The sequence below is a fragment of the Panthera tigris genome, chromosome B2 (genome assembly GCF_018350195.1).
Source record: "Panthera tigris isolate Pti1 chromosome B2, P.tigris_Pti1_mat1.1, whole genome shotgun sequence".
Taxonomy (NCBI): domain Eukaryota; kingdom Metazoa; phylum Chordata; class Mammalia; order Carnivora; family Felidae; genus Panthera; species Panthera tigris.
Genome location: NC_056664.1, coordinates 2,812,838 through 2,933,299, shown reverse-complemented (window position 1 = coordinate 2,933,299; position 120,462 = coordinate 2,812,838). Strand labels below are relative to the sequence as shown.

Genomic DNA, 120,462 nt, shown 5'->3' with positions numbered 1-120,462 from the left:
TGTCTTCCTCCCTCTCTGCCCCTCCCGCGTTCTGTCTCTTTCTGTCAAAACAAAGCAAAACAAAACACTGTGTCACTTTACAGGAAGTGTGAGTACCTTATAACAGCAAAATAATCCTAATTCTTCCCTCCTGTTCCTTGTATCCTTGTTGTCATTTGTTTCACACATACATAAGCAAATATATGTATATACACACATGGATATACAACATACATAATCTAGTATGTTGTGGGTATTTTTATGTTGAACACCCTGTTATCAGTCAGGTCAATTTAGAGTAAGAAATATGAAAGTTTTTATTTTACCTTCATGTATTTCTACTCTGATGGTCTTTCTCACATAGATCCGAGTTTCTGATCTGTATCATTCCTTTCTTCTGAAGAATTTCTCTTAACGTTTCTTGCTAGATGGGTCGCTGGCCACGAATGCTCTCAATATTTTCTCTGGGGAAATCTTTATATCTTCTCCACTCTGTAGGGATGACTTCACAGGGTGCAGAATTCTAGATAAATGTGTTTATCTCTAGCACGAAATATTTCACTCCGCTCTTTTTGCTTGCACATTTCCTGAGGGGGAAGCGGCTGTAATCCTTATCTTTGCTCCTCTGTAGGTAATTTCTTCCCCCTGTAGCGGCTCTCGGGATTTTTTTCTCTATCTCTGTGTTTCTGTAGTTTGAATACGTTGCCTCTGTGTGTAGACTTGTTGGCATTTATCCCGGTCGGTGCTCCCTGACTATCGTGGGTGACGCTGCTGTGAACACCGATGCACAGAGAAGGCCTTCCTCTGCCCACCGAGATTTTCGTGAAGCCTGGCAGCACATTTGAAATCAGGATTGGACAACCTGCCGTTTCCTACTTCCTGAGGGCGGCTGCTGGGATTGCGAAGGGGGCCGGCAGACAGCCTCCGGTCAGAAGAGCGGACACCTTTCCAGAAGGAGCGAACCTAGAAACGGGCAGGTGCCAGGAGGCGACCCCGGTCCTCACACTCTGGGGACTCGAGGGGACCCACTGGAAGAGCCGTGCCAAAGGGGAGGGAGGAGGTGACGCCAATCTGATGACTATTTCCCCCACTTTAAAGGAAGTATTTTTCCATGTATGACAGTCTCAAGGGATCAAGTCTAAATCAACATCCTTTGTCATCCCCACAACCCCCCTCCGGCCACCAAAAGTACGTTTCTAAACGTTTGGTGGCATTCCTCCGTGAAACCATCTGGGGTGGCTTTTCTTTGTTGTGATGGTTTGGATTCCTGCTTCAGTATCTCAGCGGTTACGGGTCTGTTCACATGTTTGTTGCTTCATGTTTTCTATTTGGCCGATTGGATGTTTCTAGACATCCGTCCACTTAATCTAGCTTTACCCAGTATGCTTTTTCGGAGTACTTTTTCGGAGTACTCTCTTACAATTGCTTTTATTTCTATAAAATCTGTAATAATGTCCCCACTTTCACTTCTCATTTTCATCGTTTGCATCTCCTCTCTTTGTTTTCCTTAGTCAATGTAGCTAAACACTGGTCAGTTTTGTTGAAACTTTCAAAGAACCGACTTTCTGTTTCATCTATACTTTTAATTCTGTTGCCAGCCTCTCTTCCTGCTGGCCCGCCTTATCTGAGTGCCTGCCCTACGGATTTACGAATTGCTTACCCAGTCCCCGTAAATGGCATAAACCAAGTCCTTCCATAAACCTTCACCCCCGCCCCCCCCCGCCCCGCCACCCCTCCCAAAACGAATTCTCTTTTGTGTCTCTTTTCTTTTGGTCAATGGGTCTGTGAAGTTCATTCATGGACGTTGTAGATTATTCATTCTACGTTCTGCATTATGTATTTTTTCATGTGAACATGTCCACGTGACTACAGATGGGCACTTGGGAAGTTTCCAGTCTTGACTACCATGAACAGATGGCTGGGCGTGCTGGTGATTCTACCGGCTGGATTTACATCCCAGCATCTGCAAGGCAAGTATCGACCGTCAGGACATGGTATCGTTGATTACAAGGAATGAAAAGTCTGAGATCTAGGACAGGACACAATGAACGAAAGATCTCTTGAATTGAAAACGTTTCCAGGCCTGGATACCTTCTTCTAGTCTGACCACTTCACACACGTGGTGTTCTGGAATGTGGTGGTGAGCCCCTTCCCTCGACATTTGAAAGGTTCCCTGGCTTGGAAAATAAGGTCTTCGTCCCTAATCCTAAATTTTGCTTCCTAACGTCTCCATTTGGCCAGATAGAATCACGGTTTATCTTCAAACAGAGGAATCTTCTTGCCCCTCGCCGACTCCTTAAGCCACGTTGCTGGCACCCCGCGCCCCCATCCCAGCCACCTGCCCCAGTGGCTCTGAGTCTCCGGGTTGTTAGGGGGCCCCTGCGGTGCCAGCCCCCGGAAGCAGCCTCAGCAAAGGATGCCACCTGCGACACCCTGATGAGATGCTGGCCCGGACAGTCGTGTTCATCCTTTAACAGGTCTCCTTATCGGAAACAGTCTGAGCCCAACGAAAAGCGCCCACGTTTGGCTCTGACCACGGGTCTTACTCAGATGCTGAGTCCCCAGGGGCTGTCGCAGAGCCTCACAACGGGTGGGGGGGCCCGCACCCAGTGAGCCTTCCGACTTCAGTCACTCAGGAGGCCATCCCCCTTCAGGGACAGCTCGTCCCCTCCTGCCGATCTGTTGGTCTTAGCCTCACCCGAGCTGGGCGCTCCTTTGGAACAGGTGCCCCGTTCGTTTCCCTTAAGGGCCCCGGGAGGGACACCGCGTGTGACTGATGCACTCCCTTCCGGAGTTCCCTGGGTCTCAGCGGAATGGTGTGCTGCCTCTGCGGGATCGGAGCCAGGAGCAGCCAGGGGCGCAGAGAGCTGGGGCCGGGAGCCCAAGGCGCGCAGACCTGAGGGCTCAGTCGGGTGCCAGCTCCCCGCGGGGCTCCCGGCTTCCCACGAAGGCGAGGACGCGCGTTGGCCGTGTGGAGACATCTCGAGTGGAGGAGACGCAGGTACCCGGGGGTCTTCCTGGGGTTCCCGCCAGGACGCGGCTGAGGGACGGAGAGCCTCAGGGGCCTCTGCTGGACAAACCCTGCTGAGAACCGGAGCCTTCTTCCCCCCTTCCCCTCAACACGCCTGTGAAGGTTAATTGTTTGTGTCAGCGTGACTGGGCTCAGGGCTGCAGACAGGCTGCGAAACCATGATTGCCGGGTGTCCGGACTCCTCGGGAAGCCCCGTCACCCCAGACGGGCCCAAGGGGGTGGCGCCATGACAGGAGCCCCGGAGCAAACGAGGAAGGGAAGGCGCCAAACCTCCCGCCCCAAGTCCCGAATATCCCGTCCTCTAGTGAACAGCTGCTCCCAAGACAGAATCCTGAGCGCCTGGGAGGAAGAGCTGGCCACACTCTGGCTCGCTCGGTGGGTGGGCGCGTGCGGCCTACACCCTCTCTCTCCCTCCCCTGCGTCACCACCCGCCGTGCTGTGGGTTGTGTGTCTGACCTTGAGTCCTTTCTCGTGATGAGGCCAAGAGCGTTCAGTGACACCTTTGGGACGGAAGGGGTCAGGGCCCCGGGCCCCGGGTCTCCCCAGTTCACCAAATGCACAAGGAGGGTCAGAAGTGGATTGAACCTCAGGACACGTAGCGGGTCGGTGTCCGGAGAGCTGGGGAACCGGCGGGTGTGGGGGGGGGGGAGGTGCAGCACATTTGTTGTCAGAAGTAGACAACAATCGCGGGGAGAAACCACTCAAAGCTGTTGCGGAGCCCAGGGCCCAGGACCGGGAGAGGCCTGGCCGCCATGGGGGAGCCTTCATGTCCACAGTAGACAGCGTTTGCTGGGAGGTACCGAGCGGGACTTCTCTAGCCGCTTGGGATTAGGGACGGGGGTTCTATCCCAAAGCAAGACTTATTCAAGTCTCCACATTCCGAAAAGAGCCACCAAAAATGAGGCCATTGCCTCCCTCAGTGGAGCAGGATATCCCCGGACAGAGAGTAGAGCCGTGACAGCGAGGCTTTTTTTTTTTTTTTTTTTTTTTTTTTTCCAGGAAGCAACTTAATTCCTTCTGACACCGCTCAGTTGGGTTGGCACTCGAGGAACTGTCCTGTAGGGGGAGGCCTTTACTCAATTAGTAAAAGTATCAATCCGCACCCACAGGCGTTGGAATTCCTTTGACCTTGGCAGATGAGGGAAACCTAATCGTTAGTCTTTCCTGGATAGTCTCTGGTTCCTTGATGGTCTGGGGGAGCAAGTCCGTGGTTGGAAGGATTGTTTCTAAGACACTTTACAGGCTGTTACTACTCGCAGAACTGTCCTTGACGCCTTTTTTTTTTTTTAGTAAACATCCTTTGGGCCATTTGATAAGTTTTGTCCCTCCCTAAATGAAAAGCCTGATGCCGTGTTTTAATGATCTTTTAGCTCTGTGAGCCCGGTAATAGTAAATGCCCCGCTCTGTTTGCAACCATTCCAAGGGCTGGAGTCAGACCCCAGTTTATTTTTTCGAGGTGGGGGGGAGAGTAGGTGGGATTGAGTCTCATTTAATCATTGATATAGCAGGCAAACTATTTTCCTGAGCCCTGGTATCTACAGCCTACACTATCCAGTAATTTCCAAACGCGCACACAATTGTTCATTTGTTCTGGAGTCAGTAGTGTGTAGTCTCTAATTCAGTTACAATGTGCCTTCCTAGCAAGGGAGGAAGGCCGTCTGGTTTCACCAAAAAAGAAGGAGCAGAAATTAGTTTTCCCCATAGGTATCCCAGGGGCTGAGAGAAAAACTTAGGTGTAAGTTTTCCGGAGATGCCTCTAGCTGTTCTCCTGCGTGTGGATGGTTGGCCTGGAGCGGAAAGGAGGACAGAGAAGGTAGCTCCTGCGTCAAGAAGGACCTCAACCAGTTTTCCTTCCATGTTGAGAGTCACTCGAGGCTCTGGGTTTCTGATGGACAGTTGGTTTAGGGGAGCCACCGTGAAGAGCCCCAGGCCCCGGTCAGTCCCTCCCAGGGACACTGGTTTTCTGAGCCCTCATAGAGAGAGGCCCCGAGGGCCTTCAGATCTCCAGCGGTTGTCTCCGCGCAAAGGGCCTGGCTTATGGGGTTTTCATTTTGGCTGTCCCCTCTGAGGACAGTCTCACTTCAGTGCTCTGAATGGCCGTATAAATGGCACTTGGTGCCAGGACCTCGGGAAGTCCGGTCTGACCTAGTACGTTAGGCCACCACTAAGGCCTCGGATTCTTTTTTTTTTTTTAAGCCTCCTTTTCTGTTTTTTTTTTTTAATTTATTTTTATTTTTTTATTCTTCTCTTGATCTTGGTTGTAATATACCCAGTTGGCAGCTCGTAAGAGCTCCTCCAGGCTCCCTTCCAGACCAACAGTCAGGTTTTACAGTTTTCTCTGAATATCTGGGGCCGATCGAGTGACAAATTGGTCTTTTAGGATTGTCTCAGCCTCAGGGGTGTCAGAGGAGATAGGTCAGTGTCATCAGCCTCACAGACCGTAGATTTGGGGCGAGTGGTGGCTCAGAGGTGCACCTGCACGGAAGTTGTGCAAGCCAGTCCTTGTGAGCCCGAGAAGCAGCACCCACAACAGGCAGAGGCCTTGGGCAGCGGCCAGTCATGTGAGGAGACAAAGGTCTCTTTCCCTCCTTTGCTCCCCAGTCAATGGATGAGCCAGGCCTGGCAGTGGAGAGGGGACGTCTGACCCTGCGTCTGACCCTGCACCCTCCTGCGTCCTCGGGAGACAGAGCACCTGCCCCCTCCGTCTATCCGCCATCTTCCTTACTTCCCTCTCCTCCCCACCCCCAGCCCTACAATGGGGACACTGAAATAAATGTGTCCTCAAACTTATGGAATTGGCCCACAGGATGGAAAGAGAGGTTTAACAAGACCAGTCTGAAGGCAGCGGTTGGAGGAAAATTAAGTCGTCTCATGTTGCAATGTCATGGGGTTGAGACTCCTCGTGGCTTTGTGGGCCATCACCCTGCCGAGGACATGACCCCTGGGCACGGTCTGAGACGCATGCCGTCTTCACGAGGAGAGGGACCTGGGTGTGGGGGATGCAGAGATGGAACCCGCGTCCCCCCCTGGCTGCACCTGACCGTGGTCCTGGCCGTGCAGCGGGAGTAAAGTCCGTGCTGTCTCTGGTCCTGCCCTGAAGAGGCGCTTCCTTCAGATCCTGATCACTGGGAAGAGTTTTCGAAGGAGGACAAAGCTTATTAACACAGCAGCGCACCCTCCTCCAACCAAGGCGTGAAAACAAGACCCGAGGCCCAGGAAGCGAAAAGCACAGGCAACTACAGTCATTTCTCAGGACCCGGTGTGGGCGCCTCGCCCCTGAGGACGCTACCCCGGATCGGTCCAGCCGGCAGAGGCCCGTGGCGCTGTGTCTGCCCTGCGGCTCAAGCTGATGCTGGTGTTTGTGTCTCTCGCAGGGGTGGAGGCTCCTTGAGGACAGACCCGTGCTTCCTGCCACCCCGCTGCTTGTGGAGGGCCAGCATATTGTGGGGGCCCGCAAAGAATTGGGGATTGCAGGGGAGAGGCAACCTCTTACCCCCAGTGAAAGGACTGAGGGTCCCTGAATCCTCAGGTTCCACGGTGGTTCACACCCTCCCTGGAACTTAGCATAAGGCCTATCAGCAGTCAAGGACCCTCTCGGCTGGTCCTGTGGGGCCCCTCTGGGTCCTGGGGCCCACATCAGTTTCAGGAGGCCCAACGTCCACTTCCGGTGAAGGGGTCTTACATTGGGCTGCTCTCGTAGGCCTGGCCCATTTCCTTGAACAGTCTTGACCATCAACACCCTCCCTCTGTGCCCTTTGCCCTGGGAACCTACTGAATCCAGATGGAAATCATAAATTAAGTTATTCCTAAACAATGTAGATGGGCAGACACGTACTGCTCAGAAACCACTCAGGGCCTCATGACGATTCATTCACTGGGTTCATTAATTCCGTAGTGTTGCCAAAGGTCACTACCATGGAGGCAGAAATGGCTGACGACCACCCATGCCAGGCACGTATCTGATCAAACAGAAGCATTTCAAAGCCAATTGGAGGACCTCCTGTTTCCCATCCAGCATATGAGGAGTTTACAAGTTGCCGGTCTTATCCTCATAGCGAGAAAAACACGAAACAGACTGAAAATTTGCAAATCTTCTTCCAGTCTTCACAGAACAGAGCTCAGCAGGGCAAACCACCGCCTCCCAAACTGGAGCGACAGGCGGACTGGAGGCTCGAAGCTCACGGTACCGGAGGCCGGGAGGAGAAACCGTGGCTGGAGCGCCGCACAGGGGGAAGCTCGGCCGAGGAATGGAACCTCCTGCAGACAAGCGTGCAGTTACAAACTCGAGGGGGTCCCGTCTCCGGGAAGGCCCCGCCCTTTCGCAGAGTTCACCTCTGGGAGCCCTACCAGGTTCTGGAGGAAAATCCCCCCACGCCTCCTCAAGGGGAGGAGAACCGTAGCCATTCAAAAATACCCTCATTCTCTTGTCCCCAACAAGGCCCGAGCACAGGGGACCGAGCCAGACAGACCTGGGGGGTGAGCGACACCCAGCTCCCAGCCCTCTCCGGCCTCTTCTGCTCACCTAAGGGGGGGAGGGGATAACACGGAGGAAGGTCACAGCCCAAGGCCCAGGTTCACCGACAGACAGAGGGGCCTAGGCACAGAATGCTTCCGTCCCCTCACATGGTGAATTACCAGGGAAAGAACTGCACATCTCAGACCTTATGTAAGAAGTCTCTGAGGACAGCCACGACGTGTCTGATTTTCTCCTTCTCATTCCCCCCTCTTGATTCTCAAGCGGACTTAGAGAACATCAAAGTTTTATATTAGCAGTGAAGGGAGTCCTGGCATTGTAACAGGAAGGTGGCGACCCCTCTGGTACTTCTGCTGAGTGGGGGCGCAGAGGTTGTGCAGTCAGGGGTCCCCCCTCCCCCGTCGTCCAAGGGGCTGTAATCGTAGTTAGGGCTTCTGATTCCCGCCACCGTCTGAAGCCTTACTGTCTCTACACAAGAGGAAACAAAGTGGGTTATCACATTGAGAACACAGGGGCCAAACAGGAGGGCTATCAAAAGCGTTAGGAGGGGGTCAACTAAGGGCAGAATCCAAGGGCCCCGTTTCCGTACGTCATTCCAGAACCCCCAGGATTCTGACAGCTCTCGCCTTCTGTCCGAGACCCCTTCCTTCAGCTGTTGGACCGTATTTCTGACTATTCCTCATTGGTTTGCATAGAAGCAACCTTCCTCGTTTAGGAAGAGGCGTATTTCCCCCCTTCTCAGCCCCGGACAGGTCGAACCGTCTTCTATTTTGCCATACCCCTGCTGCTAAGGAGTCCACCAGGGACTTTGCAACCTGTTCTACGTCATCTGTCGGATCTTGGGGTAGGTTTTGGTGAAAGGAAATCGATGAGGCTACTCCCCCAACTCCAGTACTTACTCCGGCAGTGAGTTCCAACCCAATTAGTAGAGGCATAGCTTGGATAGCTCGGTTAGACCGGGTATGTGCAGCCCAGGGAACGGTAAGAGATTGGTTGTCGGGGAGAATACTCGCTTGGGGGGTTAGGAGTGCAAAGGCGCAAATTCCCATCTGGCCAGCAGGCAGGCACAAATCAGCATTAGTTCCACAAACAAAGAATATTCCTGCGGGGGGAAGGCACCAGGGTGACTCTTGGTTTTTACCTGTTTGATTGTATATCTCAGTTTGGATGCATTGGTTGTTAGTGAAGTTACCTATGGGGGTTGTTCCCCGTGGGTCCCTAAGACATAAGGAGGTCCGCCCTATTAGTTTTATACCAGTAACCACGGGCCCTCTTGTGACGGTTATGTTGTCTGTTGACATGTTGTGAGGGACAGCATATTGGCTACATTACCTGGGACTGGGGTGGCCTCATAACGTAAGGGGGTTAGAGAGAGGCAAAGCCAACGGTCCTTGGCTAACTTAGGGTTAGAGGAGTTGAGAAGGCGATGGGTTCAATTTAGAATCTGGGTGTAGGAGTTAGAGTCACAAGGCCCATTGCGTCTGATTTCTGGAAGTTTGGGTCTTCCTGGGTAGACTTCCAGAAATCTGCTTCACGAAATTTTGTACCGCCTGTCGGGTTGCCTTCGTATGGGCCTGGTCTTAGACGCCCCCTCCGTCAGACAACCCAAAGTGGATTTGTTGTGTCCGGCAGACATATCCGTCTGGGAGTCCGTGGCATGATGCTCCCTGCCAAAGCCGTCTTGCTTAGTTTTTCTTTTTCCTTGCCAGTAAGTTTTTCCATCGTGGGAACAGGGTGGGGCCGAGTGATAACTCTCCGTGTTGCTGTGTGTACGTGATGAACGCCCTGTGTGTAGATCCCCGTCCCGTGAGTTGTTTTAAAGGATTCAGGGCAGTGGACGCGGAGGGGGAGTTCGTGTAATGGGTCTTGAAACAGTCATCGTTACGCTGCGGAGGGCCGTCGCTTCTGACGAGAGAACTCAGCATTAACGGTAGGAGAAATTTCCTTTTGTTAGGGCAGGTTCCCGACAGTTCCTTATTCCGGGTGGGGGATGGCGATAGGTGAGGAGTATAAGGAGGCAAGTGGCTAACAGGAGGGGAAGGTTTAAGTAAGGAGGCAAGGTTCGGTGCCAGGATTCCGTCTAACCGCTCGTAGACCAAAGAGCTTCTGGCGTGACTGGAGCCGGGCTGTGCTGTCCTCCTAAGGGTGAGCCGAGAAGACTGTTCTGGTTGAGGGTTACCTTCCGATGTGTCCAGTCCTCTCCTGGCAGGTGGACCAGCTTCACCCGGGAGGGGTGGATCCAGGTGGTTTGACCCGCTACCTCAAGTGCTGTGGGGGCGGTTAGCATGACTGAGTAGGGCCCTTTCCAGGTAGGCCTGAGGGGTTCCCTTTTCTGGTCTTGGATCCCTACTTGGTCCCCTGGTTTGTAAGGGTGAACAGTTATTCCCAGGGAAATGGGTATCCTCTCCGTGACCCATTTGTGCATCCCAAGAACCATTTGTCCTAGCCCTTGCAATTGTTTATGGACCTCTAAGTTTCCCCATTCCTTGATGTCCCCTTGGAGATTAATCAAGGGGGGTGGTCTCCCGTACAGTATCCCGAAGGGGGAGAATCCTACTTTTGCTGAGGAGTGCAGCGTACTTGCGGCAGGCCCAGGGGCGGTAGTTCAGCCCAGGGCAGACTAGTTTCTTGACCGAGTTCTGCCGGAGCTCATTCGAGGGCCCGGTTCACACGTTCCACTTTCCCTGAACTCTGGGGCCGGCAGGCCGCATGTAAATCCCACAGGATACCCGGGTCCTGGCTACTTGTTGCGCTGCCTCAGCCAAGAAAGCCGGACGTCGTCTGAGCCTATGGTTAAGGGCGTTCCGTGTCTGGGAATGATATCCCTTAGCGGGGCCTTGGTTACCCCTCTTGCGTGTTCGGTGCGTGTGGGGGAGGCCTCCGCCCAGCCCGGGAACGTGTAGATGAATACCGGGAGGTATTTGTATCCTCCCCTGGGTCTACCTCCAAATCCTCGAAGGGTGCCTGACCACAGCGTTGGGTTCCCATGGGCCCGGTGGGGCTTTGTTTGGCGCTGTTTTGCGCACCGAGGAGGCAGTGTTGAGAGGCCGAGGCACGGACGGACGGGAGCCGAGCGATTACATAGTAACGGCTCCGAAAGGTCCCAGAGGCAGGTTTTCCCAGATGGGTGAGCTCAGGCTGTCGGAGAACCACCAGGCCGGCTAGCGGCTCCGGTACGGAGACTCTTTGGTCTGGAAGCACCCTCCATCCTTCTGTCTGGCCTCCTGTTCCCTGCTGTGCCCCTTTTGTCTCTTGGATCGTGTACCTCGGGGCGGTTGGCAGTTCCAGGGCCAGCGTGACTTTTGGGGGCGCTGTTCGTCCTCCCGCTGCTTGTTGAGCTGCGGCGTCTGCCCGGCAGCTACCTTCTGACACTGAGTCAGTCCTTTCCTCTTTGGTGTCCCTTGCAGTGGGTGACTGCTACTTCCCTGGGTTCTCAGACTGCCCTTAATAGTTGTGGGATTTCTTCCTGCGTTTTGATTTCGCTTCCTCCTGCCGCCCAAGTCCTCTCTCCTTGTATAGGGCCCCGCGTGCGCGTGGAGCGGCGGAGGCGTGGCGCGAGTCAGTGTCTGTGTCGGCCCTTTTGTCCTTCCCGAGTTCTCGTGCTCTGAGGAGGGCCCACAGCTCCGCTCTTTGGGCCGACCGTCCTGGCGGAAGGGCCTTTGTTTCTACGACCTCACAATCGGAGACTAGCGCGGAGACTAGCCAGACGGTGTGTCTGGCCCTCGTTCGTGAAGCTGCCGCCATCGGTGCGCAGGATGAGGTCAGGATTGTGTAAGGGCCTGATAGGTCGGCTCGGCTAGAACAGATTTCGTCCAGTGCCTCCGGACAATCATGCCCTGCGGGCAAGAAAGAGGAGGGGTTTAGGGTTTTTCCGGCTTCCGGTCTTACTCGTCGGTTCTCACTTAGCCCTCCCTGGTACCGGGTCACCCGAGCGCACGGTGGCCAGTGTTGCCCGCCGGCAGCCATGAAGGAAATAACAGAATGGGAAACCTAACGTTTAGGTTTGGTCGCCACGGGCATTTGTCCGCATCCTTGATTAGAAGTGCGGTGGCTCCCAGTGCCCTCAGACAGGGTGGCCGTCCTGCAGCAACTGAGTCATTATGCTTTGAAAGGTATGCCACCGGTCTTCACCAAGGCCTAAATCGCTGGGTGAGAACCCCCAGGGCCTCCCCATTCTTCTCATGTAGGAACAGGTTTGAATGTCGCGATACATCTGGGAGCCCCAAGGCCGGTGCCTCTGTGAGTTTTGTTTGTACGGTGGCGAAGGCCTTTTCTTTTCCCTGTCGTGTCTCGTGTGGCGGCCTGGCCAACTCAGAACCCTGGCATCCATATCTGACAGAATCCTGCCGCTCCCGGGAACTCTCGGACCTGCCGGCGGGTAGGGGGAGCCGGGGTGGCACAGGCTGCCTGTTTCCTTTCCGCTCCCGGCATCCGTTGGCCTTGGGTGATTTTGAAGTCCAGATATTTAACTTTCCTGTCGGCAGATCCGTGCCTTTTTCTTTGACACCCGGTATCCCGCCTCTGCCAGTAGCCTGAGTGGGGACCTGGTTCCCTCCCAGCATTGGGTCCGCGTGGGACTGGTCGGCAGGAGATCGTCCACGTTGGAGGAGGACACGTCCTAGGTCCTGTTCCGGAAACCTGGCTAAGTCAGATGCCAGCGCCCCACTGAATAAGATGGGTGGATTTTTGAAGGCTTGCAGCAGTCTAGTCCAAGGGAATTGCCCCTTTGCCCCCGTGGCAGGGTTTTTGCTCAAAGGCAAATAAGGGTTGACGATTAGGCGCCAACTGGAGACAGAAGGCATCTTTTAAACCGAGGCCTGTGAACCATCCTGCTCCCAAGGGTGTGAGTCCTAGTAGAGCGTATGGGTTAGGCAGCGCTGAATGCGGCATGATGACTGCTTCATTAATGGCTCTTGGGTCCTGTACAGGATGGTAATCATTTGTCCCAGGCTTTTTTATGGGCAGCAGAGGAGTATTCTACGGGGACTGACATCACTTCAGAAATCCCCATCTGAGTAGCCTGTCCAAGTGTGTCCGGATCCCCAGGCGTGCCTCCCGTGGGACCCCATCTTGGTGTATTTTGACAGGTCGGGCCCCAGGCCTTAGGTCAATTAGTATCAGGGGGTGGTTTTTTGGCAGACCAGGGCGGTTCCTTCTGCCCAAACTGAAGGGAGTTCGGCTTCTAGCTCGGGGGCCGCTGTTGGCTCACCGGGAGGGCAAGTATATAATCTCTGTTCCTCTTCCCGTGGATTCATCAGGGACAAAACCATGGGTTGGGCCTCTTTGTTTAGGTGCGTTGCGTCTGTCCATCCGAGGTGAAGGCTATTTCTGCTCTCAACTTGGCCAGGAGGTCTCATCTAACAGTGACAGCGGGCGGTCGTGTAGATACAGGAATTCATGAACCTCCTGGTGACCCCCAGCCGGCACTGTTGGGGACCGCGCAATGGCCTTCGGGTTTGCGGCCCAGTGGCTCCTACGATGGTGACTTGTGACCCGACAGAGGTGCCACCTGTGTGTCACCAGAGTGCTCGGCGCCGGTGTCGACCATGAAGTCTATTGTCTGGCCCTCTACCTTCGTTTTGACCACGGGCTCGTGGGGGCCCAGCTGGAGAGAGCCTGGTCGTTCCTAATCAGAGTCCACTCGTGCCCGTCCGATCAGGTCGGCCTCGGGTGGTTCCGGCTGGCAGCTGGGTGGGGAAGTTTTCGTTTTTCCCTTTTGGCGGTTGGGACGTTCATTTTTCCAGGGTCCACATTCCTTGCAGTAGGCACACTGATCCTGTGTCAGTGGCGCCCTTCTCTTTTGTTCTTGGATTCCTCAGGGTGTCCGTGGGGGCCCGTCCGGCGGGGGTGGCGCCCCAAGGCCGCGGCCAGGAGAGCTGCCGGTTGTTCCATTCTTCGGTCCGCCTCCTTTCTGGCAGCTTGGTCCCGATTTACAAAAACCCTGTTGGCGATTTCCAATAGTTTGGTGGCGTTCTTTCCAGTGAATCCTTCCCGGTTTTGGGGCTTCTGTCTAATGTCACACTGGGCCTGTCCCACGAAGGCAGCAATGACCATGTGCTGGTTTTGGGGAGCTTCTGGGCCGAATGGAGAGTAAACTCTGTAGGTCTCACATAATCTGTCATAGAAGTCAGCTGGACTCTCTTCTGGCTTTTGTAGGACCTCGGATACTTTTGCCATGCGGGTGGGCTTTCTGGCCCCCGCTTTTACCCCTTGGAGGAAGGTGAGTTGGTATCTCTGTAACCGGGCCCTTCCCTCCTCCGAATCGGGGTCCCGGCGGGGCTCCTCGTCGGGCACAGCCTCCCGTGCCCAAGCCTCAACATCTAGTTGTCCATCTGGTGCCTGGGTCTGCAGCCATTTTCTGGCTTCAATGACAATTCGTGGGCGCTCTTCTGTGTTGAAAAGGGTGAGCAGAGGCTGCTTACTGTCGACCCAGGCAGGACAGGGGGTCTGGACCAGGGACTCTAGGAGTTCTGTCGTCACCTGTGGTCTCTCAGATCGGGCGGGTGTGGTGTTTGCAGTTGAGGAGGTCAGTAGTGGAGAACGGTCGGTAGCAGAAAGCCGATCCTCCCTCTTTTGGGGTCTTAACGGGACCTCTATTCTCTGTGGACCCCTTGTTTCCTGTAACAGCAACTGCATTGCCATTGGGGGTCCTGGACCTTGAGCCACAGACCCAAGCACCGGTTCGGGTGACCCTGGGAGGGGTGGGCTAGCCGCTGGTGGAGGCGAAACCGACGGAGGTGGTCTGTCGGGCAGGTGAGGTTCCCCTCTCTTGAGTGGTGGGGCATAGAGGGCATATGGTGGTGGAAATGGAAGGGCTTCTGAATTTTCTGGGAGGATGGGGGGGCGTGTTTTCCTGCCGTGAGGTCTTCTTCTCGGCCTGTGCCACCAAGACCCTACATTGTCCCTTACTATTAATGCAGAACCGGACCCAAGGAGGCTGGACTTGGGCTGTTTCCAGCCACTGATCAATGTATGGGAATTGATCCGAGGGGCCAGGGTCTCCAGTAACTACTTTATAAACAGCTCGGACCGTGGGGACATCTAGGGTGCCCTCAGAGGCCAGCCTGCACCGAACGTGGGCCATCCTAATTCACAGACCGTGCAGAATTTCCTAGGGATCAGTCTTATCCCATAGTCTCCCAAGAACGCCTTGTTGATCATGCAGTCCAGTATAGTCGGCTTTGAGGAGCCCGCTCCCAGGATGGTCTCCGGGGAGGCGATCTGGACCCTCCCAGGTACAGTGTCACAAGACGGGAGGATACTGTCCCTTTGTCCGCCTGGCTGCTCCCCTCGCTGGGATTTGGGTGCCTCTTAGCTTTGGCAGGTCAGTATTTTGGATCAGGTGTGTCGGGAGGGACAGCGTCCCCTGGGCCCTGATGCTGCCTTCAGCCGGAGGAAATGGAAAGAGGTCTCCAGGGAACCACGGGTTAGGACTCATTCAGTCTCTGTGGCCAGCGTGGGGGAAATGTTTAAAGCGTTGAGAGAAAAAACTCCGGGTGTGGGATTCCGTATGCAGTGAAACTATCCTCCGGAGTGAAGAAGGGATTTCTCCCGCAAGCAGAAGTAGAAGGAATCCCGTGTCACAGACGGGCCTTGCGAGAAATGTTAAAAAGAAGTAAGGCAGAGAGAAGGCGAACGAGTAGGTGAGGAAACTGAAATCAAGGTAGACTGAGGGAGGCTGTGTTCCGGTGCCCGTGGGCACCCTCTGGGGCTCTGGAGGCTTGGGTGGGGGTGGGGGCAGGGAGAGGTCCAGTGACCGCGTGGGCCTCAGGGAACGGGGCTGGGGAGGAAGACCAGAGGCTTCCTCCCCAGAGGCTAAGGGCCCAGACTGCAAATCTTGTGGGCCCGGTCCTGTGCTGGGGGCACGGATCTGTTTTGCCGGGATCCACGTCGCGCGCATCAGTCGGTCACCTTCCTCCTCTGCAGCGTCTTCCTCACCTCGGTCTAGCTGCCCAGTGGCTCAGCCTGCCTCCGAGAGAAGGAAAGACTCCGATGCAGTGGCTGGAATGAAGGCTGGCGGAACAGGCCGCTGTGGCGTAAGGATTGTTTTGAGCTGAAGGCAGTGGAGAAGCCGCAGATACAAGAGGCTCTCTGCACGCCCCCCCCCCCGCTCTGCCCCCCCCCCCCCGCGGTCCACCCCCATGTGCCTAAAAGCCGGGCGGAAGTTCACAAAGTTGTCCGTCTTCCCCTCCGTGCTGGGAAACACAAAAGGTGTCGACCCTTGTCAGGGAGAAGGCACGGACAGAGCTGTGTCCCAAACGTCCGCTGGCTTATCGTGCGCGACCCGGTCACCTCCCCTGCCGCCCCTCCCCCCCCCCCCCCAACTCTTTCCTCGCGTCTTCAGCGGCGGGTGGGATTGGGATTTGGGCGGAGCTCCTCGTCCTGCGGGTACGCGTGAGGCGTGCACGTTAGTAAACGATTTCTTTTGCGCTGCTGTTGTTACTGAGTTACTGAGACCGGAGGGCGGGAGAGAGAATTACTTGTCCTCGCCGACAAGGGTGATGGCCCCCACGCCCTGCGCGTCCCGGAGCCGGGAAAGCAGTTTCCGAGAGGCCGGCGCGGGATCTGGTGCCACACGCAGCGCGAGGACAGCCGCGCAGGGGCCGCGGGAACCGGGCGCAGGGGACACCCGTTGCGGCCACCACCGCGCAAGCCGGCAGGAGCCGGGCGCAGGGACAGCGGCCACCACCGCGCGGGCAGCGGGAGCGGGGCGCAGGGCGCAGGGGGGTACCCGGCTCACCCCGGTTGCCAGGCGAAGGGGCGGCGCGCGGGCGGGGCGGTCGGCCCGGCGTCTGTGTGCCTTCCTCCCCCCGCCAGCGGGCGGCCGAGCCCAGAGCAGCTCCCGGGTGCGCGTCCGCGCTCCCGCTGCCGAGCGAGCCGCTCGGGCCGCCGCGCCACCTGCTTCCCGGAGAAGGCGGCCCGGCAGCGACCGAGGCGGGAGCGGGGGGGGGGGGGGTGGGAGGGGGGGGGGGGGGGACAGGGGCGGGAGAGGCGAGGGGCAGCCCGGCGAAGGGGCTGCTCCTTCACGTGATAAAACATAAGAGCCGGGACGTCTCCCGCGGAGCAGAGTGGCGCAGCGGAAGCGTGCTGGGCCCATAACCCAGAGGTCGATGGATCGAAACCATCCTCTGCTAACTGGACCTTTTGGTGGAAAATGTGCATTCGGGCTCATAGTAGTCACCTCTGACATAGGACCTGATTTCTAGAAACGTGTGGGTATGTTCATCCTTTCTCCTTCAAATGATAGCATGACTCTCTCATGCTCGTTTCAGAGCAGAGGCAAATCTTACTCGAGGAGGGAGAAGGGGAAGGTGACAGGTGCCGAGCTTCCTTCCGGCAGGCGGTCAGCGCACCTTGAGGGCGCATGTGACCGTTGTCGTGCAGTTTTCTTACGCCTCAAGGACAAGCATTACTTACTTTTGCCCAGGCCGCTGGTTACTGCAAACCTGCCTTTTTACTTGGGTGGGGTTTTCCGCTTCTTTCACTCGCGTGTCTATTCCTGCGCACGATTTTATGACACTCATTTCGAGTCCATCGTAATGGGCTGCAAATTCTTCTCTGAAGCAATGTTATGTGCCGGAACCGGGAAGGTGTCTTTTATAGCCTCTCCTTGTCCATACGTGCGCCAAGTAGATTCACGGGAACGTTGGGAGAAACACAAGAAGCAAAGTTAGGTGTGAAATGGTAGAAAACACTGGAATCCACTAGCATAAAACATTCCAAATGGACACCGAATTCCATGGACAAACGAGGAAGCAAAAGAGTCCTTCTGACACATTTGCAGAAGACAAATTTTACAAAGAAAATTGCTAATCGAAATACTTTTTAATGTGTGCCCGGGTTGTGACGAGGGGACAGAGACTCTTCTGAACAGCGGGACCCCCACAGGGCAAGACAGCCGAAGGGAAAGTTCGAGTAATCATGTTCATACAGGAGTTTAGTGGTGAAGACGTTCCTGTTAGGCAAGACCAGTCCTGTTCGACGTATTCTGCTTGTTTGGCCCCTAAAAGCACTTTCACCTTAAATGTCCAGCCAGAGTGAGGAACACGTACACACGCAGTATTAGTCACAGATGGCCAGGGAAGCTGGTGACGTAAAAGGGTAGAACTGGGCGTAAAGGAATATGGAAGAACGTTTCTCTGACTGTACTTTCTGGGAAGCCTTTACCTTTCGAAAGCTACATTTGTGAAGGTTCTACAGGTTCAAAAATTAATATGAAATCAACAAGAATGGGAAGGGGAGGGATGAAAAACCAAAACTGAAAGCCAATGAGCTGAATTCTTTTTTTTTTAATATTTTTAATGTTTACTTATTTTTGAGAGAGAGAGAGAGACAGAGGAGCAAAGAGAGAGGGAGACACAGAATGTGAAGAGGCTCCAGGCTCTGAGCCGGCAGCACAGAGCCCCACGTGGGGCTCGCACCCACGAACCGGGAGATCGTGACCTGAGCTGCAGTCGATGCCTAACGACTGAGCCCCCCGGCGACCCCGGAAGACTCTTGTTTAAAATAGAATATTTGACACTGTGATGCGGCCTCAGCTGCTGCTGCCGCCTCGGCACCTCGTGCTGGTCTCCAGGCGCCAGCTGCGGAGAAATCCCTTCCTGCCCACGCTCCTCATTTTCCTTCCCCCCATCCCGCCCCGCCTCAGCTCTGCACCTGCCGCTCACCCCTCTGCCCGCCGCTCACACCTGTGCCCAACGCTCACACCTGCGCCCACCACTCGCACCTGCGCCCCCTCCCCCGCTCACACCTGCGCCCCCCTCACACCTGTGCTCTCCACTCTCGTCTCCACCCACCGCTCACACCTGCGCCCCTCCCCCCGCTCACACCTGCGCCCACCACTCGCACCTGCGCCCCCTCCCCCGCTCACACCTGCGCCCCCCTCACACTTGTGCTCTCCACTCCCGTCTCCACCCCCCGCTCACACCTGCGCCCCTCCCCCCGCTCACACCTGCGCCCACCACTCGCACCTGCGCCCCCTCCCCCGCTCACACCTGCGCCCCCCTCACACCTGTGCTCTCCACTCCCGTCTCCACCCACCGCTCACACCTGCGCCCCTCCCCCCGCTCACACCTGCGCCCACCTCTCTCACCTGCGCCTGCTGCTCATCCCGCCGCCTGGGCGTCACGGTTCTTCCCGAGGCTTCTTCCGCTGCCTTGATCCGGGCTTCGGCTTCGCTGCTCCCAGTAGGTTTCCTCGGCACCCCAATTGCCCCCATCGGACCCGCACATAGTCTGCTCCTTTAACAGCATCCTCCCTCCCGCCCGCCAGCAAGCTCCCAGCGCGGGACCGTCCTGCCGCCTTGCGCTCCGTGGGGTCCCCGCCGCCGTCCAGCGCAGCGTCCAGGTCAGCTCGTGCCCGGAGCAGGAGCCGCAGCGCACCCTGTCCCCATCCTCACCGGAGCCGGGTGGCTCACCCCCCTTGTGTCCCAAATCTGCTGCGTGTCTTCCCGAATGTCTCCTTGATCCCACCCCCATCCCATCTGACCCCCAACGTCCTTGCTCCTGAGGGCTGGGCTGTGATTAAAGGCAGACGAGGTCCTGGTTTGCGTGGCCGCGACCGAGTTCACCTGCAGAAAAGGTCCAGCTCGCTGCACTCCCGGCGCTTGGCCTCATCCGCGCTCGTCTTCCCGGACTCGGTGATACACTTTCGGCGGACGCTGTGGGGCCCCCCCGCCCTCGGCTGCCGTGGCCGCACCTTGAACGAGTCCCTGTTTGTGGAAACGGGCCGAGCGTTTTGGGAGCTCAGCCGCAGGAAGCACGGCTGCGCGCCGAACTTGCCGGAGGTTCCCCGGCCCTTCCGGCCCCGGGCTCCGCTTCCGATGCCTCCAGCTCAGAGTGAACCTTCCCGGATTCCCCACGTAAATCGTTTGATTCACGCGAATTACACCCACCCTCGTGGGATTCCAGGATGTCGAGCTGCCACCCAGTTTGTAAGTCTCTTGCCGCTACCGGGCGAGGTAAGTGCGGTCCTGCTGAAGGACAGGGCGCTGTCAGACCGTCGATGCGGTTTTCCAGGCATCTCAGAAAGAGCGCAGACAACGCTCTGGTTTATTTTGCAAGTAGCCAGAGAAGGGTGGGGGAAATCAGAAGAAGGAACAGGGAATAGTGGAGCAGAGAAAAACAGGGTCAGACTGTCCTTGGGGTGCAGATCGTGTCCCCAGAGACGGAGCCCTGGGCCCGATTCGTGCAGACTGTGAGCTGTATCATTCCAGACGCCCTCAGACAAATGCTCCAGACTTTGACGACCGCCGTCGTTATTTTCTGCATCCCTTCAAAGCCTGCCAGGCTCGCCAAGGAGACCCTGTTGTGTTCAAGAGCACCGGTGTCTTTGCCCTGAGGTAGGTAATGAGGCAGAGACCCACAGGACTTGGGACCCAGCTCCCGAGGCTTCTCTCCAGGCTGATGAGCTCATGTCTATGTTCACCAGAAGCGACTTAGCCCTCAGCTCTTTACCAGAAGCTGGAAATTAAAAATGAAACATTATTGGAATCTCCAGCACCCCTCCCCTTTATCTTCCTATTCCTCTGTACCTGGAAATTTCAATAACCTAAGGGAAGAATGCTCTAAGGGAATTAAAATGTATTAAAAGAAACTCTAAGCAGAAAATTTTTAGCATTGTCAGAAGTATACAGAGAGGGAAATAGATACATTTAAAAATGGATACAAGGCAGTTAACATACAACAAAGCTAATATTTCCATCCAGCAAGTGAAGGCGATTTTAAAACAAATTGTGATGGTGTAACTAACTTGACCTATGGAAGAAAACAAAGATGGACATTTACTCTCAACCATGTTAAAAATCAAGTTCCAGATAGACTCGTGACTTAGATACAAAATATAAATTAATAAAATACGTAGTTGCAATTAATAAGACAACTCAGAAAAAATTTTACTTGGAAACTATTGGATATTTAAGCGAGGAAGGTTTAAAACAATACTCTTCAATAAAAGTTTATGAAATCATAATAAAACACCTTAACTCAAATGTACACAAACAGAAGGGGAAATCCACCTGAAAATTAGCAATGAACCAGTCAGAAATGATGTAAAAGGGCTGCTTTGGTCTATGACTTCATTGTTTGAACCAAGAACAGTTTCAAGCAATTTTAATTCTGTATTTTTGTGCTTTCACACGTTTTCCAGCGCTCTTCTAAAATATTTCCTCATAAATTTAAATCACTCCCAAGAATGTAACTTGTAGCATATGGTAAACTTAAGAAAGAATCCAATCAATGATTGAATACTGTCCATTGGAAAGTAAAAGCTTTAACGATCTACATGCACTAGGATTTTCTAAAAATATACTTGGTGAAATAAGACAGAGAAAGACAAATACCTTATGATCTCATTTATATGTGAGATCTAAAACAAACCTGAAACTAATATGATGTTATATATTATTTATACCTCAATTAAAAAAATATGGCATGCTTTTAAGAGTTGAAAGTGCTCATGAATTCTCTTTTAAAAATATTTCTGTTCTATATCTGCCACAGAATTTTATCCCAGTATATTGCATTTTTATGCTTAAAGTCTGTGATTAATGACCCAATTATCCCAGTCTAAAACAAAATCATATAAAAATTGAGGTATGATTTTTAGTTATTTCAGGTGTGTAAGTCTCTCTACTTTAAATGTTTTTCTTCTTGTTTGAGCAGCCATTAAACCTAATAGCAGGCAACAAAACATTAAACATACTTTTTCATAAGTACAGGATATGAAAAATAATATCATACTGGAACTTAATGAAACTGATGGGACTTCCTTCCCTTCCCTCCCCCCACCCCCTTACAGTCACGTGTCTACAGATGAAATGGAATGGAACGGAGCGGAATAGAAATGGTTTGGAAAAGATAGTAAAACGACCAGTAGTTTATAGAAAGGTGGGGATCAAATTGAAAAGGAAACCCTAAGGTCCCACCGAGATTTGAACTCGGATCGCTGGATTCAGAGTCCAGAGTGCTGACCATTACACCATGGGGCCCACCTGGCCACCTTGCCCCCTAATTTGGTGACATAGTTCTTCTTGCCCAAGTCCCCTGATCTATAAGCACAGGTGACTTTTCCACCTCCGGGATGGAGTCGTGGACGTTCACCTGTCGCACATCTCCTACCCCAGGGTCTTATTGGAAAACACCGGCTTCCAAACGTCAGGAACCCTCCCGCCCCCCCTTTTACCTGCGTATTCCCCCCAAGCGGTTCCGGAACGGGGTGCTCCGGGCCCCTAAATAGGAGCACAGGTGAGGTCGTGACCCGGGCCGAGCCGTCACCGAGGTTCAGGTTTTGTGACAGGTGTTTGTATTGTTACCTCACGTGAGGCTCACACGCGCCCTGGGAGGTGGGGACACCTGCGGCCGAGGCCTGCGGTCCTTCACTCCGCTTGCTTATCAAGGCTGATTTCCTTCTGCGGGCCCTGCACCTGCGCGGGGGACCGGGGACAGGACTGGAGGAGGGTCCTTGCAGCCCTGGGGCACCTGTGTGTGTGTGTGGGGGGGGGACCGGTGACGGGGAGGGAGGAGGGTCCCTGCGGCACCTCTTTGGGGGTGGACTGGGGACGGGGAGGGAGGAGGGTCCCTGCGACCCTGGAGCACCTGTGTGTGTGGGGTCCGGTGGCGGAAGGGAGGTCCCTGCGGCTCCGGCACCAGCCCCGTGCCCTCCAGTCCTCTCCCCGACGGAAAGCGCGTGTGGGAGGCCACCGAACGCACGTGACTCGGGGAATGCGTGTCGTGGGGCGCGCCCTGGACATAGCGGAGTAGCGTACGGACCTGGCACCTGCTGGAGCGACACGGGGGCCTCCCGCCCGCCGCCGCCCTTTCGTTGGCTGCGTGCGCGCTCTGGGTGCTTTCCCAGGATCCGGAGCCTGTGGGCGCGGGACAGCCGGGCCGGGCTGCCCCCCGGGACTTCAGGATCCGGAGCCCGTGGGCGCAGGGCCGCCGGCCCGGGCCGCCTCCCCAGATTAAAGGCTTCTGCGGCGAAGCGCTGCGAGGACGGCGCGCCCCCTGGTGGACACAGACGGCAAAGCGCAACAAAGCGCCGCGAAACCAGGCCGCCCCCAACACCCCGACCCCGGAGGACCGAACCCCGCAACGCGCCGCTCTCCCTGTAAACACCGGGCTTCTTGCGGGGTCCCCTTGCAGAGCGAGTTTTGCAGGGTGGTTCTTTCTGGAAAGCGGGGCTGGGAATTTTCCTGAAGCCTAGAACAGGTGCAGGTCGTATTCGCGCAGAGTGGGTAGGAACTCGTCGGGACAGAGGGTGCAAATCCTCCGCGGGTCCTTCAATCCGCCAAGACCTGGCGCAGATGAGGAAAAGGTCCTGACAAAGAACACCTTTAACCCTGCGCCGGGAAAGCCCCGACATTTCTCATTCCTCCACGAAGGCAGCCAGAGGTGAACACACTAGTTCAATCACAGTTTCCGACGCCAAAGGAAAAAAAGAATCCCAATGACCTTGACCTTGGGAGGTTCAGGGAGGGCCCCTGACTTGAGCAGCAGCGGCTCCCCTTTTATCAGCACGTCTGTGCTCTTGCTGGGCGCCTCCTGGGGGGGGGGGTTCCCTTCGCCCGCAGGTGAGCCGGCTGAGAGCCCGGGTGTGACCTGAGCGGGCGCCCAGCAAGGGCACCGTCCAGGAGCCTATGTCTCCGTCCTGCGCCCTCGGAGACGAGATCGGAGCACCCTCAGCCCAAGTCCGCTTCCTGTGCCCACTCCGAAGTCTTCAGCGAACGCACGATTAGTGCGCTCCGGAGGCGGGCCTCGGGAGCTGGGCAGGAATGCAGGGAAAGGGGCCTTTCTTCCCTGAAGTGAGTTCTTGCCCAAAACAGGCGAAATACGGTGGTCCGACCCCCTCCTCCTCCCTTTAGCCACTGAGTGGCCTCATTAAGACCACTCGTTGTGGACATTCATCTCCAGGGAGACTTCTGCTCCGGTCTGGGGGCAAATCTCGTTCTTAGCGGGTGTAGACCTCGGGATCATGGAAGGAAAAGGAGTGAGAAGGAACCAGGTATGGGTTCTGGGATGGGTGAGTCAGTCCGGGTGCACGGCCACGACCAGGGCCCGTGGGACCCAGACCTGAAAGGTGAGCGGGCGTCAGGACTGACCCCTCCCCCTCGCGCAGGAGGGAGGGTTTCTTGCACGAGGAATTGAAACCCGAGGCGGGATGAGAAGGGGAACACGGAGGAGGCACTGACGCCCGGGGCCAGGGAGCCAGCGGCGGCCCCAGGGAGAAGGGCTGCAGGGTGCAAGTTGGTTTTTGGAGAACACGAGGGCAGAGGGGGAGGGCGAAGACACTGAGTGGGTAGAAAACGAGAAGAGACGGGGGAAGAACGGAAAGAACAGAAATACTTTTACCCCGGCTGGTGACTAGAAGCTGACGCGACACCCCGCGAGGGGCAGGAACAGTGACAGACGGACGAGGCAGGAGATGCGGGCAGGTTAGGGCCGCGATCGTGCTGCGGCGAGAATTCTGCAAGCGACCAGCACGGGCGTCCACGCAGCACGACTCACGTGCAAGAAGGAATCTCGGAAGCGTGCAGCTCGCCGAGGGGAGGGGGTGGGGCGAGGGGGCCTGCAAGGGCTGGGGGCCGCGGGAAGCTCCGAGGGGTCGAGGGGGGGCGCAAAGGCTGGGGGCCACGGGCAGGGGACCGTTCGCTCTGCGGGCCTGGGCTTGGTGAGAGCGTCCGATGGAGGAGGCCAAGCGCGGGGAGGGCGGACCCGCTCAGACCGGGTATTGATCACTTCTCAGCTCAGATCCCTTTTCCCGTCTCACAGTAATCTGGCCATTCCTCGTAAAACGGAAGTCCTTCTGTGTGCACTACCTCCTCTGTAGGAATCCAGCCAAGGGCACACGTGGGGGACACAAGTCCCCCCCCCCGCCCCCCCCCCAATCTGGATCTGGGAGCAGTTTACAGGATTGGAGACTGCTTCTTGTTGTGCGCGTTTCTCCGCGGGGTCTCGCTGGCGCGGGCGGGCTCTGGCTTCCGGTAATATTATTGGTCGTTAGGGCTTCGTATGGGCTGCCTTACAGGGGGAGAGGGTCGTTTTAAGAGAGATCACGGGAAGAAAAATAGAAAAAAAAAAAAAAAAAATTGGCAAAGAGAAGCCCGGAAGGTCCCACCGAGATTTGAACTCGGATCGCTGGATTCAAAGTCCAGAGTGCTAACCATTACACCATGGGGCCGGCGGGTGCCGTTGCTTAGCAGGTATCCCTTGTGATAAATATTCATCACTGAGGCGCTGCATCCTAATCCCCAGATTTTCATTTTTTTCCTCCTCCTTCCCCCCCCCCACCAAGTAAAGCTGTATCGCCCCCTGCAGGCGCATTTTGGAAATGTGGGAGTGCTTTGGCTGTCTCCATGGCTGGGGGCACGAATGGCTGTTACAGGTCAAGACCGACCCGAGAGGCCGAAGGCCTGACCTACTCAGGACAGTCTTCTACAAAGACTGGTCCTTAGGACTGCGCGGCTTTGGTGGCACCACCTTCTGTGCCCTTCATCCGGTTTTCAGGCGCCTTTTTTAACTGAAATTCCTGCTCCCACCTTTGCACCCGTCTGTCCATAGTGAATCGTCTCGTGGACATCTGGCAGGACGCTGTCGGACTTCGTTAGCGTTTTGAGGTTAATTCTGACGTGGGAAGTCACAGTTTCTGGTCGGGGGTGTTGGGAGACTCACGGTTGGAATCCTAAGTCACCATAGGAGAAGTCTGACCGCTGTGAGGCCGCCGTACTGTTAAGTGGCCCGGACCCCGTGTCAGTGGTCTGGCCCACAGTGTCAATGCACAGGCGTGGGGATGAAGATGCCGTCAGGTGATTGTCGCCCCCCGCAGCTATGCCGAGAGTCACCCCAAGTCGGTGAACTTCCACCTGAGCTCCAGACATCTTGGGGCACATCCTGACCACAGAATCCACGAATATAACGAAATGTTTCTTATGGTACCAGATTTTGGGCTGGCTTCCTATGCAGTAACGGTAACCAGAAAAACTTCTAGAAACAGGAATTTTCCCTGTCTACTCCCTCAGTATTGCCCGGTAGGATTGTCCTCAATTTGTCGTCACCGTAAGTAATATGTTAATGAACATCAGCGTTCGTGTCTTCTTATGGGCCTATTTAAGAACTTGCGATAGGCCTCCCAACATGATGATTGTTTACAAAATTGTTGGCCCTGGGGTCTGCAAGAGTGGGATGGAATTTGAAAAGTTAAAAATATGAAGATGATTAAGGCTAAGAAGAACCCCCCCTCCCCCCTCCCCCCTCCCAAAGACGCCCTCTAAGGGCCATGTATTGTTATATGAAGCGAAAAAAGACATTTGTGGGTCATCACTCACGCAGTGTCGTTCCAGAGTCTGCCTGGTGCTGGGGGTATGGTGGAGAACGGGATTCCTCTGTTAGAAGTCACCTCTTTAGGGAGAGTTTTACAAGAATACCCTTCGCTGCCCTGGATCCAGATCCTAGCGCACGGGAGGCCATCGGCTCTCATTTTGCGGCGCTAATTTTCAACAGCTGCCTAGAGAACCTTCGGGTTTGTGAGGTTCTATGCAGGAAGTAAGTTGCACTATGAGGAAGAGGCAGACGTGGCTGCCAAAGTGTGGTCCCAGATCAGCAATTATCAGCATCACCTGGAACTTGTTAACAATGCAAATGTTGGGCCTGGTGGTCACAGACCCACTGAATCAGAAACTCTGGGGGTGGGGCTCAGCAATCTGTGTTTGAACAAGTCTTCCAGGAGAGTCTGATGCACCTGAAGTGTAAGAACCACTGTGTCTGAGGGTCTCGAACATGTTTGGCCTCAGTGTATACAGAACGTTTCTCACTGGTCACCTATTAACCATTGGCTGTCAGCCTTGCTGTGCTGTGTAAATACCTAGCACCAAACACCATCCCCAGAGACTCTGATTTAATTGGTTTGGGGAGGGGTAAAATGCTCCCAGGTCCTTCTAAGCCTGGACAGGGTTGAGGGCTCCGGCCTCTGGCCCCTACCTGAGAGAAGGCCTCCCTCTTCTACTCACACTTTCCACGCCTCTCACACTCCCCTTCCTCCCACCTTAGACTTCAGAAGAATGCATCAATCGGTGGCCCGCTTTCTGAAAAAACATAAGTTACTCAAGGAGAGGAGGCGTGGTCTGAGGTTTGAGCGGGAACTTCCTTCTGCGGCCACGTCCGTCCGTCGGGGACATAGTCACTAGTCGGCCGCCCTAGGTCTGCTCTTTCACTGTCTTGTCTCTTGTCACCGTGAGCTGCGACAGACTGAAGCAGAAGTTCTTGTAGGAAAATGTGAGGTTAAAGGAAACCGATTTAGAAAAAAACTTGCACGAAAGAAGATGGGGACTGTTTCTATACTAAACACCAAAACATAAAAACCGAAGAATTCTCTTCCTCCTGGCAATGGCCAATTAGAAAGAAGGACCTCCTGGATGGTAGAAGATAAGGCCCACTTCTCTCGTATGAAATAAAACCCTCTTCAACTTCTTTTCTATTTCTTCATGTAGAATATAAAGTCAAGCCTGCCCAGTGAGGCCCTGTCTGCATACCGTACTGCGTCCCATATGGAGTTCTGTGCCAGTGTTCAAAGCTGCTACCCAGCAGTTTGTTTGCAGGTGATAAACACAGAGGAGTTTCATTAGATTTATAAGGAAGTCTCCTAGGACCTCGGAACACGAGACATCGTTGCACAGCCTTTTGGCATTTATCTCCAAAGCGGGCACTTCTCATCCATTGGCTTCTTTGATCATAGGCTACAGAGGCAACAATGTTGTATATGAAATCTTTCCTTTAAGCCGGTCATAAATTCTTCTGAGCTTCTTCTAGTTCCAAAATAGTGATACTTTCTTTTTCTCCTTCATGCTCATGGAGCAAAGAGATCCTATGAATGCTGGACTAATTTAATAAATAATTTGAGAGCCTGCTTCACTTAAATAACCATCCAGTTATATTGGCGTGTAGAATTTTGCACATTTCAGAATCTTACTTGATAAGCTCGTCACAATTCGTATTAATTGCTTTATCCCGAAGGCCTGCCATTTTCAGAAGCCTGCGCAGAGTACAGAATGAAGCCTTTGGTATAACATTCCATCAGACTAATGGCTCGGGCCCATGGACTGCTCCCTTCTGCCTCCCCTTGTAGACTTTAGTCCCACCAACGATTACTGATTCCTTGAATGTGATACCCACTTTCCTACTTCTTCTGCCTAGAATGTTGTTTTGTATGATCCCCACCCCTACCGGTAATATCACCTGTCCTGTGCTCCTTGGGTTTTCCATACACATCTCTGCCAAGGCGTTTATTATGTGTGTTTTATCTGTATTTGAGCAGGGGGATTCTTAGATTTATTTATTTGTTCGTTCATTCATTCATTTATGGGCAGTGCATGCCTGATTTAAAATTCGAAGAGCATAAAAGGGTTACAGTTGAAAAGATCCTCCCTGAATCGTTGGCAGTTTATCTAGTATCCTTCTAGAGGCATTTTACAATCATACAAACATACGTATACAAAATTCTCTGCACACTATCCTGTGCCTTACTTTTTGCACTAGCCAGTGATGGAGACCATCACATATCGATACCTGGAGAAGCCTAATAGTACCCAGTGGTTACAAATGTGGATTCTGAAGCTAGATTCTTTAAAAATATGTTTGCATTACTTATTGGCTGTGCAACCTCAGGCTGTTTACTCAACCTCTCTGAATCCCTACTTTATAATCTATAAAACAGGCATAGTAGTAATTTCACTCATAAGGTTATTATAAAGATTAAAGTATGGAATTTATGTGAGGAATCTTTTAGGACCTCGTCTGGCACGTGGTAAGCAATACATATTAGCTACTGTTATTAAGAAAAAGAGCATTTTTATTTGTTTTTACCATCAGAATAATGCACTGTAACTTATCGCTTTGTTTTTGATCACTCAGATTGCTTCTAGTCTCTTGTACTATAAACTGGGCTGCTGAAAAACTCTGTACACATATGTCATTTTGCACATTTTCACGAATAATACAATCCCAGAGGTGGTTTCTGGGTGTAAAAATAGATGCATTGTTTTGAAAGAGATTGTCAAATTTTCTTCCATGAAAGGATTACCAATTTTCAGGGCCCCCAGTGGTGACTGAGAATTAAGATCATGGAGTCTTACTCAGGAATTTCCATTTCTAACCCAACATACAATGACTGGCTTGTAGTGAGTATTAAAGGCGAAATAAAATGTTAGTTTAACTGGTTGGAAGGATTGGGAAATACAGTGGGGTTTTGGTGGCGGCAAGAAAGCATTTTAAAATCTGCTTTGGCATCTTTTTTTCCTAGCAAAGTCACAAGACTACTGGAAAGGAGGGGGACACAGAAGACTTTTATTTGTCACTTTGCGTTGGCCTACTACTACAGAGATTTCTTTCAGAAACTGGAAAGAGGAATAGATAAAAATTACTGAAGTTTCATTACTACCTTAATACAACAGGGTGGCGGGGGACCATAAGTAGCAACTGGCCGGAGTGCAATTGATTTACTGGCTTTCTGGTAGCAAAATGCTTTACTACTGCCATAACGTCTTTTCACCTTGGTTATTCCACGTGACTCTAACACAGACAAAGATACCAGCAAGAAGACAAAGGAACATTGAGTGACTAAGAGCTGCAACCTTCCTTTAGACCTCTCATTGTCATCTCCGAGTTATTCCCATTTTACAGAGGGAAGACGTGGAGATCTGTACCTTATGCAATTTGCTGCAAGACACAGCAAGAACTGGCCGGATGGGGCCAAGAGCCCAGCATGGTGCTAGGAACATAGTTAATGCCCAATAAATCTGAAGAAATGAGGGGTTACTGTAGAAGGATGATAAAAGCAAAGGCCTTCGTTTACACTTTCCCTTCTCATCAGGGCAGGGATTATGCCCTAAAAGAGGCAGCCAATCCTACCAAAATCGAGGACTCAAATTTGGCAGCTTAAATTCCGTTCACGTTATTTTATTTTATTTTATTTTATTTTATTTTAATTTTTTTGGCTGTGTGGCCTTGGGTAAGTGACTTGTTTTGCTTTCCTTGAGAAAGGGAGGTGACCGTGCCCACTTCACAGAGCTGTTCTGAGGAGTTAACATGCACTGAGCACTGTACCTGCCATATTGGACGCCGTGCACCTGCTGGCGGTGTGTCCATCCTGCAGATCGGTACTCAGAGCCGTGCAAGGGGTGGAGCTGGAGCGAGAGCCCGGAGTTTCCGCTCCTATCCAGGGAGCCCAAGAACTTCGCTGTACCTTGTGCCCACATGTGCACAATGGCGAATAGCAGGTGGAGGCCGACGTTCACTGACTAATCTCCTTTTCTTGCTTTAAATATCTAAAGCCGAGCCCTTAGGGCTCTTTAGTCCCTGCGAGGGCACCACGAAGACTGCCTTACCTCCGCCCAAGACGACCTCGGAGACTCAACGTAAGCTTTAGCACCCACCTCCCCCTCCTCCACCTTTGGAACGAGGAAGTGGGATGAATTGTGAGGCTTTCCCGCCCGTGTTCCTCTAGTTTCCACTTGGTCCGCAGAGTTCAAGCAAAAGGCTGGCCTCAACTCCACTCTCCTTTCCCTTCAGTGCTCCAGGTTGTGACTTTGGTCCTTGGGGTTTCCACTTATACGGCCACTATCAGGTGTAGACATGGCAAGCGCGGGAACGCACGGGGAAGGGTGGTGCTAAGCGCCACCACAAGGCTGCAGTCACGTCCAGGGAACCACCAAGCCCGTCACCCAGTCAACATGGCAGCGTCGAACCCACCTCCAGCCTTCTGGACGAGAAGACCCGAAGGGTGCTTAAGGTGTCCCTGGAAAACTTGATCCGGGACGCTGTCACCTACCCAGAGCAACACCCGTTTCCCTAGTAACAGTGCACCAGCTCTTCCTTAGCAAGTTTAAGTGGCTCTGAAAAGAGCCTTTGGGGTTGAGTAAGAGGGCCCTTACTTGGCAAGTCTACTTGGAGCTGGTGTACTTGGTGACGGCCTTGGTGCCCTCGGACACGGCGTGCTTGGCCAGCTCCCCGGGCAGCAGCAGGCGCACGGCCGTCTGGATCTCCCGGGACGTGATGGTCGAGCGCTTGTTGTAATGCGCCAGGCGCGACGCCTCGCCCGCGATGCGCTCGAAGATGTCGTTCACGAACGAGTTCATGATGCCCATGGCCTTGGACGAGATGCCGGTGTCGGGGTGCACCTGCTTCAGCACCTTGTACACGTACACCGAGTAGCTCTCCTTGCGGCTGCGCTTGCGCTTCTTGCCGTCCTTCTTCTGCGCCTTGGTCACCGCCTTCTTCGAGCCCTTCTTCGGGGCCGGGGCGGACTTGGCTGGCTCAGGCATGGCCGGGACGACACAGGACGCGCTCAGAAAAAAACGAAACTGTAGGGCGGGTAAGACGCAACTTGTCGGGTTTATATAGAAACCCTTATGCAAATAAGGTGTAAGTTACAGTCCTGGGTCTGATTGGTGGCTAGTCAACATGACGTCAGTAGTTAGCTCTGCCCAATCACGACGCGACACTCCCAAAACTGCATTCTCGTTGGAGAAAATAAAGCCACAGGCTTAGCCAATGCAAAGCCTTCTTTTTCGCGCCCAATCAGGGCTATAAAAAGTGCTGGTTGTGTGCTCGTGTCGCCAAGTGTCTCTAGAGTGTTTAGGTGGTCATGTCTGGACGCGGGAAGCAGGGCGGCAAGGCTCGCGCCAAGGCCAAGACGCGCTCGTCGCGGGCCGGGCTGCAGTTCCCGGTGGGGCGCGTGCACCGCCTGCTCCGCAAGGGCAACTACGCCGAGCGGGTCGGGGCCGGCGCGCCGGTGTACCTGGCGGCCGTGCTGGAGTACCTGACGGCCGAGATCCTGGAGCTGGCGGGCAACGCGGCCCGCGACAACAAGAAGACGCGCATCATCCCGCGCCACCTGCAGCTGGCCATCCGCAACGACGAGGAGCTCAACAAGCTGCTGGGCCGCGTCACCATCGCGCAGGGCGGCGTCCTGCCCAACATCCAGGCCGTGCTGCTGCCCAAGAAGACCGAGAGCCACCACAAAGCCAAGTGAGAAGGAAACTTGGAAACCACTGAAAAACAAAAGGCTCTTTTCAGAGCCACTTCTATAGTCCTAAAAAGGTGACACGACTTGTTTTCTTCTCACGTTCTTTCGTTCAGGATGATTGAAGTGCAATTTCTAGTTGGGCTTTAGCTTCCTGTTCATACTTAAGAATTGGTATTGTAGTGGCCAAGGGCAGTGTGCCCCCAGGTTACCACATTGGCATATGACTCTGAACTAAATACACTTGGGAAAGCTCCACTGTGTAAAGACACTCAGACTCCTCCTGTTTCTCTGAAAGCTGGATCACCAGAGACAGGAACTCTAAAGACTCGGCAGCTGCAGTTTCTACTAGTCTGCTTTTGTTCAACTTGTTTCTTCAGTCCAGGATCTCAAACATGTTTTCTGTATTCTGCCAAATCCTCAGGCTTTTGTCTAAGAAGTAAAAACTTCCGCCTTGGTCATTGATTGGGGTCCCAAACTTCAGTGGGCCTCTGCATGTAATAAAACACACTTTTTATTATTCTAGTTCTTAAACCAGGTTAGGAGTGGGTACAATGAAGGGAGAAGAATTTTTCCCCTTTCCTACAGTGTTTAGGATACTTTGCTAACAAGTTAACATTTGTGAACTAAATAGACTAATTTCAAAGTCATTTATTTGAATGTACAAGGACATTAAGTTGATTCAAGGTGACTACCTATGTCAGTATCTGAAAGTTTGTCGTAGGTGACAATTTTACCATCAAGGTAACTTTGGGCAGGATGCAGGAGTGGTTTCCATATATGGTACACAAAACCACTAGGGTGTCAGGAAGATGGTAATTTTGAATTAAAAATTTGCCTTTGAAGAATAATTTGGTTTTAATGATCTGTTTACTAAAAGTATTCAAATGCAGTTTATAGTATTATAATTATTCATGTGTATATTCATGTATATGAGTATATACATCTATTACCACATGGCCAAACGTGTAGATGTCCAATATAGCGGTACAATCTCGGTCGTAACAAGGATGGCACTGAATGCTAAGAACTGCAGTCCAAGTTTTCATGATGGAGACCCAGTTTGAAAGAACAGAAACGCTTCCGAAAAGCCAAAGGCCCTTTTGAGAATAGTGAGTTCAAAGATCCTGGTCCGTTGTCCATATTTCTACACAGGCAAAGCAAGATCCTTGTATACTAGTCCTTGGAAAAGACTGGAATATTTGTGCTACTTACTACTTTTGCAATCTCAAGAAATGGATGCACAAAGACTATTTTTTCTGTGGCCTCATTTATTAAACTGTAATGTACTTATACTTTCCACGAATTTTCGTTTCATATTCAGGTACTATACATTAAGGACACAACAATAAGACCCTGCCTGTCCAAAAGAAACTCATTCTAATGGGATAAAACACAAAAGTAAATAATCAAAACACAAGATAGGAAGAGAAATAAGCATAGGACTTTGGGAGGACTAAGACGGAAGGATAAGGAAGGAGAGGGAACATCTCATCTGAAGGTTGGAGGAAACTGGGAATTAGAGGAAAGGGTGGGGATCTCAGCACAGAATGAGCAGCACCAGATTCATGGCTTGTGATATTTCAGGCAATGACACGAAGTTCGATACTGGCCACAGAGCAGATTGCAAGAGACAGGAAGAAGCCAGAAGGGATCTGTAGGCCACTTGCTTGGTTTTAAAGACTTTTATATACTAATGACTCCCAAACCTTACTTTTTATGTACTAATGACTCCCAAACCTTTATGTCCATCCCAGACTTACCTCCTGAGTTAAGATGTACATATTCACGTACATTCTGAAATTCTTGCAGATCTCTAGGAAAGTGAAAATGCACATCCCAGACTGATCAGACCATCCCTCCTCCTTCAGTGAGCCTTAGAAGATGGCATCACATTCGACACGTTAGCATGAGCCAAAATGATCTGGGGTCACTGAGCATGCATTTTTGCGTGCCATTCCTATAGCAAAACTCAATTCCTCTTATGGGGTGATGAAAGCACACCTTGAAGGCCCAGAAAGAGCTGAGGTAGGTCACGAGATAATGTTTAGCACATGGAGTGGTTTCAGAGACTCGGAGTATCCATTTTAGACCCACAGATCTAAAAATGACCAGGTCCACACAACTAGAACTACTCACTGCCCCTGAATAAGTCTTCATATAATCAGAACGGAAAGACCAACTTGGAGAATTGTACTTTTTGCATACTCTGCCCAACCAGCAAGAGTATTGATCAGGGTGCACAGGGCCCTTAATAGCTGTTTCCCAGCCCAGGGGTAAGGAAAGCTTCACTTACACTCAATAACAATCTGTTTTGGGTCAGCACAGCCTCGTGAGTGTGTGTGTGTGTGTGTGTGTGTGTGTGTGTGTGTGTGTGTCTGTGTGTGTGTGTCTGTGTGCGTGTGTCTGTGTCTGTGTGTGTGTAGGGAAGGGTAAATTGGGAGGGTGGGAGGGCACTGCTTTCCTCCAAATATACCTTTCCTTCCAGAGGAAGGCAGATTACGGAGAGGATATTTATAATACATTGTTTTGCTGGTAGAGGCTAGTAGGGCATTTTTAATTGGTAAAATACTGGCATTATCTTAAAACTCTGGATGTGGAAATCATAGGTACTAGTTAACCATGAACCCACTCACCTGAAGGCAATTGACACAATCAAGATGGGTGATTTTCAGTTAGCAGTTGTGACCTTGGAACCCAACTTCAAGAGTACAAAGTAACTTAGAAATTTCTTCCCACCTTCCTCAAAGTTGAGAAGGGACAGGGAGAACAAGAAAGGGAGAACATGTGCGGGTAGCTTCCTTGTGTTCACATCAAGTGGTCTACCAAGAAAAAGGGTTTAATGAATCCCAGACCTGAGTGGTTAAACAGGACTAAAAGTATAAATCGGAGCGCAAGCAGGCCAATAGCTAAATGCACTTGTGAGGGTCTTTACTAACTTCCTAAAACACTGTAAAGCGCCCGGAAATGGTCGTTATCCACCGGTGAAACCAACCCGTCAATAACCATTACAGGGAAACAGTCCTTTTCAGCGTACATGTGGTGGCTCTGAAAAGAGCCTTTGGGAAGGAGTGACGGACCTTGTGGCTCAGGCCCGCTCTCCGCGGATGCGGCGCGCCAGCTGGATGTCCTTGGGCATGATGGTGACGCGCTTGGCGTGGATGGCGCACAGGTTGGTGTCCTCGAAGAGCCCCACCAGGTAGGCCTCGCACGCCTCCTGCAGCGCCATCACGGCCGAGCTCTGGAAGCGCAGGTCGGTCTTGAAGTCCTGCGCGATCTCGCGCACCAGCCGCTGGAACGGCAGCTTGCGGATCAGCAGCTCGGTGGACTTCTGGTAGCGGCGGATCTCGCGCAGGGCCACCGTGCCGGGCCGGTAGCGGTGCGGCTTCTTGACGCCGCCGGTGGCCGGCGCGCTCTTGCGGGCCGCCTTGGTGGCCAGCTGCTTGCGCGGGGCCTTGCCGCCCGTCGACTTGCGCGCCGTCTGCTTCGTGCGAGCCATGGCTTGGACGGTGAATGCCAGTAAGAAAAGGAAGCCGGTTCCGTTTTATTTATAGTGAGAGTCAGAAGCTGATTGGACAAAAGGGGACCAGCCTACACAACCGGTAACCGGATTGGTTAAAGACTCGAAACTTTTATGGAGCGCCGAGTGTGCTGATGGTCTTGTCCACGACCTCAATATGTATTTTTTGTCCGCTTTATATTAGCGATTTCCTGTAGAAAGAAATGCAAGCTACATAGGAAACATATTTTCACATTATATCCACATTAGAACGAAATAAACAAATTATTTTAAATATTTTGTTTAACCTAGTATTTCCAAAATCATTTCAACATGTAATCAGCAACTGTTAGATATTTTACATTCCTTTCTCCAAACTCTGCGGAATCCAGTGTGCATTTTACACGTACAGAACTTCTTAATTCAGACTAGCCACACGTCCCGTGATCACTAGACACAACTGGGTACCATTCTGGACAGCTCAATTCTATACCATCTCCCCTCAATTTTTTCTACTTTTTACATTTTGGGATTTGTTATTTTTTCAACAAGGAAATTCTAACTTGCATGCAAACAATCCAGACTAGAAACTTCATAGGGAAACATTGTTCCACGAACTTCTCATTTTCAGAGAATACAAACCAATTCCATTGCAGCATACATTGTTTTTCTGCTAACTTGTAAATTCAAAATTACGATACCTGTCTTGTTTTACTAACGGGGGAGGAGAGACTGGCTTTGCAAAGGACATGAAACATGGTGTGTAATTTAGGAGAATTACTCGTATTCCTAAGGATTATCTACTTGCCCACCGCCAGTAACCTATGGTGGGTCTACCCATCTGCATGTACATCCAGAAATTCTCACTCGAAAGTGGCAAGTCCATACGATAGGTTCTTTGCATGACGGATTTGAAAACTTTAGGACTAGGAAGGCGAACGTTTTACTCAATTGCTTTTGCTTAACGTATTAAGTTGCGAGATTGATGACGTTTCAGAATTGTTATCAAAAACAAAAGGTACTTCGTGTACAGTTCTTCACAGGAAATTGTAGGTGGCTCTTAAAAGAGCCTTTGGTTTATGCGGGAGAGAGGTGTTGTAGCAAATTAATCCAAGATTCTACTTGCCCTTGGCCTTGTGGTGGCTCTCGGTCTTCTTGGGCAGCAGCACGGCCTGGATGTTGGGCAGGACGCCGCCCTGCGCGATGGTGACGCGGCCCAGCAGCTTGTTGAGCTCCTCGTCGTTGCGGATGGCCAGCTGCAAGTGGCGCGGGATGATGCGCGTCTTCTTGTTGTCGCGGGCCGCGTTGCCCGCCAGCTCCAGGATCTCGGCCGTCAGGTACTCCAGCACGGCCGCCAGGTACACCGGCGCGCCGGCCCCGACCCGCTCGGCGTAGTTGCCCTTGCGGAGCAGGCGGTGCACGCGCCCCACCGGGAACTGCAGCCCGGCCCGCGACGAGCGCGTCTTGGCCTTGGCGCGAGCCTTGCCGCCCTGCTTCCCGCGTCCAGACATGACCACCTAAACACTCTAGAGACACTTGGCGACACGAGCACACAACCAGCACTTTTTATAGCCCTGATTGGGCGCGAAAAAGAAGGCTTTGCATTGGCTAAGCCTGTGGCTTTATTTTCTCCAACGAGAATGCAGTTTTGGGAGTGTCGCGTCGTGATTGGGCAGAGCTAACTACTGACGTCATGTTGACTAGCCACCAATCAGACCCAGGACTGTAACTTACACCTTATTTGCATAAGGGTTTCTATATAAACCCGACAAGTTGCGTCTTACCCGCCCTACAGTTTCGTTTTTTTCTGAGCGCGTCCTGTGTCGTCCCGGCCATGCCTGAGCCAGCCAAGTCCGCCCCGGCCCCGAAGAAGGGCTCGAAGAAGGCGGTGACCAAGGCGCAGAAGAAGGACGGCAAGAAGCGCAAGCGCAGCCGCAAGGAGAGCTACTCGGTGTACGTGTACAAGGTGCTGAAGCAGGTGCACCCCGACACCGGCATCTCGTCCAAGGCCATGGGCATCATGAACTCGTTCGTGAACGACATCTTCGAGCGCATCGCGGGCGAGGCGTCGCGCCTGGCGCATTACAACAAGCGCTCGACCATCACGTCCCGGGAGATCCAGACGGCCGTGCGCCTGCTGCTGCCCGGGGAGCTGGCCAAGCACGCCGTGTCCGAGGGCACCAAGGCCGTCACCAAGTACACCAGCTCCAAGTAAACTCGCCTTTACCAGAAAGATCGGATTTTCCAGACCCATACCCCAAAGGCTCTTTTTAGAGCCATCCACGCTTTCTAAGAAAGAGCTTGTTCGCTGTTAGCCTTGCTTAATGTAGAATTGGGTGTTGTATGTTCTCTTAGAAGTAAATAATTTATGAGAAACTGACATTCTTGTTAGGATTTGCCTGGAGCATTTTAGCATCAAATTTGAAGTTGCTTTTTAGTATGAAATGTTGTGTACTAAGAAAAAGTCAAGATACCACCTCGGTTTTCTAAGTTGGGCTGCAATACTATTCAGAGGTTCCTGTGGTGAACTATGTAGAACGTAGTGATTTCTGGCTTCTTCCACTTAATCTGTGCCTAGACCTACGCTAGTTTTCTCCGGGGTAAGAGGAATAAGACAGGAACATGGGATGTGGGTCTTCGTTGATATGGCTGGTGCCATCTACGTGCCCCCAGACTCCCGTGATTCTACCTCCAGCTCCATCTTTTACTGCTTTATAGTTGGAAGGTAATGTTAATGTCAGGACAGCAGTGCTGATTGAAAACTTGGTGACTTAACATCACCAGACAGCGTAGTTCAGACTATTCTATTTTCTAGTTCCTCACCTGGTCACCTCTGTCAGTTTACCCCACGAAGGCGTCCATACCGTGCCCCCCCCTCCCCGCCCCCTCGTAAAAGTATAAGCATTATTAAAGGGCCGTCAGTAAAGGTGTAACAAGTACAGTTTGAAAAATAAATCTGAGCCCTTTCCCATCAGGCTAAATGAAGACTTGGAGAAGTTTCTTTCTTTTCCTTCTCCGCCTCTTCAATTCTCTTTAATATTCCCAGTAACTCAGTGTGTCTTTTTTATTTGTATCAAGTCCACCGTTCTTCACTCCTCCATGTATGCAGCAAATTGGTCTCCAGTGCCTGGTAGGTGCTAAGACACGTTCCTGCAATGAGAAAGTCCCAGCATCTCCAGAGGAAACAGAAGAAAATGCGGACTTGTGCAAATAAGCTGGGAAATGAGCTAAGTGGAGCCTGCTGAGTGGGTAAGACCCTGTAGCGGGGAGGGAAGCCTGCTCCAGGCAGGTTGGTCTGAGCACCTAGCACACCCTTAGAGACTTTGGAAGCTACTTTAGAGTGGCTGGAGGCTGGGATGCCTGGAGATGAAGGTGGAAAGGCCAGCCGAAGGTGGGGCAGAAAACCTTAGATAGTGTGAAGCCCGGCACACCTTGTCAAGAAACATAATGTTTATCTACTGGGAGAATTCAGACTGCAGAAATCGAAAATGTTGCAAGATGTAGGATTCTGAATCATTTTCCCGGTGGCCTGGGTGAGAACAGATTGAAAGGGAGTGAGATCCGGGTCAAAACGTTGGAAATACCAGCCAGGGGCGAGGTCGGGACTAAGGAGGCAGCAGTCAGAAGAGGAGGCCGGACGGGGAAAAGGAAGCAGAAAGGTCAGGCCTTGCTGCACACGGACGGAGTGACAGAAGGTGGCGGAGCACAGGCTGATGTCCAGCTTTCAGCAGGAGCAACGTCAGTGCTCAAGAAAGGGGGCTCAGAAAGGGGACTTGGGAGGAGGAGAGGCTCGCCATGCTCATTCCGATCGGGTTCCAGACTCGCTGCCCCCAAATACGGCTCCTTGGCCCTTGGCATATATTAATATCTTGAGCTTGAAAGAGTTTGAGAAACTAAAAAGCTGGAAGGTCGCTCAGGCCCCCCTCCCCCTACCCCGCTCCGCCCTTTGACCCTGAGGGGGGAGAAGAGCCTCCCCAGGGAAAGGTGCCCTCCCTGCACCCAGAGGAAGGGAGGCCTTCTTGTCACCGGAGACAGGGAATTGGGGGCCAAAAGGCCATTTGAAAAAACCGTATTATTTCTTCAACTGACTACCCCAAGCCCAAAGCCCTGTGTCTTGCCAATTCCTCACAAATTCATCTTTTTTCTAAAAGGTGTGGAGGTTCCCCTGCGAGAGTCACTTTGAGACGTCCTGCTCTTGTGAAGGCTCTCATGTAGAATGGAAAAATTCAGTAAGATTTGGACCCTTTTTTCCCCCGTTGGTCTGTCTCATGTTGGCTTAATTCTTAGCCAGAGGTCCGAAGAGGATTGAGACTTCTCTATTTCCCTACATTTCATTCAGCAAATATTGCCCCGATACTAGGAGCCAGGTCCCGTTCTAAGCCCAGCAATGTGACAGTGACCTGGTTCAGAACAAGTCTCAAAATGCCCCTTTGACAAGTGGACTATTTGGCACAAGAACTAAAGCCAATCAACAACCTCACAGGCCAAGAAAAACTTTTGCCCCTCCCTTAACTGCCTTAAAGGATTTTGATAAGGGGTTGATAACAGGGAGAGCTATTACCAGACAGAACCTTTAATGTGGAAAGATGTTGCGAGGCCGGGCAAACATCTGATTAACCAAACAGCGGCTCTTATCTTCCTGGGATTGGCCCTCCTCCCCTTTGCAGCCCCGGGTCCCCATCCCATCCCTCAGCCAGGGAGGGGGACTCAGCCTCGACTGCCTGACTGCCTTGGAGTCTCTTAATTTTTACAGGGCTTCTGTACTTATGAAATCAAATTTGGTTTTTTCCCCCGTTAATCTCTTTTATGTCATTTCAATTAGTGGACCAGCCAATGAACCATGAAAAGAATAAAGGGAAAATTTCCAGTTCCTACAATGTACAAAATGACGAGCTCTTTCTTTTAAAGATGTCAATTTTTCTGCCCCAGTTAATAAGTGCAATGCAGTGATGTGAAAACTTCCAAAAGGGGTTCATTTTTTCCTTTAAACCTGAAACAAGATCCAGTATTTTGCAGGGGAGCAGAATATACCAACTCAAACTATGTCGCTTTGGTATTTTATCAGTGATGGTAAACTCACATGCACAACAGTTATCGCTGGCACAGGTGAATGTGATAAGAATTTTGTGGAAAGTGTAGTAATATTAATCAAATACCACAAAATCTGCATCCTTTCTGACAAAGCATTTTAACTCTAGGTTATCCTCAGGTTTATGTATAAATCTCCTTTAAAATTAAAAAAAAAAAAAAGAAAGCACATTATGTTAAGTACTAGAACATTTGTTTAAAATGTATCATAGAAACTGCTTATGATGGAATATCACGCAGATATAAAAATAATCACTTTTTTCACCTTCAGTCATGTAACTTTTCCAAAGTTCCAAGTGAAAATAGATTTCCCTTGGCAAAGGAAACTGATTAAAATATAGAACAGAATAGACTTTTTGGTAATAGTTCTGTCAGGGAGGGAGAATATCCTGTCCGTTTCTAGGTCCTTCTAGCTAGGCTAAGAATCAAATTGACATGAAACAGATTAACAGGAGAAAATCAAATATAATAGTGTACGTACAGAGAATCCACACAGACATGACATTTCAAAGACAGTCCAGCAAAATGAGGCATATGTCAGGCTGAACTAAGGAAGGGACAGGGGTCTGGGACTTCAAAGGGAAGGAATGCACTGCTGAAGAGTTTGGTTAACCGATGTCTGCCGGTCCACTCAGTGGGGCATCGAGAGGACTCTGATCAAACAGGCCTTGCCGGGTCCCTGCCCATCTTCTATACGTAATTCATAATATAGTTATCGACTGTGAAAGCTCGCTTCCTGGAGCAGGTCCTCTAGGCAATTTCTTTTTATTTAGTTGTGGAGGAGGTAAAAAGCTTTCCTGAATTTGCTGGATTTTAATAACCTTCACGCCAGACTGGCCCATCTTAGTGGCCTGCCCTTGCCCCCACAGTTCCAAGTATGAATCACTGTTAAAAGTGACACATCGATCAGTGGGGAAAAGAATTCTTTTAAACATCTGGTTTATTAAGGATTTACTAGAGAATTGGTTAAAGTGTACTATAGAGAATTCTTAAGGAAGAATACCACGTGGATATCAAAAACATCTTTTTTCTCTTTAGAGAGAGGAAATTGACTAAAAATATAATCAGCATAAAGAAGTTCCACAATCCCTATGCACGGGCACTGTGTAAATTTTCTTTGAAAAAAATATGTGCATATATCTGTTCACCAAAATATCAAAGTAGCCAGTAGTCGCACGTGCTCTCTGTATCCTGGGGTAAGAGCTTGCTAGTTTATTGCTTGCCCTTTTTTTTTTTTTTTTTTTTTTTTGCATCTTTCATAACATTCAAAAGCAATTTTTAAAGTTTTAACACATGGTCACAAAAGGTACTAGGTATAGAACAAAACAGCACAAGGAAACCGAAGGCATTTTTTTTTTTTTTTTTTTGGTCACACTTCCCTCCCCCACTGGGTGGCACTTCGCGGCTTCCTTAGGTTCTCAGTTCGGTCCGCCAGCGGATATATAAAAGCCCGCAGCTCTGGGGACGTGACAGGGTTTTGTGGAGTCTTCCTTGTCGGCATGTCTGGTCGCGGCAAAGGCGGGAAGGGCCTGGGCAAGGGGGGCGCCAAGCGCCACCGCAAGGTGCTGCGCGACAACATCCAGGGCATCACCAAGCCCGCCATCCGGCGGCTGGCCCGGCGCGGCGGCGTGAAGCGCATCTCCGGCCTCATCTACGAGGAGACCCGCGGGGTGCTCAAGGTGTTCCTGGAGAACGTGATCCGGGACGCCGTCACCTACACGGAGCACGCCAAGCGCAAGACGGTCACGGCCATGGACGTGGTGTACGCGCTCAAGCGCCAGGGCCGCACCCTCTACGGCTTCGGAGGCTGAGCTCCAGGTTCCCGGCTTCCGGGGCTCTGCGCACCCCCGTCCCGCCCTGTCTACAAACAAAAGGCCCTTTTCAGGGCTCCCCCAACTCTCACAGAGGAGCCGTGACGCTGGTTTGACGCTCGCTGGTCCGCGTCCTGCACGGGTCGCTCCCTCTCCTGTTGCAAACCTACAACAGCGAACCTTTCCGCCTGGCTTGGGGTCTTGTTAGCTGCGAATTCGCTCGAGGAAGCAGGTCGTGTGAAGAGGCTTCTGAGGCCTGCGGTGGACACAACTTGCTTTTTGAGGCTTAACTGTGGGCCTGCTGGGGAGACCCCCCTCCTGTGATCGGCCCCTTGCCAGAAGTCCAGAGTCCGCTTGGCAGAGTTGAAAAAGTTTTCAGACTTAAAGTTAGGGAAGTTTTTATTCTAAGAAACGTGGCAATCTATTAAGTTTGTAATTGAGGGCTCCGTCCCCTCTAAATGTCACCTGTCAATCAGGTCAGTGGTGTCTAAGTCTGGAGGGGCCATTAATGTCCTATTGTTCGCCATCACTTACTTCCCACGAAGAATAGACAGCTTTTAAAAGTTAACGCTAAATGTGTTTTTGTATGTTTTAAGGGCAAGGATCCTAATCGGCGCTCGTCCAGCGTTAATTTATGACGTACAAATGGTGGATGTAACACATGGAAAATGTACTTTTAACTCGTGGGGAAATGTCAGCTTTGGCACCAGCAAGTGGACCCACGTGAACTTTGGACATAAAGACGAATCTCTCTAAGCATGTAAAACAAATAAAATATTGTGAAAGTTAAGACGTAAATGTCCTGTTGTGTAACTTTGCTTACTGAAGTGATGCGAGATGGTGAAACGTCTAAACAGTCGTTATAGAAGCATCACTTGGTTGTGAGAGCAGGTTCAGTTCTAACTCTTTCCTGGGCCTCAGTGTTTTCACCTACACGGTTAGGAGGAGGAGGAAGAGGAGGAGACCTCACTCAAAGGATTATTTTGAGGACTGAGTTGCTATGCGAAGCACTTGTCATTTACGCTCCGCCACTAATTGGCACCTCATTTTGTGACCTCCGGGTGTGAGCAACTTTTCTTGAACAAGCACATTCCAGTAGAGATCCAGCCACATTAATGGGAGACACTATAGTCTCTTAGGGAGCCGTGCATAATACTCTGGTGTATGTTTTTTTCCAAACAACTTTGCAAATGTCGGAGATATTCTATTTATTTATTTACGGAGTAGAATTTAGTGTTTCATTACTTACGTATAACATCCAGTGCTCATCCCAACAAGTGTCCTCCTTAATGCCCATCACCCATCTCACCCATCCCCCACCCAATGGAGGTATTCTCTTGATTATTCTTACAATGTATACTTGTTCATTTGTACTCATTCTGGGTTTATGCCTTGCTGGCCTCAAAATACACCACCAGACAAGTTGTCCTGTGGCCCAGAAAGACTCAGACCAAATTTAAATGCTGGGGATGCTTGTGTGTGTGTGTGTGTGTGTGTGTGTGTGTGTGTGTGTGTTTTGTTTGTTTGTTTGTTTTTAATACATTTGAGTACATAGCCTGAGACAGGGGGAAAGACATGTGGTAAGTTAAGGCTTGGGTAAGGGCATGAGGAGATAGATGGACCACAGCAGCTGAATCATTGGTCATGTATTTAGTTACCTTTCTCTCTGCCACATACAGCCTTTCTTCTTGAAGACTACAGCCCAAGTTGGGACAAGTAGTTCCTCAAATGGAAGGCGCCCGGAGCCAATGACAGGGAGCTAATCTGTGGAAGACAGACGGTTATTCCTGGTCACAGCTGATGCTTACTAGTTCATCTGCCTAATGGGCATGTGCTTCATTTGTGTATCTTAGGCAAAGGACGTGTGGGGCCAGGATGGACATCACCAGAGGCTGACTGAATCAAGGTACTACGTGTTCCAAATATATTTAGTGTATCACGAATATTTAGTGCCTCACGTATCTCATGTATATTTAGTGTCTGGTGTTTCAAGTATAAAAGTGCCTCATGAATATTACATGTCTCTTGGTCCTTTACCCCTTCTTTATATCCTTAATACATACACACTCCACTTTCTAGGTATTTATCTATACTTAAGACAGAAGTTTCATCCATCACATTTGTTTCTCTAGCAGTATTGAATATCTGCAAATAGTAGAGAAATACACACTTTGAAATGTTTAGGGAACCAACATCAAGGCTTTTTATCAACTGTGACCAGACCATTAGACAGGTATCTTATGATGAAGTATTTTAAATTTTATCTTTTGTCTTACTTGGTCTGTTTGAATGATGGTTTGAAAAGGGGATAAAGGAAAGGCCTACTTGTTTTAAGAAGGATCAATTAGTTCTAAGCCTATACCAACCACATTATAATAACCGCATTCCTTGGATTCCTTGGATTCCTAGCATTTTGTATAAAATCCAACCATTATTCTGTGAAGTTCTGTAGATAGAGCCAATCAATATATAACCTATTTTCAACAGAGTCGATAGTTTTAAGATTCCTGACAATTTACCAGGAGTTCTTTTAATAGAATATTTTTTTAAAATTTGAGGAATCCATTTGAAAAAGACAGCAATTACAAGTATAAGAGGACTTTAGTAAGGGAATTTTAGCCACAACCAAATCAGTTCATTCAGTCCTAACTAATTAACTCTTGTTTTGCTGATCTTGGGTTAAGTACCCTGCTTCTAATACGGCTTGGAAAATCTTAAATCAGTCCCAGGGTAGAGTCTGACAGGTATCTGGTACAATTATTTATTAAAGTTCTTTTGATGCTTCTTCTGTAAAACTCAATTTCAGATCTGTATTTTGTAGCATGGGCCTGTAGAGAACAGCATAAGGAAAAATAGTAACCATCCACTGATGACTAGAGAATGTCTGGTTAATTTATTATATTAATCAGTGTTATCATTATGGAATAGGATAGAATCCTCTATTTAGGTATGATACTGTGAATACGGAGATTGATAAACCTCCAGGAACCTTCTGATATTTCCTGGAAAGTATTTGTTATTTTTTTTGCCATGGCGTTGATATCTAGGAACAAAGTCTGTTGGTAGTTTTGTGTGGTTATTGTATATAAATATAAATATGTTCTATCCAACTTAAGTAGAATTGTTAAACATTTATATTAAAAATATTTCATCTGGGGGGTGCCTGGGTGGCTCAGTCGGTTAAGCGTCCGACTTCAACTCAGGTCACGATCTCGCGGTCTGTGAGTTGGAGCCCCGTGTCGGGCTCTGGGCTGACCGCTCAGAGCCTGGAGCTTCTTCGGATTCTGTGTCTCCCTCTCTCTCTGCCCCTCCCCCGTTCATGCTCTGTCTCTCTCTGTCTCAAAAATAAATAAGCGTTAAAAACATTAAAAAAAAAAATATTTCATCTGGTTAACTTAGGAATGTATAGTTTATTTTTGATTTCCCCTCTTTTTTCCTATTACACGATATATAAGAAAAGAGTTCTCACAATTGTATATTGCTAATTACAAAGTACATCTTTTCTCATAAAATGAGAAAATACGTGTGGCCTCCTGGCCACGTGGGAAACTACAAGAGGAGTTTAGATACAAGTAATACCTTCAGAGTTTCATTATTCAAAATTTGGGGCCTGGATTTATGAAAGGTAATATCAAGAAATTTTGAATGTTTCTTTAAATCAGGCTATGAACATAAGCCATGGATTTCTGAAGACAAGTACTAGAATATTAACTATAAAAATAACAAATGTACAGAATACTTAAGGATTTTTTTTTAGTTGTTTATTTTTAAGAACTGAGAGACCGTTACCAGAATTATTCAAGAAATCAGTGGAAAGCCGCAAACAGACAATAGACCTTCAGAAGGTGTTGGGGAAGTATAATCAAAACCGAATTCTCCCGACAGACAATCTCCTACTGGAATAGCAAAGACAAAAGGAAATCTCATTCAAAACACTGTGGGTTTTGCAATTTAGAGTCATATGTTAGCGGAAGTTAGCGCAAGTATTCCCAGGAAAATGAGAGATCACAATCATTAAGAAAGACCGCACTGTATTTCCGAGATGCATCCAGGGTCCTGAGTTGGGAGAAGGCCAGGTGCATATTTAGTATTTGACCTTACAAAGGTTAACTCTTGGTGAAGCACGGGCAAATGTTTAAAGTTTTTAATTTCAGCTTTAGGGGGAAAAATATCTATCTATCTATCATCTATCTATCTATCTATTTATCTATATCTATATCTAATATCTTGATCACTGTTTACTTTTTCTATATACCTGTGGGAATTACTACTTCGGCCTGTGTATATGCACTGGCCAAGCTTTCTACCAACCTCCAGATTTTCACCTTTGACTTTGGGTTTCTTTCTCTACTTGCTAAGATCTGGTCTGGAGGAATATTAAGACCTACTTTGAATTTAGGTCTGGATTCATGTCCTAACCCCTTGTTCGATTCCTTTTCCACTCTTCCACTCCCAAGATCCCTGCAGTAGCTCCTCTGGGTTTAGGGTCTGCTTTGTTTTGTCACCCTAACATTTCTGTAATGCAACCTTGTTCCCCTTGTTACTTAGTTGAGATGCCTTCCAATTGCGTCCCACCCTCAGCACCCCTCTGTGGGGGATTAGCCTGCAAGTCTTCTACCACCTACCGGTCTCCACACTGGGTGGAAACCAGGATCCGAGCCAGGGGGCCAACCACGTGCTGCATGCATCAGAAAGGGGGCAAGGAAGGACGGCTCGTCACTACTGCTGCTCTCCAGTCCCCTTAGCACGCACTGGTTTCTCGAGAAGAGGACATAGATCAGCAGAATAAAGGCCACTAAACAGGAACTAAACTTGAAAGCGTCGAGAATACTAAACGCACCAAGCCACGAATTCAGCGCGGAGACGCGGAGTCCGTCTCGTCTCTGTCTCAACCCTGACACATGTACACCTTCTGGACAGAAAAAATCGTCCCACTTCCTTCCAACTGCGGCCATACCGAAGCTCCTAGTGCAGCATTAAACCCCCAAACGCCAGACCTAAACGTTAAACAGAGAACACCAAGCACGTTTGCTAAATACACTGACGCCCAAGGAAAATGCGGGCAGTTGACAATAAGACTTTCCTAGTCTGGACACGTAAGGAATAGGAGTGCAAAGGCCAGAATAGGAGTTAACACAACAAAACCAGAAAACAGAAAGCGAAACCCGCGTCACGGCTCCTTCGCTGAGAGGATGGGGGCCCTGAAAAGGGCCTTTTCTGTGCTTGGGGAGGTTGTGGTGGGTCCTGGGCGCTCAGCCCCCGAAGCCGTAGAGGGTGCGGCCCTGGCGCTTGAGCGCGTACACCACGTCCATGGCCGTGACCGTCTTGCGCTTGGCGTGCTCCGTGTAGGTGACGGCGTCCCGGATCACGTTCTCCAGGAACACCTTGAGCACCCCGCGGGTCTCCTCGTAGATGAGGCCGGAGATGCGCTTGACGCCGCCGCGCCGGGCCAGCCGCCGGATGGCGGGCTTCGTGATGCCCTGGATGTTGTCGCGCAGCACCTTGCGGTGGCGCTTAGCGCCCCCTTTGCCTAGACCCTTCCCGCCTTTGCCCCGGCCTGACATAGCTGCCTAAGCAAGTCCCGTGAGTAACTCACAGCGGTGGCCCCACTGGCCCGAAAGGCGTTATTATAAGCAGTCGTCGGACCTGATTGAGAACTGACCGCGCGGGCGGGAACCGAGGCGCCCCGACCGCACGCCGGGCTCCGCCCCTCTCTGGGCTGAGAGCCAATGACGGTGTGGGGGAGGGAACGGAGTGAGGAGTTTCAGTTTTAAGCTCTAGATTTTTCTGAAACCGTTGATATTTGTATCTGAAATTATATCTTCCCGTGAGAATGTTCCCAGGGATTAATTTTTTTTTATAAGCAAGTGCTGTACTTTCTCCTTCAGAAGGGGATGATTGGGAAGGGTACCCTAGGACGCCACCCCAAAATAGGAGTGGGGAGCTCAGGCACACCTTCCCCAAACATGCCCCGTGCGTGTGAACGGTACAGTATACGCCGCCCGCACATAGGCCTGTCTGACATAAGGGCTATTTCTGAGCAGTTTAGAGAAATACCAGACGCAGGAGAATCTCTAAAACCAGAGGAGAACTCACACTTTCTTAAGGGGAATTTCACATTTATGAAGGAGATCTCAATCGGTGTCTCCCTCTCTGTGCCAGAAAGAGAAGGACGACTAGATCAGCACAGAAACTTGTCCATGGAGAAAGCCCGGCCTTGATTCTGCAGAACAACCTTGCCTTGTTTACTGTCCTTTTCCTGGGAGCCCATAACTGGCTCCCTGGGCACGCCCCTCCCGCATGACATCTTTCGTCTTTAGTGGAAGATCGTATGTAAGGGGGTGGCTTGGGCCTTTTCAGGTGTTCTCAGTTTTTCAGACTATCTCCCAGGAATACATGACGTGTATGTCATTAAACTTCTGCTTGTTTTCTCTGGTTACTCAGCCTTTGCTATGGCAGGGGGCGTGGGGGGCGGGGGGGGGGGGACGCACAGAACCTAGCAGGGTAGAGGGTTAGTTATTTTTCCTCCCCTACAGTGTTCTTTTGTATTACATCGATGGTTTACGTTGCAGTCGCATTAGAGGGCCTAATTTGCCATGACAGGTCTCATGGTTTCTTTTCAAAAAGTTCTGATCTAGTCTCACCAGGTTCCTTTCATGGGCAACTTTAGAATCATTGTAACAGTTGCGGGGGGGGGGGGGGGGATCCCTTTAAGATTTTGATCACAATTGCATTAACTGTCAATTCACTGGAGTGCAATTAAAGCCCTACAAAAATGACGTACTTATATCCATAAACTTACCGCTTGCAGTTTTTTTAAAGCCTTTTAATTTTCAACGACTAAAATGAAAATTTGGTTTTCATATAAGACTTAAAATAGAATATTCTTCGCATACTTTGGCTTTTATTTCCTAAAAACAAGTACGAGATCATACTCTGAAATTTTGACACCAATATAATTTTGTAAACTACTGTAACTAACGTCACCCATTGTTCAAGTGTGTGTTTTAGGAACCGGTTAATAGCTGAAAAAAAAAAAATGCGGTTTGAAATTGTATCTTCTCTACTGATTGGGTTTTGGTCACTTGCTTATGCTTTCTAAATCTTTGTTCATGTACAGAATGGGATTAGGATAGTAACAGTAATCACCTCAAAAACAGTGTAAGAATTAATGAAGATAATTTATGCAAAATACTGCATCTACATGGCATGCTTCTATTTAATATAACAAGTAATTTTTATTTTTAGTACCAAATTTAAAATATTTTATATTTACTTTATACTTTAAAATATTTTTACCTTAATACACATGAATTTAAAACATTGTACATGATATACACAATGTTAAATAACTAACAATTATTTTTACTACATATTATGTTATTAACAGAGTCTATGTTTATTTTAATATGTATTATATTATGTGGGGGAAGGGCGAAATATTTCCTTTCTTCCCTTGCTTATCTAATAATTAAATTGATATGAGACAGATTAACAGGAATGAAACAAACCATATGTATGGGAGTCTCATAAAAATACAGCCCCCACAGGTGCCTGGGTAGCTCAGTCTGCTAAGTGTCCGACTTCGGCTCTGGTCGTGATCTCACGGTTTGTGGGTTCGAGCCCCGCGTCGGGCTCTGTGCTGACAGCGCAGAGCATGGATCCTGCTTCCATTCTGTGTCTCCCTCTCTCTCTGCCCCTCTACTGCTCACACTCTCTCTCTCTCAAAAAATAAATAAACACACACACACACACACACACACACACAAATAGAGCACCCAGGTAATGAGGCTTATATAACATATTGAACTAAGGAAAAGGGAAAGGGTCTGTCTGGAGGTTTAAAAGGAAGGAAGACCATTCACAGGAAGGAGAGAGAAGGTGTTTGGAAAATAAAGGTTGCCCTGTCATGCAGATACATTTCCCAGGATAAAAATATCTCTCAAAAAATAAAATAAAATAATAAAAGGTATCTCTGGTAGTACCTTTTCCTGGTACAGGCCCCCTTTCCAATGTAAATTTAGGCAGGTAAGGAGGAACATAAGAGGTTTTCCTGAATCTGCTAGGTTTTGATTGCTGTTAGCTCAAAATAATCCTTAGGCCAAAGAGATATATTTTGGGCTGGAGAAATCTGCTGTCCCTCAATAGATTTTTTATGGACATTTATTTTGGTCAAAATATATTTTTAATAGTTATTACCCTAAACAAAATGAACATGTTACTTTTGTCCTCTGTTTTCATTTCTATATATGTATGTACATCTTCATCAAGTATTCTGTTTTGAAATAACTTCTTTTTCAAAAATTTTTTAATGTTTATTTTTAAGAGAGAGAGAGAGAGAGAGACAGAGCATGAGTGGGGGAGGGGCAGAGAGACAGAGAGACACAGAATCCGAAGCAGTCTCCAAGCTCTGAGCTGTCAGCACAGAGCCTGACGTGGGGCTCAAACCCACGAGCTGTGAGCTCATGACCTGAGCTGAAGTCGGCCGCTTAACTGACTGAGTCACCCAGGCGCCCCTGTTACGAACTAACTTCTAATCAGTGTTTTAACAGCTAAAAATGTAAGTGAAGGATGATCGCAGCAGAGGGTCCATTGCTACCCCCTCTTCACCAAAGCCCTGTCTCTTGAGATACTACCACTGCACCAGGAAAACCAATATTTTCATGTAGACAACTTCAATAGTAAGCATATAGAAAAATCTGGAAGCCGAGAGATATAGAGATATATAAAAACCACACAAAAGCAACCCTAGGGGAAAGTCACTGAAGCCTCAGAAGTTTGTACTGGTTGGCGGATCCCTAATTCTCTGCCCTTGGTGTTCGCGCCCCGGCCTGCATCCCTGCCTTCCTCCAAGCCGCTGGGGCCCCTGATCACTTGAGCTGTTGCATTATTCTACCATGTAACTCATATTCATCGACAGCAGTAGCATTTATTTAAATGTGAGATTGTTGGCAGATTGGGGGAGGAGGCAGGAGGCCGATCAAGCACAGCCTCTTTCCAGATAAATACCATGAACTGAAAAAGGCAATTTACGTCTTTCCGACTGGTCTTTGCTCCTTGGACCCGTCTCATCTTTACGCTGCCTCCACTTAGATTGACTCCAGTTCCTCCATGGGATCTCTTTTTTATTTACCTTTCTATCTCTCTTTTTTTGTTGTTGTTTTTTGCTTTTATTTTATACCACGTACCTATGTTATAAGGATTTTTATTATTATAAAATTGACACAATTTATTGACTATATTTTGTGGGGTTGTCATTGTGTCATTTGTGTTTAGGAAGACACAAATATGAATAAAACCCAGTCTCCACTCTAAGGGACTTTGTAAACTGATGGGTGAGATACACGGGAAATCTAACATGGGAAGAGGTGCTTTCAGAATCTGCAGAGATGGAAATTAATGGAGAGACCAACGCCAGAAAGAAAGCTTAAACACTGCTTTCCTCTGTGTCAATTATACTTCGATTGTTTAATAAAAGGTTCCATAAATGTTCTGCCACTAAAATTGATCTTTACCTCCTATGAAAATGATTTTACAGTATAAACTATGAAGTTGTCATCAGTCCTTCTGGATCTGATTGCAATTACAAATATCTGAATTATTTCATCAAGAGTTTTTGAAGGTTTTGTTCTATTTTTTAAAAAGAAGTTTTTATTTATTTATTTTTTTGATTATATAAATAATAATAGTGATGAAGTTTTGGGGTGGCGAGGGTAGTGACATCCAGAGACGATGGCCAAGAAAGAATGTTGAAGACGTCTTGGGTGCAAAAAGGTAACTTTATTAAAGCACAGGGACAGGACCCTGGGCAGGAAGAGCTGTCCTGACAGGTAGAGTAAGTCTCTAAGGTATTTTGGAAGCAAAGTTTCCAGGACCTTGAGGGGGTAGCTGTTGCTAAGGGAACGCCATTTATTATCATTTAGTAAAACCTCAGTCATGAGACCCTTTAGATGTATGGGGGTCTCTTATGGGGGGCCATAAGCTTGGAGTAGGATTACCAGCATATATCTTGGGGCAGTTGAGATAAAGGAAGTAGACTTACAAGATCCTTAAAGTTGGGATAATGTAAAGCCAAGGTTCCCTTTTGCCCCCAGCAAAGTGCCATCATGGAGGCAGCTGAACTCCTAGAGGGAGGTCACTCTGCCGGTTTCAAGGACTTGCCAATGGCTGTAGGCAGTAAGGGAATTTAAGTTTTCATTTGCCTTAGTTTCCCACAGCACCATGGCCAGCACTGACACCCCTTTCCTTCGTTCTTGGGCGGTCAGGGGTGTCCGAGGAATATCACACATGTCCCACCTGGGGCGGGGGTGTGTGCTAGCTTGTGCTTTGCCCCTCCGTCATCCTCATGCTCCCTCATCAATAGTACGCACTTTATCCAATGACCTTGGAGCTATAGGCAACTAACAAAAAACTCAGTTAACATGGAATTATAAGCAATAGTGTATCACGCTTGAATATATTTTACTTAAAACAAAAATGTGTATTTATTTGCCAATTATTTGATTATGGGTTCCTTGGTTTGATAAATCAAAACCATGCGAATAACATAATTTTAATAACAATTTAACAATGTAGTCGTTCTTGTGAGAAATACAAACAATGCAAGAAAGCAATTACTAGCGATTTGATCTGTTAAGGGCGGACAAAACTTGTCCTTTCTTTCCTTCTAAGTTCTCTGGCTGGTCTAACAATGAAGTTGACAGAGGACAGATGAACAAGAGGAAAACATTTAATTTTGTACATGCAGGAGTCCCACCAAGACTGGTGAGCCTCTCCCACAGTCAGGCAGTTGAGGCTTGAATGCTATTGAGCTAAGAAGGGGGCAGAGGTCTGGGCTTCAAAGGGAAGACTGTTCACAGGAACATGGGGAGAGGATGTTCAGTAAACAAAAGTTTGCCAGGCCTTGTGGAGACAAGGAGACAGGGAGAAATTTGATCAGGTCCTGTGAGCTCCCCACAGCACATTGGACCTAGCTCACACTTCGTACTTACCTCTGGTGATAGCTCTCTTCCTGGCCCAGGCCCAGTCACATCCTTGTAGGCGGTAGAGGGGGTGGTAAAAAGTCTACCTGAGTATTTTGGGCCTAATTGTCTTCAGCTCATAAAACTCCACTCGTCAAAGTGTCTCATGCTGGGACATTTGTTCTGAACCTTGTCACAAAAGCCACATCAACCATCAAAACAGCGTATTTTATGATTAAACGTGGAAAGAACTCCTAGGCCTTCCTTGGAGCTGTGTTAACTTATTCTATTTGACGTTTCCAATGCTAAGAGAAATAGCTGTTCAAAATTTACAAATTTGATTAATGCAGGTGACTTTTTAAGAGGAAACAACTGAATAATCAGATTGACTGAAATCAGGATGTGGGTCCTTTGACATCGAATAATCGTAACTTTGAAAGAAACGTTTTTAAAGGTGACATTTCCCTCCTATCTGGGATTGCTGTGTTCACGGATTCTAGGGGGTTTTTGCCTGTGACTGCAGTTCAGATTTCACGATAGGACATACAAACCTTTCAAGAGACCCAGGAGATAAACTAATTCACATAGACTAGAAGCGGCATAGAAACTTAATTTTATTAGATCTTCGTGAGGAAAAACTAAACATTGGCGGAGGTGTACTTCCGTGGAGAGGAACGGAAGACGCGCTCCAGCTTTTGACTTGGTGATAAGGGTGTGCTGGTGGCCGAGAACAGCCAGAATAGGCACTGGGACTCATTGGGTGCCAGTATAGTTAAGGTGAAAATCTGACTTACAACGTCCACCTCTCACGTCTGTTGCAAAGGCACATGGTCTCCCCGATGTTTCCTTGCCGTCTTTACTTCACCTGTGTACAATTATGAAATGCATTGTCTGCCTGAACTTACTTCAAACAAGGAGTCCACCGGCCTGCAGGACTAACGCAGGACATATAGGAGGGGGGAGTCTTTTTCAGGAGGATTCCATTGAATTAGAAGAAGGAAGGATAGGCCAAAGTCACAGGCTGCCAAGTTTAGGTTCCACATGGACATTCGATCCTGCGGGAAGAATCAAGGACACCCAAGTTTTCCTCTTATGGGTTCCTTAGGGCAAAGGTTTGTGTTTTTCGGCAAGGTGACTTCTTTTAATTCAAGGACTCTTGGGTCGATTGACAGGCCTATACATTTTCTTTTTTAACAGGATTTGCCACTATTCAACACCTGCTATCCCAATGACAGAACGTGAGGCACAGCTCTTTTCCTTGATTAAGTGGATGGCTCTAAAAAGAGCCTTTTGGTTTGGACAGGAGACTTGAGCTCCAGACTAGGCCATATTTCTACTTGCCCTTGGCCTTGTGGTGGCTCTCGGTCTTCTTGGGCAGCAGCACGGCCTGGATGTTGGGCAGGACGCCGCCCTGCGCGATGGTGACGCGGCCCAGCAGCTTGTTGAGCTCCTCGTCGTTGCGGATGGCCAGCTGCAGGTGGCGCGGGATGATGCGCGTCTTCTTGTTGTCGCGGGCCGCGTTGCCCGCCAGCTCCAGGATCTCGGCCGTCAGGTACTCCAGCACGGCCGCCAGGTACACCGGCGCGCCGGCCCCGACCCGCTCGGCGTAGTTGCCCTTGCGGAGCAGGCGGTGCACGCGCCCCACCGGGAACTGCAGCCCGGCCCGCGACGAGCGCGTCTTGGCCTTGGCGCGAGCCTTGCCGCCCTGCTTCCCGCGTCCAGACATGACGGAGAAAACGTCACAAACCAGAGCACGCTCAGCATGGACTGAGCCAGAGCTACCTTATTTATAGTCTCTAATGGGCGCAAAAAGAAAACTATCCCATTGGCTAAAATTACAGTTTCGCTGTAACCAATGGGATGCTGGTTTTCAAATACACTTACTTTGATTGAACGAAATTAATACGTGACGTTTGCAGAACTCGCCAATTAGCTACAGGATTTCGTCCAGTGCCTCCTTTGTTTAAGAAGCTGTGGATTAAAAAGGACACTTAGAGCCTCGTACTCATTCTTTCTGTTTTCAAGTCCTTTAACGGTGATTCCCGGCCATGCCTGAGCCAGCCAAGTCCGCCCCGGCCCCGAAGAAGGGCTCGAAGAAAGCGGTGACCAAGGCGCAGAAGAAGGACGGCAAGAAGCGCAAGCGCAGCCGCAAGGAGAGCTACTCGGTGTACGTGTACAAGGTGCTGAAGCAGGTGCACCCCGACACCGGCATCTCGTCCAAGGCCATGGGCATCATGAACTCGTTCGTGAACGACATCTTCGAGCGCATCGCGGGCGAGGCGTCGCGCCTGGCGCATTACAACAAGCGCTCGACCATCACGTCCCGGGAGATCCAGACGGCCGTGCGCCTGCTGCTGCCCGGGGAGCTGGCCAAGCACGCCGTGTCCGAGGGCACCAAGGCCGTCACCAAGTACACCAGCGCAAAGTGAGCCCGCCGGCTGCAGAGCAATCGGTAAGGCTCGGTCCACACCCCAAAGGCTCTTTTCAGAGCCACTCAGTCTTCTAAAGGGAACTGGCACTTATTTACACTGGGTCTTTGTTTCCTGTAAAGAAACCGTATCTGAGTCCCGTGTTTTCGTCTCGCTAGAAATTACAGTGTACAGCAAGTTGGAATAACTCCAGAGACGTATTTCTATGGGTTTCGGTCAGGAAGGATCACGTTCGTGATCAGACAAGCCTACTGAAAGAAAGCACCCTTTGTCTCAAACAAAACCTGGTTAGCTTTGAACAGTCAGCCTGGCAGGAAGTTCCATGACCACAAAGCTCTGTCCTTAGCTCTCAGGCGCATCTTACAGCGAAGCCCTGGGCACGCGCTGAGACGCGCACACATCCTTTTATTCACTACTGTTTCTTTTGGGGATGGTGCCAGCTCTGCTCCGCCTGGTTTGGATTCGCCACTCGCAAGTTAGAAAGGCCGCAGAAGGAAATGGAAGATCCCGGCTCATCGGTGGCCACGTTGGTCTGGGCAGCCAACCAGGGCGCAGCGCGCGGAGTTTAAACTTTACCGCCGGCTGCCCGGTGGTAGTCTGTCCTCACTGGGGTGATTCTGGGCCGTGTGGCTTGGCGTGAGGAACCGCTGCTGGACTCACTCCCTCGTTTCTCTGAGTGAAATTCCTCTTTAGGGGAGGGATTGGTTCTGTTCCCTGCCTTTCCTGTCGGAGAATCCATCCCATGTTTTCTTTCTCTCTGTGCGCCTTGCATTTCCTGTTTCTATGGGAAGACGTTTGGAAAGAAAATGAGAAAAGTCAGAGTAGGCTGTTCCTTCACCCCCCGATTCAGGGAGTACAAATCCTTTCCTCCGCTTTAAGCCTTAGGAATGGCATATTTAAAAATATTTTGGTCTTGGCGGGGGGCAGGGGGTGTGTGGAAACACTTCTACATTTGAGTCGGGTTTGCTGAACTTCTTGATAATGCCCTTTGTCCAATGTCAGTACTCCAGTGACTCAGTTCCACCCACAGGTGTCTGGGTGAGAATATTCTGCACACATTGAACAGGAGACACAAGAGTGGAGCAGCGGGCCCCATTCTTAGTGGCAAAATAGTAGATGCGGCCACATACTCATGGCCAAAAAGACTAAACAAATATATTGCGGTACATTCACTCGCTAGGAGTCCACATAGCAGGAAAAAGATTAAGATACACAGCGGTGCTTGGTTAAATTTCAGAAACCTAAATCTCAGGAGGTTCATATATGATAGCACTCTATAGAACTCGAAAATACATTATTATTTAAGCTTCTATAGAAGCACGTGTAAGTGTAGGATTCAAAAAACTTTAAGAGCTCCATATGCGAGTTTTTAAAAATCAGGAAGTGCACACCTCAGTGACTGAGGTAAATAACTTGTTATCAACATTCCAGATTTAGTGCTAGAAGTTCATCATGGGTGTTTGATACAACTTGTTTTACACTTAAGATGTATGTTACACATACTCCCTTTATGTAGCAGATGCTATACTGAAAAATATAATAGGGAAAGAATCTTGCATAAAAATCAAGGTCCCATCATCTCATGTGTCCTAGAGGAAACCTTATAAATGAGAATTAAATACAGTACAGGGTTTCTGTAGATAGATTTAGTTTCTTTGAGGGTGTAGGAGAAAAAGACTGACAGGCTATTAAAAAGGCCCATGAATTCAGAAAACTCAAGATGTGGGCTACAATTCAGCCAGAACCCACCTCCAGCTCCTGTAAACTTTTCTGTCTACTCAGCTTCTCAAAATCTTTGGGACAGGTCTCTGACTGGCCTATACATGTGTGTGTGTGTGCATGTGTGTGTGTGTGTTTTGTATATGTTTTATGTATTCATGTGTATGTATGTGTGTATATCCCTTCCTCAATTCTGTTAGAAAAGAAATATTTTTAAGTCTATGTATCATTTCTCCTTCCATCTTCCATCGCCCTTCAAGACAGTTGATGACAGGGGCGCCTGGGTGGCTTGGTTGGTTAAGCGTCCAACTTTGGCTCAGGTCATGATCTTGTGGTTCATGGGTGTGAGCCCTAACACTGGGCTTCAGATTCTGTGTCACCCTCTCTGGGCCTCCCCCACTCACGCTCTCTCTCTCTCAAAAATAAGTAAACATGAAAAAAAATGAAAAAAAGATAGTTGATGACAGTAAATTTACCATATATTTGGTTATTTTCATCACTACTTTCAGACTACATATGCCTTTGGTCCTGTCCATTAATCCATTAGTGCAGATAATTGGCGGTAAATTCTGGTATTTCTGTTTTACAGCATGAGGGAATCGGCAGATAAAATCCAGGGGAGGAAATGAGAGGATTTAGAGGGATTAAGTTATCTACCACATAGATCCTCGGCCTGGGGAATGTGTGTGTGTAGAGATGGGTGTGGATGGCATAGGTACAAGTACAGGTATAGGAATAGGTAGATATGACTTGCACCTGTCAGCAGGAAAGATGTTTTGAAGAACCCGGGAAGGAGGATTCTGAAATCTGCGCAGAATGGATAGGAGCGCGCAGAAGGCGTTTGTGGTCCCTCTGTACAGGGTTCACACATCGGGTCCATTGCACTTCAACATTTAGAAACTTGAAATTCCTGAAAGGAGAGAAAAATAAAGAACCCAATGCTAGATTTTGTGGGTTTTTTGCACTTTGGTGATCCAGGTATCTAACCCCTTGTTGTTCAAAGTATCTTGATTAATTTATGGCACTGCTGATCAGTCTTCGGGAAATTGACTTGAGCTCATCCCAATCTGAATGTCACTTCACTGTCTTACACCAGACTGGCTGGTATCTTCAGTAATCCACATGATGTGCCCCAAGTAATACTTTTTTTCATTTTTTCTCTAAAGAACAACTTCTGGAGCACAAAGGGACAGATTGGAACATAAAAAACAGATGAGAAAATCTTAGCCTAAAGGACAGGCTTTTCCCCAAGTTACATTACCTGAAAATGGCCTTTGTCCAGCCTAGAGAAATTCATGTTTTCTTCATTGAAAACTTCCTTCCAGGTTGAACAAAATGTACTGACAAAAGCTTAACCCTTTTTTTTTTTTTTTTTTTTTCTCACTCCTTCCTAGATTTCATGCAGTTTACCAGCCCTCAGTTAGGACATTGTACCGGGCACATGACATTAATTTGACCACAACTTCCCTTAGGCACCTGTTAGGTTCCTGGATATGGAAGCATCTCCTCACCCACAACTGTCCAAACCACTTTAAATGTGTATTGTTTCTGCAGATGGCTCATTTATCTGCTTCCTAATACCTTTTCTTTTAAGGCTTATTTATTTTTTTTACATTTATTTATTTATTTAGAGAGAGAAAGAAAGAGCGTGCAAGCGGGGAAAGGGCAGAGAGAGAGAGAGAGAGAGAGAGAGAATCCCAAGCAGGCTCCGCACTGTCATCTCAGAGCCCCACTCGAGGCTGGATCCCACGAACAGCGAGATCATGACCTGAGCGGAAACCAAGTCAGACGCTCAGCCGACTGAGCCACCCAGGTGCCCCGGCTGCTTCCTAATTGCTTTCAACTTCTATTGAGCTTCTGTTTCAGAAGCTCGCCTTTTCTGATGTTGTCACCTATTCGGCCTCTTGGGAGGTTTCACGAGAAAAGCAGACATGCGGTATTAAAACACAAAACAAGTTAACAAAACGCACAAGGAAATTATTTTCCAGACTTGAATAGGGTTAAGAACTTTCTCTCAACTCCTACAGCGTTGAACATACGTGTAAGTATTCCTGGCATCACGACTGACTAGGACTGCTTCAGCTTAAACGAGTTGACTGAGGGCCTGACAAGTACTAGGAAGGGGGTCGGGTAGACTACGGGACGAGGACCCCACCCCTGCAGGCGTGCAAGAATCCCAGTGACAGAAGGAAGAACCAATAAGTGCCTCAGCCAAAGGGCTGTGCTTACATCATTTCGAGGGAGAAATTATGAAAAGCTGTAAGGGAACTCTGGAATCCCAAGGATATTAATTTGGGGAGAACCTCATACGTATAGATATTTATTTGTTTTTGAGGAAGAGAATGTGAGCAGGGGAGGGGCAGAAAGAGGGGACAGAAGCAGGCTCTGTGCTGAGAGCAGAGATCCCCAAACATACGGGGCTTGAACTCACGAACCATGAGATCACGACCTGAGCCAAAGTCGGACACTTAACGGACTGAGCCACCCCTGGGGAGAACCTTTAAATTTCAAGGCACCAGGGCAGAGGCTCCAGGCCAGGGCTGCTGAGGCCAGGGGGAGGAGAGGGAGGAGCCGTGACCCGCGCTTATGCACACGCCGTGAGGTCTGGGCTCGTGTATCTTAATAAACAGGTTACATTTCCTGGACTTCATTTATGAAAGGCAGTGGTTCTCATGTGTGTCATTCCCCGGGCCCCCCTTTTATATCTATTTTTAGTGGCCCCTTTTTCCAGCCTAAAGTTAAATTCTTAGGTAATAACACTTAAACGCATGCATAGTTTCTAAAGGTCATGAAACAGTGTAACTATTATATAAAAATGAAATAAGAGACAGTTATTTTAACAATAAAGGAGATGACTTCAACATGAATGCTTGCGTCCTACACAGAAACACATAGAGAAGTAGCTGAGTATTTGCACCTGTACTGGTGAGCAGTGAAACCAGTAGGATGGATGTGTATATATATTTAGACGTTTCTTACAAGGACCCGGCTCCTGTGACTGGGGAGGCTGACAAGGCCCGAGAGCTGCCGGGTGAGTCAGGCACTGGGAGACCCAGGGAGGCCATGCTGTTCCAGCCTGAAGACCCGCAGGTTTGACACCCAGGCAGAGCCCATGTTTCAGTCTGAGTCCAAAGGCAGGAAGAAGCCAATATCCCAGCTCAAAAGCAGCCAGACATGAGTAGTTCTTAGTCAAGGGAGGGACAGGCTTTTTGTTCCTTTTCCTGATTTCAACTGATTGAATGTGGCCCACCCACATCAGGGAGAACAATCTGTTTACAAATTAAGTTTACCAATTTATTTTTAAATTTTCTAATGGTTTATTATTCATTTTTGAGAGACAGAGTGTTAGCAGGGGAGGGGCAGAGAGAGAGAGAGAGAGGGAGACACAGAATCTGAAGCAGGCTCCGGGCTCCAAGCTGTCAGCACAGAGCTGGATGCTGAGCTCAAACGCATGAACCACGAGATCATGACCTGAGCCGAAGACGGATGCTTAACCGACTGAGTCACCCAGGAGCCCCTTAAGTCTACCAATTTAAATGTCGCTGTCATCCAAAACCCCCTTGACAGAAATCCCCAGAATAATGTCTGACCCAGTATCTGGGTAGTGCACAGCCCTGTCAGGTTGACACAACAGTCCTCACAGAACCTGTGTAGAATCATCCTGGAGCCACAAAGACCTTGTAGGGTTGACTCGGGTGTTCAAACACTGAAAAGAGACTTAACTCTCAGTGAGGCGACCTTTTTTTTTTTCTTTTTGTAAACACCAATGATTCTTGGGGGACATGAGCATGTGAAAGGAACAAAACACAATCCAGATTTGTCAGAAACTTCAGTGTCCCCTAAACTACACACAAACACGTGGGCAAAGACCTCGTACTTCCGGGTTCTGGGCTTGATCCACAACAGGTCCCGCACCTTCAGATTTACCCGGAGACACTTGGAAGTCGCGTGTCCCCTGACTTCGTTCCTCACAGGACACCCAGCAGCCCGTCCGCTCCTGTCAGGGGTGCACCTCCCCCCAGTCACTGGGACAGCCTAAATCCAGTCTGCCTCGTTCCTAGCATGCTCCCGAAGGGCCACTACTGCTCTGCGGGAATGCAGACCCTGGTGACTTTGATCGCACTGGCTACAGCATGGCAATGTTAAAGGAGAGAGCTGCTGGGAGGCTTCCGAGATGCTGGGGTACCCCCAGAAACAGTCGGCAGTGCTGATAGATCCGTTCGCAGAAGACCTGGAGAGGCGTCAGCCCTGCGTAAGCCAGAAGGTCCACGTGTCTAGCCGAATGGTTCCCAGAAGCTGACCCTGGACATGGGAGTAAGCACAAGCGTGAGACGAGGTGGACAGCTTCGTCTGTGGGTGCGCCAGCCCGCCGGCTTTGAGCGAAGGCAGCAGCACTGACACTGACATTCAGCTTCAGCCGGAAGAGAATAAACAGGCGGGACACTGAAATGCAGGAGGGGGGCCACCTGTGCGGGGCCCACTGTGATACCGGAGCTCCTCTGTGTACCCTCGACCCTAAGAACATAGGGGAACTCAGCTCTCTTCGAAATGTGGCGCAGAGGCACGGTGACCCCGGAGGGAATGGACTCCCCACAGCCGCCTCCTGGGTTGGCCTTTACAGCAGTCACCTCCTTGCAGATGCCTCAGAAGCCTCCCTCCCCTGGCCACCTGTCAGAGACGCTGAGGGACCCCCCCCCCCCCCACCTTGCTGGAAGCGTAATAGACATGGAGTGAGAACACGCTCTGGGAAAGACGAGGCACATGGGAGCTGCTGGTGCTGGGACAGCGATCCCCAAACCTCAGAGTTGACTTTGTTTTCTTGTCCTTCTCACAGACGTGTTGTACAAGCCTAGAAGGAAAGAAATGAAAATAAATGTGTGTGTCTTTGGGGGGCAAAGAGAACTGAAGAGAGAAAGGGGTCCTCCTTTGGAGAAAGGGGATCAATTATTATTGTGTCCTTGGAGAAGCAGGTGATAAAAAAAAAAAAAAAAAAAAAAAACACCATCAGGGGCGTCTGGGTGGCTCAGTCGGTTAAGCGTCTGACTCTTGACTTCAGCTCAGGGCATGGTCTCTCAGTGTGTGAGTTTGAGCCCCGTGTCAGTCTCTGCGCTGACAGTGTGGAGCCTGCTTGGGATTCGCTCCCTCTCTGCCTCTCCCCTGATTGCACGCTCTCTCTCAAAATAAATAAACTTAAAAAAAAACAAAAGCAAAAACACGGTCACTGTCCTAAAGGACATAGATCATGATATACAACAACAGAAGGAGCTTTATACGTGACATATCTGATTCCCGAATCATGATCTGGTATGGTGTGTTCTAAGGGAGGTGGAACAGAAGGGGCAAATTCTTCAAAGCAAACCCCAACATTCAGGGCTCAAGCCACACGGTCCCAAGGATAACTAGTCTGGATTCATCTGTGTAGAAAGAAGCATTATTGTGAAAAGCGTTATTAACGAGGCAAGTGACATTTTAGAGAGGTTTACTCCGGCGGAAGCGTGCAGAGGGAGAAGACTGGGGAGGAAGGCACCCTCCGCGTGACTGAGGGGTGAACGGAAGCAGACGCCGAGTCCCTCACTCTGCCGCCTCCACCATCCTATTCCACGCCCCACCTCCTCTGTCCTGGCCACTGAACAGCTTCCACCTGCTGAATGCTCCCAGCCCCTCGCCCCTGCATCCCCCCAGCAGCCCAGAGATCCCTGGGACTTCGTCAGATCAGCTTCAACACTTCCGAGCCCTTACCCTGGTCTCTGAGGGGTCGGGTGCTCCGGCCCAGGGCTGCCTCGGGCCTCCGATCCCCAGTGTCCAGCTGGCCTCCTCTGCCCCAGCCTCCCTGACCCCTCTGGCCTTCGCACTACCTCTCCCTCTGCCCGCAATGCTCCCGCACGTTCCTTCTCGCCGCCTCCCTCCCAATGACCCTCCTCCGTGGCTAGGACCGGGAAGCCTCACTGGTATCAGGCAAGAAATTACCTCGAGGTCCCGCGATCTCCCGCGGAGGGCACGGCACAGAAAGACTCAGACTACGTTTCAGCGCTCTCACCACAGTGCCTTACTTAAACCAGTTAGAAACCCAGCAAGAAGCAGACGGGAAGAGAGAGGTTCGGTGTACGAGTGGGCCGAGCCAGCTACCTGATTCAAGTGTGTGTGACTCTCGTCTGTTCTCTCCGAGCATCAGCCCGCGGGGCAGATGCAGGGCGGGCACCTGGCCCCACGGAAGCTCGCCCAGGAGTCTGCTCAACAGCCACAGGCTTTATTTTTGTTCCCAGACTCCTGGTGTCCCCAGAGTGGGGCTGACTTCAGGCCTCATGATTACCGACTGACACGAGTCTGGTGTGCGTGAGTCCCAAATATCTAGCATCTCATATACTTAGTGCAAGAATAGCTCTGGACTCTTTCGCCCCTACGATCTCTACTGAACAACATATGCCCTGTTTCCTATTTACCTCTTCTTACGACATCTTAAAGGTTTTTGCCTCTATGTTACTAATTAAAAGCATACTTGTCTTTTATAATAAAATTACTAATTTATAAAAGTAAACGTGTGTTACAATCCATGTCATTTGTGGGCGTAATCCCTGGCATATAACGGTAAATATATGCCGGATGGATGAGTCATGCTTTCTTTCCTCTCCAGCTCCTGCTTTTCCTGAATCGTTTGAGTGTGCACGCACACACGCACACACGCACAGGCACTGGAAAGGAATCCCACAGAACTGAGTTCTGGTGTGCTAGAGGGCTTGCCATTTGACCTGTCTCGTTTCCGACTGCTCAACTGTAAATTAGAGGAGGGTTTAACAAGACGATCTTTAAGTTTCCCTCCGGCATGTAGGGCGTCATCAATAATGTATCTCTCTGCTCCAGGTTTCTTTGTGCTGTGGCTTCACCTTAGTCCATCAAACACATCTCAACAAAATCAAAGGCCTTCTGTCTTTTGATAAGATTGTTAGGAATATTATTGTTAAGATCCAGAAGCAGAGGAAAATTTTCCTATATAACATCAGTGAATTTTGCATAAAGGAACCCATAAGAGGAGAAATTAAATTTTAGAGCTTTTTCAAGCGGTATAAAGTCAGTACAATAACAGATTTACACACAAGCCTGGGAAACTTTGCAGAGCTTTTAAAAAAAAAAAACAAACATCTGAGGGGCACCTGGGTGGCTCAGTTGGTCAAGCGTCCAACCCTTAGTTTAGGTTCAGGTCGTGATTTCGTGGTTGGGAGATCGAGCCCCGTATCAGGCTCTGTGCTCCCTCTCTGTCTGCCCCTCCCTTGCTTGCACTCTCTCAAAAAAGAAATTATTTTTGATTATTTGAAAACTAGAGTAAACTTCTCATGAAAGTAGTTAACAATGAAGTAACGTTATAGATTACCATCACTATAAAAAAATTAGGGGCACCCGGGTGGTACAGTTGCTTAAATGTCTGACTCTTGATTTCAGCTCATGATCTCATGGTTTGTTAGTTTGAGCCCCGAGCTGGACTCTGTGCTGATTGATAGCACAGAGCTTGCTTGGGACTCTCTCTCTCCCTCTCTCTCTGCCCCTCCCCCATTCGTGCTCTCTCTCTCTCTCTCTCTCTCTCTCAAAATAAATTGCTGGGGGGCGCCTGGATGGCGCAGTCGGTTAAGCGTCCGACTTCAGCCAGGTCACGATCTCGCGGTCCGTGAGTTCGAGCCCCGCGTCAGGCTCTGGGCTGATGGCTCGGAGCCTGGAGCCTGTTTCCGATTCTGTGTCTCCCTCTCTCTCTGCCCCTCCCCCGTTCATGCTCTGTCTCTCTCTGTCCCAAAAAAAAAAAAAAAAAAACAACAAAAACGTTGAGAAAAAAAAAATAAATTGCTGGAAGCCAGGCTAACCCAGCCTGAGTGGCAGGGCCCGGGCTGTGGACGGATCGGTGACTGCAGGGCGGCCCCGCTGACAGCGAAGCTTCCTGTACTCCTGCTTTTAGGCGATTTGGCCTTAAAACTACCTGGGGTATTGTGTCGGGGAATTGCCCTCGGCAGGCCCCCTGGGAGAAGAACCATTAGGGAAGAAAATAAGGTTCTGCAAGAAATTGTGGGGCCTTACATTTAGCCCTCGCCATTCCCTATGGAGACTCCTCTTCTTACAGGAAGGATAGCCTTATACGTTTGCCAGCAAAGAGGGCCTGTAAAGGAGAGACATATGGATTTGAAAGCCCCGCTCCGGCACTAAGGAGTGTATCTCTGGGCACAGGTGACTTCAGCCCCTAGGCCCACCTGGCCCCCGGAGGCATTCCAGATGATGACTGAACCTAGTTGGTTAAGCTACAGAATGGTTCATTGGTTCCTAGGTGCATTGTCTCTCTGAGAACGTATGAGGCATGGGTTTCTAAGGCTTTTTCGGCCCCTTTCTGGCACCTCGGACCGAGGCAGACACATTGTTCTTCTGGCCTCATGTGGTTAGGAGGTCATGTCCCTGTAACTGTTCCACTTGAGGTGCTGAGAAACGGAGGGCCTTTCACGAGAACAGCAAAGCAAATGCTTTGTAGATTATAGATAAACGCAGATGCATAATGGAATAATGTAAGAAATTAATCTATACTCAAAGGGTATGTGGGAAAGTTAGGGGAAAATCACCATGTTATTTGTTAAAGGCCCTTTATACATAGGAACATTTTCAAAATTAGGTAATGTTAGATGACGTAGGCTACAAGGAAATCACTAGCAAACATAATGCCACGTTCACGACAAAAAATGGGCCAGTTCGACACACTGCTGTTGTCTGTGTCCATTTTTATTTTAGTTTTTTATCTTTATTTCTATTTTAGTTTTGTTTTATTTTCACTTTTTCGCCGACGCCGTTCATCCTTCGGGAGCCCCTGGACCTGCTGGAGCTGGACTCCGGCAAAAAAGAAATAAAAACTTAAAAAAATAAAAGGCAAAGATAACACCACCACACGGCAATTAGAAAGGTCAAAATCTGGAACGCCGAGAACACCAAATGCTGACGAGGACGTGGAGCAAGGTGAACCGTCGGTCGCTGCTGGCGGGAGTGCAAAATGGAAAAGGGCCTTCCATCCCGGAAGAGAGTTTGGTCAATTCTTACAAAACCATACATACGCTTTCCACATAATCCTGCAATCGCCTTCTTTGGTATGTACCCAAAGGAGTTGAAAACATGTCACACAAAACCTGCACTCAGGCGCATGTAGCAGCTTTATTCAGAACTGGCAAAACGTGGAAGCAACCGAGACGTCCTTTGGTAAGTGACTGGATGAGCAAACCGGTGCAGCCAGACAACGCTATCGCTATCACTCGGCGCTAAAAGGAAATGAGCTAACGAGCCGGGAAAAGACGTGCAGGGACCTAAAATGCATATTACGGAGTGAAAGAAGCCAACACAGCGTTACGGAAAAGGTAAAATTATAAAGATAGTAAAACGATCACTGGTTTCCAGGGGCTGAGGGGAGGGAAGGGATGAGTATGTGGCGGGAGCACAGAGGATTTTGAGGGCAGTGAAAACACTGTGTGATGCCATAATGCTGGATACATACCATTATCCACTGAGAGTGAACCTGATGTAAACTGTGGACTTTGAGGGGCGCCTGGCTGACTCAGTCGGTTGAGTGTCCGACTTCGGCTCAGGTCACGATCTTGGGATTCGTGGGTTGCAGCCCCAGGTCGGGCTCTGTGCCGACAGCTCAGAGCCTGGAGCCCGCTTCGGATTCTGTGTCGCCCTCTCTCTCTGCCCCTCCCCCGCTCATGCTGTCTCTCTTTGTCTCTCAAACATAAATGTGAAAAGAAAAACCTTTTTTTTAAATGATAAAAAAATAAAAACAAAAAGTCAAAGATAAAGTAACATAGAAGTTGTGGACGTACTTCTTGTATATTTATAAGCTTGTCACTCAAGGACAGAAAAAAAAATACTATTCTGCCGATTGATCACTTGAGGCAAAATTTCCCATCTGTTCAAATTGCCTATGAAAATATAGAGACAATTTAATATGATTAATTTGGAATATGCCAAGAAATAAATGACTGACCAGCCATGAGAAGTCTCTCAAAGGCGATGGCCTTGAGATGGGTGAAAAGAGAAGCTAGTCTGAATCTTTGCCTGAGACCTCACATTCAAAGTTGAATAGCTTCAGACATCTTTTTGGAAACCATATTATAATACCTTTGCTAGATGACTTATAATTTCAGATTTCTGAATTTTTATACTAGTGGTGACTTTAAAAGAAAAATTTTAATGCACTGGAACAAAACATAAGAGACAAAATAATTCCCAGAGATTTCCTGAGATGCTTAGAATGAAGAAAAATATCCACCGGTAAGTGTTTTTTGAGTGTGTTTTAATTTTTTTAAATGATTTTTGGGGTGCCTGGGTGGCTCAGTTGGTTAAGTATCTGACTCTTGATTTGGGCTCAGATCATGATCTCACAGTTTGTGAGATGGGGCCCTGTGTAGGGCTCTGTGCTCAGCGTGGAACCTGCTTGAGATTCTCTTTCTCTCTCTGCCCCTCCCCCACTCATGCGTGCATGCTCTCTCAGAATAAACATTAAAAAAAAATAAAACGACTTTATATCACATCTGCTTTAATTGTGAAAATAATACAGAACAAAAAATTGAGAATATAGGCATGGCCTTTTCATGCAAATACTCGGGTGTTGCACAAAAATGTTCAATAATGGTAACTTTTGAAAGTTCCTGCACTTGTGTATGAAAAAAACAAATACGAAGTACACCCCAATTAATATTAGAAATATGTGCATATGATGTGAATATGGAGTTGTACCTAAAACATGTTCTAATCCAAACATACTAGTGTTTTTTACCAGTTGGTTCTTGTGAATGTATTTTGAGAACATGGAACTATAAAAAATTCTTGCACTCAAATTTGAGGGGTAGATGTAAGAGATGTAACACTGGATTTTTGAAATTAATTCTTGGGGCACCTGGGTGGGTCAGTTGGTTAAGAGTCCGACTTGGCTCAGGTCACCATCTCATTGTTCCTGAGTTCAAGACCCGCGTCGGGCTCTGTGCTGACAGCTCAGAGCCTGGAGCCCGCTTTGGATTCTGAGTCTCCCTCTCTCTCTGCCCCTCCCCTGCTCACACTCTGTCTCTCTCTTAATCTCAAAAATAAGTAAACATTAAACAAAATTAAAAAATAATTCTTGATATTAACGTGATTGTTCTGTAGCTTTTTAATTTAATTCCACCACCAACATTTTAAACTCACATCTTGAAAATAAAGTAATAGAACGTTAAGGTATCCTGCAAGTGTTAATACATTTGTATTTGGCCAAATACAATTATTTATATTTGTCTCCAAGCTACTGAAACTTAATACTGCGTGCAACTAAAATAATTATACCATGAGTGTGTGTACATGTATATGTATATATGTATTTGTTCATGTATGTCTCATACATAAATGTATTATTTATACACACGCTAAAATAAATTCTATTTTAATTTCTCCAACGCTTTTACTCCAAGGGGATTCCAAAAAATTCAAAAGCATTGGCTATCTGGTTCTTGATTATTTCATGCTCCCAGCACGGAACAGCAGTGAGATGGAAAATACAGATAGATGCAATCCTGACATCTTAGCTATATATTCTGTAAGCCCAAATACACTATACACATACATATATACGTACACACCCTAAAACAAAATGATACATAACACATTTTTATATTTTTTCATTTATATTGTATTTAATGGAATTAATGGAATAATCAGAAACTGGACAATCGCTGACCCCTTATTTTTTTAGTACTCTCTTGGGGTAAGAATGTTAGAAAAATTAAAACTTCGTATTCTTTTCAAAGAAGTGGCATGCGGCTGATAATGACTGGGAGAACCATTTGGGGCTACACGTGCAAAGAGAGCACACAGACAGCATCCTCATATTCATGCTGTGGACTCTATTAATTCTTTCAGAAGTTCAAGGTGGAATATTAAAATTACTAATTTATTATGAGTATTCTTTACAAAACTTTTTCTATGTTTATTTATTTTTGAGAGCCAGAGAGACAGAGCACGGGCAGGGGAGGGGCAGAGAGAGAGGGAGACACGGAATCTGAAGCAGGCTCCAGGTTCTGAGCTGTCAGCACGGTGCTCGAACTCAGACCGTGAGATCATGACCTGAGTGAAAGTCCGACGCTCAACCTTCTGAGCACCCAGGCGCCCCATGAGTATTTTAACACATACCTGGATAGAAGTCCATTGTGTCTTTTCTAAAATTTGTAATTATATTGTTTTTTGAAACTCTTTATTTAGATTGAGACCCCAAATCTGGTAAATTAACCTTGATAAGGTGATGTCTTATATTGGCAGAGAAGAATGAAGCAATTAGCTCAGGAAGAAAAGTGAGTTAGAGTTAAAAAAAAAAAAAAATATTCTAGACCGAGATAAAGGACTGTCAGAGAAAAGTGTTAATATGCACTTGGCCTTTGAAAACAGCATCTGCCACTGAAGTGTTCTTGAGGCTCTGGAGTCAGGCAGGTGCACCAGTGGTCACAGAGAACTAACTACCCAACGTAAGCCCTAGAGTGGAGATTTTGGTCTCTCTTTATTCACCAGAAGCCCTGGAAGAGGTAGTGATTACAAGTTTTGAGTTAATGCGTCCAAGACATTACTGACTGAAAGTAAGGCCGATCTTAGATGTCCGGACTAACAGTAACAGTAAAAAGAGAGGGGAGGCAAGAAAGTATGAAAGAATCATGTTTAAACCGTGCTAATTGGAGAATTAAAATTAAACAAACTGGCACCTGGCTCACTCAGTTGGTACAGCATGTGACTCAATCTCAGGGTCAGGAGTTCAAGCCCCGCACTGGGCGTGGAGCCTAGTTAAGAAAAAAATGAAAACGCTGTAGATCAAGCCTCAAAAAAGAGCTCCCTGCCTTTTTATTCACTGAAGTTTCATTTCAGGAGAGCGGATTTCATTTTAATGACAGCCATCATTGGGAATGCAGACTGATTCACAAGGCCTTCTCAAATTATTCTGTGTTTCAGCTCCTGCCAAGGGTATCCCTAATGCTACCGCCAACAGGATGGTTATGAAATAAACAAATGAAATGTCTTCTTGTCCTAAAGGCAGTGATTCTCAAAATATGATCTGGGGACACATGGGGGTCTCTGAGACCCTTCTGGTGGGTGTGTGAGACTAAATTTATTTGTGTCATACTGAAAGTTACTTAACTTTTCCACTCTCATTTTCATTTGACAATCATATTGCAATAGATTGACTGCAGAAACAAATACTGTACATGAATCTAGCGGTCTTCTATTAAGCCAGAAATTAAAGATATTTACAACACATAAACACAGTTCCACTCTTCTTACTGAATTTTGTTATTCTGGAAAAATATAACTATTTCTCATAAAATATGTATGTTGCCGTAAAATGGGAGTTGCCTACCTGAAAATCACAACGAACAGACACGGGTTCCAGAAAAGAGGGCATTACAATGTGAGATAAAGGAGGCAGGCTCAGTATGCACCTTTCTGGAACTTCACTAGGAAAAATGGGGTGGAGTGAGATGTACCTTGGAAGGTGTAGCCAGGAAAACGTGCAAAAAGTGACCCCTAGAAAAATTCAAGTCTGAAAGTAGTGCCTGGATTAGCAATCCTCATCCTTAAGGGGTGAACGGAGGTGATTAATTTAGGTTCTCATTTTCCTCTCTGTCCCCATCTTTATCCCAACACCATTTAGGTAACTTGGTGAAAACGTAGGCCTACAATGAGAGGTAGCAGAAAGGTCCGTACTCAGCATTGACCGTAAGGAATGTTAAAGGGACTGTGACTTGGTAAGTTTCCTTTAAACCAATTTATGTGATTCAGAGCCTTCCAACGGGAAGGGGGAGGGGGGACAGCGGAGATACTGATAAACGGTGGTATTCCGTAAGGGGAGAGAAATAGATGTTCAGCCAGTTAAGATTTTCACTAGAAGCTGAAAGATATTCTTTCTTCTCGTCGTAATTTAAAATTTTCTCACTAATTAACCGAACGAGTGATTCTTGGTGTGAGAATTTAGATGTTAAGTGAAATACAATAAGATGATTTTGGGGTGTCTGATGTTTGTGAAAATAATAATAATAATAAAAAAAAAAACAACTTTAGATCTTATTGGAAACACAAGGCCAAAATGTAGCTTTTGCACAAATTAAGAAGCACGGACCAAAGCCTTCAGGTTAAAAATTGCATTTGCCTACCTCTAAATCGGGGCAAAATGGGCACTAGTGTTTTTGGAAAGCGTAGATGGCTGTGAAAGGAAGCCTGTGGGGGCGTCTGACCCCTACCTTGGAGGCACCTTGTACACTTACACGGGGCGGGGGCGGGGGGCGCGATCTCCCGGCGGCTGCGCTTGCGCCTCTTGCCGTCCTTCGGCGCCTCGGTCACCGCCTCCTTGGAGCCCTCCTTCGGGGCGGGAGCGGACTTGGCTGGCTCAGGCAGGGCCGGGAGTAGTTGCTGAAGGGCTTGAGAATAAGAGAGAAAAGGAGTAGGGGGCTCTACGTGCCTCTGTTCAGAGCTCGTTAGCCTTGACTGGTCTTGTCACGGAGCACAGGAACCACCCCCGCCCCCCAAGCCGAAAGGCTGGAGAAAAACTGAGGGTCTCTAGGTTCTCTTTATGCACAGCTTCTCACGCGAAGAAAATTAAACAAACCGGGTGTCTAATTGGTGGTAAATTCTAGAGGGCATCATGTGGTTGTATCCAATCAAAATAAGTGTATTTGAAAAGCCAGGATTCCATTGGCTTAAATAAGACTGGAATTTTAGCCAATGGGACAGCTTTATTTTGGCGCCGCGTGAGGACTATAAGTAGTGAAGCTGTGTCCCATCCTACTCACCCACATTCTAGTCCTCGGTGAATTGTTTCGTGTCGTTATGTCTGGACGCGGGAAGCAGGGCGGCAAGGCTCGCGCCAAGGCCAAGACGCGCTCGTCGCGGGCCGGGCTGCAGTTCCCGGTGGGGCGCGTGCACCGCCTGCTCCGCAAGGGCAACTACGCCGAGCGGGTCGGGGCCGGCGCGCCGGTGTACCTGGCGGCCGTGCTGGAGTACCTGACGGCCGAGATCCTGGAGCTGGCGGGCAACGCGGCCCGCGACAACAAGAAGACGCGCATCATCCCGCGCCACCTGCAGCTGGCCATCCGCAACGACGAGGAGCTCAACAAGCTGCTGGGCCGCGTCACCATCGCGCAGGGCGGCGTCCTGCCCAACATCCAGGCCGTGCTGCTGCCCAAGAAGACCGAGAGCCACCACAAGGCCAAGGGCAAATAAGGTCTCCCTAGCAACTTGCAAACCAAAGGCTCTTTTCAGAGCCACTCACTATTTCTGGGAAAGAGCTGGGACAGTAGGTAAGTTCTACCTAATGTGCCACTGAACCTTTAAAGCCCAGCCCATCTGCGTTTCAATACGCGTACCAATCAAGATCCTCCTGCCTGCAGGAAAAGAACCAATTAGGGATGTTGCGCGGGCTTTTTAAAAAAAAAAACTGCTCTTTTGTAACCCACATTTTTAGACGCTGCAGTACATACAGCCCCTACGGGCGACCCGTATCAAGTCGTGAGTAATCCACACAAGGGGCTGAATGAAATTCAGTCCAAATGTTCTGTGCAAGGGAAATCGAGAGAAAAACTGAAAAGGGGAAGGGGGAAGCAGATGCAGGGTTTAACAACACGCAGTGTTGGCTGACGCAATTGTTCAAGATTAAGGGTTCGACCCGAGCGTACAGCTGTTTTCAGAAATCTCTGGGTGGCTCTGAAAAGAGCCTTTGGGGTTTTGCTGCCTTCTCAAAGGCCAACTTCCTACTTCTTTTTCGGGGCCGCTTTCTTCGCCTTGGCAGCCTTGGGCTTCGCTGCCTTTGGCTTGGCGGCTTTGGGCTTGGCCGCCTTCGGCTTCACAGCCTTGGGCTTGGCTGGGCTCTTCGCCGCCTTCTTGGGCTTGGCGGCGGCCTTGGCCTTCTTGGGGCTCTTGGCCACCTTCTTGACCCCGGCAGCCGCGGGCTTCTTCGCCTTCTTCGGAGTTTTCTTCACCGCCTTCTTGGCTCCCGCAGCCTTCTTTGGCTTCTTGGGGGTGGCCCCGGAGGGCTTCTTGGCCTTCGCCGCGCCCGTCTTTTTGGCTTTAGGCTTGGCCTCCCCGGAGGCCGCCTTCTTGTTGAGCTTGAACGAGCCCGAGGCGCCGGTGCCCTTGGTCTGCACCAGGGTGCCCTTGCTCACCAGGCTCTTGAGGCCCAGCTTGATGCGGCTGTTGTTCTTCTCCACGTCGTAGCCGGCGGCCGCCAGCGCCTTCTTGAGCGCGGCCAGGGAGAGGCCGTTGCGCTCCTTGGAGGCGGCGACCGCCTTGGTGATCAGCTCTGACACCGGGGGGCCGGTGGCCTTGCGTTTCGCCGCGCCACCGCCCGCAGCTTTCTTGGTCGCCTTCTTCTTGGCAGGTGACTTCTCCACCGGCGCCGGGGCAGCCGTCTCGGCAGGCGCGGTTTCCGACATGGCCAGAGGCAGGAACTGCGAGAGGAAGAGAGACTCAAAATCCAAAGAGCAAGTCGTGCAATGCCGCCCGACTCCGGCCAGGCGCTTATATAAGCCGGTGGCGCTCTGTGATTGGTGGAGCGTCCAATCCACTGCCCTCAGGCAGCCGCCCTTCGCGGTTGGACTCCAGAACTGTGTTTGTTAGCCCCCCAAATTTGATTAAATGCTGAAAATAATTGTACAGAATTTGACGCTTTGAAGCTGTAAAGGAGGAAAGCAGCCTCCAGGTTCACATGCTGGCTTGTGTTTTCATGAGTCGTGCGCAACAGATGAAAGATATTTTTAAAAATCTTTTCAGCTTTTCACGTATATCCACTGGGTTTAAGGCATTGTGCTAGTTTGTTGCAAGTTGCAATAAGTGTCTACGAACTATCAAGTGGAGATTTTTTCAAAAGCTTTGTCCCTAGGTTCGGCCTTTGATTTTTTGCTAGAGGAAGACCCAGGTTTCCTTGGTTTGGACATAAACTTTGTTTCCAACTGTAGCAAGTAACACAGGGGCAGCGGAGACAGTTGCCTGCAGCCCGAAATTCACCACATACACCCCACACACCCCACTTTCAAGACCAGTTCTGCTTCCTACGATTTTGCAGGTGACAATATCTCTAGAGAATGTCTTTTGCAGCTTGGAGATGTTCAGTAGCCAGAATGACGTCTACCTTGCAGCGGGAGGAAGAAGAATGACTTTGGCTTCAGGATCCAATGACCTGGATTCAAATTCAAACTTAAATTGAGTGTGTGTGTGTGTGTGTGTGTGTGTTTTTATCGAGATCCTTTCTCTCTTTAGTGTTAAGCAAATCCATGATAATAAGTACAAAAATTGCCTTGTCCGGATAATGTGCTTTAGGAAAAACTCAAACCTGCTGAAAATATTCAAGGGGTTCCAGTAGTCCTCAAAAGTACAGACTGTGTAGATGACATGGGACTTTGTCGGGTTTCCTAGGGGCTCTTCTCAGTGCTCTCATTCAAACCCCATATCTCCGTCAACATTTAATAAAATACACTGTCAGGAATACCCTCTTCTGTAAGCAGCCAGGAGACATCAATGTGGGCATTTTTGTGTGTTTGAGCAAAGGCAGACCTGTATTTCAGAGAAATTGTTGACTATCAACTATGAGAAGGGTGGGAATTGAGGGACTGCAAGTTATAGAGGTTCAGAAGAATTCAGGAATACATTAGCATCCAAGAGAACGGAGGCAGTAACCTTGAGGTTGGAACGGAGGGAGGATATGTTTGCTTCTTTGTTTGGGAGGAGGGTGAGGTGGGGAATGGATAGGATTTTGTGACTGGCCTGGGTGAGAAGGGAGGTCTAATGATTAGAATCTCTACTGCAATCAACACTCACCTAGTTCTTCCCTGTGACAAACTTTAGGGAAGTTTAAAGTTGCCAACGTATTTCTCCCCAAAGAGCTCCTGGAGTTGAACCTGTAGCCAACTCAAGGCCAAATCGGGACAGTGTCGTTTTCTGTTGCTCTCAAGTTAAGAGTGCTTTTTAGATTTTTTAATTGTGTTAAGAAAAAAAAAAAAAAAAGCCGGAGACAATATTTGGCCTGAAAAGGTCAGAATGTTTGCTATCTGGCCATTTTGCTATGTTTTGGACTCATCCACACAGACACAGATTATGGGATATTGCTACAAGCCTGCCTTTTTTCAGAACCATGCACGTCAAGAACTAAAGAAAGGATATTAACAAAAATGTTTTTAAGCAAGCATTTTCCACCACTTCACAAAGCTTTCAGAAGATCTAGGGTGGGGGAAACCCAAACCTTTATGCTTAAGAGAGGCATAATTAACAAGGGCTAACATTCACTGAGCATTCACTAAGTGCCAGGAAGTAATCTAAGATTGCTCTGCAGTCTTATTTGCCACAGTTTACAGCTATACAGAGACCCAGGGCAAGGATGAGTAACCTACCAGAAGTTATATGGCTAGTCATTGGCAGTTTTAAGGTTTGAACCTGGACCACAAGCTCTGTAAGCAATATATGTCCTCAGCTCTATTATGATGGGAAAAATCCTAGAAAGGGTGAGGAGAAATCAATCTTTGAAGCTTGTAAGAGATAACATCAAGTAGTCTCTAAAACTAAGAGCCACTAAAGAATTTCTAAACTCCTCTATAAGAGGACTCTGGCCCGCAGGTCAGAATGGCCTTTTTTTCTTTTCTTTTCTTTTTTTTTTTTTTTTTTTCAGTTTTAGGAGCCTGTAGCTGGGATGTCAGCCTCTCCGGAAGGGCAAACCCCAAATACGGGAAAGAATATAAGGCCCAGATGGCTGACCAGTCTGAGAACACTCGAGAAAAACTGCAACCTCATGGGAATTAGGGTTTGTAATCAAAACAAGCAAATAAACAATTATAGTCCTATGTGAAAAGCACCAGATTTTTCAAAAAAAAAAAAAAAAAAAGTAATTGGACAAATTTAATAGACACAACAAATTTATTAGGAAACCCATTATTTTTGTGTAAACTAGTAACAGCTTTAAAATCTTAGTTCCGTCTGATTCCTTTTGAAAAAAAAACAAAACAAAAAACCTCACAACCCAACTTCACACTGAGAAGCACAATTTTAAAACAAGGAAATACCTTATGCTTTTTAGAGCTCCTGAGAACTCAGAGGACAGCCTGCAGGTCAGAATATGTAGGTCATTGTCGGCCCATTTTCCACAATCACATATATGGATAAAACCGAAGAGACTATTCTTGTCAAACATCACGTTGAAACCTTTTTAAGCACGGAGGGTACTACATGTTCTGTGCCTCCGAGTAAGAGAAGCAAATTGAGGCCCATTCCTGATGTAAAAGCACTGGGGCCACTTGGCAAAAGCAAGTAAGCGGTTCTTGCCAACTGCACAATGCACAGAAACCCGAACTCAACTTTAAAACTTTCTTTCCTTCAATCACTTCGTGGCCCAGAACAGCTCATTTCTAGGATGGCTGGTTCGTTTCAATATATTCAAACAGCTCCTTTGTGCTAAGTACCAGGAGGGGTCAGCCAATGCGAAACCTCCCGATTCACAGCACAGCCACCTCCTGCAGTCTTCGGGTGCACACGCCTGGTGTGGCACAGGAGGTATTGGAAACCGCCCCGTGTTGTTCCCGAGCCTACCGTATATTCCCTACAAGTTTAACAGCTCTTTCCTGGTGACAATGGAGGGGCTCTGAAAAGAGCCTTTGGGGTAGGGTGTACGGAGAACGCTACAAAGCTTTACGCCCGCTCCCCACGGATGCGGCGCGCCAGCTGGATGTCCTTGGGCATGATGGTGACGCGCTTGGCGTGGATGGCGCACAGGTTGGTGTCCTCGAAGAGCCCCACCAGGTAGGCCTCGCACGCCTCCTGCAGCGCCATCACGGCCGAGCTCTGGAAGCGCAGGTCGGTCTTGAAGTCCTGCGCGATCTCGCGCACCAGCCGCTGGAACGGCAGCTTGCGGATCAGCAGCTCGGTGGACTTCTGGTAGCGGCGGATCTCGCGCAGGGCCACCGTGCCGGGCCGGTAGCGGTGCGGCTTCTTGACGCCGCCGGTGGCCGGCGCGCTCTTGCGGGCCGCCTTGGTGGCCAGCTGCTTGCGCGGGGCCTTGCCGCCCGTCGACTTGCGCGCCGTCTGCTTTGTGCGAGCCATGGCAACTAGGGCTAGTTACTCAGCACTGCGGGATCAAGAACACGGGTCCCAGTACTTATAGCGACTCTCGAATCCTGATTGGACAGTAGGCGCCCGCCCCGCCCAGCCTCGCCCCGCCTCCAGAATTCACTTGGTTCAATCCATTGAGGACCGGAAGCGTCTTCCCGCCTCGCCCGCCGATCTCTGTGATGATGCACAAAGAAAATGTCGGACTTTTCAAAAAACTTCTAGGATGCATGAGCATCCCTTCCCATGTTGTATTGAGAATCCCAAAGTGCATTTCACGAATTTAAAAAGCGTCATGATTGCATTCCTGGTAAAAATGCATCTACTTTAAGTGAAGTCAATTGGCGGGACTGACGTGGTTTGCACGTCCTGCCACTGCGTTCTAAGCCAGAACTCCCAGACGAAGAGAATCGCTGTTTACCACGATCGTCCAGTTGCACCTCGGACGATGTATGGTTAGTTCGGCTTTCAGTACAAACCTGGCTTTGACAGTAAAGACTCGGCATGACCGGACGTTCAGCCACTTTGTGATGGACACACCGGGGGCCGAGAGTGCAGAGACGCGCGGATATTTCAGGCACACTAGTTTCAGGTTTAACGGGTCCTAACCCACGCTAAGGACACTCATGGTACGGCGCTCAGCTAAGTCAACAAAGGGGTCTACAGCTCCTTAACAGATTTCGTGGGTGGCCCTTAGAAGGGCCTTTTGGGCAATTGGTGCGACAATTTAAGGTCATCTTAGCCCCCGAAGCCGTAGAGGGTGCGGCCCTGGCGCTTGAGCGCGTACACCACGTCCATGGCCGTGACCGTCTTGCGCTTGGCGTGCTCCGTGTAGGTGACGGCGTCCCGGATCACGTTCTCCAGGAACACCTTGAGCACCCCGCGGGTCTCCTCGTAGATGAGGCCGGAGATGCGCTTGACGCCGCCGCGCCGGGCCAGCCGCCGGATGGCGGGCTTGGTGATGCCCTGGATGTTGTCGCGCAGCACCTTGCGGTGGCGCTTGGCGCCCCCCTTGCCCAGGCCCTTCCCCCCTTTGCCGCGTCCAGACATGTTTCCGGAACAGACAAACAATTACTCGCCGAGGTAGGAGTTTATATACTCCTCTGTCGGACCTGTTTGGGAACACCGCCTACCCGCAGTATCCGCCCGGTGAGGTCTCCGACCGAGCCCAGCCCGAGTTTTCAGCATCAATGCGAGGGGCGGTGCTTACGGTCCTTGGTTTAAAAAAAAGGCGCCTAATGGAAAGTTCCTGCGGTTCTCTGCGCTTGCCCGGGCCTCGGTGGCCGGGTGAAATCTTGCTGTTGTTTCTGTCGCTCAGCACTGGTCGAGGTGGCGACTCGTGGCGGGGCAGCTGAGCTCGCGTGGAACTCTCCTGAGCTGCGATTGCAGGCATTTGGGGCGTTTGTGAAACCGCGCCGGGCGCCGGGTCCTCTCTCCGTGACCCGTCGGGCGGCCCGCGTCAGCGCCTCCTGGCTACAGGTCAAGGTGCGGTTTTTACCTCCCCGTTTCCCTTCTTTACGTATTACTTATTGTCTTCTTTCCCTTCCCCTTCGCTGCCACATATTTTGGGGGAAGTGACTTATTCTCTTCATCTGGGTTGGAAACACTAGGTTTCTTAAGTTGTTGAGGAAGGTGACCTTTTACCCATGCCTTGCAGAGCGCAGGAGCAGGCGGCAAAGCTTTTCCAAGCTCCCCCTCCCCCACCAAGTCCTTTGATGAACTGGGAAACCGACTGCACCCAGAAACCCTCTGCCTTTCATTTACAAACAAAAGGCAGGATGAAGAGACTAGGGAAGACTTTATTCCAGGGAAAAAACCTTGGAAAGGCGGCGCTGGTGGTTTCCCTGATCGGGCTGTTTGGAACGGCCTCTCTCGGGCGCTGGCTTGTCTCCCAGATAATGAATCGTTTCTCCCTGGAAACCTGCTCGTCCACACCCACGCTTCTCTTTCCCCCAGCCTCTGTTAGGTTTACACTTCCTATTTCAAAAGTGTGTGATTATTTACTCCTTGAACAAATACCTAATTTTATTCCAGGAATCAGCCACTGGGTGTATCCTAAACCGTACTTCCCGTAAGTTAAAAACACTACTTGCCTGTGTTGTATTCGTGAACATTTCTTACTGAGCGTCTAGTCCCGCCTCTTTTTCCATCCCTGTTTGAAAATGGAATCTGCGTGCTTAACCTTGAGGAAGTAAAAGGTGTATCTATCTGCTGATGAATAAGGGCACTCTTTCCCCTGCACCTACAGAGAAACGGGCAGCATTCTGCTTCAATATATACCAGCTGTTCTTGGAAATATTATTTGGAGACCAGTCTTTTCAAGACAAGTCTTGCAGCACAGAAAAGTTATGAGTGTTCCTTTGGTGAAGGTAACATACCTTGAAAGGCGTGTAATTTGATTTGATTGCATTGCCAGTGCTCTGTCCTGAAACATTCACGGTCTCTGTTTCCTGAAGGTGTAATTCCCTGTTAAATTCGAGACTCTTCATTCTCTTTTCCCCCTTGCATGGAGGGAGCAAACAGACGGGCCTGCAGATTTTTTAGCTACATCTGCTGGCAGTCTGTTCCCTGCATGCAAGGGGGAGAAGAGAATTTAAAAAGTCCCCAATATTTTAAGAGTTTAAGGTTCTCATTTCATTTAAATGAAATACTATTAAGATTCTTTTTTGTGTCTCAGCATGTAATTATGCTCATTGGCATGAGCTGTCCAATAATTTCTTGGTGAATAATTGGGATACATGCAGGGATTCCCCCCCCCCCCACCCCCCACATTAGGAGAGATAGTATTTTCCAAGAGAAATATTGACAATGTTTTAAGTTCTGTGAAACTTAATTAGGCCCTTAATTAGGCAAAATTAAGGCCCTTAAAAGGCCTAATTAAGGCCCTTGCCCCTTAATTAGGCGAAAGTTGCTTGCTGATCCACACCTCCCTGGTTGACAATTTTTTAATATTATTAGTTCCAAATGTTTGGCTCAATCCTTTTCAATATTGTCATGTTTTCAATTTAATTTGCCACATCCTTATTTCCTTGTCACCTGATTTTGTTTTGTTTGTTTTGGTTAAGGCTTTGGAAGTGGCTGGGAGATTGTTTTCCTTATCTTTGACTTTTTTGTTGCTGTTCTCCACTCAGAGTTAGCTTCCCTACTAGTCATTACTCCCTCTCCCAAATCTCATTTCTCCTGTCCCCCACATGCATGCACACTCACTTATACATGCACACAGACATACCGGTCCAAAATGCCACTTTTTGGAGTCTTTCCACTCTGTGAACTTAGGCTCTCAAGTCCTTTCTCCCACTTTGGTAGTGTCTTACGTCCACACAGAGCAACCTTTCACCAGCTCAGAATCTTAACTGTGAGACCCGGAAGCAAGGAGTTTCCTTTCCTTGCCCTCGCCTCAGAGCAGTTACCACCCCTGCTGGCATCCGTAAACCTTCCTTCAGCTTCTAACTCCTTCCATGTGCTGTTAAGACCAATGGAAGGGGGCGCCTAGTCTAGGTGGCTCAGTTGGTTAAACGCCAGACTTTGGTTCAGGTCATGCTCTAACAGTTCATGGGTTCCAGCCCCACGTCGGGCTCTGTTGACCCTGTGGAGCCTGCTTGGGATTCTCCCTCCCTCTCTCTCTGTCCCCCCACCCCCATCAGTAAATAAACTTAAAAAAAGGGGGAGGGGGGTAATTGAAGCGGGATGCACTGCTCCCTACTTCGGCCTCTTCCTCTCTTCATCTTACCCGTCCTCTTTCCTCGGGTCATTGTCATTTTCTTGTCCGTTAATGGCTGGAAAAGTGATTTTCAAAACTCACTAGTCAGTGGCAACTCTTGCTTTGTTCTGAAAGTGTAAAGACTCAAGTGTATTCTCCAACATAGGCATTTCATGCCTGACGTTGTCTCATTTTATCGAATGTCCTACCTTGTTTTTGCAATTTCTTACTATCACGTGATCCATGATGGTCTTTATATTGTTTTCTAAGCTTCTCTTAATTTAGCTAATTTTCATGCCTGAAATCTATCCGACAACGTTGCCGGGAAATGCTGTTCATCTTACCTTACTAATATCTCCAGGGTTGGCTACTGAGAACATAAAAACCACAGTGAAGCTGAGGGCCCTGGTGTAGAGGCCCCCTTAGCCATCCTGGCTTCCAAAGAAGGGGAGAAGCCAAGAATGCAGTTCCTAAGCTTCTACTCTTCGAAAATGAACTGGTGGCTGTAGACTGAATGTGTGTGTCCGTTCAGAATTCATAACGTTGAAACCTGAACCCTAATGTGATGGGTCTTGGAAGTCGGGATACTGACAGGCGCTGAAGTCCTGAGTGCAGAGGCCTCCCAGATGCTGTTCGTGCCTCTGTAAGAGAGACCCCAGTGATCCACTGTGTCTCCCACGGTGTGAGGACCCAGTGACATGACCGTCTGTGAACCAGGAAGTAACTTCTCAGTACACACTGAATTTGACCAAAGCCTTTGTCTTTGACTTCCCAGCCTCCAGAACTCTGGTAAATAAATTTCTGTTGTTTGTAAGCCACGCAGCATATGGTGTTCTGTCCTGGCAGCCGGAACAGACCAAGACACTGGTGTCCTGTAAATCAGGTTTAAAACGTACTCAAGATTCAGATGAACCTAGGGGAAGGGAAGGAAACATGAGATAAAAATAGAAGGAGGCAAACTGTGAGAGACTTAAATACCAAGAACAAGCTGGAGGGGAGGGGAGGGGAGGGGAGGGGAGGGGAGGGGGGAGGGGCTAGCTGGGGGATGGGCATTGAGGAGGGCACTTGTGATGAGCCCTGGGTGTCATTGTAAGACATGAATCACTGGGTTCTACTCCTGAAGCCCAGACTACACACTGTATGTTAACTAACTAGAATTTAAATAAATAAAGAAGAAAGGGGAAAAAAAAAAAAAAAGGACTCAGAATTGGTGCCTTTGGTTTTGGTGGTTATTCCAGGTCATTTGTGAGTAAAGCCAGAAAATTCTGTTGGAGATCATGGCCCAAGAGTCCAGGTATGAACTGAATGAGGATGAGCAGGGATGAGCGTTTGGTTCAGCTTTTGTTTTTGCCATTTACTTGTTTCTTGATCTTAGAAGAAAGAGCACTTCTTGGAACGCAGCCACTATATTTTCCTTATTCATGCCCTTAATTTATCTCTACTCTTTTGCTTTCACAAATAGCACTTTGATGAATATTCTCGATATGTCCTTTTATGGGTCTGTAGGAGAATTTCCTTTGGGCATAGACCTGGGCATACCCAGTTCTACGAAGTAAATTAGAAAATTCTTCAAAATGTATTGTGTAAGACCACCATCAGCAAACCACCACAGGAAAGGAAGTTTCTCCACCTCGCATGCCACGTGTGATTTTTACCCAGTATTTCATTATTTTAACTTGCATTTATCTGATTACCTAGTGAAGTACAAAAATTCTTCATATAATTGTTAGCTATTCAACTGTCTCCATTTAAAGTCAGATTTTTTTTTCTTTAAGATAGGTAATAAACTAATATACTCAAGGCATATTTTCTTCCACAGAACTATCATCCCTATAAACCCTGTTTCAGGCCATTTATGTAGGTGAAAATTTTTAAGTGCACTTGGTACCAGTTTCCATCTCAGAAATACATTATTTCTAATCTTATCCAGATAAGAAACCTTATTACTGGTAGAGATATATTTAGAAATGCATTTTTTACACTTAATCTCTTTCATAATGAGAACCGTGTCAGTGGGGGACACTTCCAGCAGCATAGCCCGCTGCAGAGTGAGCACCCCCCATGCTTCCTTCGTAAAGAATCTTTGGCCGGGTGCCTGGGTGGCTCAGTCAGTTGAGCATCCGACTCTTGGTTTCAGTTCAGGTCATGATCACACGTTTTGTGACTTCAAGCCCCTGCATCAGGCTCTGCGCTGACAGTGGGGTTCCTGCTTGGGATTCTGTCCCCCTCTCTGTTCCTCCCCTGCTTGTGCTGTCTCTCAAAATAAATAAACTTTAAAAAATATACATAATGAATTCTTGGTGACTTTGCTTGCTTCCCTGCTTGATGGTCTCTCAGGGCTTCTCCCCTCTGGAGAGCCTGTGGGCAGTTCTAAAACCGTCTGTTCTCATCTAATTATCTCAGCATCTCCCCTGCCTCCTAAACACTGGTGTTCCTGGGGAACAAGTACTACCCGGAATTGGAAGACAAGTTTGGAGAATCCCACCTTGTGAGACAGACACTTCACAGAAATAAGAATCTTCAAAGAAATAAGATTGGCCACTAGCAGAAGTGAAATCCTTTTTACGAGTTGCTGAGTATTACTGATCAAATTAGATTGTTTTCCAAATATCAACCAATGACAATAGTGACCGACTCCTGAATGTAATCTTATAAGAGGATTTGGGTTTATTTCCTCAATGTTACAAGAGCACACCACACTAGGAATTCTGGATGAAATTAGGTTTACTGGGTCTTACTGTGCACTTAACATCTCCTCTGGGGGGGGGGGGTACTCTCCTACAGTCTCATATATTACCACATTTATCTTTAAAGCAATCTCTTGAAAGCAAGGATCCATTTCATCATTAAGGAAAACGCCATCTAAAATAACTTCTAATCTGGGCATCTGGGTGGCTCAGTTAAGTGTTCGACTTTGGCGCAGGTCATGATCTCCTGGTTTGTGGGTTCGAGCCCTGCATCGGGCTCTTTGCTGACAGCTCACAGCCTGGAGCCTGCTTCGGATTCTGTGTCTCCCTCTCTCTCTGCCCCTCCCCCACTCATGCTCTGTCTCTCTGTGTCTCTCTCGAAAATAAATAAAACATTAACAAATTTAAAATAACTTATAATCTACATGTTTGCTAGTCTCTACTGGTGTGGAATCTGGGAAAAGGAGAGTCACAGAATAATGATTTGTAATGGTTTATTTAACAAGTGTATCTGACCATTAGAAATGGTACTTCTGGGGGCGCCTGGCTGGCTGAGTCTATGGAGCGTGCAACTTCTGATCTCCGGGTCATGAGTTCCAGCTCCACGTTGGGTGTAGAGATTACTTAAGTAAATAAGTAAATTTAAAAGAGAGAGAGTACCTTCAACAGGTAAATTTCCAAAAAGCGAGGGAGAAAGCGCTGCTGAGAGCGAGAAAGGACTCAGCTGTAGTCTCTAGCCCAGACTGCATGAACACCACACTTCCCATGCCCTCTAAAGTCTGCAGCTGGAGGTGACCATACCAGGTACTTCAAAGCAGCTTCAAAGCAGCCCTACCTGAGGAACCAAAGACTTCATCTTCCTTCTGAATCTTTTGGGGCACAAAGCTGGTCTCCAGCCTCTCTGGACAACAGCAAAAGAAAATCCTGCCGCCAACGGGGCAGTGGCTATGGCGCAGAGCTGTGGGGTGTGGTCATCTCGTCTAGACTGATGGAGTCCATTGGGTGACCACTAACTCTTCTGGGTGTTTTTTTTTTCCCCAGTGCATTGGTTATTCACTGTTGTGTAATGAATTATCCCCAAAACTTAACAGAAAAATGTATTATTTCACACAGTTTCTGGAGGTCAGAAAACAGTGGTTTAGCTGGGTGGTCTGGTTCAGGGTCTCTCAAGAAGAGTCAAGCTGTCCACAGGGGCCATGGTCACTTGAGGCTTGACTGGGGCCAGAGATGGCTGGGGCTCCCGTGGCTGTTGGGAGTTGTTCATGGAATGTTGGAGAAAGCGTCAGTTTCGTGGGCTGCCTGCATGTCCTCCCAACACGGCAGCCAGGGTCCCCCAGGGCAAGTGGCGGGAGAGAGAGCAAGGAGGACAGTACCTTCTGTGACCTCGTCTCCAAATAGCTCCCCATTACTTTGACTTCATGCCTTTGCTTTATCCCATTCACTAGAAGCCAGTCCCTAACCAAATCCAGTCCAAACTCAAGGGGAGAGGAATTAGGCTCCATTTTTTGAAGGTAAGAGTATCAAAGAATTTTTGAACGTGTCCTAAAACCACCTTTTCTATGCCCAAACTTAGCCTTCCAACAGAATATTCCTCACTGTTCCATAGACACTCTTCCATAGACACCCCCACCCCCACCCTCCGATCCCAGCAGGTGTCCTGTCTGAGGACCTGGAAGATAGCAAAACAACCTGACTTCTGCCCTGAGCCTTTTTGCCTAAAGGAAAATAGGCTTTCCTGCCCCTAGCTTTGCTTTGCTTTTTTAAAAATTAATTCTTTATTTTCCTACAGCCATTGGAGGCTTATCCAGGTCTTCCATCCTAGGGTTTATTGAAAGACTCTTAAACAGATCTACTAGCTTTGCCCCCTAATACTTGGGTACTTATGGAAAAGATAAACGTTTCTACAGCTAGTGAAGCAGTAGTTAGTGATAGGCCCTGTCCAAACCCCAGCTACAGTCAGGTTCACATCCAAAAAGATATGCAAAGGTACTTTGGACACTGTCAAGCTTTCTATAGTTGTCAGTATTTCATCTACGCACCGTGGGAATCACAATAGTGGTGATTACACGCAGGATGACAGGTGCAATGCCGGTGGCGGTGAGCACGGTAACCGCCTAGGGCTGAATGGAGCTATCTTGGGTGGAAAAGACAGCAAATCAGCAATACATTCGTTCAACGAGGATTTAATTAGCACCTGCTTTTACTATTCCAGGGATAGGACAGTAAACAGAGAGAAAAAACTCTGGCCTCATGACATGTATGTTTTATGGGGAGAGAAGAGTGGGCTGGTTGGCCTCCAGGCCTCCGGTGCCAGGCCCCCAGAAGCTGGCAGAGGAGGACCAGAGGGCCAATGCGCTGAACTTAGACTATCTTTCCTTAGCATGTGTGTGGAGGAGAGTAAACATTCCTGAGCTTTATCCTATACAGTTACCAGATGTTAGTGCTAAATAATGCGAAATGCCATGAGAATGGTCTGAACACGAAGCTCATTTGTTTGGCAAACAGAGCTACGGCCTCAGCCAAATTCCGGCTTTTTGCTTTTTTGGAGTTGTAGAAAAGGAATGGAATATCGGTAAGAAAACGTGAGGCCTGCACACCTGCTAGGTTCTAGGCAAAACACTAGCAGTGCCCGATTTTAACCTGGCGGCAACCGCCACGTCCTGGGAACCTGGACAACTCAAATCTTTCAACTCCATGGAAGAACTTCGACGTGCAAGTAATTTGTCCTCCCGCGTGCAGTGGATACACCAAAGTTGCACCGAACTCCACTCCCAGATTGTAGGAGATGGGGCGGGAGGTACCGTACCTATGCTGAATCTTGCTTTACTTGGTGGCAAAGTTCCTTTCCTGAAGGTTTTTTATCTTTACATCTGGAGGACTTAAAGGATCAAACAGTACCTTGGTCTCTGCAGTCTTTATAAACCGTCTATTAAGGAACAGCTTTCGTATTTAATAGAAGACGAACCCAGTAGGCAAGGCCTCCGCCACTAAACGTATTTAGCATAAAGGCGAAGCGACACTAGCTGGAGAAAAATTGTGGTACGCCGACCCCACTTCCCTGCTCTCTTCCACAAAGGCTGCACTTTTAAGTCAGTAGCAGCCCGGAGTACACAGCTTCTCTCCGTGAAAACAGAAGTGGCTCTGAAAAGAGCCTTTGGGGGAGGGGGGAGGAAGCGAGGGCGCCCGGACCAGCTTCGGGAGAAGTTTACGCCCGCTCCCCGCGGATGCGGCGCGCCAGCTGGATGTCCTTGGGCATGATGGTGACGCGCTTGGCGTGGATGGCGCACAGGTTGGTGTCCTCGAAGAGCCCCACCAGGTAGGCCTCGCACGCCTCCTGCAGCGCCATCACGGCCGAGCTCTGGAAGCGCAGGTCGGTCTTGAAGTCCTGCGCGATCTCGCGCACCAGCCGCTGGAACGGCAGCTTGCGGATCAGCAGCTCGGTGGACTTCTGGTAGCGGCGGATCTCGCGCAGGGCCACCGTGCCGGGCCGGTAGCGGTGCGGCTTCTTGACGCCGCCGGTGGCCGGCGCGCTCTTGCGGGCCGCCTTGGTGGCCAGCTGCTTGCGCGGGGCCTTGCCGCCCGTCGACTTGCGCGCCGTCTGCTTCGTGCGAGCCATGAAAGCGAAGCTCGCGCTGCGAAAACCAGCGACTGGAGAGTCGGCGCTGGGACCAGACTTTATACTGATGATACGATCCTGATTGGCCAGAACTGTCGCGGGAGTAACCTGATTGGTTTCTCCTTCAATCCTCATCTGAGTCCTAAAATCTCTGAAACCGTTTTGTTTTCCATGCTACTGATTTTATTTCCTATTACAGGAACAAAATCATTGCTGTACTCCATCCTAAGTTTACTGTTTTCAACAAAAATGCTAAGATTCCACCAGTGAAACAGAATCGGACCTGGAGTTTGTGGAAGTCAGCGCCTAAATTATCTTTAAAAATGCATTTTTATTTCAGCTTCTTCCCCTTCTCAAATATGGCGGGGGGTGGGGTAGCGGGAATTACACCAGAATAATGTATTCGTTAGTCTCATTTTAAATAAATTCCGCTTCGTGACTGCATAATTTAGATCTGCTTTTAATGACAGTACCAAGACCTGGAATGAAGAAGGTTTTACACTAAGTGACTCTTTGGAACAACCAGACTGCCCTATGTGGTGTGGGGAGGGGAGCTGGCTATGTCAGTCCAGGTTATCAGTTGAGTAGTTATGACACCTTCACTAACCGATTTTGATGAAATCAAGTGCCTTTTTGGATTAACTCCTAAATTGTATGCTAAATTTAACCAGGGTGGAGTGGTGAGATTAAGCGGTCAACACTTAGAGCTTTTTCAAATAGTTCTGAAAGTTTTAGGACGCTTTAATTACCAGTGGACCATCAGGTTCTGCTAGTAAGACTCGGGGTGGGGGCGGGAGGACAAAATAGACTTAATATTTAGAGTAGTTGCTGGAAGAGAAACATAATTCCCCAGAACACTGTGCTCGTGGGGAGGTGACCAAGAGGTATTTTAATGGCTTTATTGAGCAAACCACACATAGGAGTCAAAAGTAACTTGGGCAAACCAAAGGAGACTTCACGCATTTTTCTGAACCGTGTAAGTTCGACGGACCCTAAGTGTTCAGTTCTTCCACAGAAATGGTGGGTGGCTCTGAAAAGAGCCTTTGATCTCAAACTGAAATGTGGGAATCCAAACTTTATTTGCCCTTGGCCTTGTGGTGGCTCTCGGTCTTCTTGGGCAGCAGCACGGCCTGGATGTTGGGCAGGACGCCGCCCTGCGCGATGGTGACGCGGCCCAGCAGCTTGTTGAGCTCCTCGTCGTTGCGGATGGCCAGCTGCAGGTGGCGCGGGATGATGCGCGTCTTCTTGTTGTCGCGGGCCGCGTTGCCCGCCAGCTCCAGGATCTCGGCCGTCAGGTACTCCAGCACGGCCGCCAGGTACACCGGCGCGCCGGCCCCGACCCGCTCGGCGTAGTTGCCCTTGCGGAGCAGGCGGTGCACGCGCCCCACCGGGAACTGCAGCCCGGCCCGCGACGAGCGCGTCTTGGCCTTGGCGCGAGCCTTGCCGCCCTGCTTGCCGCGACCAGACATGACCACCTAAACACCCTACAGGCACTTGGCAAAACGAGGGCAAAACCAGCACTTTTTATAGCCCTGATTGGGCGCGAAAAAGAAGACTTTGCATTGGGTAAACTTGTGGCTTTATTTTCTCCAACGAGAATGCAGCTTTGGGAGTCTTGCGTTGTGATTGGACAGAACTAACTACTGACGTCATGTTGACTAGTCACCAATCAGGCCCAGGACTGTAACTTACACCTTATTTGCATAAAGGCTTCTATATAAAAAGGACAAGGGGGGGGGTTCACTGCCTACAGTGCATTTTTTTTCTTTTCTCCGGATTGTCTTACGAGTCCTCCCGATCATGCCTGAGCCAGCCAAGTCAGCTCCCGCCCCGAAGAAGGGCTCCAAGAAAGCGGTGACCAAGGCGCAGAAGAAGGACGGCAAGAAGCGCAAGCGCAGCCGCAAGGAGAGCTACTCGGTGTACGTGTACAAGGTGCTGAAGCAGGTGCACCCCGACACCGGCATCTCGTCCAAGGCCATGGGCATCATGAACTCGTTCGTGAACGACATCTTCGAGCGCATCGCGGGCGAGGCGTCGCGCCTGGCGCATTACAACAAGCGCTCGACCATCACGTCCCGGGAGATCCAGACGGCCGTGCGCCTGCTGCTGCCCGGGGAGCTGGCCAAGCACGCCGTGTCCGAGGGCACCAAGGCCGTCACCAAGTACACCAGCTCCAAGTGAGTGCTGGGAGGCACGATCCAACCCAAAGGCTCTTTTCAGAGCCACCTACATCTTCCGAGAAAGCAGCTGGCTTATTTTGTCTCGTTTCCTTTAGAAGTGTTGGGGGCTGGGTTCGGACTGGGAAAGAGCGGGGAAGAGCGGTAGGAGGCTAAGCCCCCCGCAAGAGCGGTTGGGTAAGCATTTAAGCTCATTGTCCTTCAACTTTAGTGTGGTTTCTTAGGCGCCCTTTGGAAGGTGGCCTTGTCCTCTGCTCCGGTAGCCGAAATTTCGCCTTTGTTATTTTATCAGTGGAGCCCCCGTCATTAATCCTTGGTTGCCTGCAGAGCCCGCCGATAAGCTACGCTACTTCCTGGGGAGGAGCTCCCTAATTTTACCACGTTCCTGAACTCGTGGGAATCATTTTCATCTCCTTTTTTTTCTTTGCTCTTTCCGAGACTGGTTTTTTGTCTCCATCCTCGGAGGCCTTAGGGTGCCGCGTTAGGCCTCCTTGTCCTCTTCTGCCATCTTGTGGCAAAAAAGCGGAGGCACGGATCTAAGGCTTCCCGAGGACAACCAATTTGGAGGGTAGGTGCAGTTACTGTTTGTCTCTTTACCCGCTGGATTTGATGAGTTTCCTTGACAGTCACTCGTGTGCATGATAGAAAGTCGTGGAGAGTATTGCCGTCTGGTTAAAGCTGTCAAAAGAAAAAAAAAAATACTCTGCACCCTAAAATAAGTTTTAAAGAAATAAGAGTTGTAGGGTCCTGCGCTAATTGCTGGTCCTCAAAGTAACAAGCGCTTTGTTTCCTGTGAACCTAAACACCGGACAGAACCCTCAAACCCCTGATTTTGCTGGCTGCTCTTCGAAGGCATGTCAGGATTTAGGAATAGGATTACATGTAAGTAAGTTGCACTTTTTCCGCCATGAAGGGGCCAGTATAGACTTGGTAACCCCAATTTTGCAGGTCCCTCTGCGCTTTTAAATATGTGTTTCCCCCAAAGTCTGACTCTTCCCCTCTTTGCAGGTAGACCTTTTCTTTCTAGATATTTCTGTCTCGTGCTCCTGCATCGATACTTCTACTGCCTAATTAAGTCCCACCATTCTACTAAAATGCTTGCGATAGTCTTCTGGTGTTGCCACAACAAAATACCATTTATCGTGTGGTTTAAGCAACATATATTATTTTCTCACGGTTCTGGAGGCTACGAGTCCAAGATCAAGGTGTGGGCAGGGTTAGTTTCCCTCTGCTTACACCTGTGTCCTCGTGTGGGCTTTTTTCTGTGTTTGCACACCTCTGGTGTCTCTCCTTCTTCCTGTAAGAACCTCAGTCCTATTGGATCAGGACCTTCCTTATGACTTCATCTAACCTTAATTACCTCTTAAAGGCTGTGTGTCCAAATACAGTCACACTGGGGTTTGAGAGAACACAATTTAATCCATAACAGCACATAAAGCCATTTTCCATGCTTTGCTGTCAACCTTCCAGTCCAAATTGTCTTTCATAAAACATCTACACTTAGCTTACAGTGCTGCTAACAAGACAGCTGTGCTGTTCCCTACGCTGGGGGTTTCAAATTAGATGCTCACAAAGGCCCAGCCCGTAAGAGCCAAACTGGCTGGATATTAGAAACCACGCCTCATCTGCACAAAAAAACAGTCTTCGCTCTTTTTCTTCTTTTTTAAATGTTTATTTATTTTTGAAACAGAGAGAGAGACAGAGCATGAACAGGGGAGGAGCAGAGAGAGAGAGGGAGACACAGAATCCAAAGCAGGCTCCAGGCTCTGAGCTGTCGGCACAGAGCCCGACGCGGGGCTTGAACTCACGGACCATGAGATGGTGACCTGAGCCGAAGTTGGATGCTTAACCGACTGAGCCGCCCAGGGGCCCCTCTTTGCTCTTTTTCTTGAAGCACATGGACTTTCCATACCAAATGTCATTTTCCCGGTTTTAATGGCACATTTCGCTGTTCTCTTGTGGATGCTATAATGCCAGCTAGCATCTGCCCATGAAGAGGACCAGCGGGAACTTCAGAGAACTGAAGAACGTGAGGCCTATGCGGTAGATTTCACCTACTTGTTGCCCTGCAGGGGCTGCGAGCCCTGGACAGCGACTCTCTCCAAATTTCAAGAGGATATGAGATGCATTTGAATATGGAATATTCTAAAATTTCAATACGGGCAACTAATAAAAAATGCGTAACATGGTGTGCGTGAAACAAAAACGTCTTAAAGCTCACAACCCTTAAACTCACAGTTGGAGATCTCTGGGCATTAGCAGAGATTCCTGTGCCCATGACAAGCTGTCCCTTATACATCCCCTGCCACCAAAGCCCAGATCCAGTTCCCAGATCTCCCCAGCTTCCTACATCCTCCACAGAAAAGAATCCATTCCTCACCTGGAAGGTGTGGGCAGAGCACAGGGTCTTGCACACTGCAGGCTTTCAACAGCTGCTCTCTGCCGATTAAATAAATGGATAAAAAGCTAACAGATTTTTTAATTCTTTAAGCTTGCTACCAGCAATGAAATAAAAGCGGTGAAAGGTGGAGTTATTTATTGTGGATTTGATAGTTACCTGGTTAAATAAACCCATTCATATCGAATTATGTTATGTTTGTCTTATTGTGATATATCCTCCTGTATCTACTTTTCTTTGGTCCAGTCTTTTCTTTAGTGACTGTCCCCGCCTCTCCTGTCTTATGAGGAATGAAAGGGAAGGACCGAAGGCGCCACCGCCACCGGGAATCCGAACCGGAGCTCCACCTCTCCCCTTCCTAGTGTGAATCCCTTCCATAAAGGGCCCACCCTTGTTCCCCTGAACCCAGCTCGTCTTTCTCATTTAGTCCCTTACTTCCTGCTGTTCATTGAAGTGAGACACAGACTCTCACATTCCGTTTAATTCAACTATCTAGTGAGTCACTGCTTTTACTTTATGTTATTTTTTATTTTACTTTACCTTCATACCTATGGGAGAAATAAGAACCAAACTGTCTTCTGATCAAACAAAGAAATATCACAAAGGGAAAGGTCTTGGGGCGACAAGGAGATTCGACCTAGCATGTTATTACCGGGGCAGCACATTGGTAAAAAGACAATCATTGGCAGACTTAGAATTTAAATGTTACTTTCACAGGTCATAGGACCGATCTGAAGTCCACGTGTTTGAAAATCTTTCATCAGAAATGTCGGTGGCCAGGTCCATTGATGAAGCCTTACAGGATCCATCCCTCTCTGTAGCAAAGAAGGGGCTTTCTCTCTCCCGCACCAAAAAGGGTATGTTTCGTAAAGTCTAGGTGCCGGTATTCCACTAATTGGTACCTCCTGATAAAAGCAGGCCTGCGAATGAAATGTTGGCGTGGAGAAATAAGAAGGGAAAGGGGATTGGTAATAAAATTACTATGAGCTGTCAGAATAAATTACCAGCTACCTGGAACTGGATGAAGGGGACACCAGGGTGGCCTTTCAGTGGTGCACTGTGGCAGCCTCCAGGTCACGTGGCCGCTGGAGGGTGCATCTTCGAGCGCCTTTGAATGATTAGGCTATTTAACAACTTGATAGAGATAGACTGTCAGTTGTAGACATTAATAAAATGCACATGATTCCGGGTGATGAACGTGGAAAGGAAGGTGGGAAAAAGTGAGCTGGTCCCAGTCTCTTGTCTTCCCCCCAAAGCTCATCAAATGGACACTCAGCTCCGCAAGAAGAATCTGGCTCCACACAAGGAAATTCTGCAGTTTGGAAATCTCTGTAATCTGCCTTAAAAGCCATCCAGTGAAGACAACGATTGAAGACCAGCACTTTGAGGAATCAGAAGGCTTGAGTCCCATCCACCATTCATCCCAGCAGCAACAGCCACACCTTTCTGGGTGTTTTACCAGATTGATCTTTTAAAATAAGCATTGTGCTATTTAAATAAAAGCCTTCATATGAGTCGTCCCCAGACTCTTTGCAAATAAAGATTATTTATTTTTAAAAAATGGGAGAGATGCACATCAAATTCATGTAGTGTTGCCCAGAGGAAGAGGATGGTAGGATTGAGGTGAAGTTAGAGCGCTTCAGTTTTGTGTGGGCTTCCCCTCCCACCCCCCCCCCCCCCGCCTTTAAATATAAAAGAGATTTCTAGTGAACATGCCACAATGTTAAATAATAGATCGATTTTGTGTGGTCATTTTCGTATTCCATAATTTTTTAAAAGGTAAGAGAAGGTGAAGAAAAACGTCACATATTGGTGTTTGGTGTATTAGAAATTGTAGCTTTTCACATATTCACCAAATCACCAAAACAGACAAAAATCTCCATTCTTGTGAACTTAGATCCCAGGAGGGAGAAAACATATACTATAAAATACACGGCATGCCACGTGCTAAGGAGGAAAACAGTGGGGGAGAGATTGTTGGGACAGTTGTCATTTTAAATACCTCAAAATGTCCTTAACTAAATCTCCAAAACTGAAAATAGCTCTTTACGGTTCTTTTGAAATCGAAGCCTAAAGTCTTGTGGTCTTACCACATGGTAGTCGGTAGATATGCGACCTTACAGCTGATGGTTAAAATGAATTCTCTCCTCTCTGACCTGGGGCACCTGACATTGCTTAATTAGAAACTTTTTGATTTGTAGGTTATTTTCGTCTCCAAAATAATTCCCCTGCCAAAACCTGCCAAAGCTTTCATTAGAGATGGTGGGGAAGTTATGTTCTCTGCTTTTTGTGGGGTTTTGTTTTTTGAATAAAAAAATAAGGCCAGCTAGCAGAGGATGGTTTCGATCCATCGACCTCTGGGTTATGGGCCCAGCACGCTTCCGCTGCGCCACTCTGCTCGACACGACGCAGAGGCTTTAGGAAGGTCTTTTATTATATTTTCCTCCAAAGGCTGCCAGCAGCTTTTGTATTTTGTTTTTGAGATAATTGCGTTTTTTCCCTTAAAGCTCACTCATCATTCATGCTTCCAAAAGGACAATGAGCCCAGGGTGCACTGACCCCAAATATTCTGAATGCAAAACATTTCATGATTCCGTCGTGAAAACAGCCGCGCCCCGCCTGCCCCGCTGATCTGAGCGGGAGCGAGTCTGCACCTCACAGTCCCACCCCGTACGAGTAGCCCCCCAAAATCCAGCGTGGGAGGCATCCTACGTCTGCACGCACGGGAGCGATTTAAAAATAATTAGAAAGGATCCAAGAGATAAAAACAACCCCAAGGGGCCTTTGCATTGGCCGGGAATCGAACCCGGGCCTCCCGCGTGGCAGGCGAGAATTCTACCACTGAACCACCAATGCCCGGTAGGAACTGCTCAACGCCAGCGCTAGAAATGGCCGCGGCGCCGCAACACCGACAACCGTGTGTATTTTTCCCTTAGCTCGTGTTCTGTTCTTATTGACTAGAACCCGGTGATGCCCCTTCTTCCCCTCTTTTCAGGAAAACCTCACTTTCGTTGCAAGTTCCGCGACCGGGAGGCCGGCCGGGCGGGGGCGGAGCGGTGGGACCTCCGGCCACTTGGTGGGACCCTCGGGACGCGGTGGGGGCAGCGAGGTCGCGCCCCCGGCAGGCGGTGCGGGCAGCGCCGTGGGCCTCCCGGAACGCGGTGGGGATGGCCCGGTGGCGCCCTCTGCTGGCCGCCACGGAGAAAAGCAACGCCGGGCTTAGGCGTCCTTCGGTTGCCATAGAAACCCCGTCAGTGTCTAGGGCACAGAGCTGTCAATGAAAGGTAATTTCCAAAAACCAAAAAACAAACAAAAAGACCAGGTGAAATCATAACTGTCATACGAATATAAAATTTTTGAAAGGTTTTTTTTTTTTTAAAGATTTCATTTAGCTCCTTCCTGAGATAACTGATGAGGGGTTACTACCCGTTCAGAGAAGTCAAAGAAGGGATGCCATTTACAGGTGAGGAACAGTGACCCGAATGTGACCCGAATGTGTCGGCGGAGTCGAAACCGGCTTTTCGGCGGTGGGAGTGGGCAGGGGGAGCGGACTGGGGAGGAGGAAAATGTCCCGTCACCAGACAGAATCCATCCCCATGTCCACAGACGCGATTGTTTTCTACTGCTACCAGTCACCGACAGTTAGAGTTTTAAAATAGGATCAGAATCACGTGACACAGACGGGTGTGCCGAAGTTCTCCTCTGAAGCAGATTTTCCTGCAGCTTTTTTCTTTTTCTGGGAGATTCGGCCAACTCCGAGTACGAACTTAAGGGCCCAACTCGCAACGTAAACACACCTTTGTGTTAAGAGCCCTGGGTTACTGTTCCTGCCCACCTTTCCTTACAGTCTAGGGTGGGGGTCCTTAACCTGTGGGTTCACAGACCCCTGTAGGACCGCCGTGAAACATGTGAACATTCTCCCTGGAGGCCTGTGCACACTCACATGCACTTGCGATTGAGTTCAGGTGTTGGACCTAGGATGAGCTCTCTTTTACCTGGAAGGGGGTCCTTCTTCGGGAACATACTGCTCAGGCATTCATTTCCACCCCTACCCTCTCCAGGTTTCTGCTCAGGGCCTCAGCTTGGACTGGGGGCAAGGGGCAAAGAGATATTTGTAACTGGGTATAGATAAACCTGAATTCCTTAAAATCATGCAAGAGACCCACGGGGGCAGGAAGAGCGGCCCTGGGATTTTGCCCTTGATGAGGGAGCGCGGGGCAACCTGAGGGCAGAGTGCGGCCTCAGGGCACCCCCACCCTCAAGGTGAGATCTGTGTGATAGTCCCTGGACACTCCAGGCTACCCCAAAACAGGAAAGGACAAAAAACAAACAAACAAACAAACAAACAAACGGTTAAACTGATAAGAGTCTCCACCAGTTTACCAGAAAAAAGCAACCCCATCAATAGCCTGAAGCCCGGGAAGTCCCTACTGTCTTATGTTAATGCTTTGCTAGAGGGAGAAACAACCTTAGCTTGACCATAGCTGGGCCTCCAGTAAGTCTTGAGCTTGTGAAACGCTCTTTGGAAACTCCCTCTGGACTCTTCCCCCGGCTCCATAAAGCGGTCACCCCCCTACCACTCCAGTGCAGCCCTCCCTGCCTGCAGGTCCTGTCCCCCGCTTTAATCAAATCACCTCTTTGCACCAAAGAGGTCTTCTTTCTTTCTCGGCCATCGGCTCTGGACGCCACGAACCCCCCCCATCACCCCAAAGCTTCATCAGCCTCAGCTTGCCTCATGCTCCCTCATCACCCCTGGCTATACTGTCTTTGGTCCAAATGGGCACATATTCATGTCGACCTGGTCACCTTGAAAGCAAGAACTTGCACTGAAGTGAAAGAGGGCTCCTGTGTCTCCTACCAGCACGAGCCAGGATGCAGGTGTGGGTGGGGGTACGTTTCCCTCCTTACCTCACCGGCTCTTTAGCTGGCCTCATAATTAGATCGACATAAGACAGATGCACCAGAGGCAAAAAAGTTAATTTTATACATAAAATTGTAAGATAAATTAAATATATAAAATATAAGACCATAAAGATATAAGACTCAAATAAGTGACCAAAGCAGGCAGCTTTTTATGCCTTTCAGGCAAAGAAACAATACATTTGGGAATCACTGACAAGACAAAGTTAGCAAGCATGTCACATTATTAATTATTGTATTAATTATAGTATATATCAGCATATAATATTTATTAATAATAATTGTATTAATTACTAATTATTACGTATTCATCTTCCCTATTGATGAAGACTGTGTAGGGGTCTTTCCTCTGTAGGGAAAAATAACCTTCCCTCTACCCTTCATTGCTCGTGGCTGAGGACCAGCCCCCACATAAAAGAGATGAACAAGAGAAGAACAAACACGTTTCGCAACAGGTGTACCTTATGCATACGTGGGAGAGACCGTCCCCGGGAAAACTCCCCGGAATGGCCCGGGCCACCCCCTTAAACACCATCTTCCGCTAAAAACAAAGATGTGGGCGTGAGGGTGAGGAGGGGCAGTTACAGGAGGGAACTAGGCAACCCACACGAAGGTGGTTGTCCAGATTTAATCTGGTGCCTTCCCCACCGAGTTTCCGGTGATTTAGAGTCACCTTTCTCTTCCAGGTGTAGACAGGGAGTCGCCCTTACGATGACTCACACTCGTATCAACGACGAGTCCCCCTTACGACGAATCTCCAAATGGAGATTTCTGTTATAAATGCAAATTGCCTCGACAAAAGGATATCTTCTCTGCTTTTAGAGCTTCTGGGTCTGCTTTTTCTCAAAAAGAAAAAAAAAATCATTTTATTTTGGGATGGATTATTCTGCTATCCTTCAACCGTGGTTTTCTTGTGATAAGGATGCCTTCCGCTCTTCTGGTACAGGGATGGCACCTGTCACATGGGGGACTTGTCCCCTGTTTACAGGGAGAGAGGCAGATTCAGAGAGACCTTTTCGTACTGCCTGGTCCTCAAGTACCTTTAATTTAAAAATATCAGTGTGTCAAAGTGGCATATTTTGACGTGGCCCATTCTGTTCCCCCTCCCCGTGACTCCCACAGACGTGAGAAAAGGGTATCTGGAAACGAATGATGTGCCACTCCTCTCTCTTACAGGCTGTGTCGAATCTATAGTAAACAGTATCAGCTCTCTTCAAAGTATCCTGTTAACATGGAAAAACAATCTTACCCAGTCAGGAATTTTCTGGAGAGCACCAGTGAGGTCATCTCCATCACCAGCCTGCAAAGCAAAAGGAGGTAATTTGTAAAGGACAAAGTAAAAGGACAGGACCCTCTACCTTGCCCCCTAAGGGAAAGTGACTTTGCCAGAAACAATCTTTTCTTTTGTCAATAACTTACTAAAAAAAAAAATTAAAAAAAAAAAATAATAATAACTTACTTGCCCCACCCCTTCCTTCCTGTAAAAGCCTCCCATTTTGTCCACCTCCTCAGAGCCCCCTCTACTTGCTGGGTAACATGCTGTCCAATTTATGAATCACTTAATATAAGAGCCAATTACATTGTTTGAAAAACCACCACCACCACGAGGCCCCAAATGGCATCACTTAGTTTTTTAGGGTTTTTGGTTTTTTTTGGCATCACTTACTTTAAAGCCCCGAGTCAGGAGACCAAGACTTAATAATCCCTAACCTAAGCGCAAGTTTCACTCCCCAAGAATATAATCTTTGACCAGTCAACATGGAATTTTCTGGTCAGAACTAGGGAATTTACTGAGAGACCACTCCCCCTTAGGAGGGCAACCTTGCCTAAACAACGCATTCTTTGCTAATCAATACCTTTCTTTCTTTCTTTCTTTCTTTCTTTCTTTCTTTCTTTCTTTCTTTCTTTTTGTTTTATGCCCTCTCTCTGCCTTTAAAAACTTGTATTGGGCACTTGGGTGGCTCTGTCGGTTGAGCCTCCGATTTCAAGTCATGAGCTCCCGGTTGGTGAATTCCAGCCCCGTGTCGGGTCACTGCTGTCAGCCCTTCTGTGCAGAGCCCGTTATGGTTCCTTTGCCCCTCCCCTGCTTGCTCTTTCCCCAGAATAAATATTGAAAAAACAAACAAAAAAACTTTCATTTAGCTCAGTGAAGCTCCCCCGTACCTGCTAGCTGGGATGCTACCCAATTCATGAATCATTTAATAAAACTAATTAGATCTTTTAATTTATTCAGCTGAAATTTGATCGCTGAACACCCAGAATCTCACCACTGCTCACCACCTCTGTCCTTACACTCTGGTCCCTGCTACCAACATCTCTTCCCTAAGTCATTGCCGATGCTACTAACTGCTCTCCCTGCTTCTGTCTTGTTTGTATTATAGTCGATTTTGTCCCTCCTCTATTCAAACCCTCTCACCCACCATAAAAGACAAACCCTACAGTGACCCATCCTTCCTTAGGGGAGGACAAAACTTTTCCTCTATCCTTTTAGGTTCAGTAGCTGGGATGTGCCATTTAAACTGACAAGAGACATTAACAGGTGAAAAGTCATACAGGTTTTACTTTCAACTTTATGTTCGTGGGGGTTCCACAGAAAAGAAACGAAAATGCCAAGGAAGCAGTTCGGCTTGGCAGCTGATATTCCGTTGTAACAAAGGGTGAAAAATTGTAGAGAAATGACCTGACCGAGGGAAGAGGGGTTTGGCTTCTAGGAGAGGTAAATTGCAGGAAGGAAATATATGGGGAAATTGATATTAGATAAGGGTTATTTTAGTAAAGTTCGTTTTATGCGCACTCATCTGGGTGCTGACCTTCCTTCTTCCTCATGGCTGTCAAATTCCCCGGAGAAGGGATTTCCGATAGTCCTCATTTCTCAGAATTTTCTGCGTTTAGTCAGAGAAGGGAGCTCCACGAAGGTTTCTTTCTGCCTCTGTCAAGTCTCAATTGCCTTCAGCTCAAAATAATCCATATGCTAATCTGGCAAACTTTGGGGTGACATGCGCTGATCCCCCCCACGCCTCTACTTGCAATCTGTCTCCCACCCCTCTCTCCCTCACCCACTTCACCTCACCCCTTTCGGTCACAGGTGTAGCAGAGGAAAAATACGTTTTCCCCTGTTAACCTTAAAAATAAAACTGCCAGTCGTTTTACGGCAAAAATGGGTTCACGTGGCAATAGCCAGAGACTTGCAATCTGGGACAATCAAGGCCATGAGCAAGTCTAGAGAGCAAAGGAGAACACACTGTTTTCTAGAAGACAGGGGGGACTTGGGAAGGTTGTTATAAACGAAACGTCCATTGGAGCAAAGTGAGGTCCGAAAGCGTACAGGCTCTTCATTGGCTGGGTTGTGACGGTCCCCTCGCCGGGCTGCTGGGGGTGGGGGGAGGGGAAGGGTTTTTTCCTCTTGCTGGGGTCCCAAAGCAGGATCCAACCTCCAGGTCGGTCTCTTCCCGTTTTTAGCTGCAGTTGGCCGCGGGCTGGGCGCGCTCCCTCTGCTGGCCTCTGTCTCCATTCAAAACAGATCTTTCATTAATTTTCACAGCCTCTGTCTTCCTAGGCTCTTGGTGGAGACGTCCGCATAATAAAGATTAGCCGGAGAAAAACGAACAAGTATAATAATGTGTGTACCGCCTGTATCTTGGGAGACACCCAGGAAAACTGAGTAACTCCCCAAATGGCTCAAGCCACCACCTTAAATACCTCTCCACCTGGGGCCCTAAGCCATGTTGGGGATGCGGAGGGAGGCCAGTGAGGGCAGATTTTTCAGGCCAAGTACAGTAAGCAAGGGCATGGTTATGGGGCAGACTGCAGTCGGTACCTTCCCCACTGATGTTTCTAGAGATTTAGGCATCCAGCTCTTCAAGGTACGAGAGGGAGACATACTTACAAAATGCAGGTTTCCCTTCTGAATGTGAATGTCTCTTACAAAAGGGTAACTTTTACTCAGTTTTCAGAGCTTCTCCTGTGGCTGCACTTTCTTAAAAATCACTAACTCGCGGGCCGCCTGGATGGCTCAGTTGGTTAAGCCTCTGACTCTTAATCTCAGCTCAGGTCATGATCTCACGGTTTCGTGGGATCAAGCCCCGCAGCATTGGGCTCTGCACGGAAGCCTAGGAACCTGCTTGGGATCCTCTCTCTCTCTCTGACCCCCTCTCCCCCACTTGTGCTGTCTCTCTCAAAATAGAGACACTTCAAAGAGAAAAAAAATTGTTTTCTTCAAAAACCCGGCTCAGTCTAATCCTTATGCCTGAGAGGCATGTTTTGGGGCGGCAAATACTGCTCCCCTCTGACACCAAACACACCCTAGCTTCTGGCAGCTACAGTCCGGACCAACCCCCTCCCTCCCCCACCCCACACCCACCATCCACCCCGGGGCCTCATGGCCCCAGGTCACTGCTGAAATGTCCCATTCTCAGGAATGCCTGAAAAGTGCGCCTCCTCCCTACGCTTTTTCCTGTTTTTTTTTTTTTTTTCCTTTAGCCTGTCACACACTTATCTTGTTTATTTTTGTCTCTCTCCCCTTTCCAAATTACACATACAAATCTTACCTCCCCGAGGTTTTTGGTTTCTCTTGGCTGTGTGAGGGAGCAAAATTTGCCACCCTCAAAAGTGTCTCTTTGGCATGTGGATTATTTTAGACTGATTATTTTTAAATTTTTAAAAAATTTTTGTTTATGTTTTTATTTATTTTTGAGACAGAGAGAGACAGAGCATGAGCAGGGGTAGGGGCAGAGAGGGAGGGAGACACAGAAAACGAAGCAGGTTCCGAGCTCAGAGCTGGCAGTGTTATGCCCAGAATTCGTGATCCCCAAAGACCACTAGGGAGCCGAGTCTGATGCAAAAGCAAAGAGCCTTTATTCGAGCTAGCTCGAGCTCAATCCCCTACCTGCACCGAGGCAGCGGTGAGATAACAGGGAAAGAGAGCAAGTTTCAAAAGGACAAAGGTTTTATTGGGGCCTAGGGGCAGTTGGTGAGGTAATGGCTATGGCCTCAGCCGACTGGCTGGGGAAGGGTCCGAGTCCTGTTAGGCAGGTGGGGGGGGATTACTCAAGGGGAAGAGGTGTGGTCAAGGTGAAGGACACAGAACAAGATGGAGTCGGCCGGCGTAGGCCCGCCCTTTCAGCAGCACAGAGCCCCACGCAGGGCTCGAACTCACAGACTGTGAGACCATGACCTGAGCCGAAGTCGGAAGCTTAACCAACCGAGCCACCCAGGTGCCCCATAGACTGATTATTTTTGAGAAACAGAAGATTCAGGAATTATTTTTGAGAAACAGAAGATTCAGGAAGAATCTTTCACCTTCCTTTCGTTGCCTAAAACGATTGAGATAGAGCAACTGTTGCAGGAAGGAGCTCTCACCTCCCCCCCACCCCTGCCCCCAAGTGGGCTCTCCTCACTGCCCTGGAACAAAGGAAAGGAAATAAAACCAATGGTTAACTGATAGCGATCATAGTCCTGCATCACCCGAGTCTCCATCAGTTTCCAAATGTCTCAGTAAATGACACGAAAAAGGCAATCTTATCAATACCCTCATCTTCAGAAATCTATAGTTTCAGTTTCCTGGAGCCCCAACATGACCTTCCCTTCCCTAGTGATATGGGAACAAAGGCAAGAAGAAAAGGTAAATAACTGAATTTCTGTATAACCTGCGGCCTGTTGACAAATACTTGAGGCAAATACAGAGTATGACGTTTCTCCAGGAACCCCCTCCCCTCTTAATGCTAACGCCTTACTAGAGGGACAACAACCTTAGCTTGACCGTGGCCGGGCCCCGGTATCTTAAGCACCCCCTGTAGCATATGAAAGTCCTTCTGGGGGCCTCCCTGCCTTTTACCTTGACCTCCCCCAAGTCCCTAGTATATGACTCCTCACGACCCCAGTGCCGCTCCTCCTGCCCACGGGTCCCGTCCCCATGCTTTAATAAAATCACCTTTTTGCACCAAAGACGTCTCGAGAATTCTTTCCTGGCTGTCAGCTCTGGACCCCCACCACTCCCAGACCCCATCATAACTATGGTATGATGTGAATTAGGTGTGGGAGACAGGGAAGAATTTAACAAAATCTGTTAAAATTCCTCTCTATGTCCCACTCTTTCCGAAAGCCCAGCAAACGTTTGCTTTCCAAACCTGTACTCTTTTTTATCTCCTTGTGAATTGCATTCCTTCCCTTTAAAGTCCCAGACTTCTAACTTCTCCTTGGTTCTAGGTAACATGTCAGCCTCAGCCGTGTGACTACCTGTGGGCCTCATATTCCTATAGCTGAACCACATTTGTCATAACCATTTCTGTTAATGACCAAAGGGGCAAAAGCAGGCCAAGAGAAAATGGTACATACAGCCACGTGTTTGGGGAAATGTCATGTGTGAGTGGTGGCGGTCCAGAGCTGACATCCAGGAAAGAATTCTTGAGACGTCTTTGGTGCAAAAAGGTGATTTTACTAAAGCATGGGGACGGGACCCGAGGGCAGGAAGAGCTGTCCCAGGACCATGAGGAGAGACTGACTGCACACTATGGACTTGGGGGAGGTAGAGTCAGAAGGGTGGCCCCCAGAGGGACTCCTATACAGAGGACTCCTAAGATACCTGAGGCCTGGCTGTTGTGAAGCTAAGGTTGTTTTCCCTCGAGTAAGACATTAACATTAGCACAGTGGAGAGTTCCTGGAGAAACTTCACTCTGGATTTGCCTCAAGTATCTGTCAATGGGCCGCAGGTTATGAGGAAATTTAACGTCACCTGCCGTTTCCTTCTCGCCTTTGTTCCCACATCACCGTGGAGGGGAGGGTGATGTTGGGGCTCCAGGAAACTGAGTCTCTAGGTTTCTGGAAATGAGGGTATTGATGAGATTGCCTTTTTCTTGTAAATTACTAAGGCAACAGGCTTGAGCAATAGAACCTAGAGAGAGGCAAAAGGGCCCACTATCCCCCCCTCCCCAAGCTGACCGAGCTGAATGCAAACAGGCTGGTGACACGACCCACCCTGAAAGGGCCACAGGCCCCAGCCTACCAACGGGCTGGTTAGACCAGGCAGTTACCAAAAGAGGGAAAAGCCCCCACATCCCCCAAGCTCCCTGTGGCCCCTCACCAACGCTTCGGGGCACACAGCCTCGGCTCTGCTGTCCTGCCCACCGCTCCCCTGCAGGGTACTCAGTAAGCTTCTGTGTCTTTTCTTCTGCCTTAGGCGCATCTTTTCACTGCCCCGGCCACGCCCCCATCCAACCCGGTCACCCCACGGACAATCCCATCTCCCCACGGACAACCCGGTCACCCCACGGACGATCCCGTCACCCCACGGACGATCCCGTCACCCCACGGACAACCCGGTCACCCCACGGACGATCCCGTCACCCCACGGACGATCCCGTCACTCCAAGGACGATCCGGTCACCCCACGGACAACCCGGTCACCCCACGGACGATCCCATCTCCCCACGGGCGATCCCGTCACCCCACGGACAATCCCGTCACCCCATGGACAATCCGGTCACCCCACGGACAATCCGGTCACCCCACGGACAAGCCGGTCACCTCACGGACAATCCCGTCACTCCAAGGACAGTCCCGTCACCCCACAGACAACCCGGTCATCCCACAGACAAGAGCAGATAGAATTGCTTTACCACCTTGGTCATCACTGCTCCATATTATGCAATACTATGGGAAGTGTGCACATTCTACTCAGAAATCGAGATCCGTGACACACATCTAACATTCCCTAACAATAGATACAGGTAGTCTAGTATTTGCTATGCTAAATAAATCCAGAATGGATTCTACTTATTTATAATATATATTTGAAGTCATACACTAAATACATTAAAAAATATACTAAATACATTGAATAGTATATTACATTAAAAATAATATACTACATAAGATAATATATTAAATAATCAAAATAAGTATACCATACATTAATAAGTAATAATATTAATAATTATTTATATAGCATATACTTTTATTAACATGTCATATATTTATCATATATTTATATTAATATGTATTTAATATATAATATATACTTTTAAAATAATCACAAACTGATAGTAAAATATTTGTAGAATTTTGTTATAAATCACTTTAAAACCATTATATCACGTATTGAATCAATTACTGGCTCAGTTTTAAAAATGTGAAATACCTCAATTTCCATCCCTGGTTTCACTGCTATTTCCTGATCATTCTTAAAGGTTACTGACACTGACTTTGGGATCATATCAAAATTAATCTCTGGTAGTCCAGTATATTATTTATTTGGACTTCAAAATATGAATGCGTTTCACTGGGGAATGTCTTCTCATACTTCAATCTATTCTCTTAGTGTTTTGCTTCCATTTTCCCTTTTAATTATAGTTCTCACTGATGGAGATAAAAGATAGGAACTCAGCAAAACATCTTCACTTTAGATATTAGCTCAGCAGTCTCTAAGGTGCGGTCCCCTGGTAGTCCTTACCTAGGCAATCATTAGACATGCAAATTTCCAGGCCCAGCTCTCCCCCAGACCTTAGAAAATCTGGCAGCTGGGTGTGTCCCCCCACCAGGGGGATTTTAAAGCCCTCCAGGGGGTGCTGATACCTGTGGAAGCTGGAAGAACCATTGTGTTGTGTTGGAATGACACGGAGACAGAAATGGATGCTGTTATTGGGAGCTCTTAAGAAATGTGCTAATTGTGTTTCTTGGTTGTCTTTTCTCTTTGTATGGTATACTTAGTGGAAGAAAAAAATTGGAAAAGAAGGATAGTGAGGAAGCAGTTCAAATGACGACTGTATGACAATCATGAGATTGTCACGCTGTATTATAACCAAATAACCACCTCACAGGGTCCAAGCATTTTCCTCAGCACTGTGATGATCTCTGAGGGCCATATGGAATTAGCACAGATTACAGCCACCTCAAGGGAACTGACATGGAATTCATAAGCTTTGCTTCTTGCTTGAGGAAAAGTGCATCACATAAGTCATGAATGTTATTACATGCTGTGCTATTTTTATTTTCATGATGTAGTCTATAAGTGCCTTCGGGTTTAAAAAGAGAAAGATCATATAGATAGTAGGATGATCGTGAAAAAACTTTTCATCAAAAAACATTTGCTTCAGGTGTAAAATGTAGCTACAGTTGACAGAACAGAGTAGGACACTTCAGAAGGAGGGAGTGTAGAAGCAGGGGAATGGAAGGCGCAGTAAAACTGGAAGGAATTTCATTGTGCACTTTAGGATTATGTTGATGTGGGAAGAGTGTTAATAATTTAAGCTGGGGCTATGAACCTTATATCTGCAGTTAAGAGGAGGGGGCTTTGAATGGTTTTATGGACTTCTGTTAAATTTCCTGTGAAGCATGGGTTGAGTGTGGGTGGGTGTATTCGGGCTGAGTGTGGGTTGAGTGTGGGAGCTGAGTGTGTATGAAGGTATTTGCATGTGTATAAAGATGTTTTGTTTACTAAGCTTTTATTCTAGTCTCACAGAAGTCTAATTCTTCCCCAAGCATACAAACCAGGGGTATCAAGCTTAGGGTGTTAAATATTTTAAGGTTATGCTATTTTAGGGGATCATAACAGACCAGTTAGTGGGACTTGTACAGTGAATATATATATAGAAAGTACAACATAAATGCAATTTTCTATGCAAATACAAATACATTGTATTTGAGGGAGAGCACCATAATAGTTCTAAGAGTAGTGAGAATAAAGCAATTTAGAGACAATTAAATTATTAAAATACATAAACCTCAAGTCTTTAAGAAGGCCTACCATTTGAGGGGCACCCGGGTGGCTCAGTTGGTTAAGCATCTGACTCTTGATCTCAGCTCGGGTCATGATCTCGGCGTCATGAGTTCAAGCCCCGCATTGAGAACAATCCAGGAAGGCTTATCATTCGGGCATTCCTATTTCTTGATTAAGAAGACCCACACAATCACCCTCTTAAATGCTCCCTTTACATCTTTATTCCTAAGTGTGTATATAAGGGGGTTCAGCATGGGTGCGATGATCCCATAGAAGAGGGACACCATCTTGCCCCGGTCCTTGGAGTTGGGGGATGGTGGTTGCAGGTACATGGAGATAGCAGTGCCATAGAAGAGTGACACCACAATTAGATGGGAGCCACATGTCCCAAATGCCTTTCTCCGGCCTTCGGCCGACTGGATTCTCAACACTGCTCGGGCAATAAAAGCATACGACACAAGGATGAGGGTCAGGGGTAGTAAAAGAAATAGCACACTGATAAAGAACAGTTCAGCCTCGTTTGCTGTCGTGTCCACACAGGACAACTTGAGCAGAGCAGGGACTTCACAGAAGAAGTGATCCACTTCTTTACGGCCACAGAGCGGCAGCTGAAGGGTCAAGGTCGACTGCAACACTGAGTTGCCAAAGCCGCTAATCCAGGAGGCGGCCGCCAGCTGGAGGCACATCCTCTGGTGCATGATGACTGAGTAATGGAGAGGCCGACAAATAGCGACAAACCTATCAAAAGACATGACGGCCAGGAGAAGGCATTCAGTGGAACCCAAGGCCAGGAAAATGAAAAGCTGGGCCACACAGCCGCCGTAACTAATTACTTTCCTGGTGCTGCATATGTTGACCAGCATTTGTGGAACTGTACTTGTGGTGTAACAAAGGTCCAGGAGTGACAGATTGGTAAGAAAAAAGTACATGGGGGTGTGGAGTTTGGGGTCCAGATGAGACACGGCAATTATCGCCAGATTGCCAAAGATAGTCAAGACATAGGAAACCAGGAACACCACAAAGAGCGGGAGCTCCAGCCATGGTCGATCTGAGAAACCCAAGAGGATGAACTCCCGGGGGGCGCTCGCGTTTACCCCCTTCATGATCGGTGGTTCAGCTCTTGGTTCCCTGCAATAGAAACAGTCATGAAGGTAATAATTACACACTTATTTGCTGTCGATTGGTCATAATTACTTTGCTAATAATCTGCCTACGTTACAGACTGATAGTATCCATAATGTGAAAAAGTATTGATAAAAATATAAATATCTTTCCAAGTATTTCAAAAGTGTTTCTATATTTGTAACAGCCTATTAGCAGAATGAATTTCAAGACTTTTTATAGCATATCATCAGTTTCCACGTTCGCAGAGTTTATCCTTTGACCTTTTATCAGTTTGCAAGTTCATTATTCTCAGTTCTTTCTGCCTAGGTACCTACTATTTGGTAGAAGTTGGCATAGTTTCTGCCACTGGAATGTATTCTAATTTCTCCTTAATGCCACGACATTCCCTGTTAGTACGAAGTAGTCAAAATTGTTTAAATCTCACCCCTCCTACCCTGAAAAAAAAAAAAAAATAGACCCTACCTAGCAACTTATCAGACTCAATTTAAGGAATTATATCCTTTTACTTTTAGAAGGTCAGAATTCGTATAGGAGTTTTTAATAATGAGGAACTTGAAGTCCAACAGGTGTGGTGGGATCATACCTTGTCCAATTAGTCACATTACCCTGGGAATGCTTCTCATCCTCTGATCTTCAGTCTCTTCGTGTCTCCAGGGAAGATAAGAATGCTTGTCTAGGTTGTCTCGATGTGAGACATAGCTGCACGCGACTGTCTCAACACCGGCCCCAGAAACAGCAGTGCGGATGAAGGGAGCTTTCGCGACTCAAGGTCTCCGAGGTGCTCAGAGAGGAATTCCGTATGATTTGCCCAAACTTCCTTGGGTTGCCAATGAGAAATGGCTCTGTCCATTGAAAAGTCACCTTCCCATTTCCTCCTTAACTCCCAAAACATCAGCCTGAGACACAGGGGTCATTGTAACCATAGGCTACGAAGTAACGTGTCACTTTTAGTGTCAGCTGCTTGGCGCATGTCTGGTCCACCCAAACCCAGCCACCACGTTCAGGAGAGGGTGACGGTGACACAGGAAGCCCGAGGTGCTCTGGGCAGAAGCTCCATAGAGCCCTGCGTGACCTATAGGTGTGACCAAGCCCGTTCTACCTGCCAAAAATCTCAACAGAACACGCGAAATTATTTCGCTACTTTAGCAATACCAGAATGTAAAGTTTTCATTGTTTTTCTTGTTCATCAAAATGTTAGCAATGTGTATTTTAACTTTGCTTTATGTATTTTATAGACGATTAACCCACCCCAAAATATCCCCTCTCTTGCTCTCATCTGCTAAATCGAGATGCATTGGCACAGATACAGATGTGAAATGATGTTCAAATATATCTTTAAGTGACAAAAAGTTGATTATTGAACATTTGTGGAGCAGGATCCCAACGATTTAAAAAAGAAATAGTAGATAGACATAGGGACACCTGGGTGGTTCAGTTGGTTGAATGCCTGGCTCTCGATTTCGGCTCATGTCATGGTCCCACGGTTGTGGAATCAGGCCCCACATCGGGTTCTGTGATGAGCATGAATCCTGCTTAAGTTTCTCTCTCTCTCTCCCTTGGCCCCTTTCCCCCAACTCACGCTTTCTCTCTCTCTAAAAAATAAATGAATGAATGAATGAATGAATGAATAAAACAAATAAATAAATCAATCAGTCAATAAATAAAATTTACTCTCTGTCTTTTGCTCTCAGATTGACCTTCCTTTTGTTGAAGACTTTGATCCCCCTGAGGGCACAGCTGGTTCCTCCTCAAAAAAGACAGGTGTATCATGTCGCGGCAGCCAGATGCGGCCGACAGCGGGTGTCAGGATAAATGACATGTCAGTTGTTATTATTGCTTTGGATTTTCAGATTTCTATTTCTATTCTATTATTTCATGTTTGTTTTTAGTAGCCCTTTCGGATTTCATCCACGTGAGACTCTGAGAAGCACAGTGAATCAGTGGACTTTCTTCCAGGCGGGCTCTGTTCAACCCCAACCCAAGCTGCGGAAGTTCCATCAGTATGTCTGGGGAAGGAAGATGTATGCAGTTGTCTGCCTCATGTGAAACAGCTTCAGTAGCCAATGTGATTTTCCTTTTAAGTCTTACCATCCTTCTTCCCTATATGGGTTCTAGATAAATAGTTTTAAAGGATACTAAAGCATCAAGAACACAAAACAGACATGAGCTGAGTGACTAGTGTGGAAAGTTTAGAAAGCAGCACGGGGGAGGGGGAGCTCTTCAGAGCTTGCTCCCCCCCCCCCCCCCAGAGCTGCCCAGAGCACAGATCTATTCCCTCACGAAGTGCTGCGGCTGGTGCCTCCTTCTTCCTCTTCTTCAATGTGGAACGCACTTTCAGATGTATTTAGAATTTTCAAAAAACTATGTGTTTGTTTCTTTGTTGTTTCTGTAAGCGCACCCAGTGAAGGAGCCCAAGGTGGAGGGAGGGAGGGGTGCTTGAACTCCTGACCGTGAAATCAAGACCCGGGCTGAGATCAAGAGTTAGATGCTTCACCCACTGAGCGCCCCAAGAACCCCTCCAAGGACTGTTTTGGATGGTGGTGCTGCATCTTTTGTTTTTGGCTGTCATAATCAAAGCCCATTGTCTTGCAATTAATGGTATTTTAGAATTAGGAAACGGCGGTAAACATGCATGTGATTTTCGGGTTTCTTGCCTGAAACCTTTTGACTCCCAGGCGTCAACTTTGCCGGTTCTCTTGTGTTCCGTTTGTTACTGGTTACATGGAAACATTCTACTTTGTTTCTAAAGGTATGGGAAACAATGGTGAACTCCAGTTTAACTAAAAGATTCTACTTTAGGGGCGTCTGGGTGTCTCCTTGGGATAAGCCTCAAGGCTTCGGTTCAGGTCGTGGTCTCACATTTTGTGAGTTTCCAGCCAAGTCAGGCTCTGTGCTGACAGCTCAGAGCCTGGAGGCTGAAAGGGATTTTGTGTCTCCCTGTCTCTGCCCCTCTTCCACACCCTCTCACTCTCTCTTAAAAAAAAAAAAAAAAAAAAAAAAAAAGTTAAAAAATGTTTAAAAGATTTTTCTTGAAAAACATTTGTGAATGACGTTGTAAAGAGACAAAGAAGAATGTTATTTCCGGGATTGTTCTCTTGGGTTATTTCGTAAAGTGAGGGCCTTTTGAGTAAAATAAAAGAACTTCAGTTTACCTTTGCTTTTCACATATTTCCAACTACATAGAATCGAATTGTATAAAAGTGCACTGCAGGGTCTCAGGAGTGCTTCTGATGAAATTAGCTGATACAGGCACAACGTGAAAGCTGAGAGCTGGACACAGAGTTGGCTGGCCAGTTATCCTTCAACTGCAAAGTATTTAAATACGCGAGTCATTTGTAAATGCCCAGTGTTTTTTTGGCTATAGTCCCATGTCAACATTCCATTAATGAGTCTTATTACCTTGGTTTAGATATTTAGTGAGAAAGACTCAAGTCAATCCTTACGGTAGCAAAAGGTAGATTCCTTTAGGGAGGAATTATTTAAAAATATATAACTATAATATATTTCATGTTGGATCAGCAAATTTATTTTTGGACACTTGGACTGTGATGTGAGGGGCCGGTGTGTGTGTATGTGTGTGTGTGACAGGAGAGAGCCGGTGAGCGAGCTCTGGGGTATTAGCGTTTTCCCCATCAATAGAAGCCGTAAAGAGCAAAGATACAACAATTCCAAGCTGAACCTCATGAACCGAATCAAACTTTTGCAGTAGGGGACGTTCAGCCACAGGAAATCAGTACGGGGCATGTGTCAACAACAAACAAGAAAACTGGCTCGAAATATCACAACTTGTAGCAAGTATATACTTTCTGAAGCGCTTGGGTAATTAAATGAAAACAAAAGTCGCGCTGTGCATGAACTTGTCCAGCTTTCAAAAAATGGAAGGATGCAGAACAAAAGTGCAATTCTGCCCGTGGCTTTGAGCGTGCATGTTATAAGCTGTTCTAGCCCGTCCACGTCGTAAAGCTGAACGTGAATTTAACTCACAGGATTTTCACTTAATGCCGTGTTTTTATTGCTTGTTTTTTTTTAAGTTAATATGAAGTCTTATGGCATCCCTGCTAAAATTTTAGAATGTCTTCATTCTTAAAAAAATGTCTTTTGCTCTCCTTTGCTCTAATGTAGATCACACCTTAGGAAACCCGGTAGCTATGTGTCAAGGCTACTGTGTATTTGACTTGTAATATACTTTTATCGTCTCGAAATCCATCCATTAGTTTTCTGCCCACACATCCCCAACCTCAATCTCACAGACTTTCCCCGCACATGCAGCAATCTCCTTGGTGCTGCTGTACCCAAATTTCCCCCAGAAACACCCCCTTCTCTCAAATGTCACCTCCATCTGACCTCGGCTGACTATTCCTCCCAGAGGCTTCCCGTGATTCCAATTCCACTTCATGTTCTCAGTGTTAGGATCGCACTATTTGCCAACAAGTAGAACAGACAGACAAAAACCTAGGAGGTTCTTATCTGCGTCTCTGCAATTATATCAGATTTGCTCCGGATTCTTGACGCACAGGCCAGGAGCTTGTGGTTGTGGCTGGTACCTTAAAGGCCACTGGGCAGATTCCCCTGGTCTGGAGGGAAGCTGCATGGACAGCATCTCAAGCTAATGTTATGCTCCCTGTGAGTAACAAGCATTCAACAGGGCAGCAAAGTAAAGTATTTTGATTATGCGAGCTACCAAGGGGATCAGAAAAGAGCACATCTGGGTTGAAGCAGAAGTTAATGGAAGGAGAATTTTAGAAGCTGCTGAGGGGATGTTGGCAAACTTTATCTGTGATCCTCTGAGAATGCCTTAACCCGGAGTCCGGAACACTTGCCCAGATGAATACGCACGATCATCTCTTTGTAAACCTGTACATTGATTGACCTCATATTGGTCATCTCACTGTGGAATTCTCTCCTCCCGTATCTGAGCTCAAACATTCAAAAAGATAAGGTTTGACAGAGTCTTGGAAGCATCTCTACGAGCTACAGAATGGGCAGAGGATCAAGACAAGAGAGGTAACAAGAGTTTTCCTCCCCAATCTGCCAGTAAGTCGTCCTACAGTTGGGGAAGTGAGTTAATTGCTTCAGACGTTAGTTTTATCCTTTGTAACATGGTGGGGTCGGTATTTCCTTCGGGCATAAAAGCTGTTTACTTTTAAGGTTTCTCAAATCATCTCATATGCCTAAGAGATAGGCTTCCAAATATCACACAGATTCCATCTTCTTGCTGGAGTGTAAGGATGAACACCGGGATTAATTTTCACGCAGCTAATGCATTATAGTTTGGCTTAACATAATTGACAAAGAAGTTTGCTAAATTTTTCTCCTGTTTAGGAATGATTACTTTTGCAGGCAGAAAATGCACTTAGATGCTCAGAGAAGTTCCTTGCCCAAGGTCTTAGAGCCAGCAAGTAGCAAACTGAAGATTAGAGCCAGGATTGACGTGCTCTAAAGTTCTTATTTCCCACAGAGATTACAAATGTATTCAAAATAACATCCTATATAAACGTTCATAGAAGCTGAAGCAGAATGAATTATATTCTTCCTAGCACATCGTTTGGTCTCAGCTGAGATGTGAAATGTAAACAGTCCATGAAATGGGTGCTTAGAACACTCACATTTTACCAAGTATAAGTAATATGATGCTCAGTGTGTAAGGATATTACAACATAGTAAGCGTGTGTATATTACGAAGTAATACTCCGTGAGCTTAGGAATTTTTTGATCTGTATTCTACTTACCTCCATTTTAAGCACTGGAGACAGAGCAATCTACTTTTGTGACCAAGGCGGCGTGAATCCAAGTAGAATTCAAGTTCACAGGTGTGGTACTGAGCTGGGTAGCTGATTCGATGAAATTCATTCAACCTCTTTTAGTTACGCTCTATGTAGGTCATGAGGTTTCCGTTCGGAATGAGCTGGAAGGGGAGGACTCACAATCACAGATGACCAGAATGTGGTGTTCTGGCATCACACCGTTTGGAATTAGGCCATCAACTGGTATTTTCAGAGCGTTGTTTTCTAACCGGTTTTGCAAGAAACAGATAGAAGTATGGCCGTACTTCCTCTCTCAATATTGGTGCTTGTTTTGGTCTCTGGTAGAAATCTCAAACACCGAATTGCAAACTCTTCCCCCACAGTTTATAGTATTTAACCGCACACCCAATGGGAAGAGAGAGAGAGGAGATCTCTGTGCTCTTGATTTGCTCGGCAAACTTCCTCTAGGGACAAAATCCTCAACTTTTTCTAAGACGGAAGTAATGACAATGGGGACTAAAGTTTGTTATCAAAGTTTGATGTTGTGCTGTGGAACTAAGATTTCTTTTCTTTTGTTAACTCTTCATGAGTTCTCTAAAGGCATGCAGGAAGGAATTCTTTATTCCACATGTAAATTCTCTAAATGGACCTCTATTTGTCTTAAGAACACTGCTTTATTAACTTCTTTTGTAATACATTTTACATAAAGTAGTTTTAAAAATTAACACAGAGTCAATGAACATAGAGTCAATATATCCCTTGTCTTTCATGGATTTGAAATTTTCTAGGCTTAATTACTAAGCTCTTCTTTGACTCAAGATCGCATAGATGTTCTTGTAAGATTTAATTTTTTTAAATTGCAGTATTTAATCTAGCCAGAATATATATTTACAGAATATATATTTTACTTTTGAGAAGAGCCGGAAGATAATATGCAGGCTCATGTCAATTTCCTTTCCAGATGAATAGATTTGACAAACATATATTTATAATTCTGAAAAAAATATCCGGATCTATTAAGTAGGAAAAAAACACAAGCTTCTAACAAATTTGAGGATCCACCCCATAGCTCAATAGGAAAAGGACAAATTATAGGAATTAACAATATAGAGACTAAGCAAATCCAAATGACCAATATAAGAAAATATGACCAAATTCTCAAATAGATAAGTATATATTAAAACAGCGATGATAAAACTCTTCATACTCATCAGACTGCAAGCAAACGGAGAATTGAAGGCTACTGCTGATGGGAAAGAAGGAAAAAGGTTACTCACAGATTACTGGAGGAAATGCAAAGAGTTACAGTCTTTCTGGGGGAAAATATGGCAATGACCTCTAAATACTACAAATTCTCAACCTTGCGCTGTCCATCCTTGGAATCTCTCTCACAGAAATCTAACGGGGCACCTGGGTGGCTCAGTCAGTTAAGTGGCTGCCTCTTGATTTGGGCTCAGGTCATGATCTCATGGTTTGTGAATTTAAGTGCTGCATCGGGGCTCCTCGCTGACAGCATGGAGCCTTCTTGGGATTCTCTCTCCCCCTCTCCCTGCCCCTCCCTTGTGTTCTCTCTCTTTCAAAATAAATAAATAAACTCCAAAAAAAAAAAAAAAAAGAGAGAGAGAGAAATCTAATTGTATATAAGGACAAATGGAAAATAATGCTTGATGTAGAAATATTTTAATGGTCGGAGATGGAGAAAAATACAGAGTATTTTACAATAGTAAACTCACTAAATAATTAATATAGTCACAGAATGGGAAATATTCATCCATCTAGAATAAGCAATGATGGCTCTAACAAATGGTTTAGAGACGTTCTCCTGAGATATTGGTGAATGAGCAAACAAAATGCAGAAAAATGCACATAACATGGTCATAATTTTGTAAAATAATGATTTAAAACACCCTGAACATGATTTTTTAATGTATTGTTGGTATGAGAGTTGATGAGAAAATGTTTGTTTTTCTCTGGAATAATAGCAAAGGCTACTTCTTAGGTAATTAACATGAATAACCTGGAGATAGAGGACAATAGCCACAGAGAGAAATGGAGGAAAGGTATGAAGAAAAACTGGAAAAGAAAAGAAAAGAAGATTTTGTGTACATTGAAACATTTTTTGAAATTAATAGCAGTGATTGCTTCTGGACAGAATAGAAGTAAGGATGGGGATGGTCAGGGCAAAATTGTACTACAGCATGCATTTTTTTTTTTTTTTTTACAATGTTTTTTAACAGGCTGTAACTTATTTATCTTCAACAGGTTGTAATTTAAATGAACGAAATTACAGTTTAAAAGAAAGTAAGCGAGGACTAAAGAAAATATAAATAAAAATAAATATTTATTCTGCAGAATGGATCAAGTGTAGGTAAACAAATTGTTTCACAAGTCCTGAAACATAGAAATTACCAAGGAATGCCCACATCTCTCGTCCTGAAGTGGGGAAGAGTCTGCTGAATTTATTATCCAGACAGATGCCCTGCTGTCCTTTGAAAGGATTATTTCCTCAATAATCCTGTGATTATCTCTATTGCCCTATGAGAGCGAGCCATTATCTCCACAGATATGTAGATAGTGAACCGGGCTTGGAGAGGTTCAAACAGAATGTGTTAGGAAACTGGCTGATTCATAGGGATGTCCTACCCTCGTCTATGTTTGTTTTATTTTTCCTCTGTTACCCAGAGTCACGAGTCTCCCTTCTTACCACAAGGACTCATTTTCTAGAAATCTACTTATTAGCATAGCTCTCTTCTTCTGCTTGGAAAGAACTTCTGGAACAACTGTGTTTGGTTTGTGATTCTCTGACCATCTGAATTCTTTTTTTAATGGAAGATGTATTATTGTACAGTTGATCTGGGAACAATGCTGGAGGTTAGGGGTGCCGGCATGTGCAGTCAAAAATTCACCCATAACTTTTGACTCCCCTGAAATTTTACTAATAGCCTATAAAATGTGAAATAGTATATGGATAAGGTTTCCTCCCGCTGGAAGCCTTATTGATAACATAAAGAATCCATTAATACGTATTTTCTATGTTATATATATTATACACTGTATTCTTTTTTTTTTTTTTTAATGTTTTAAACATTTATTTATTTTTGAGAGACAGAGCATGGGTGGGGAGGGGCAGAGAGAGAGGGAGACACAGAATCCGAAGCAGGCTCCAAGCTCTGAGCGGTCAGCACGGAACCCGATGCGGGGCTGGAACTCAGGAACCGTGAGATCATGACCTGAGCCAAAGTCAAACACTTAACTGACTGAGCCACCCAGGTGCCCCTTTATTCCATGGACTATTACACCGAACACGTATTTTTTGTGTTTGTTCCTTCGGTAGCTCTCTGATATTTTACACAAATGATTTGTTGTATTTCTTGTGGCTTTTCTAGCTCTTGACTCCTGAAAACTATTCTGTCTTGCCTGGAATCAGAAATCTTGAATCAGATTTGAGCTAAATTTGTCATAAACAGCACATTTTTTGCTGGTGTGGGTGGCTTCAGGGGAACGTCAGAGGTGGATTTACCATGAAACTGATCATTCGCAATCATATCCATCACTGACACACGGGCACCTTCAAAGACCCTGGGAGGGGGACACCTGGGTGGCTCAGTCAGTTGAGCGTCTGACTTCAGCTCAGGTCATGATCTCAAGGCTTGTGAGTTCAAGCCCCGTGTCGGGCTCTGTGCTGACAGCTCAGAGCCTGGAGCCTGCTTCTGATTCTGTCTCCCTCTCTCTCTGCTCCTCCCCTGTTCACTCCCTCTCTCTCAAAAATGAATAAACAGTAAAAAAAAAAAATTTTTTTTAAGACCCTGGGAGGGATCCCAGCAATGTGTACACATGAACATATGTTTTTGTAAAATTTCCAAAAAATAATTTATCCATAATTAGTTAAGGCCACACTCTCTTTCCCACTCTCCTAGGGAGACAAGCTGACCAAAGTAAAGCCATTTTGGTTTTATGCCGATCCTTAACATAAAAGTCAACAGGTCATATAAAGAGTCCCCAGGTCTGACTCAGGGAAAAGCTCAAGACCCCACTCCCTCAGGCAGTAAAAGCCACAAAGCCTGGACATTCTTGCAACTGCTCTTGTGGGTCATTCCACAACTGTGAGACAATAGAAAAACTAACCGCCCCATTGAAGTGATAAACCGGAGTTAAAGAGTAAGCCCCTCCCTATACTTTAGCTAATTGAAGAAATCTTATAAAATCCTTTGTTGGAGGCAAAGGTGGGGGGGGGGTACTCTTCCCCATCTGGGAGGAAAGATCGCTGCTTACTTCTATACTTAATAAATCTTTGTCCCTTTCTCTACGTGGCTTGCTCTTGAATTCTTTCTCGCACAAAACCAAGAACTCTGGGCCGTGCGCCTGAGTGAGGCCTGTCCTCTCGGGGCCTCCACTGGCCTGACATACTCTGCCATAAGTCTCATGTCAGTTGGTAATGATGCAACTGAGGGAATTCCTGTCACCCGCCTGAGAGTTGTTTTAGGGACATAGCCGTTCCCGTATATAGGAATGGCCTCCTGGTGTAGAGACGGCTTCTGGCCCTGCTGCCTGCCTCACCCGTGTCGTGATGTCCGCGTGGCGCAGGGCAGGATGTGAAGATGCCCGACGATGCCAGAACCCGCGGCGTGTGCGGAGAGGAGCCGTGATCCAGCTGCTCAAGCCTCGGAACATGAGCTCGTGATCACTGGCAGGACCCCAGTTGATGAAGGGTCGTATTTCCAGAGACATAAAAGAATCTCAACAAAAGCTAATAGAACTCAACTCTACTTTGGAAAGGTGTTTCGCACTGGTCAAGAAAAACAAGTGAGAAGTCATAGATCTCTGATGTGCATCAACACAGAGTATCTTCCATTGTCATCATTGAATTTGTTGATTAGAAAACAATTACAGAAAATCTGTCAGGCAAATTAATTAATGACATCTGAGGGAAAAAAAGCAGAGTGCGTGAATCATTGAAATTGTACTTTCTTCAGATAAAATCTGAATAGAAATATGAACAGGATCTTGGATTTGTTTTTAATATTCCAATTAACAAAGAGGCGTGAATCAAAGAGCATCTTTGAAAGTGATTTGCATTCTTAATATCTGAAGAAAATATTAACGTCAATGAAGGTAACAGAAAAGTAGTAAAATGTCACTATAATATTTGCATGAAGCATCAATGAGAAAATGATTAATGAAGTGCTATCATGTCATTAACTGTTTCACAAGAAAACTTGCAATCCCTCCCCCCTCCCCAAATCTTACACAACATGTAAAAACGGAAATGACCACAGGTTTTCCCCAAATGTGAAACAACAGTAAGGATTTACAAGCCTTCTTGATAATGAGTTGTGAAGGCAACAGGAAACTTCTAAACTATTTCTGTTAACTTATAACAAGTAAAATTTGATCAGCCACGCCACACTAAAGCAGAGATTCAATTATCTTTCTATTCTGTCTATAGAAACTTGCAACCTGAAATTACTTTTACGTTAAAAAAAATGGAAAATTAACTAAGGAGTTTCCATCCATAAAACAGAGAGCATAGACGTGTATCAGGCAGTTAATTTTAAAATGATATATTATTTTTTAGATTTTGTGATGTCACGGAGGAAAATATTTTCCCCTACCCTCTTATGTTCTTTAATTGAGGGCATATAAATTAAAATAACAAAAGACAGATTAATGGGAGAAAAGGCATACAATTTTTATTAATATTTTAGTGCATAGGAGTTCACAGAAAAGAGGTGAAACTCTAGGAAGCAGCTAGACCCAGGGGCTTATATATTATTTTAACAAAGGAAAGGGAGTTTGGGCTTCAAGGGATAATAAACTGTGGAGATGTGATTAGGAAGTAAATAGAGGAAACTGATGGAAACTAAGGGCTGTTTTAATAAAAAGATTGGTTTATGTAGACTCATCTCAAGGCTCCGTCTGTCCCCGGTGATAAGAGCCCTCCCTCTTCCTGGTATGGAAGAGGGATACCTTCACCAAGGGAAATTTATGTCCTGATTTTAGGCAGAAGAGGGGAGGGCAGAGGACTCTGTGCATCTGCTGAATCTCATTTGTCTTGAGCTAAAAATAATCCTTGGGCCAAACTGACACATTTTAGAATGGCTTATCCTGACCACCTTCAGTGGTGATAAGGGTGTTTGTCTCCTTTCAGAAATAGGTAACTTGTGTGATTTCTTTTCTAATGCTAAGTACGTATTATCATATCTACTTTTTATTTATTATTCTGTATTTATTTTACTAAAGTGAACCTCCAGGATTGTGTAAGCTCCAGGCTTCCCCAAGCCTGGATCGGCTCCTCCATAATACAGACTCGGGACTGGAAGTCAGAGCAGTTTTCCAATTACAGTAGAGGGAAATGATTCTAGAATTTTCTAGTTGCTTTGGCACCAGTTCCCTGTCCCCAGAATCTTTCTGACTCAGGCGAGGCAGGGTGAGGGAGCACAGACAGATCCCTTGCCGGGTCAGTTCTGCATCATGGTTCTGGGAGTTGTTTCTGGAAGCTCAACATAAAGCACGCTCATGAGCTTGTGAAATTCCCGGTACTTCCCGAGAACTCCTTTATTTAAGCGAACCAAGAGGAATTATTTTGTTAGCAATTGGGAAGCCTTCTAGATATGGGAACTGGTACCAGTAATGAAGTTTTGGGGTGATGGCGGGGTGGTCCAGAGCTGACGGACAAGAAAGAATTCTTGAAGACATCTTTGGTGCAAAAAGATGATTTTATTAAAACACGGAGACAGGACCCGCGGGCAGGAAGAGCTGCATGGGGTAGCTCATTATATATCCTCAGGTTGGGAGGGGGTCAGGGATTGAGTAAATCTCTAAAGAATTTTGGAAGCAAGGTTTTTCCGGGACCTTGAGGGGCTAGCTGTTGCTACAGAAACACCATTTATCACCGTTTAGTAAAACCTCAGTCGTGAGACCCTTCAGATATGTATCAGGGGCCATAAGCTTAGAGTATGATTGCCAGCATATACTTGGGGCAGTTGAGATCAAGAAGCTTCCAAAGGAATTTTTATATGTTAAAGTAGACTTACAGGATCCTGGGGGTTGGGATAATGTTAAGCTAAGGCTCTCTTTTGTCCCCGACAAAGTGCCATCATCGAGGCAGCTGAGCTCCTAGAGGGAGTTTTCTCTGCCGGTTTCAAGGACTTGTCCATGGCTGTAGTCAGTAAGGGAAGTTAATTTTTCATTTGCCTTAGTTTCCCACATCCGTGGCCAGCACTTAAACCTCTTTCATTATTGGGCGGCCAGGAGTGTCTGAGGAATATCACACATGTCCCACC

General features: G+C 47.8%; 15 protein-coding genes, 1 long non-coding RNA gene and 5 other non-coding genes across 21 annotated transcripts; 8 read left to right on the top strand and 13 right to left on the bottom strand.

Annotated features, from left to right (window-relative positions):
- Nucleotides 1-16,546: 16,546 nt before the first annotated feature.
- Nucleotides 16,547-16,618, top strand: TRNAM-CAU. Its single transcript has one exon. It is a non-coding gene; the product is annotated as a tRNA-Met (tRNA).
- Nucleotides 16,619-21,399: 4,781 nt separating this feature from the next.
- TRNAQ-CUG lies at nt 21,400-21,471 on the bottom strand. Its single transcript has one exon. It is a non-coding gene; the product is annotated as a tRNA-Gln (tRNA).
- A 3,116-nt stretch (nt 21,472-24,587) lies between these two features.
- On the bottom strand, nt 24,588-24,659 carry TRNAQ-UUG. Its single transcript has one exon. It is a non-coding gene; the product is annotated as a tRNA-Gln (tRNA).
- Nucleotides 24,660-30,384: 5,725 nt separating this feature from the next.
- On the bottom strand, nt 30,385-30,821 carry LOC102960385 (histone H2B type 1-C/E/F/G/I). The gene has a single exon (XM_007074471.3). It carries the CDS (start codon nt 30,790-30,792, stop codon nt 30,412-30,414), a length of 381 nt encoding a protein of 126 aa, XP_007074533.1. The 5' UTR covers nt 30,793-30,821; the 3' UTR covers nt 30,385-30,411.
- Nucleotides 30,822-31,088: 267 nt separating this feature from the next.
- On the top strand, nt 31,089-32,744 carry LOC122230457 (histone H2A type 1-E-like). Its single transcript, XM_042985502.1, has one exon. The coding sequence runs from the start codon at nt 31,116-31,118 to the stop codon at nt 31,500-31,502; it is 387 nt and encodes a 128-aa protein (XP_042841436.1). The 5' UTR covers nt 31,089-31,115; the 3' UTR covers nt 31,503-32,744.
- A 1,837-nt stretch (nt 32,745-34,581) lies between these two features.
- On the bottom strand, nt 34,582-34,999 carry LOC102948674 (histone H3.1). Its single transcript, XM_042985500.1, has one exon. It carries the CDS (start codon nt 34,990-34,992, stop codon nt 34,582-34,584), a length of 411 nt encoding a protein of 136 aa, XP_042841434.1. The 5' UTR covers nt 34,993-34,999.
- A 1,066-nt stretch (nt 35,000-36,065) lies between these two features.
- Nucleotides 36,066-36,515, bottom strand: LOC102957626 (histone H2A type 1-E). The gene has a single exon (XM_007074463.3). It carries the CDS (start codon nt 36,501-36,503, stop codon nt 36,111-36,113), a length of 393 nt encoding a protein of 130 aa, XP_007074525.3. The 5' UTR covers nt 36,504-36,515; the 3' UTR covers nt 36,066-36,110.
- Nucleotides 36,516-36,797: 282 nt separating this feature from the next.
- Nucleotides 36,798-37,262, top strand: LOC102970479 (histone H2B type 1-C/E/F/G/I). The gene has a single exon (XM_015540673.2). The coding sequence runs from the start codon at nt 36,827-36,829 to the stop codon at nt 37,205-37,207; it is 381 nt and encodes a 126-aa protein (XP_015396159.1). The 5' UTR covers nt 36,798-36,826; the 3' UTR covers nt 37,208-37,262.
- A 4,289-nt stretch (nt 37,263-41,551) lies between these two features.
- LOC102960961 (histone H4) lies at nt 41,552-41,958 on the top strand. Its single transcript, XM_015540747.2, has one exon. The coding sequence runs from the start codon at nt 41,580-41,582 to the stop codon at nt 41,889-41,891; it is 312 nt and encodes a 103-aa protein (XP_015396233.2). The 5' UTR covers nt 41,552-41,579; the 3' UTR covers nt 41,892-41,958.
- Nucleotides 41,959-47,088: 5,130 nt separating this feature from the next.
- LOC102960673 lies at nt 47,089-78,152 on the bottom strand. Its single transcript, XM_042985396.1, is given in 5 exon segments — nt 47,089-47,461; nt 75,830-75,839; nt 76,766-77,105; nt 77,225-77,277; nt 77,804-78,152. Coding segments are annotated over 5 exon segments (1,068 nt in total). The 5' UTR covers nt 78,151-78,152; the 3' UTR covers nt 47,089-47,143.
- Nucleotides 53,450-54,610, bottom strand: LOC102970766 (histone H2A type 1-H-like). The gene is made up of 2 exons (XM_042985498.1): nt 54,194-54,610; nt 53,450-53,717 (listed from the first exon to the last, which is right to left on the bottom strand). Exons 1-2 carry the CDS (start codon nt 54,576-54,578, stop codon nt 53,659-53,661), a joined length of 444 nt encoding a protein of 147 aa, XP_042841432.1. The 5' UTR covers nt 54,579-54,610; the 3' UTR covers nt 53,450-53,658.
- LOC102961247 (histone H2B type 1-K) lies at nt 54,707-55,322 on the top strand. The gene has a single exon (XM_007074474.3). The coding sequence runs from the start codon at nt 54,901-54,903 to the stop codon at nt 55,279-55,281; it is 381 nt and encodes a 126-aa protein (XP_007074536.2). The 5' UTR covers nt 54,707-54,900; the 3' UTR covers nt 55,282-55,322.
- On the top strand, nt 71,821-72,264 carry LOC102961537 (histone H2A type 1-E). Its single transcript, XM_007074475.3, has one exon. It carries the CDS (start codon nt 71,845-71,847, stop codon nt 72,235-72,237), a length of 393 nt encoding a protein of 130 aa, XP_007074537.1. The 5' UTR covers nt 71,821-71,844; the 3' UTR covers nt 72,238-72,264.
- H1-5 (H1.5 linker histone, cluster member) lies at nt 72,707-73,515 on the bottom strand. The gene has a single exon (XM_007074476.3). It carries the CDS (start codon nt 73,443-73,445, stop codon nt 72,765-72,767), a length of 681 nt encoding a protein of 226 aa, XP_007074538.2. The 5' UTR covers nt 73,446-73,515; the 3' UTR covers nt 72,707-72,764.
- A 6,798-nt stretch (nt 78,153-84,950) lies between the features above and the next one.
- On the top strand, nt 84,951-93,109 carry LOC122238504. Its single transcript, XR_006217430.1, has 3 exons — nt 84,951-84,998; nt 92,396-92,535; nt 92,935-93,109. It is a non-coding gene; the product is annotated as an uncharacterized LOC122238504 (long non-coding RNA).
- LOC102962681 (histone H3.1) lies at nt 86,693-87,118 on the bottom strand. Its single transcript, XM_007074479.3, has one exon. It carries the CDS (start codon nt 87,101-87,103, stop codon nt 86,693-86,695), a length of 411 nt encoding a protein of 136 aa, XP_007074541.2. The 5' UTR covers nt 87,104-87,118.
- On the bottom strand, nt 88,152-88,572 carry LOC102962961 (histone H2A type 1-E). The gene has a single exon (XM_042985501.1). It carries the CDS (start codon nt 88,570-88,572, stop codon nt 88,180-88,182), a length of 393 nt encoding a protein of 130 aa, XP_042841435.1. The 3' UTR covers nt 88,152-88,179.
- Nucleotides 88,868-104,197, top strand: LOC102971061 (histone H2B type 1-C/E/F/G/I). The gene is made up of 3 exons (XM_007074501.3): nt 88,868-89,284; nt 90,206-90,210; nt 104,187-104,197. Exon 1 carries the CDS (start codon nt 88,904-88,906, stop codon nt 89,282-89,284), a length of 381 nt encoding a protein of 126 aa, XP_007074563.2. The 5' UTR covers nt 88,868-88,903; the 3' UTR covers nt 90,206-90,210; nt 104,187-104,197.
- Nucleotides 94,006-94,077, bottom strand: TRNAM-CAU. Its single transcript has one exon. It is a non-coding gene; the product is annotated as a tRNA-Met (tRNA).
- TRNAG-GCC lies at nt 94,464-94,534 on the bottom strand. Its single transcript has one exon. It is a non-coding gene; the product is annotated as a tRNA-Gly (tRNA).
- A 2,274-nt stretch (nt 104,198-106,471) lies between the features above and the next one.
- LOC102971353 (olfactory receptor 2B2) lies at nt 106,472-107,413 on the bottom strand. Its single transcript, XM_007074502.2, has one exon. It carries the CDS (start codon nt 107,411-107,413, stop codon nt 106,472-106,474), a length of 942 nt encoding a protein of 313 aa, XP_007074564.2.
- Between the last annotated feature and the right edge of the window lie 13,049 nt (nt 107,414-120,462).

Coding starts and splice junctions, on each gene's coding strand:
- LOC102970766 (XM_042985498.1), bottom strand. CDS start 54,578: ATGTCTGGACGCGGGAAGCAGGGCGGCAAGGCTCGCGCCAAGGCCAAG. Junction 53,718..54,193: donor GAGCCACCACAAGGCCAAGG/GCAAGTAGAAAT, acceptor AATTGTACACAG/GTGAAGTAAAGACGGCAAGG.
- LOC122230457 (XM_042985502.1), top strand. CDS start 31,116: ATGTCTGGACGCGGGAAGCAGGGCGGCAAGGCTCGCGCCAAGGCCAAG.
- LOC102960961 (XM_015540747.2), top strand. CDS start 41,580: ATGTCTGGTCGCGGCAAAGGCGGGAAGGGCCTGGGCAAGGGGGGCGCC.
- LOC102960385 (XM_007074471.3), bottom strand. CDS start 30,792: ATGCCTGAGCCAGCCAAGTCCGCCCCGGCCCCGAAGAAGGGCTCGAAG.
- LOC102971353 (XM_007074502.2), bottom strand. CDS start 107,413: ATGAAGGGGGTAAACGCGAGCGCCCCCCGGGAGTTCATCCTCTTGGGT.
- LOC102971061 (XM_007074501.3), top strand. CDS start 88,904: ATGCCTGAGCCAGCCAAGTCAGCTCCCGCCCCGAAGAAGGGCTCCAAG.
- LOC102961247 (XM_007074474.3), top strand. CDS start 54,901: ATGCCTGAGCCAGCCAAGTCCGCCCCGGCCCCGAAGAAGGGCTCGAAG.
- LOC102970479 (XM_015540673.2), top strand. CDS start 36,827: ATGCCTGAGCCAGCCAAGTCCGCCCCGGCCCCGAAGAAGGGCTCGAAG.
- LOC102962681 (XM_007074479.3), bottom strand. CDS start 87,103: ATGGCTCGCACGAAGCAGACGGCGCGCAAGTCGACGGGCGGCAAGGCC.
- LOC102948674 (XM_042985500.1), bottom strand. CDS start 34,992: ATGGCTCGCACGAAGCAGACGGCGCGCAAGTCGACGGGCGGCAAGGCC.
- LOC102961537 (XM_007074475.3), top strand. CDS start 71,845: ATGTCTGGACGCGGGAAGCAGGGCGGCAAGGCTCGCGCCAAGGCCAAG.
- LOC102957626 (XM_007074463.3), bottom strand. CDS start 36,503: ATGTCTGGACGCGGGAAGCAGGGCGGCAAGGCTCGCGCCAAGGCCAAG.
- LOC102962961 (XM_042985501.1), bottom strand. CDS start 88,572: ATGTCTGGTCGCGGCAAGCAGGGCGGCAAGGCTCGCGCCAAGGCCAAG.
- H1-5 (XM_007074476.3), bottom strand. CDS start 73,445: ATGTCGGAAACCGCGCCTGCCGAGACGGCTGCCCCGGCGCCGGTGGAG.